Source organism: Heloderma suspectum, chromosome 10 (assembly GCF_057233095.1).
Source record: "Heloderma suspectum isolate Gila_16-S chromosome 10, 16-S_ref, whole genome shotgun sequence".
NCBI classification, from domain to species: domain Eukaryota; kingdom Metazoa; phylum Chordata; class Lepidosauria; order Squamata; family Helodermatidae; genus Heloderma; species Heloderma suspectum.
The window spans coordinates 12,457,762-12,590,000 of record NC_139467.1 but is presented as its reverse complement, the minus strand read 5'-3'; the positions used below and the strand labels follow the sequence as shown (position 1 = coordinate 12,590,000).

The 132,239-nt window shown below is 49.0% G+C and overlaps 3 protein-coding genes across 4 annotated transcripts; 2 read left to right on the top strand and 1 right to left on the bottom strand.

Annotated features, from left to right (window-relative positions):
* Positions 1 to 27,615: 27,615 nt before the first annotated feature.
* On the top strand, positions 27,616 to 41,103 carry LOC146337716 (uncharacterized). 2 transcript variants are annotated; one of them, XR_014785061.1, is made up of 3 exons: positions 27,616 to 27,735; positions 29,754 to 29,879; positions 30,844 to 31,958. XR_014785061.1 is itself a non-coding variant. In XM_084815174.1 (3 exons), the coding sequence occupies exons 1-3, from the start codon at positions 27,687 to 27,689 to the stop codon at positions 40,837 to 40,839; spliced, it is 345 nt and encodes a 114-aa protein (XP_084671300.1). In that variant the 5' UTR covers positions 27,621 to 27,686; the 3' UTR covers positions 40,840 to 41,103. The 2 variants fall into 2 exon arrangements, 1 of the variants encoding a protein (XP_084671300.1); XM_084815174.1 differs by lacking the exon at positions 30,844 to 31,958 and adding an exon at positions 40,670 to 41,103 and having other exon boundaries at positions 27,621 to 27,735.
* A 7,978-nt stretch (positions 41,104 to 49,081) lies between these two features.
* On the bottom strand, positions 49,082 to 80,793 carry LOC146337715 (uncharacterized). The gene is made up of 7 exons (XM_084815171.1): positions 80,640 to 80,793; positions 69,192 to 69,298; positions 65,705 to 65,801; positions 62,853 to 63,240; positions 58,976 to 59,069; positions 50,915 to 51,029; positions 49,082 to 50,679 (listed from the first exon to the last, which is right to left on the bottom strand). Exons 4-7 carry the CDS (start codon positions 62,863 to 62,865, stop codon positions 50,539 to 50,541), a joined length of 363 nt encoding a protein of 120 aa, XP_084671297.1. The 5' UTR covers positions 62,866 to 63,240; positions 65,705 to 65,801; positions 69,192 to 69,298; positions 80,640 to 80,793; the 3' UTR covers positions 49,082 to 50,538.
* Positions 80,794 to 91,542: 10,749 nt separating this feature from the next.
* LOC146337714 (phospholipase A2 inhibitor and Ly6/PLAUR domain-containing protein-like) lies at positions 91,543 to 107,188 on the top strand. Its single transcript, XM_084815170.1, has 5 exons — positions 91,543 to 91,765; positions 94,999 to 95,124; positions 97,395 to 97,547; positions 103,320 to 103,469; positions 106,081 to 107,188. Exons 1-5 carry the CDS (start codon positions 91,717 to 91,719, stop codon positions 106,248 to 106,250), a joined length of 648 nt encoding a protein of 215 aa, XP_084671296.1. The 5' UTR covers positions 91,543 to 91,716; the 3' UTR covers positions 106,251 to 107,188.
* Positions 107,189 to 132,239: the final 25,051 nt, after the last annotated feature.

Below are 132,239 nucleotides of genomic sequence, written 5' to 3'. Positions count from 1 at the left end.
ATTTAATTGCACAGCACCCGATTTTCTCTTCCTGGGACCCTGGTGCCCTGATCTCAGCCGCAGAAGTGCTTGATACTGAAGGAGGGTCAATCTGGAATTATGTGAAGAAAGCTTTTCTACTTTTTAAAAGAAGGCTGCCGAATGTCCCTGCTCTATCCTGCTCTCTCTGTCTTTCCTGTTGAGGTGGTTGCTGTTCCCTTCATCTGTGTCTTCCCAGTGTATGTGCATACACCAGCATGCCTGGTGGCACGCACAGGGTGGGGAAAGAAGCCACGGTTTCCTCTTTTCTGCACTGATCCAACTACCCTGGTCTCTGTGTCCCATTTCTAGGCCTATTCCAAATGTTGTCTTTGTCATGTTTGGACACATTTGTTCCTTTTGCGAAGATTCTCCACCTCTTGACAAAATGCCATCCAGTCTCTTTCATTCCTTTCACATCCTCATTGTCTGCCCACAGAGGAAGATTATTGAAGAATTAGTTCCACTTACAACTTTATCTCCTGGCCACTGATAGCCTTTGGGATTGCCTGAAGGCCGCTGAAAAACATACTCAGCTGGTGACTTTGTTGTTGTTGGTGTTCAGTCGTTCAGTCGTGTCTGACTCTTTGTGACCCCATGGATCATAGCGTGCCAGACCTTCCTGTCCTGCGCTGTCTCCCGGAGTGTGCTCAAGTTAGGGATGTCAGAGAATTTCGCAACGAATCTCAGGGAGGCCGAATGCCAGTGCATTTGGCCCCCCAAAACTGGTGGTGAAAGGGTCTGCCCCCCACCCCCCCCGGGACGGGACTTACCTTGGGCGAATTCTCCTGGCAGCGGCGGCGGCGGTTCGGCAGCTGCGGCGGCCGGTCTTCCGACTGGCTGCCACCACCGCCATTTCCAGTAAAACAAAACAAAACAAAACGTGATAGGCTATGTAAAGATTTATGTAGCCTATCACGGCTAGATTTTTTAAAAATACCATGATAGGCTACGTAAATCTTTACGTAACCTATCACGGATGAGTAAAAAACAAAACAAAACTGCACGTACGCAAATGGCGGCGCCCATGGGCGCCGCCATTTGCGTTCCTTATTTTGGCACGTCTAGTCTACATAAACATTTACGTAGACTACGGCGAAAATAAGGGGAACGTAAATAGCGTAGTGTCACCATTTTGCAGTTGGGTGTTCCGGAGTTCTGAGCTACCTCATGGTGTTTACTTCAACTTGGCCACCCCTAACCTCCTGCAGCCTCTTCAATTGATACTGCCTAAAAGCACAACATGGAAATAGTGAATTTCCTGTGGCATCATGAACCCAAAAGAAGTGGTCCATTTTCACCAACCACAGCCACCTGCGGGCGAGTGGAGTTACTTAGAAGTGGGGTACGGGGTGGGTGGACATAGAGTAAAAAAAAAAGGTGGGGAGACCAATGAATGAGGATCGTTTCCACCCCATTTTCCTGTCCCTGTCATGAGAGGGACAGGGGGAGTGTGACCCTGTTGATTCTCCTGGACCTCTGAGTGGGTTTCAGTGTCACCGACCAGGGCATCCTTCTGGACTGGCTGTCTGGTTGGGAGCTGGAGGCACTGCACTGCAGTGGTTCCGCTCCTACTTGCATGGCCGAGTCCAGAAGGTGGTGCTGGGGGGTGATTGCTCTGTGCCTTGGCAATTGTGCCATGGGGTTCCAGAGGGCTCGATTTTATCCCCTTTGCTGTTCAACATCTACATGAAACTGCTGGGGGAGGGTATGCAGAGGTGTGGGCTGAGGTGCCATCAATATGCAGATGACACCCAGCTCTGCCTCTCTTTCTCATCAAACCCAGGTGAGGCAGTGGCTGTTCTGAATCAGGGCCTGGGAATGCTTATGGACTGGATGAGGGCCAATAAGCTAAAACGCAATCAAGACAGGATGGAGGTGCTGTTAGTGGGTGTTCGCCTGCCTAGCTGGGTGATGTTCACCCTGTTCTGGAGGGGGTTGCACTCCCCCTAAATGATCAGGTTCACAGTTTGCAGGTGCTCTTGGATCCAGAACTGTAAAGTTGAGGTACAGGTGAACTCAGTGGCTTTTATCAGCTTAGGCTGATATATCAACAAGGGATGTACAAATTGTGTACCTTCAGTGTGGCTTGACTTCTGCAGTTTGTGGCCAGTGCTCCGTTCTGCCCTTCATAAACCCCTGGAATTCTCCTCTTTTTTTTCCGCTCTGAAAATTACGAAGATAAATCTGTACTGACAACTGTAATTCCGGTGCCCAGCCATCTCTGAGAGTCTGCAGAAGTTCTGTAAGAATGTCTATTTTTCATAGATATTTACATATTTTTCCCCTGCCCTGAAACGTGCAGTAATTACTTTCAGACAAAACACTTCCTCCTCCTAGGGGCTTCCCAAAACAAGGCTGTCCTTGGTGTGTCTGAGCAATGCACTCTTTGTTTAAAGCAAGGCTGTTTTAAAGAAAGGTTGTTGAGATGAATGGAGAGCAACTACATTTCCCCATGTGTGCAGATTTCCATGAAGAAACGAAAATCCCCAGTCCTCCACTGCAGCATCTGAGCGCCCCACCACAATTTCACTGCATCCCTGAGATCTGCTGTGGAGTTTCTGCTCCCCACCCCATTTTCCCCCATGCGTGCACTTTTGCCTGCTGCTTCCACCCCACCCCTGTTCTTCTTCCCCCTGCTCACAATGAGATGAAAAGATCCTTACTGCGATAAAGCAGAGAAGGGACTTCACTTAAAAAGAAAAAACAGGACATCAAAGAATCACAACCTTGCAATAGCATTTGAAGAGAGCAACGGAGAAGCAAAAGAGTGCTTTAGGATGCGTTATTAACGTTTGTCTTTAACACTTTCACTGCAGGGGAGTGAGGTTTATGAATGGAGGATTACCCGGATTTTTCAAGGAATTGGCTTTGGTGTGCAGCGACACACGAATGAGTGCACCATACCTTTAACATTGGATGGAGAAGAACATCCTTATGAGTGGGGTGGGGACTGGAACAGAACAACATCACACTGGCAGGGGCTGCTCAACCAGTGAAAGAGGTTCACCCCTCCCCCCACATCTAGGTTCTACGCCCTTTTCTCTTTTCCCCTGAAGACCCCTGTTATAATACTGAAGCTGCACGTTAATTACTTTCTAACAGCAATAAAACAAATAGCAAAGATATGCAGCTTCAAGGTAGCGCTTGACAGCCTTTGGGGGGTTACTCCAGTCAGCCTGAAACCCTATCAATGCTTGATTTAGGGAGCTCAGAGAACAAGCCTCATTGACCACAGCTTCTGAATAAACACACATAGGTTTGTGCTTGGAAACACAGGGATGGGAAACACACCTTCACCAGGGTCATGGAGAAAAACACCCCTGGGCAGGGCTAGCATACCCGAAGTAAATACAGGGGTTGGGGCATACAACCTGGCTTCAGGAAAACAATCAGACTTAAAGTAGTCCCAGGGAAAACCTGTTTTTCTGCAGAAAAACCCTCCAGGGTAGCTGTGGCATGGCCCCAGCGTCATGTGACCTGAACGACCGCCGAATGCAGCAACTCGCCCATGGAAACACCCCTGAAAACTCTTGAGCACCAAGTTGTCTCCAAACAACTAAATGGATTCTATATCCAGAATTTTTGTAATTTTGGCAGCTTTGTGTACTTATAGAGATGCAAACGAATTCCCATTTTCCCCAAAGGCCATAATCTGATGCATGCCTGCTTTTGAGGAAGCATGCAGAGAGTTGGGCATTTTGTTAGAGGCCTGAGAAGGCATTTTCCTGCGTCCTGTTTTAGTTCACTGCTAAGGATGGAAAAACAACCTTGTTTATCAGGAGCTGAGGCTGCCTCTGAAAACACCCTTCCATGAGTGCCCATGAAAATGAATGCTGGAAGCCCAAACAAACTCAAGAGAGACGGAAGATGAACTTGCACAAAGACACAATCCCCTTTTCTATTGAGGAAGAGTCAAGAGACTCAAGCACGTTTGGTCAGCGAGCCATTCTTCCTGCACAAAGTCAGACCCAAAGATGGCATCTTCAACAACCAACACCTTCACATCTCAACAAAGATTAAAATATGCAAAACACAGTTTTTATTTGCCATATGAATTTATTTTGAATGTTCTTGATTCAGTGTAAATTAACACATACACCATACCGTTTTTGAGCTTGAGGCCCAAAGACAGCACATCTACCCCCCCATTTATCTGGTCCCCTGGAACCCACCCAGTCTCTTAGGATTAAACCACTGAATCCTGAGTCCCAGACCCTCATTGCCCTCACCTCAAGGGCCCCAGATGTCTCCCCACTTTTGCAAATGGTGGAATATGCAGGAAGGAGGTGATTACTCTCTTCTATCGACACCTCAGCTTCAGGCTCCTTGGATGTTCCCTTGGCAGCTTGGCATCCAGATGGTGGAGATCAAACTTCAACAATCGATTTGCTACTGCTGTGTTTCCAGTGGGGTAGGTACAAGTCTCCACCTTTACACAAGCTTGGAGAGCAATAGTTTAATTGCATAACCCAACTGGGAGAGGGAAAAAGAGAATATGCATATGAGAAGTTTATATTGTAGGTATTATGATACAATGAGTGTATCTTGCCTGAGTGTAGATACAACTGGAGACATTCCTCAGGGCTGGTCAGTGCACTGTTCTCATAGTCCCTCTGGAGGACAGAAGAGCTGCCTGTGGCTGGGTTGTCCTGGCCCTTCAGAGGAGACAGCCATGGAGCCCAACCCGCACAACAGAGCGATCTCCTCTCAGACTTAGAGAAAGAGTGCCTCCAGCCACCTAGCCCGAGGGAGCCCCAGGGGGTGTCTAAAGGCCAAAGCTGAGCCCGCTGCCAGATGCAGGAATGTCTGCCAGAGGAATGTGGACTCCTCATGAGTAAACGTGTACTCATGAGGAAGTCCCTGCCAGTGGATAGATCTTTCCCAAGGTGGCACTAATGGCCTGCAGGTGTGCTCTTCGTGCAGCTCTTCAGGTTCAGGCTGCAGTGAAAAAAAAAGGTGCCACAAACCTTTTTGCGGACACTGGTGCTGGAAAGATGTCAGGTCCCTCACTCCTGCCTGGTATTCCCCTGCTGACCCAGGTCTTCTCTGTTTCTCCCTGTGTTGGACTTCTGACTGCGCTACTGACCTTGCTTGGGAATTGACCCAGACTCTGCCCTGGAGCTCTGTCTGAGCCTCACTGCAAGCAGGGCAGCTGTGGTGAGTGACAGGCCTTTCAGTCATTGCACTGAAGACAAAGTCAGCTTTGAGACATTGAGTCTCAACGCCAAGGCAATGGACGATCTCCCCCAAGGTGTCGCAATGATCTGAACTTTTTGAGAAGCAGCCCAGGCATTGCATCCCATTGGGTTTAAGGCTCTTCTCAGTTGGCACTGCAAAACCCAGACCCCAGAGTCAGCGCAAAGCTCCATGACCGTCCCATTTTCCCATATCTTGTATCTTCTGCCCTAGAATGTCTAGTCCTAAAGACGGTCGCATCTGCTGTGCTGTGAGACGAAATGTTACAAATCTCTGTTTGTATTTGGTAGACTAGCGGAGCGCCCTTTGACTTCCGTCAGCACTAAAGGTTTCAGACTGCGTTTGCTGAAGAGTCTCTTAAAGTCCTTTGGGCAGGGGGAGGCCAAACATAGGGGCCGTTTCCCAGGATGTACAGTGACGTTTTGATACAATACATTCGAATGACAGTTGAGCACTCATGTGCTAGTATCCTGGAAGTCAATATCAGCTAAGCGCTTTGCAACTTCCAGTCCAGCACAATTATAGCCCTTTGCAGCCAAATCACCGACTGAGAATCCCAATTCAGATATAAGGTGACTGACTAGTTTTAGTAGCCCATGATTCTGGGCCCATTTCTTCATATGCCATGAAGACCAGAGGAGGGGCCTGTTGGGAAATTATCTTGAGCCAGGGCTAAATGGCTGCTTCTCAGACCATAGTTCTCACTGAACAGCAGGCAGACTGCAGGCGTAGCACCACTTTAGAAGCTAGGGACCCGCAGGGCTCTTGCTAAGAATTTGTGTTGTTCTGAATCTAGCTCTGCAGTGTGTGAGTAAACCCATACAGCTGCCCCATACAAAAGCTGGGGCAATAGCGTAGATGTACAGAGCTCAAGAAGGGGTGCCACTAGTCTACCGCAAAGTCCTGCCACATAACGAAAAATAGCAGTAACTGTTACATTGGCTGTTGACCACCACAGGTTGTCCAAGAGCCCAGATTCTGTATCGCTCCACCCAGATATTTATTTCTTTCTTTAAAATATTTCTGGGCCGCCTTTCAGAGCAGAAGCCCTCCCAAGGTGGCTTACGACAATAAAATACATAAAAACAATTAAAATATTAAAAGTGATAAAAATGAGGAAACAATAAAAACAATAAAAGCCAGCAGTAGATAACTAAAACTCACAATAAAACCAACAACGATGTTAACATCCACAGCAGTAGCAGTCATATCAGTAGAAGGCCAAGGTCAAATAATACATTTTCCAGGCCTTTTTAAGACTGCAGTGTGGGAGCATGGTGGTCCTCCGATGGCAGCTTATTCCAAAGATGTGGGGCCACTGCAGAGAAGGCCCTTTCTGCCTCTCACATGTGTTCACCCACCTGACTACTCTGACAGGTGGGCAAATGAGAAGGGCCTCTCTTGCTGATCTTAAAGTGTGAGCAGGCTGATACAGGTGTAGACGGTCCTTCAAGTAACTTGGTCCCAAACCGTTCAAGGCTTTAAAGGTCAAAACCAGCACATTGAATTGGGCTTGGAAACACACCGGTAACCAGTGCAGCCAGCGCAGTATAGGTGTTATATATTTTCGAATCAGCTCACCCCCACCAATACTGGGGCGGCCACATTCTGCACAAGCTGGAGTTTCTGAACCCTCTTCAAAGGCAGCCCCACGTATAGCACATTACAGTAGTGCAGCCTGGATGTGACTAGTGTGTGGATAACTGAGGCAAGGTCCGTCCTCTCCAAATAGGTCTGCAATTGGCGTACCAGCTTAAGCTGGTCAAAAGCACTCCTGGTTATTTATTTATACAAGCTGACTTGCTTGTGCTACAGGGAGTCGAGCTGCCAGCAATATTTCTGCCTTCTCTTTCCAAGGAACATTATTTTAGTTTAGAATTGTTGACACAGAACATTTCTTTTTGGCAATATACACCTAGGGCTCTCTAGAGCCTTTGCAGCCCCACCTGTGGTACCATTTCAGAGGAACAAGCCGGCCTGAAAAATTATATGGGAATAAATTATTTCCCTTGGATATTAATCAAGTGATCCTTGCTTGGATTGTCTACCTCTCATCAGTGTAGGGGCTTGCAGTGGGAAGTGAGTTGTTTGTTCCAGCGAGTCCCAATTGGGGCCTATTTGGGCATTAAAGTCAGTCACCCATGAAAATAAAATAGGCCTTGGGGTATTTGGTTTCCAGTGCAAATAGGTATTCTTCCAGGTAAGCCCAAATATTATCAGAATAGTTGTATGAATTCCTAGGTGGAATATAGCCTTTCATTATAATAAAGGACAAGGAGATTGTTTCAAACTTAAGGAGAGAACTGCCATAGCCCAGGGGCCTAGGCTGCCTATTTGATAACTTTCCACTTGCAACAAGTTGGTTACACAGCATGCCAATCCACCCCACGGCGTCCCTTGGTGTTGGACAAATTTGAGGAAACTGCATAAATTCTGTAGTCGTTACTCCAAATATACCCAAGGGACCACATTTTCTGGAAGGAAACTGTCGAACTGTTTTAGATACTTCTGGAATGGGACATCCAGCTTTTTGTTGTTCCAGCCAGAAATATTCCATGATAGACACTTAAAGGATGCTCCATCGTTCACCTTTCATCAATGAAGGTTGTGTGGAAAGATCTAGTCTGTGAAGGGCCTGCGGCGTGTACGCTATCTTTGTCTAAGTCTGTTCTCTGTGGCTGCATATCAGTTAGGTCCAAACTGCTCAGCCAAGAGGTAAGAATGGTGGGGGAGTAACATTCCAGTGCCACCATTTTCTGACCCACAGCACCAGTTCTTGCTCCTTCCTGGGGCTCCCTTCTAGCTGTATCCTTGTGGTGCCTCAGTGGTAAGTCACATTGGCCCAGATTTCTTCCCTGGTTATGTTTCATTTGTGTACGTGGCTTTAGTGCCTCTGTTTCATCTTCTAGGTGATTAAATGCATTGACAGATGGACTCACTCTGCTCACACCTGAGATTACTGGGCACACGATGTTTGCTAAATAATTGGCAGGATCAGCTGTCTTCACCGGGGAGCCCATTTCCTCTTGATCTAAAAACCTTGTATTGAGCAGGCTTCAGGGCCACAGGATTAGCATCAGCATTAGGTGTGATGGTAACTAAGTCCCTCCCAGAGTGACTCTGTCCAATTGTGTTTGTTATAGGATTTATTTCTGCAGTCACCTGGAAGTTTAAGTACATATCTTTATCCCAGGGGAATCCTGGCACGCTCCTTCTGCAAACTTTGAGATTTCTCCTGAGGTGCACGAGGATCAGCCTCTGGTGCCTGAAGTGCCCCCTCTGTGTTGATAAGTCCAGTTTGCCCTACCTGCAGATTTATCAAGGGGGTTTTCAGGGGCTTTATTCTCATCGCTATTTCATTTTGGGATGCTAGTGGAATGGCAAAAAAGGAATCCGCTAACATTTCCTCCTCCTTATAACAGATAAATCCCTTCTCCATGTTGGGAGTTCATTTTTGTTCTTAGTCCCAAACACCTTTGCTCGCCTCTTGCTCTTGTCCCTGGCATCTTAATAGGGGGCAAAAGTTTTTTCAACAGAGCCGAAGTGAATTAGATTTCTTGAACTGTTGGCCGCCTCAGCTAAGCTGCTTATGAAGGGTGAGATGGAAGGATCACCCAAGGACTGAGGGGGTGCCTGATTTTCAAATTATCTCAAAACTACTATATTTCTTTTGGCAAATGCCTCCCTGTAGTCATACACGCGTCTGGCTTTGCCCCGCCTGCTGAAGGTAACCAGTGTGCGGGGAGATATGTGGCTATAATACAAATATTCCAAGTGAACTATATCTGTTATGGCAAACAAGCCCGGGAAAGACGCATCCAGAATTTTCAAAAGGAGCAGTTTGTGTTCATGTTGTATAAGGGTCCCCGTAACTTTGGGGTGATATTACAGGACCAGCTTTTCATGATTTAATACTAAGTTCAAGTTTGTACCATTTACAGTCTTCTTCTGTGATGATCTTATTCGGGATGTACGAAAGCACTTACCTGAACCCGAAAGTTGATTTGCGGTGGGGGGCAGGCACTCCGTCCCTCCCCCTGAAATTCTGGACAGGGGGGAGGCGCCCCGTCCCTCCCTGCCGAAATCCTGTTCTGCCGGGACTGCAAATGGCGGTGGCCGTAGCTGCTGCCGTTTGCGTCCCTGCAGTCAGCGGTGATAGGCTATGTAAATGTTTACGTAGGCTATCACGGCTGAGTGGGGAAAAAAAAAACCCGCACGTACGCAAATGGCGGCGCCCATTTTCATTCCTTATTTTGGCACGTGTAGTCTACGTAAACATTTACGGAGACTATGGCGAAAATAAGGGGAACACTATTTGTGGCCGCCACCATTTGCATTCCTTATTTTTGGCCGTCTTAGTCTACGTAAATATGTACGTAGACTATGACGGTGAAAATAAAGGGGAACGCAAATAGCGTAGCGGGCGCAATTTGCATCCCTTTTTGATTCACCGTTTTAGCCTACGTAAATATTTACGTAGGCTAAAATGGCAAATCAAAAAGGGACGCAAATAGTTTTAAAAAAGGGACCATTTGCCTCCCTGCATTAACCGTGATAGGCTACGGTTATATTTACATAGCCTATCATGAAAAGAGCAGGGATGCAAATGGCGTAGTGGATGCTAATTGCGTCCCTGATCTTTGCTGTGATAGGCTACGTAAATACTTACGTAGCCTATCACTGCTAAAGTAGTGAGGGAAATGGCGGCTGCAGACTGGGGCAGGCATTCGCAGCTGCTGACCATTGCAGTGGACAGACCAGATGGACGAGAAAAGGTAGGTCTGTCCGGGGGAAATATCGTGAGGTGGCAGGGGGGATTGCTCCGTTCTTTGGAGTCCATGGCAGAATTCTCTAACATCCCTATTTGTATTAGATATATTCAGCTCTCCTTTGCATATTTTTTCAAACGAACGCAACTTTTCCTTGCTCGTTGCTGCAATGCTCCCCCTTCCCCACCATTCCTCTGTCTGTTTATGTTGCTTTTAGACTCCGGAACAGGCTGCCTTTGTTGTTTAAGGTCGACCCTCATCTTCTGCTTTCTTCATTCTATTTCCTTGCCATTCTTGTCAGTCAACTCTGTCTCATTTAGGTTTTTCAAAACCCAGTCTTATTTTGATTTTTAAAAGCAAACATTGACTTCTGGGCATGTTGGCCCCCTCTTTTAAAGTCACATTCAAGCATTTTGTTTTTATTTGCTTTCTAAATTCTTAAAGAAAGGCATATTATAGCAGCCTATGTGTGTAGCGTTTGGTTCCCCTCCCCCCCCCGTTCTGAAGTGAACCATCTATGTCTTCTCTCTGTTGACCCTCCCCAAGCACAAATTAAAGAAGGGTTTTTAAAAAATTATTGTCAGCTTGCTCTTGGCTCTTATCACCTCTGTTATCATCTTTTATTTCTCGAAATTAACCTGCCTTGTATAAAAGGACATGAAATATAAAACAATAAATTAAAGACACCCGTTATTTGCTGAGGTAGTTTTGCTTTTCTTTAGCTCTTTTGTGTCTGTGTCCATGTGTGTGCTTGCTAGGTTTGACCAACACTAGGGATGTACGAATCCCTTACCTGGCTCCGTTACGGGGCATCTGCGGTCGGGGGGAGGTGCTCCGTCCCTCCCCCTGGAATTTTCCCCAGCCGGGTCCACTCCACAGCGACTCTGGGGAGCCACCGGCTGGGGCCAGCTGGCCGCTATGCCGGCCGCCATTTGCATCCCTGCCAAGCTGTGATAGGATACTTAAGTATTTATGTAGCCTATCACAGCAAAAGGCAGCTACGCAAATGGTAGCCACTATGACGGCCACCATTTGTGGCCGCAGCAGCCTGGCAGCGGCCGGAATAGGAGCTGGAGCCGCCGCCACAGCCACCGCCGCATCCACTGCCACAGCATCCGCCACCAGGTAGGCTCTGTTCCATGTACATTTGGTGTGGTGGCGGGGGGGGGGGTTGCCCTATTGCGCCACGGACTCCGGGGGCTGGATTCTAAAGAATCCAGCCTCACTGGAGTCCATGGTGGAATTCTCCAACATCCCTAACCAACACTTTTGTTGTTTATTCGGTCAGTCGCTTCTGACTCTTCGTGACTTTATGGACCAGCCCACGCCAGAGCTTCATGTCGGACGTTGCCACCCCAGCTCCCCCAAGGTCGAGTCCGTCACCTCCAGAATATCATCCATCCACCTTCCCTTGGTTGGCCCCTCTTCCTTTTGCCTTCCACTTTCCCTAGCATCAGCATCTTCTCCAGGGTATCCTATCTTCTCATGATGTGGCCAAAGTACTTCAGTTTTGCCCTTAATATCCTTCCCTCAAGTGAGCAGTCTGGCTTGATTTCCTGGAGTATGGACTGGGTTGATCTTCTTGCAGTCCAAGGCCCTCTCAGAATTTTCCTCCAGCACCACAGTTCAAAAGCATCTCTCTTCCTTCTCTCAGCCTTCCTGATGGTCCAGCTCTCACAGCCATAGGTTACTTTGGGGAATACCATTGCTTTACCTATGCGGACCTTTGTTGTCAGTGTGATGTTTCTGCTCTTAACTATTTTATCGAGATTTGTCATTGCTGTCCTCCCAAGAAGTAAACATCTTCTGATTTCCTGGCTGCAGTCAGTGTCTGCAGTAATCTTTGTGCCTTGAAAGACAAAGTCTGTCACTGCATCCACATTTTCTCCCTCTATTTGCCAGTTATCAATCAAGCTGGTTGCCATAATCTTGGGTTTTTTGAGGTTTAACTGCAACCCAGCTTTTGCACTTTCTTCTTTCACCTTTGTCATAAGGTTCCTCAGCTCCTCCTCGCTTTCAGCCATCAAAGTGGTATCATCTGCATATCTGAGATTGTTAATGTTTCTTCCAGTGATTTTAACTCCAGCCTTGGCTTCATCAAGCCCAGCACATTGCATGATGTGTTCTGCATACAGGTTGAATAGGTAGGGTGAGAGTATACAACCCTGCCATACTCCTTTCCCAATCTTAAACCAGTCTGTTGTTAGTAGTAAACGAGGGGGGGGGCGCATCAAACTCTAAACCATGCCCCACTTTCAAAGGTGACAGTTGTGCTGCCCCCCATTGAGACAGGAAGTCCCGCCCTAGCCAGAAGCCCCACGTATGCCATCAGCTGACCCCGGTCATATGACCTTCTGGGTCACCTGATGGGGGTCATGTGACACCTCTATGAACTCGCCATGCCACCATGGACCCATAGGAATTGGTTTTAGAGCCCTAGGGGGCACAGGTGTGGAAATTGCCCATGGTGCCATTTCCAAACCGTGCCCCGGATTGGCCCGGTGGGGTCATGTGACCCCTCTATGAACTCATCACGCTGCTGTGGACCAATAGGAATTGGTTTTAGAGCCCTAGCGGGTACGGGTGCGGAGATGGCTGGTGGGGCCTTTTCCGAGCCATGCCTGGATTGGTCCTGCGGGGTCATGTGACCCCTCTACGAACTCGCCAAGCCACCGCGATCTAATAGGAAGAGGTCTTAGAGCCTAGCCCTGTAAGGTCATGCCCCGCAACCCCACTGATCAATAGGGATAGCCTTGCCCCCAGAAAAACAGCCTTTTATCTTGCCCAGACACGTTTTCTGCACAGAGAACATGGTGCAGCCAAGCACCTCTCCAGGGCCATCTAGTATTCCTCCACTGGCTGCAGAACGTTACCCTCAAAGACGGTATATTAGTACCAGTTCTGATGACTCTGCTTTTCCACCATCTAAATGTCTACGCGAGGAGGAGGCCGAGGTTTCCCAAATGTGGCAGAACATGTTGGAGGCCATTTCACTAGAGAACAGGCCTGGAAGCAGATGAAACAAGCTTCATCTCACCCAGAAAGCACCGCAGAGCAATGCAATGGATTGTCAGAGCCACTGTTTTTGGAATTCTGAAGCACTGCTTAATTGAATATCTACATGATACATGTATTGGATGTATAATCGAAGCACTCCTCACATGAATGCTTATCTTGGTCAAAGAGTATCATCTCTAGAAAGCTGAGAATTGTATGTGGGAAACTATATTTTAAACGTGTACTGTATATTATTACTCTAATCGGATATAGCATAAATTGTCTCGAGCTCACACAAGAGTCTGTTAATGAGATGCTGATATTAGTGACTAAAATTGGTCACCCCCCTCCTTTACAACTGTTGTTCTGTGGTATGTTCTTACCATTGCTACTTGGTCGTTATTAGGGATGTACGAAAGTCATTTACTGTTTCGTGGATTATGTTGATGCTGGGGGAGAGGCGTTCCATCCCTCCCCCCGGAATCCTGGCCAGGGGGGAGGCGCGCCGTTCTTCCCCCCCGAAATCCTGACCGGCCGGCTGTGCTCCGCAGCGTCTATGCTATTTGCGTTCCCCTTATTTTTGCCATCTTAGTCTACGTAAATGTTTACGTAGACTAAGACATGCCAAAATAAGGAACGCAAATGGCGGCGGCCATGGCCGCCGCCATTTGCATACATGTTTTGTTTTTGTTTTTAAGTCAGCCGTGATAGGCTACGTAAACATTTACATAGCCTATCACGGTGTTTTTTTTAAAATCTAGCCGTGATAGGCTATGTAAATCTTTATGTAGCCTATCACTTTTTTTTTTTTAACTGGAAATGGCGGCGGTGGCAGCCAGTCAGAAGACCGTCCGCTGCCGCTGCCGAACCACCGCCGGAGCTGCCACTGGAGCCACCACCGGAGCCACCGCCGCCAGGAAGATCCGCCCAAGGTAAGTCCCGTCCCGGGGGTGGCAGGGTGGTGGTGGGCTGTTCCGCCACCGATTTTGGGGGGCCGAATGCGCTGGCATTCAGCCTCCCTGAGATTCGTGGTGGAACTTTTGTACATCCCTAGTTCCATGAATTGCTGGAGTCTGCCTTGCAAGATCTTGAGCATTACCTTGCTGTCATGTGAAATAAGTGCCACTGTTCAATAGTTTGAACATTCTTTGGTGCTTCCCTTTTTTGGTATGGGGATATAGGTTGATTTTTTCCAATCTGTTGGCCATTCTTGTGTTTTCCAAATTTGCTGGCATATGGCATGCATCACCTTGACAGCATCATCTTGCAAGATTTTAAACAGTTCAGCTAGGATACCGTCATCTCCTGCTGCCTTGTTATTAGCAATGCTTCTTAAGGCCCATTCAACCTCACTTTTCAGGATGTCTGGCTCTAGCTCACTGACCACACCATCAAATCTATCCCCAATATTATTATCCTTCCTATACAGATCTTCCGTATGTTCTTGCCACCTTTTCTTGATTTCTTCTGCTTCTGTTAGGTCCTTGCCATCTTTGTTTTTGATCCTACCCATTTTTGCCTGGAATTTACCTCCGATGTTTCTAATTCTCTGGAAGAGGTTTCATGTCCTTCCTATTCTATTATTGTCTTCCGCTTCCGCGCATTGCTTGTTTAAAAATAATTCCTTCTCTCTTCTGGCTAACCTCTGGAATTTTGCATTTAATTGGGCATATCTCCCCCTATCACTGTTGCCTTTTGCTTTCCTTCTTTCTTGGGCTGCTTCCAGTATCTCAGCAGACAGCCATCTTGCCTTCTTGGTTTTCTTTTTCTTTTGGATGTTTTTTGTTGCCACCTCCTGAACAATGTTGCGAACTTCTGTCCATAGTTCTTCCGGGACCCTATCTACTAAATCTAGTCCCTTAAATCTATTCTTCACCTCCACTGCATATTCATTAGGAATCTTAGTGAGCTCGTATCTAACTGATCTGTGGGTCTTCCCTATTCTCTTTAGTCTGATTCTAACCAACACTATATATCCAAATTTCAAGACAGTGTTGAAAAAGCACAAAGCACACTGTATTTTAGGGATGGACGAAAGTCCCTTACCTGGTCCCGCAGCTTGCTTCGCGGTGGGGGGGAGGCACTCCATTTCTCCCCCCGAAATTCTTGTTGGGGGGGAGGCGCCCCATCCCTCCCCGCCAAAATTCTGGCCGGGGGGAGGCGCCCCATCCCTCCCTGCCAAAATTCTGGCCGGGGGGGAGCGCCCCATCTCCCCGTCCGCGAATCTCATCTCCTGCCGGGACACAAACGGCGGTGGCCGTAGCCACCGCCGTTTGCGTCCCTGCAGTAAGCCATGATAGGCTACGTAAATCCTTACGTAGCCTATCACGGCTGTCTTTGGGGGGAAAAAAGCATGTACGCAAATGGCGGCACCCATGGGCACCACCATTTGCGTTCCTTATTTGGGCATGTGTAGTCTACATAAACATTTACGTAGACTACGGCAAAAATAAGGGCAACACTTATTTTTAATAAAAAATTAAAAAAAATAAAAAAAATTAAAAGTGTATTTTAAGGATTTACGTAGCCTATCACGGTGTTTTTTTAAAAAATCTAGCCGTGATAGGCTACGTAAATCTTTACGTAGCCTATCACATTTTTTTTTTAAATTCACCTTGGAAATGGTGGCGGCGTGGGCCGGTCAAAAGACCGGCCGCTGCCGTCGCCGCCGCCGCCACCGCCCCGCCGCCGAACTGCCGCCGGGAGCCGCCAGCGCCAGGGACATTCGACAAAGGTTAGTCCCATCACTTTCCATTTGCTTACACTGAACTGCATTTGCCATTTGGATGCCCACTCTCCCAGTTTGGAGAGATCCTTTTGGAGCCCCTCACAATCCCTATTTGTTTTAAGCACCCTTGCCCTTATTTTCGCCGTAGTCTACGTAAATCTTTACGTAGATTACCGGGACCAAATAAGGAACACAAATGGCGGCACCCCATGGGGGCTGCCATTTGCGTACACGCTTTTTTTTTTCAAAGTCACCCGTGATAGGCTACGTAACGATTAATGTAGCCTATCACAGCTGACTTTGCAAATCTAGCCGTGATAGGCTGCGTAAATCATTACATAGCCTATCACGGGGGTTTTTGTGTTTTTTTTACTTTCATAGTTCGCGGCCGGGGAGACGGGGCGCTTCTTCCCAGCCTGAATTTCAGCCGGGCGAGGCGGGATGGCTCCCCCCCTCGCCTGAACTTCAAGGGGAGAAGCGAAGCGCCTCCCCCCCACCGTGAAGCAAGCTGCGAGACCTGGTAAGTGACTTTCGTACATCCCTAATCTGTTGCTTCTCAAGGGTCAGGTATAATACTCCAGTGAGTTACATGTCAAAGACTTAGAATTCAGAAGTCCACAGAATTGTAATGCAATCTAGGCATTTCAATCTGCCACCAAATTATTGAGGGTGCTTAAACAAATAGGGATTGTGAGGAGCTCCAAAAGGATCTCTCCAAACTGGGAGAATGGGCAGGCCTGTCCAATACATAATCAGTTGCACTTTGGTCAGTCCTTCTTGTGCCACAGAACGTTCTTTTACAAAGTGAAGCACTGTTAACTTTTTTGATAACACCTGTAAAACACAAGACTGTGAGGCTCCATATTTTGCAAAATAATGTATTTCTTTCCAGTTAGATATCCCAGACTTAACCCTTCCTTCCACAATTCTCCCATCTCTCTCTTTAAAGTTTGAGGAGGATCTTTTGCGCACGGTTTATAGTGATTTCTGTCACTGAGTCACCGGTACCCTTCCTGTTTACAATCCATTCTATCCATCAAAGCAGTAGCCTCACCTTTACCTGCAGGTGTAATCCTTATCCTGTCATCATGGGCCAAATGATCTCCTGCCTGTCTCTCTCTCAGTTTCAAGTTTGCCCACTGATTTTTCTGTGTTCTTAAACACTCTCTTACTATGAAATCATCAAAACCTTGAATGCAAAGTTATACACCACCTGGGGGAATAAATGTGCATTTAGGTTGAAAAGGGGTGTTGAAATATATTTCCTGATTATCGTTAAAATAATGTCTAAGTTTCATCTTCCCTACATGTCTACACAGTTCAATCCTAACAGATAAGGAATCATAGAATGGTGTCAGAATGAAAAAGAAACGCTTGTTCGAAATGCTGTTTCAAGCTGATCAAGTCTTCTTTTCTGATGCTTTTACACAGTGGATGTTCCACTTCTGTTCATTTAGAAGGGATGAATCAACCTGGCTGAATGTCCCCCATGGTGTTATTCTCTGACTTCAGTATCTGGTAAATCCATCAGGGAGAAATGTCGCTGCTGCCAGACTGACGAGTGTCATGCACAAACTCTCCATTAGAAGCATCTATGTCATTTTAGACTCCATCTACATTTCCAAAAAAAAAACCCTGTTGCAATGATTACAGCTTCTACTGGGGTTTGAAAAAGGAATTTTCAATGAGTGTTTTTATTATCTTCACACTACTTCTATCAATTCCTAGCTCTCATGTCAGAGAGACAGTCAGAAATCTAACCAAGTCATCAAGAAAGCAACAGAAAAGACGGAGATATCCTGAAAACAGCCCAAAAAACCCTGAAATCTCTCCAAATGGATGGAAAATCAAACGAAAATTACACCGTTCTTCATGACAAGGCAGTGGGAAGAACAGGAGGGGGTAGCTGAACCATCTGAAACATCTCAACCCCTGAATTCTATATTAGATAGGTCTATGGACTTTAAAGGAAACATGCATGGCTTTAATGAGGAAGCATCCTCAGTACATCTTCCATAAAAGTTGGCACTTGCTGAGGGCACTGTTGCCCAAGGGTTAACGCTGCCGCCTGAAAAACAGCATCAATTGACTAAGATAAATCTCAGAAGTGCCCTGGACTGAAGATCATGCAAACATGAAGGACCTCCCCAGTCAAAATGATACAACAACCGGGGGTAGCCTGCCAATTGAAGGCTGGCTCTTCATGATGACAAAAGATATTGAACATATCAAAACATTCTTATCAGAATGCAACAATCTTCTAACTACACTTTTGGAAATACACAAAAAGGCTGGCCTGGGGTTTCAAGATAAGGAACTGGAGATGAAGCCCAGTAAAGGCAGAGCTCAACCTGATAAACCAGCTGTGCAGAGCACTGAAGGAAGTGAGTGGGTGGCTAAGAGAGGGGTTAGAAGGAGGGCGGCAGCACCATTACAATGACAAAAAAAACCTTAAACATGTAAAGGTTCCAGACTGTAAGAAAATGGAGTTCAAGAGACTTTTTGAACTGCTCAGTCAAAGCCCTGAGCAGAATAGTCCCAATCAGAATAGAACTGAAATTAAGGGAGGAAGCTCTGAGAAATGCAAATAATTGTCACAATCATCAGGCTGGAATTGTCACAATCATCGGGCCTACAAGACCATCTAGTCCAACCCCTTGCTCAATGCAGGAAGACTGATTCCCAGGCGGTCTCCCGTCCAAGTACTAACCACTGCTGCTTAGCTTCCAAGATCAGACCAGATTGGGCACATCCAGCCCTTTGCTCATTCTCCAGCCCTTTGATCAAAGAAGCTTTTCCCCCTATGAAGATGCCGGGGCACAAGAGCAAGGGGCGAACAAAGGTGTTTGGGACCAAGAACAAAAACAAACTCCCAGCATGGAGAAGGAATTTTTCTTTTATAAGGAGGAGGAAATGTTAGCAGATTCCTTTTCTGCCGTGCCCCTAGCAGCCCATAATGAAATAGTGATGAGAATAGAGCTCCCCCCCAAACCCCTTGATAAATCTGCAGGTAGGGCAAACAAGACTTAACAACAAAGAGGGGGCCCTCGGGCAGCAGAGACTGATGCTCGTGCACCTCAGGAAACAAACTCAAAGTGTGCAGAAGGAGTGTGCCAGGATTCCCCGGGGCAAAGATATGTACCTTAAACCACCAGGTGACTGCAGAAAGAAATCCTATAACAAACACAATTGAACAGAGTCACTCTGGGAGGGACTTAGTTACCATCACATCTAATGCTGATGCTAGTCCTGTGGCCCTGAGCCTGCTATTTGGCTTCACTGGAGAACTTCAGATCAAGAGGAAATGGGCTTCCCAGCAAAGACAGCTGATCCTGCCGTTTATTTAGCAGACGTCATACGCCAAGTATTCTCAAAAGTGAGCAGGATGAGTCTGGCTGTCGATGCAATTAATCACCTAGAGGATGACATTGGGGCACTAAGGCCATGTACACAAATGAATCACAACCAAGGGAGAAATCCGGGCCAATATGACCCGCCAGTGAGGCACCACAGGGATGCAGCTAAAAGGGAGCCACAGGAAGGGTCAAGATCTGGTGCCATGGGTCAGAAAACAGTGGCACTTGAATCTCATTCTCTCACCATCCTTACCCCTTGCCTGAGTGGTTTTGACTTAACTGATCTACAGCCACAGAGAACAGACTTAGATAAAGGTGGCATACACTCTGCAGAGCCCTTGATAGACCAGATCCTTCCCCACAACTGTCAGGCCCCTTGGTCTTCTCCCTTCGTAATCACACTCTCCAGGATACCAGGCTTCAGGCTCACTACTTTATTCGTTAATGACCAGGTTCTTTACAAATGCAAATCCTCAGAGATTCTCAGGCTACAAAGGAAAACAGCTACTCAACAATTATGAATATCAATGAAGGAGCCAAGTGGGAATCAGAGATGTTGCCAGCAGTTTGAAACAGTTTGAAGTTGCTGGCCAAAATAACTTAGGGGGCGATGCTCCTCCCTTACAGTTGTGCCCTCCTACGTTGGCTATCCCACGTGGCTAACTGGGGGAACGTCTGAGCTCCCCCTCTAACTTTTCCCACTTCGCTCTACGCCGGACTCTAGCATCCTTCAGGTCATGCCTTGTGTACTCCTGCTCCTCCAAGACCTGAGTTCTCATGGAGAAGGGTGGGGGCTCAGGTTGAGCCATCTGTGTGCCAAGGTCCTGAGAAGAAAGCCTATCCATATCTGAGCTTGCTCGGGAGGAAGCCTCCCCTGGTTCTGGCTGTTCCCATTCTGAGTCTGAGCTGCTAACTATCTCCACGTGCTCAGAATCATTCCTGACACCCGGACTGATGATCAAGCAACCATGAAGGACCTCCCCAACCAAAATGATACAACAACCGGGGATAGCCTGCCAGCTGAAGGATGGCTATTCATGATAACAACAGATATTGAACATATCCAAACGTTCTTATCTGAATGCAATAATCTTCTAACTACACTTGTGGAAATACACAAAAAGGCTGGCCGAGGGCTTCGAGGCAAGGAAGTGGAGATGAAGCCCAGTAAAGGCAGACCTCAGCCTGATAAACCAACTGTGCAAAGCACTGAGGGAAGTAAGCGAGTGGCTAAGAGAGGGGTTAGAAAGAGGGGGGGGGCTGCACCATTACAAAGACAAAAAACATTAAATGTGTAAAACCTCCACAGTGTAAGAAAATGGAGTTCAAGAATCTTTTTGAACTACTCAACGTCCCAAGCAGCACAGTCCCAATCAGAAAATAGAACTGAAATGAAGGAAGGAAGCTAGGAGAAATGCAAGTGATTGTGACAATGCAATACTACTGCACCCTGTCAAGGTAGCTGTCAAACCACACAGCCCCCTTCACCTGTACCAACGTGGACCCAAACACCCGATGTGCAGGAGCCATGCCTCCATGCTTCCTCAGGAGTAAGATCATCCCAGAAGAATACCGTAAATGGTACAAACTTGAACTTAGTATTAAATCGGGAAAAGCTGGTTCTGTCAAATTACCCAAAACTTAAGGCATTCATTACACAAAATGAACGCAAACTGGACCTTTTGAAAATTCTGGATGCATCTTTCCCAGGCTTGTTTGCCACAGCTGACATAGTTCACATGGAATATTTATGTTACAACTACATTTCTGCCCAGACAGTGGTAACCTTCAGCAGGCGAGGCAAAGGCAGACTCATCTATGACTGCAGGGAGGCACTCGCTAGAAGAAATATAGTAGTCTCGAGACTATTTGAAAATCAGGCACCCCCTCAGTCCTTGGGTGATTCTTCTAGGGATGTCAGAGAATTCTGCCATGGATCTCGGTGAGGCCGAATGCCAGTGCATTCGGCCCCCCGAAATCCATGGTGGAACGAAGCCCCCTGCCCCCCCACCCTGCGAAAGGCATGCGAAACGGAGCACTTACCTACTGCCGTTCGCACTGCTTTGCGAATGGTGGCCTTGTCTGCTACAGCGGCCACCATTGGCATCCCTGTGCAGCCCAGCGGCCGGATGTCCAGCTGCGGGTGGCCAGCCGGCAGCTCCGCTCTGCAGTGACTCTGGAGAGAGTTCAGCAAACATCATACTCAGCAAACATCGTATGCCCAGAGTGCTCCTTCCCCAAGGCGGTCATTCTCCATGACAGCCGAGGAGCCGTCACTCTGGGAGTTGGACTCAGCTAAAAGGTCTCTGAAGGTCTCATCCACCAACCTCTCTGCCTCTCTTAGCTTCTCCAGGTCTGTACCCTCTGCCCCAAGAGAACAAACTTGTTCATGGAGAGCCAGGAGCTCATTGCACCGAGCACACACCCACAACTTCCGTCCAGCAGGTACATGGTCGGGCATGTGGCACTCAGTGCGATACGCAGGATAGTGCCCAACCCCCTGCTGGCTTTCTACTAGGGCAGTGCCTGGACACACACACCCCCGATCTGGTTCGTACGTCGCTTCAGATTCTCAGAAGTGACCCCCATCTGCATTGGATGGATTCAGACCCCCTCTGCTCTGACTCAGATCCAAATCCGAAGTGAGAGTCAGATATCCAGATTACCCATTTCTGGCGTTTTCCCCTTGACTTGCATGGGAAAATGCAAACGGTCATAATTTCTTTAGTTTTTATGATAGAGGCATGAAATATGGGACCTCTCCACCCCCTTGGTGAGGAGGCCACCTGCTAAAGTTCTGACAGTTTGGCACTGAGTGGTTTTTGGTAGGCAGAGTTAAAATCCAATGTTTTGCACACAAACTCTCAAAGCAAGGAGCTGCAATTTCTCCCTGTTTGTGTGCTAGGCGCAGGTGAAATTCGGGTTTTCCAGGAAAACTCCTAAAGCAGGCTGTAACTTCTCCCCACCTCTGCCCCTGCTAAGACCCCATAGATGCCTCATATTGTGCTGGATTGCTTTGCCGCACCATGGAGTGTTATTGGAATAAGAAGGTAATTAATAGAAATACAACGTGTCTTGTGCTTTTTCAACACTATCTTGAATTTGGAGGTATAGTGTTGGTGGAACAACAACCTAGCATGCACACACATGGACACAGACACAAAAGTGCTAAAGAAAAGCAGAACTACCTCAGCAAATAAGGGTGTCTTTAATTTGTTGTTTTATAGTTCGTGTCCTTTTAGAAAAGGCAGGTTAACTTCTAGAAATACAGGACGACAGCACAGTTGATGAGAGCCAAGAGCAAGTGAGCAATAATTTTTTAAAAACCCTTCTTTAATTTCTGTTTGGGGAGGGTCAACAGAGAGAAGACACAGATGGTTACCCACTGTAAAGGCTTTCTGCCTTCCTAACTGGGCTTTTCTGTGTGTGTTTTCCCTGGAAAGTTTAGTTGTTTACTATGAGAAACGCCGGGTTGGATGAATCACAGGTCGGAATTAAGATTGCCGGGAGAATTATCAACAACCTCCGATATGCAGATGATACCACCCTAATGGCAGAAAGCGAAGAGGACCTGAAGAGCCTCTTGTTGAGGGTGAAAGAGGAGAGTGCAAAAGCTGGTTTGAAACTCAACATTAAAAAAATGAAGATCATGGCATCTGGCCCCATCACTTCCTGGCATATAGAAGGGGAAGAAATGGAAGCGGTGACAGATTTTACTTTCTTGGGCTCCAAGATCACCACAGACGGTGACTGTAGCCATGAAATTTAAAGATGCTTGCTCCTTGGGAGGAAAGCTATGGCAAACCTAGACAGCATAGTAAGAAGCAGAGACATCACCTTGCCGACAAAGGTCCGTCTAATCAAAGCTATGGTTTTCCCATTAGTAATGTATGGCTGTGAGAGCTGGACTATAAGGAAGGCTGAGCGCTGAAGAATCAATGCTTTCGAACTGTGGTGCTGGAGAAGACTCTTACGAGTCCCCTGGACTGCAAGGAGGTCAAATCAGTCCATCCTAAAGGAAATCAACCCTGAGTGCTCATTGGAAGGACAGATACTGAAGCTGAAGCTCAAATATTTTGGCCACCTAATGCGAAGAGAAAACTCTCTGGAAAGGACCCTGATGCTGGGAAAGATTGAAGGCAAAAGGAGAAGGGGACGGCAGAGGATGAGAAGGCTAGATAGCATCACCGATGCAATGAATATGAACTTGAGCACACTCTGGGACAGAGCGCAAGACAGGAAGGTCTGGCGTGCTATGGTCCATGGGGTCACGAAGAGTCGGACACGACTGAACGACTGAACAACAACAACATAAGAAGGTGGAGAAATTATAGTCATTTATTTACAGTTACTTGCTGTGAGTATGGAATAGGGAGGAAAGGGTCGGCTGCCCCGGCTTCCTTGTGCTGTGGCTAAACTCACACAGTTGCTTAACTTACTTGTTTGCTGATGCTTCGACACTGGGGCTCCTCGCACTCACAGAGCTGGCTCCTTTGCACGCATGTCTCCTTATATAGATCGGCCCAGCTGTTGCCACAGTGAATCTGACTGGAAGGCCTTGTTGGAAAATCACAGGAGGCTGTGTGTGAACTCCTGATCAGCACTGGCTTTCAGTGGCTGGGAATGTAGGTCAGTTGCCCCCCCAGGCAATGGTGATTCCTATTTAGGAAGGAGGACTATCAACAATAGGGAATAGGAGACCTCTTGGGGAGAGATCATCTATTGGGGAGAGATCGTCTATCACGGGTCATTGGAGGGAGCAGCAGACAAAGGGTAGGTAAATTGGGAAGGCTGTAGCTTGCAAGGCCTGGATCCTTTTTCTGGATGTTTTTTAAAATTTAAATGATATGTTGAACCTTGCACTTGCTTTATTTAGTGAACTGCTCTTTAAGGCCTCAAGCCTGAGCCTAAATTGATCCCGATTTGAACCTACCCTGCACATTTTCCTGCTTTAAGCAGACTCTGATTCCCCCTTTCTAAGCTTGGGGTTAGTTTGAAATATGCAGCTGAGGTTCTTTTCCACCACTCTGTGGTCTTTGTTAATGAACGGCTGAAAGGCCAGTAAGCTCCTGCTGGATTCCCCCCGATAATTAGTACTCTCTTGTAGGATTGTAAGGGGTTAACCCTCTGGGACTTAGCTGTGCCCTCGATTTGGCTTCAGCTGCCACTTATCCATTTTAAATGGTTCCTGGAGGTACTTTAATAGATAATTAAGTAATTTCCCTTACTTTCCCTCACAGGGTTGCTTAACTCCCTTGTTTGCTGATGCTTTGTCACTGGGGCTGACAGGCTTTGTCACTGGGGCTCCTGGAGCTCTGAGAGTAGAAAGCCCTTCCTTGACTCCAGATGGTGGGTCCTGCAAAGCTTTGAGCCCCAGCAGCTATTTCATTACAGCATATTTCTTGACATCCAGCACCTCACCCAGAAAAGAAAGGAAGAAAAGTGCATTCCCGTTTGAAAAGGGGATCCCCCACCTCTCATTGCAGAGAGGACGTATCCCCTGCTCCCACTGTGAACACAGCCCCCTTCTCCCTCTGGGGCCCAGACTGGTTTATATAGTGGGAGGATGAGAGATCTGTCTGTCCTGGAGGGGAGAGGAGATGACTTCCAGTCCACCCCTGTAGGAAGGAAAGAATAAACTTGGTGTCCCAAGGTACCTTTCAGGGAACATGATGTGAAGCAATGTGAAAGAGGAAAGGCTGCCTTTGAGCATGTGCAAAGAGCCTTTGGCCCCATCACCGCAGAGACACTTAAATAGGGATGTATGAAAATCACTTACCTTTTCGAAGGGTGACATTCGCACTGGGGGGGAGGTGCTCCGTCCCTCGCCCCGAAATTCTCTCCTGCCAGCTCCGCTCTGTGGAGATTCCACAGAGCCACTGGCTGGGGCCACATGCAGCCAGACATCCAGCCACTGGGCAGCCTGCAAGGCCGTAGCTGCCGCCATTTGCGTCCCTGTATTTTGCCATCATAGGCTACGTCAATATTTACATATCCTATCACGGCAAAAAAAGAGAAAAAAACAGCGGACGCAAATGGCAGCAGCTACGGCGGCCACCATTTGCATTCCCTGTTTATTTTGCCATTTTAGCCTACGTAAATATTTTTTACATAGGGAACGCAAATGGCGGCCACTACGCTATTTGCGTTCCTTTTTTTTTTTTTTTGCCTTAATAGCCTACGGAAATATTTATGTAGGCTATAATGGCAAAAAACAGGGAACGCAAACGGCGGCCGCCATAGCCACCGCCATTTGTGTCAGCTGTTTTTTTTTGGGGGGGGGGTTGCCATGATAAGCTACGTAAATACTTACGTAGCCTATCACGGCCTCCACAGGGAGGCAAATGGTATCCCTGTGTTAGCCATGATAGGCTAGACAGATAATTATTTACGTAGCCTATCACGGGTATAATGAGGAAGCGAATGGCGGCCGCAGACGTGGCTGCCATTCCCAAAGCAGCGCAAACGGCAGCAGGTAAGTGCTCCGTTTCGCGCGCCTTATGTGGGGTGGGGGGGCGAGGGGCTTCATCTCGCCATGGATTTCAGGGGGTCGAATGCACTGGCATTCGGCCTCACCGAGATCCATGGCAGAATTCTCTGACATCCCTACACTCAAACCTTCTCTACCACTGAGTCATTCAAACAAACACAGGCCCTCCACGTGCCTCCCCGCCCCCAAATCGCCTTTGGGATGAATAGGATCAATCTTCCTGATCAGGAATTAATTCTAGACAGGTTTCAGCCCCAGAGCTTTCATGCGGGAATTGAGCTCCCTGTCGCTTTAGCAGCTCCAGCACAAATGCAGCACGTACAGCCTGTCACCGATATGAAGGCAGGGTGACAGAGGAAGCCCCGCCTCTTGAATATCGGCCCCTCATTCAGTCACAAAGGCCCCTTAAGGGAGCGGGAGGGAATGTGGGACTCCGCTTGGCATGGATCAGGAGGGTGATCTGTGCGGGGTTCTGTGGGTAGGAGGCAGACCATCGCATGCAGCATCTCACTTCCTCTTCATTTATTAATCTATGTATGACGTTTATATCCTGCCTTTTTTCCACCTTGAGGAACCCAAGGAGGCATGCATAGTCATCCTCCTCCTCCTCCTCCTCCAGTTTATCCTCACCACAACAACCCTGTGAGGTGGGTTGGGCTGAGAGTCTGTGACTGGCCCGAAGTCCCCCAGTGAGCTTCCATGGCTGAGTGGGGACTAGAACCTGGATCTCCTGACTCCCAGTCCAACACTCTCGCAACGACTCCATGCTGGTTCTCATCAAACGTCTCCAGGAAACATAGGCCCTGAGATATGCTGTCGCAAAAAATAGTGGTAATAGTAGAAGCGATGGTGGTGGTGGTGGTGATGATGATGATGCTTTAGTCTTACCCTACCACAGCCAAAATGTGAGTGAGCCTGTGATCTACACAATGCTGAGTAGGTCACAGGCGGAGTACGTTTTTCGGTGGCCTTCAGGCAATCCCAAAGGCTGCCAATGGCCAGGGGTAAAGTTGTGAGGGGCACGAATGCTTCACTTAGGTTCCTCTGGGGGCAGACAATGGGGATATCAAAGGAATGGAAGAGACCGGATGGCATTTTGTCAAGAGGGTGAGAATCTTCACCAAGGAAATAATGTGTCAAAAAACGACAAAGACACATTTGGATCAGCCTGGGTCACAGAGACAAGGTGCGGCTGATCAGAGGGGAAGAGACGCCACCGGGGCTGCTTCTCCCCACCCTGTGCTTGCCACTTGCATGTCTGCCCTGTCCCAAATTACCCGCACCGTGGCTCAGGTGGTCTTGTCTCCTGACCCCGGGAAGGTGCCTGGCTGGGGTGGGTTCTAAACCACCCCACAAGTCAGGGCATCCTGTAGGGGCTATGGGGTGGTTTAGTAGGCACTCTGCTGTGCACCCCACCAGGTTCAGAGGAGACAGCAATTAGGGAAATCAGGGCTACAAGGAAATGGCGGCTGCAGAAGCGGCATGGGGAAAAGAAGCCAGGGTGGCTTCATTTCCCCCACTTGTCATCCAAACTTGGCCATTGGGAAGACACAGGCAAAGGGAAGAGCAACCAGCTCAGCAGGAAAGACAGAGAGAGCAGTGACATTCGGCAGGCTTCTTTTGAAGGGCAGCAGAGGTTTCTTGACTTAATTCCAGACTGACCCCACTCAGTAGCAAGCACTTCCGAAACAAGTATCAGGGTGCCAGACTGCCAGGAAGAAGAAATCATGTGCCATGCCATTGAAGCCCTCTGGAGATGATTTCCCACATCCAGAGTGGTGAAACAGGTTCTGTGCTCAGATGGAGGCACGATCTGTCAACATCTGTCAACATTACATCAAAACCAAGTGAAAAACAACCTTCACTTCTAAGACTGAGGTGTGAATTCTTATATAAGATGATGGCAGTTCAACTTCTGGCAAAAGGCACATTTAGAGTTCTGTCATGCATTCCACAAAACCGGTTGTTCCCAGCTTTTGATCCTAGGCTGCTCTCCTGGGCATATATATATATATATATATATATATATATATATATATATATACCCCCAATGACCCCCTTCTTACATCAGTTGTCTTCACTGCTCCAGCTCCACTCCATGGCCGCCTGTGTATCAATCTTCTATCAGGATGAAGGCACTCCTGAGCACCAGCCTCCTCCTGGTCTTGCTTTCTCCAGGTGACTGTGAACCAGAACTCCTGGATTCTTTTGTTTGTTTCTGGGAATGGAAAGATGCAGATGGCTACTACTGCTAATGCTAATACTAGAACTTCTGGTGTTCTTGAAGCCAGCAGTGGGGGAACTGGGAAAGTAAGCTCTTCTTCCCAGTGGAAACTGGAAGAGGAGTAGGCAGCAGTTTGAAGGCAGGGAGCCAAGAATAGTGGGTTGGATATGGAGCTGGGAAAAGGACTCAGGAGGAGGACTTTGGAAGGGAGAACAGAGTGGAGAGCTCTCTAGAGCAGGAGAGGGAGATGCACACAATCCATGAGTTACTTGCAAAAGTAAGGTAAAGAATTGCATTTTCAAGCCAGCATCAGCACTAGACGACTGGGGGCTCAGTATCATAGATGGCATTAAACTGCACCATCCCTCTGATGAAGTCATCTGTTGCTTCTCAAGGGTCAGGTATAATACTCCAGTGACTTACGAGCAAAAGAATTAGAACACAGAACTCCACAGAATCTTAATGCAGTCTAGGCATTTTGAGTAGGGAAGATGTACTTAAGACCAAGAGAGTAGAGCCTCTCCAAATTACAGAATTCAACTGGCTTTACATTCTTCCCAGGAAAACCTGAGTATGGAAAAGCTGGAGGAGTCGATGACCGCTAACACAGAATGCTCAGACTTTGCACCAGACTGCAATTCCCAGGATGCTTTAGAGGGAGCCTTGATCAGTAAACTGCCATGAAGCCAATGCAATTTATGGTATAAATACTCCTTGAGAGATGATGAATTTCAACATTCCTCTTCAGGCACAGACCTGCCACTTATCTGTGTCCACTCTTCTGAAATCTGTTGATCAATTCCCCATCAAGAGGAATATCGAGTATGAATGGTGGTAGATATAAATGTCCTAAATGTCCCCTTATACAAATCTATGTGTGACCACACTTAGAGTATTGTGTACAATTCTGGTCACCGCACCTAAAAAAGGACATTATACAGGTGGAGAAAGTGCAGAAAAGGGCAATGAAAATTACCAAGGGGCTGGAGCAACTCCCCTATGAGGAAAGGTTGCAACAGCAGGGATTGTTTTGCTTGGGAAAAGAAGGGGCAAAAGGAGAGACATGAGAGAGGTGTACACAATTATGCATGGTGTGGCCAATGTGGATATGGAGACATTTTTCTCCCTCTCTCTCAAAATACTAGATCCCAGAATGATCCCAGGAAGCTGATTGTTGGGAGATTCAGGACAGATAAAAGGAAGTTCTTCTTCACACAGCGTATTATTAAACTATGGAATTCACCTCTACAAGATGCAGGGATGGCCACTGCTTTGGATGGCGTTCAAAGGGGATTGGGAGGACAAACCTACCAACGGCTACTGGTGCTTCTGGCTAAATGCGACCTCCATTATCTGAGGCAGTATGTCTATGTGCACCAGCTGCTGGGGAACGTGGGCAGGAGGGTACTGTTGTATTCATGTCCTGCTTGTGGGTCTCTGTGGGAAGCTGGTTTCACAGTGTGAACAGATGCTGGATGAGATGGACCCTTGGTCTGATCCAGCATGGCTAATTTGGTATGAAATTGCACTTTTCTTACCATGAACAATTTTAGGTCACAGTCACCGAGTCATTTGAAGAACTCTTCTTCTTAAGGTGACCTGGCTGCAAGCAATGCCACTTTCCATCTGTATTGTAATGGGATATGTTATTGCTAAAGATCTGTTAAATAACCTTGCTTTGGTATTTGCAAAAAGATGAAAACAGAACTTATGGGATATGGATTTAACTGTATGAAAAGTAGAAAACAGGGTTTTGTATCACACTGAAAAACAAAAACATTCATAACCCTTCCAAAGGACGTTAGCCTACATTCCAAAACACACTTCATAGGGAGTAATCAGTGGAATAACTATGGGTATATTTGCTGAGAAAAGGAAAGAAAGAAGAGGAAAGAAATGCTGGTTTATTTGTGAAGATTTGTGAAGTGTATAAGTAGCACTGAGGTTTTACAATCCTTTTTCCTCTCTGCAGTGGTACCTTTGAGATGCCTAACATGTTTAGAGGATGGAGGAAAATGTACAGATGAAGGTGTGAAGACGGAGGTGTGCAAAGAGGGTAAAGATGCCTGCCTTGCCATGGTTGCTAATTACACAATAAGTGAGTGAGAATTACGTTGTCCATTTGATTTGCACATTTGGTCTCTGGAACATACAGGAATGACTGACATATGTCAGTGGGGAATCCCTATGAAAACCAGAGCTCTCCGAAAGACCTATCAGTAAAGTTGAAAGAAAGAAAGAAAGAAAGAAAGAAAGAAAGAAAGTTCTAGGTGGACGCTCTTCACTCATCCACTAGGTGAGGGCGCAGTACTATCAGGACAGTCGACAGTCTCCCAAGTCGTAGGCTGGCGACTATCCAGTGCAGGTTGGGCAGAACTCGGACGGGATTCTCTCCTCTGCAATCCACCCACCCTGCATTCTTGTCAGTAGTACATGCAATTTTGGAAGTCCACCCGGGGCTTCAGAGAGGGGGTGGGAAGGGGCCTGGAGACCCCATAGGAAGCCGCCTAAAGGGGCTTCCACTGTCTCCTCTGCTCACCTCTCCGGACCCAGGAATGCCCATTTTTTGCCCACTCCATGCTCCGTTTCACGAGCACAGGGAGGTAGCCATGACAGTTCTCTCTGCATGGGCTATGAAGGGGAGGGGAGGGAACATGGTTCCCTGGCTCCGAGCTCAGAGTTCTGTCCAATGCTCAGAACCAGGAAACAGGAAAATCGGTATTATCTATAATAGAGAAACATCTAATACAATCATAGATAAACATCTACTGTAATCACTGACTAGGAACTGATGCAGATGTACTAACATTAAGTTCTTTACATTAAGAACATTAATGTTCCTGTTAATTTCTCTTCCTTGTTTCAAGTTTCTGGGGATCACTCTTTAGCCCTGTTCAAACGCACATTGGGGAAGGGCGGTTAGCCCAACCATGGTGTATGGTTAGCCTAACCACTTCTAACCAGTGCAAATGCTACCATGAGTCCTACTGCTACATGTGCGGGTAACCACGTTCCGAAACATGCTTAGACTAACCATTCTCTAACCACCCTCCTTCCCAAAGGAACCTGCAGTCCTCCAGATGGGGAGCCATGCATCCCAGCAACCTTCACGCTGTCAGCCATTTTGGTGCTTGATGCTGTGGTCCATTTTGGTGCTTATGTATAATAGATAAACATCTAATATAATCACAGAAGAACATCTACTCTAATCATTGACTAGAAACTGATGCAAATGTACTAACATTAAGTTCTTTACATTAAGAACATTAACGTTCCTGTTAATTTCTCTTCCTTGTTTCAAGTTTCTGAGGATCACTCTTTAGCCCTGTTCAGACGCATGTTGGGGAAGGGCGGTTAGCCTAACCATGGTGTATGGTTAGCCTAACCACTTCTAACCAGTGCAGATGCTACCATGAGTCCTACTGCTACATGTGCGGGTAACCATGTTCCGCAACATGCTTAGACCAACCGTTCTCTAACCACCCTCCCTCCCAAAGGACCCTGCAGTCCTCTGGATGGGCGGCCATGCATCCCAGCAGCCTTTGCGCTGTCGGCCATTTTGGTGCTTGACGCTGTGGTCCATTTTGGTGCTTAGCAGGTACAACATGGCCCTTCCCTTGCTGGGAATAGATGTACTGATTGAAGTCGGCTGGATTTGGCCAGTGTAGATGGGCGACAATTTTGTTTTGGTTCATTTTATATAGGAATTCACCAAAACTTCACAAATTTCTTCACGTTCAGAATGTACAGAACATGATACTTTAAAGCATTCAAATGCATGAAGCAACAGAACTGGTGCATTTGGCCATTTGCAGAGACTGCAGTCACCCAGTGTTGCTCCGCTAGGTCTGTTCAACACAGCACCAGCTGCTCTTTGGTCAGTCCGTCTTGCGCCAAAGAACGTTCTTTTACAAAGCGAAGCCCTGTTAATTTTTTTGATAACACCTGTAAAACGCAAGACTGTGAGGATCCATATTTTGCAAAATAATGTATTTCTTTCCAGTTAGATATCCCAGACATAACCCTCCCTTCCACAAATCTCCAATCTCTCTCTTTAACGTTTAATCTCTCTCAATTTCAAGTTCACCCCTGTCACATTCTCTCTTAGTATGAAATCATCAAAAGCTTGAATACAAGGTTTGACACCACCTGGGGGAATAAATGTGCATTTAGGTTGAAAAGCAGTGTTGGAATTGTATTTCCTGATCATCTTTAAAACAATCTCTAAGATTCACGTTCCCTTAGGGATGTATGAAAGGCACTTAGCTTTCGCGGATTATGTTGATGGTGGCGGGGGAGGCGCTCCATTCCTCTCCTGCCAGAATCCTGGCCGGCCGGCTGTGCTCCGCAGGGATTCTGCAGAGACGCCGGCCGGCTCTGCCAGCAGCCGGACATCTGGCCACTGGCTAGCAGGGACGTAAATGGCGGTGGCCGTAGCCGCTGCCATTTGCGTCCCTGCAGTCAGCCGTGATAGGCTACGTAAATGTTTATGTAGCCTATCACGGCTGACTTAAAAGAAAAACAACAACAATACACGTACGCAAATGGCGGCGGCCACGGCCGCTGCCATTTGCATTCCTTATTTTGACACTTAATTGCATTCCTTATTTTGACACAGTCTACGTCAAGATTTACGTAGTTCTTAGTCTACGTCAAGATTTACCTCCGAGACTATCTCCCCAAATGGATGGAAAAATCAAACAAAAATCACACTGTTCTTCACGCCAAGGGAGGGGGAAGAAAAGGAGGGAGTAGTTGAACCATCTGAACCATCTCAACCCCTGAATTCTAAATTAGATTGGTCTATGGACTTTAAAGGAAACATGCATGGATTTAATGAGGAAGCATCCTCAGTACATCTTGCATAAGAGTTGGCACTTGCTTCCCAACGGTTAACGCTGCCGCCTGAAAAAGACCATCAATAGACTAGGGATGTTGGAGAAGTCTTCCACGGACTCCAGTGAGGCCGGATCTGGCCCCCCAGAATCTGTGGCGGAACAGCCTCGCCCCCCCGCCACCCCCTGCAATCCCCCCCGGAACGGACCTACCTGGTGGTGGTAGTGGCAGCAGCGGCGGCAGCAGCTCCGGGTTGTCTTCCAGGCTGCTGCAGCCGCAAATGGTGCCCCTCGTGGTGGCCGCCATTTGCGTCCCTGTCTTTTGCCATGATAGGCTACGTAAATAGATACATAGCCTATCACAACCTAGCGTAGGGACACAAATGGCGTCCCCTACGCAGGATGCCATTTGCGTCCACAGCAGCCCGGCAGCGGATGGGGCCCCCACTGCAGATCGACCCAGCCGGCGACTCCAGAGCGGAGCCAGCCAGGCAGGAGTCTGGGGGGGAGGAACGGATCACCTCCCCCCCCCCGTTGGGGATTCTGGGGGGAGGACCAGATCGCCTCCCCGCCCCCCCCCCGTGGAACCCAGCAGAGCCAGGTAAGTGGGGTTTCGTACACCCCTACAATTAACAAAGACAAATCTCAGAAGTGGCCTGCACTGAGGATCAAGCAAACATGAAGGACCTCCTCAGCCAAAATGATACAACAACTGGGGCTAGCCTGCCAAGTGAAGGATGGCTCTAAATGAACAAAAGTTATGGAACATATCCAAATGTTCCTATATGAATGCAACAATCTTCTAACTACACTTCTGGAAATACACAAAAGGCTGGGCTAGGGTTGCGAGGCAAGGAACTGGAGACGAAGCCCAGTAAAGGCAGAGCTCAGCTTGATAAACCAGCCGTGCAGAGCACTGAGGGAAGTGAGTGGGTGGCTAAGAGAGGGGTTAAAAAGGAGGTGGGGCAGCACCATTGCAATGACAAAACACATTCAACATTTAAGGGCTCCACAGTGTAAGAAAATGGAGTCCAACCATCTTTTTGTACTGCTCAATCAAAGCCCCGAGCAGAATAGTCCCAATCAGAAAGTAGAACTGAAATTAAAGAAGGAAGCTATAAAAAATGCAAATAATTGTCACAATGCAATACTAGACCCTGTCAAGGTAGCTGTCAAACCACTACAGCCCCCTTCATCTATACGAACAAGGACCCAAGGACCCGATACTCAGCAGCCATGCCTCCATGCTTCTCTTGGAGTAAGATCATCCCAGAAGAAGAAGACCATAAATGGTACAAACTTGAACTTCGTATTAAATCATGAAAAGCTGGTCCTGTCAAATTACCCCAAAGTTAAGGGGACCCTTACACAACATGAATGCAAACTGGACCTTTTGAAAATTCTGGATGCGACTTTCCCGGGCTTCTTTGCCACAGCAAACATAGTTCACTTGGAATATTTGTTTTATAACCACGTATCTCCCTGCACACTGGTTACCTTCTGCAGGTGGGGCAAAGCCAGACTCATCTATGACTACAGGGTGGCACTCACCAAAAGAAATATAGTAGTTTCGAGATCATTTGAAAATCAGGCACCCCCTCAGTCCTTGGGTGATTCTTCCATCTCACCCTTCATAAGCAGCTTAGCTGAGGCGGCCAACAGTTCAAAACATCTAATTGACTTCAGCTCTGTTGAAAAACTTTTGCCCCCTATTAAGATGCCAGGGACAAGAGCAAGAGGCGAACAAAGGTGTTTGGGACCAAGAACAAAAACGAAGTCCCAACACGGAGAAGGAATTTATCTGTTATAAGGAGGAGGAAATGTTAGCGGATTCCTTTTTTGCGATTCCACTAGCATCCCAAAATGAAATAGTGATGGGAATAGAGCCCCTGAAGACCCCCTTGATAAACCTGCAGGTAGAGCAAACTGGACTTATCAACACAGAGGGGGCCCTTGGGCAGCAGAGGCTGATGCTCGTGCACCTCAGGAAAAAAACTCAAAGTTTGCAGAAGGAGTGTGCCAGGATTCCCCTGGGACAAAGATATGTGCCTTAAACTGCCAGGTGACTGCAGAAATAAATCCTATAACAAACACAATTGAACAGAGTCACTCTGGGAGGGACTTAGTTACCACAACATCGAATGCTGATGCTAATCCTGTGGCCCTGAAGCCTCCTTCTTCGCTCAATACAAGGTTTTTAGATCAAGAGGAAATGGGCTCCCCGGTGAAGACAGCTGATGCTTGCCGATTATTCAGCAAACATCGTACGCCCAGTAATCTCAGGTGTGAGCAGAGTGAGTCCATCTGTCGATGCATTTAATCACCTAGAAGATGAAATAGGGGCACTAAAGCCATGTACACAAGTGAATCATAACCAGGGGAGAAATCTGGGCCAATGTGACTCACCACTGAGGCACCACAAGGATACAGCTAAAAGGGAGCCCCAGGAAGGAGCAAGATCTGGTGCTGTGGGTCAGAAAACGGTGGCACTGGAATGTTACTCCCTCACCATTCTTACCTCTTGGCTGAGTGGCTTGGGCCTAACTGATAAGCAGCCACAGAGAACAGACTTAGACAAAGATGGCATACACGCTGCAGGCCCTTGACAGACCAGATCTTTCCACACAACCCTCATTGATGAAAGGTGAATGATGGAGCATCCTTTAAGTGTCTATCATGGAATATTTCTGGCTGGAACAACAAAAAGCTGGATGTCCCATTCCAGAAGTATCTAAAACAGTTGGACAGTTTCCTTCCAGAAAATGTGGTCCCTTGGGTATATTGGAGTAACGGCTACAGAATTTATGCAGTTCCCGCAAATTTGTCCAACACCAAGGGCATTGGGGTGGATTGGCATGCTGTGTAACCAACCTGTTGCAAGTGGAAAGCTATCAAATAGGCAGCCCATGCCCCTATTCAGCTTCTGCTCTGAAAGGCGGCCAAGAAATACTTTGAAGAAAGAAATGAATGAATATCTGGGTGCAGTCATGCAGAATCTGGGCTCTAGGACCACTTGTGGTGGTCAGCTTTCAATGTAACAGCTACTGCTATTTTTTGTGGTAGGCTAGTGGCGCCCCTTCTTGAGCTCTGTACCTCTAAGCTATTGCCCCAGCTTTTGTATGGGGCAGCTGTATGGGTTTACTCACATACTGCAGAGCTGGATTCAGAACAACACAAATTCTTAACAAGAGCCCTGCGGGTCCCTAGCTTCTAAAGTGGTGGTACGCCTGAGGGTGCCTGCTGTTCAGTGAGGACTTGGGACCGAAAAGCAGCCATTTAGTCCTGGCTCAAGATAATTTCCCAACAGACCCCTCCTCTTGTCTTCATGGCGTATGAGGAAATGGGCCCAGAATCATGGGCTACTAAAACTAGTCAGTCACCTTATATCTGAATTGGGATTCTCAGTCGGTGATTTGGCTACAAAGGGCTATAATCGTGCTGGACTGGAAGTTGCAAGGCATTTAGCTGATATTGACTTCCAGGATGAGTGCTCAACTGTCATTCTAATGTATTGTATCAAAACGTCACTGTACATCCTGGGAAATGGCCCCTATGTTTGGCCTCCCCCTGCCCAAAGGACTTCAAGAGACTCTTCATCAAACGCAGTCTGAAACCTTTAGTGCTGTTGGAAGTCAAAGGGCACTGCGCTAGTCTACCAAATACAAATAGAGATTTGTAACATTTGGTCTCACAGCACAGTAGATGCGACTGTCTTTAGGACTAGACATTCTAGGGCAGAAGATACAAGAGATGGAAAAATGTGATTGTCATGGAGCTTTGCGCTGACTCTGGGGTCTGGTTTTTGCAGTGCCAACTGAGAAGAGCCTTCAACCCAATGGGATGCAATGCCCGGGCTGCTTCTCAAAAAGTTCAGATCATTGCGACACCTTGGGGGAAACCATCCAGTGCCTCGGCGTTGAGAATCAATGTGCCAAAGCTGACTTTGTCCTCACTGCATTTGAGTAGAGTTATCAATCCACTCCAGGGCATGGGGAAACCTGCACTCTTTCTCCCATTCTTCCTTTTATTTTAACTGAATCAAAGTAACACAGTAACTTTGCTTGGAATGCATGCTTATATTGCTGCTGTTATGCTCTGCACCTGATGGCAGGAAGATGATATCTCTTAGTTCTTTGGCTCTGATTGAGGTGCTGCTAGGTTGACCTCTCCCTGCTTGCCCACATTCTCAGGTTATGAGGCCCTTTGTTAAGCATTTGGCAGGAGAGTAACTGAGCTGTCAGGCATCGAGCAGCACTCTCAGAGCTCTCCCAGTGCTTTTCTTAATATTTCCAAGATTGCTCTTGGTGTGGGCTGACAGTCTGGCTGCATGAAGACCTGGGGGTAGAGTGGGGAAGCAGCTTCATGAATGACTGAAAGGCCTGTCACTCACCACAGCTGCCCTGCTTGCAGTGGGGCTCAGACAGAGCTCCAAGGCAGAGTCTGGGTCAATTCCCAAGCAAGGTCAGTAGGCAGTCAGAAGTCCAACACAGGGAGAAACAGAGAAGACCTGGGTCAGCAGGGGAATACCAGGCAGGAGTGAGGGACCTGACATCTTTCCAGCGCCTAGTGTCTGCAGAGGAAGGCACTACAGCCTGAACCTGAAAAGCTGCACAAAGAGCACACCTGCAGGCCATTAGTGCCACCTTGGAAGAGGTCTATCCACTGGCAGGGACTTTGTCTTGAGTACATCTGGACGCATGAGGAGTCCTTATTCCTCAGATGGCAGCGAATCTTTCATGTTTGCACCACCTTACCCCCACTGTCCAGGTAGGAAATTCAATACTTCAATGCCTTGCTCATGAGTACACCTTTACTTATGAGGAGTCCGCATTCTTCTGGCAGACATTCCTGCATCTGGCAGCTGGCTCAGCTTTGGCCTTTAGACACCCCCTGTCTAAAGGGGGCTAGGTGGCTGGAGGCACTCTTTCTCTAAGTCTGAGAGGAGATCACTCTGTTGTGAGGGTTGGGCTCCATGGCTGTCTCCTCTGAAGGGCCAGGACAACCCAGTCACAGGCAGCTCTTCTGTCCTCTAGAGGGACTATGAGAACAGTGCACTGACCAGCCCTGAGGAATGTCTCCAGTTGTATCTACACCCTCAGGCAAGACACACTCATTGTTTTATAATTGTGGTTGTTCAGTCGTTCAGTCATGTCCAACTCTTCGTGACCCCATGGACCAGAGCACGCCAGGCCTTCCTGTCCTCCGCTCTCTCCCGCAGTGTGCTCAAGTTTATATTCATTGCATCAGTGATGCTATCTAGCCATCTCATCCTTTGCTGTCCCCTTCTCCTTTTGCCTTCAATCTTTCCTAGCATCAGGGTCTTTTCCAATGACTTCTCTCCTCGCATTAGGTGGCCAAAATATTTGAGCTTCAGCTTCAGTATCTGTCCTTCCAATGAGCTGTCAGGGTTGATTTCCTTTAGGATGGACTGATTGGACGTCCTTGCAGTCCAGGGGACACATAAGAGTCTTCTCCAGCACCACAGTTCAAAAGCATCAATTCTTCAGCGCTCAGCCTTCCTTATAGTCCAGCTCTCACAGCCATATGTTGCTACTGGGAAAACCATAGCTTTGATTATACGAATCTTTGTCGGCAAGGTGATGTCTCTGCTTCTTATTATGCTGTCTCGGTTTGCCATAGCTTTCCTCCCAAGGAGCAAGCGTCTTTTAATTTCATGGCTACTGTCACCGTCTGCCGTGATCTTGGAGCCCAAGAAAATAAAATTTGTCACTGCTTCCACTTCTTCCCCTTCTATATGCCAGGAAGTGATAGGGCCAGATGCCATGATCTTCGTTTTTTTAATGTTGAGTTTCAAACCAGCTTTTGCACTCTCCACTTTCACCCTCCACAAGAGGCTCTTTAGATCCTCTTCGCTTTCTGCCATTAGAGTGGTATCATCTGCGTATCTGAGGTTGTTGATAATTCTCCCGTCAATCTTAATTCCGACCTGTGTGATTCATCCAACCCCGCATTTCTCATGATGTACTCTGCATATAAATTAAATAAGCAGGGTGACAATATGCAGCCTTGTCATTCTCCTTTCGCAATTTTGAACCAATCGGTTGTTCCATGTCCGGTTCTTACTGTTGCTTCTTGACCCTCGTACAGGTTTCTCAGGAGACAGGTAAGGTGGTGTGGTACTCCCATCTCTTTCAGAATTTGCCACAGTTTGTTGTGATCCACACAATCAAAGGCTTTAGCGTAGTCAATGAAGCAGAAATAGACACTTTTCTGGAATTCTCTTGCTTTCTCCATGATCCAGCGAAAGCTGGTGATTTGATCTCTAGTTCTTATGCCTCTTCGAAACCCAGCTTGTACTTCCGGTAGTTCTCGGTTCACATGCTGCTGAAGCCTAGCTTGTAGGATTTTGAGCATCACCTTGCTGGCATGTGAAATGAGCACAACTGTACGGTAGTTTGAACATTCTTTGGCATTGCCCTTCTTTGGACTTGGAATGTAAACTGACCTTTTCCAGTCTTGTGGGCACTGTTGAATGTTCCAAATTTGTTGGCATATTGAGTGCAGCACATCAACAGCATCATCTTTTAGGATCTTAAATAGCTCAGCTGGAATACTGTCATCTCCACTAGCTTTGTTGTTAGTAATGCTTCCTAAGGCCCACTTGACTTCACTCTCTAGGATGTCCAGCTCAAGTTCAGTGAGCGCACTATCATGGCTATCATTGACATTCAGATCTTTCCTGTATAGTTCTTCTATATATTCTTTCCACCTCTTCTTAATCTCATCTGCTTCTGTTAGGTCCCTGCCTTCTTTGTCCTTTATCATGCTCATCTTTGCACAAAACGTTCCCTTGAGATCTCCGATTTTCTTGAAGAGATCTCTAGTCTTTCCCATTCAGTTGTTTTCCTCGATTTCTTTGCATTGTTCACTTAAGAAGGCCTTCTTGTCTCTCCTTGCTATTCTCTGGAACTCTGCATTCAGTTGGGGATATCTTCCCCTTTCTCCCTTGCTTTTTGCTTCCCTTCTTTCCTCAGCTACTTGTAAAGCCTCATCAGACAGCCAATTTGCTTTCTTGCATTTCTTTTTCTTTGGGATGGATTTCGTTGCTGCCTCCTGAACAATGTGACGGACCTCCGTCCATAGTTCCTCAGGCACTCTGTCTATCAGGTCTAATCCCTGAAATCTATTCCTCACCTCCACTGTATATTCATAAGGGATATGATTGAGGTCATACCTGAATAGTTTAGTGGTTTTCCCTACGTTCTTCAATTTAAGCCAAAATTTTGCAAGAAGCAGCTCATGATCTGAGCCACAGTCAGCTCCAGGTCTTATTTTTACTGACTGTATAGAGCTTCTCCATCTTTGGCTGCAAAGGACATAATCAATCTGATTTCGATATTGACCATCTGGTGATGTCCATGTGTAGAGTCGTCTCTTGTGCTGTTGGAAAAGAGTGTTTGCTATGATCAGCGTGTTCTCTTGGCAAAACTCTATTAGCTTTTGTCCTGTTTCATTTTGTACACCAAGGCCATGCCTGCCTGTTATCCCAGTGATTTCTTGACTTCCTACTTTAGCATTCCAATCCCCTATGATGAAGAGGACATCTTTTTTTGGTGGTAGTTCTAGAAGGTGTTGTAGGTCTTCATAGAACCGATCAACCTCAGCTTCTTCGGCATCAGTGGTTGGGGCATAGACTTGAATTACTGTGATGTTGAATGGTTTGCCTTGGATTCGTACTGAGATCATTCTATCGTTTTTAAGATTGTACCCCAGTACTGCTTTTCCCACCCTTTTGTTGACTATGAGTGCTACTCCATTTCTTCTAAGGGATTCTTGCCCACAGTAGTAGATATGATGGTCACCTGAATTAAATTCACCCATGCCTGTCCATTTTAGTTGGCTGATTCCCAAGATGTTGATGTTCAATCTTGCCATCTCATGTTTGACCACCTCCAGCTTACCTTGATTCATTGATCTGACATTCCAGGTTCCTAAACAATATTGTTCTTTACAGCATTGGACTTCCTATCCTTTTTTCTATAATACCTACAATATAAACTTCTCATATGCTTATTCTTTTTCCCTCTCCCAGTTGGATTACCCAGTGAAACTTTTGCTGTCCAAGCTTGTGTAAACGAGGAGGCCTGTACCTACCCCACTGGAAACACGGCAGTAGCAAACGGATTGTTGAAGTTTGATCTCCACAATATGGAATGCCAAGCTGCCAAGGGATCATCCAAGCAGCCTGAAGCTGAGGTGTAGATGGAAGAGAGCAATCACCTCCTCCCTGCATATTCCACCATTTGCAAAAGTGGGGAGACATCTGGGGCCCTAGAGGTGAGGGCAATGAGAGTCTGGGACTCAGGATTTGGTGGTTTAATCCTAAGAGACTGGGTGGGTTCCAGGAGACCAGATAAAGGGAGGGGGGTGTTAGATGTGTTTCCTTTGGCCTCAAGCTGAAGCACGGTATCATGTATGTGTTAATTTACACCGAGTCAAGAACATTCAAAATAAATTCATATGGCAAATAAAAACTGTGTCTTGCATATTTTCCCATGAATCTTTGTTGAGGTGTGAAGGTGTTGGGCTTTCAAGATGCCATCTTTGGGTCTGACTTTGTGCAGGAAGAAAGTCTCACTGACCAAACATGCTTGAGTCTCTTGACTCTTCCTCCATAGAAAATGGGATTGTGTCTTTGCACAAGTTCACCTTCCCCCTCTCTTGAGCTCGGGTTTCCAGCATTCATTTTCATGGGCACTCATGGAAGGTTGTTTTTCCATCCATAGTAGTGAACTAAAACAGGACACCGGAAAATGCCTGCTCAGACCCCTAACAAAATGCCCAACTCTCTGCATGATTACTCAAAAGCAAACATGCAGCAGATGGTTGCTTTGGGAAAAATGGGAGTTCTCTTGCATCTCTATAGTCCAAATGTAAGTACACAAAGCTGCCAAAATTACAAGAATTCTGGATATAGAATCCATTTAGTTGCTTTGAGATGACGTGGTGCTCAAGAGTGTTCAGGGGTATTTCATTGGGCGATGTGCTGCGGGTTGCTGCTGCGTTCGGAGGTCGTTCAGGTCACTTGATGCCCTAAAGTGCTCTTTTGCTTCTCCATTGCTCTCTTAGGACGCTACTGTGTTGTTGTGCTTCTTTGATGTTCTGTAGTTTCTCTGTTACGTAAAATAACTTCTCCATCTTATCACTTGATCGCAGTAACTTCTCATTGTGAGGAGGGGGAAGGAGAAAGGGGGTTAAGCAATATTGTATGTATGTATGTATGTATGTATGTATTTCTATACTGCCCAATAGCCGAAGCTCTCTGGACAGTTCACAAATATTAAAACCACAAATGCAGCATAAAACAATATAAATATAAGAAATTAAAACCACAATACAACCAGAATAAAACCTAGCAGCAATGCAAAGATTTACAATACAGATTTAAAACACAGGGCAACAAGATTAAGAAGCTAAAATGATAAAATACTGGCAGAATAAAAAGGTCTGCACTTGGCACCAGAAGGAGAACAATGTAGGTGCTAGGTGAACCTTTCTAGGGAGCTCATTCCACAGCTGGGGGGCCACAGCAGAAAAGGTCCTCCTCCTGGTAGCCACCCGCCCCACTTCCTTTGGTGGGGGCCCCAGAGAAGAACCCCTGAGGATGATCTTAGGCTCAGGGCAGGCACATATGGGAGAAGGCGATCCTTCAGATAACCCGGCCCCAAGCCGTTTCGGGCTTTGAATGTGAATACCAGCACTTTGAATTGGGCCTGGAAATGGACTGGCAGTCAGTGCAGCCAGAAAAGTACTGTCATAATGTGATTTTGTTGGCCACTCCCAGTTAACAAACTTGCTGTCTATTTTGGACTAGCTGAAGATTCTGGACTGCTTTCAAGGGCAGCCCCATGTATAACGCATTGCAGTGATCCAGGCGAGAGGTTAACAGAGCAGGGATAACTGTAGCTAGGCTATCTCTGTCCAGATAAGGGCGCAGTTGATAGATCAGCCTAAGCTGATGAAAGGCGCTCCCTGCCACTGAGTTCACCTGTGCCTCAAGTGACAGTGCTGGGGCCAAGAGCACCTGCAAACTGTGAACCTGATCCTTTAGGGGGAGTGCAACCCCCTCCAGAACAGGTTGAACATCGCCTAGCTGGGCAGACGAACCACCCACTAGCAGCACCTCTGTCTTGTCTAGATTGCATTTCAGCTTATTGGCCTCATCCAGTCCATAAGCATTCCCAGGCCCTGATTCAGAACAGCCACTGCCTCACCTGGGTTTGATGACAAAGAGAGGCAGAGCTGGGTGTCATCCGCATATTGATGGCACCTCAGCCCACACCTCTGCATAACCTCCCCCAGCAGTTTCATGTAGATGTTGAAGAGCAAAGGGGATAAAACAGCCCTGTGGAACCCCATGGCATAGTTGCCAAGGCACAGAGCAATCACCCCCCAGCACCACCTTCTGGACTCGGCCATGCAAGTAGGAACGGAACCACTGCAGTGCAGTGCCTCCAACTCCCAACCCAGACAGCCAGTCCAGAAGGATGCCTTGGTCGGTGGCACTGAAACCCACTCAGAGGTCCAGGAGAATCAGCACGGTCGCACTCACCCTAGAAATGGGACACAGAGAACAGGGAAGGTGGATCAGTGCAGAAAAGAGGAAACTGTGGCTTCTTCTCGCCACCCTGTGCATGCCACCAGGCATGCCTGTGTATGCACAGACGCCAATTCCCAAATTCCCCACACTGCAGCGCAGGGTGTCTTGTTACCCACACCCCGCAAGATGCATGGCAGGGGTGGGTTCGAGCACACCCCACAGGTCAGGGCTTGTTGCAGGGGCTACAGGGGTGGTTTAGAAGGCAGCCCCGCTGTGCACTCCACCAGGTTCAGAGGAGACAGCAACTCGCGCTCCCGCAATTGGACCAATGGGGAAATGAGGGGTGCACAAGCAGCTTATGGAGAAGGAGCCATAGTGGCTCCTTTTCCCGCTTTGATCTTCTGGACCTCTGGACCCTGGGAAGACAAAGATGAAGGGAACAGCAACCAGCTCAACAGGAAAGACAGAGAGATCAGGAGACAGCAGGGACATTCGGCAGCCTTCTTTCAAAAAGTAGAAATGCTTTCTTCACGTAATTCCAGAGTGACCCTCTCTCAGTAGCAAGCACTTCTGCAGCAGAGATCAGGGGCCAGGGGGCCAGGAAGAGAAAATCACTTGCTATACAATTAAATCACCACCTCCAGAATTATGAAACAAGTTCTATGATCAACTCGCTGCACAATCAGGCAACATCTCTCAACATTACATCAAAAACAAGTAAAAAAAAGCACCCTTCAAAGTCTGAGGTGAATTCCTACATAAGATGGCGGCACTTCTGGGAAAATGCACATTTAGTGTCCCGTCATTCATCCCACAAAACCGGTTGTTCCCGGGTGTTGCCCCTAGGCTGCTCTCCTGGGCATACATAAATACCCCCACATGACCCCCTTCTTACATCAGTTGTCTTCACTGCTCCAGCTCCGCTCCACAGCCGCCTGAGTCTCGATCTTCCCATCATGTTGAAGGCACTCCTGAGCACCGGCCTCCTCCTGGTCTTTCTTTCTCCAGGTGAGGGTGAACTGGATTCCTTTACTTGTTCCTGGGAAAGGATGCAGATGGCTGCTGCTGCTGCTGATGATGATGATAATGATAATAATAATATAACTTCTAGGGCCAGCAGTGGGGGAACTGGGAAGATAAGCTCTTATTCACAGTGGAAACTGGAAGAGGAGTAGGCAGCAGTTTGAAGGCAGGGAGCCAAGAATAGTAGGTTGGATATGGAGCTGGGAAAAGGACTCAGGAGGAGTGCTTTGGAAGGGAGTAGGGATGTACGAACCCCACTTCCCAGTCTGCTGCCGGGGTCCGCTGGGGGGGAGGTGATCCGTCCCTCCCCCCCGGAATCCTCCCCAGCCAGCTCTGCTCTGCAGCAAGGCTGCGTAGCCACCGGCTGGGGCCAGCGGTAGCCAGACTTCCAGCCGGTGCCGGGCCACTGCGGCCACAAATGGCGGCCGTCATAGTGGCCGCCATTTGCGTGCCTGCATTAGGCCATGATAGGCTACGTAAGTATTTACGTAAGTATTTACGTAGCCTATCACTCAAAAGGCAGGGATGCAAAATGTAGACTGGAGTCCATGGCGGATTTCTCCAACATCCCTAGAAGGGAGCACAGAGAGGAGGGGGGTCTAGTGCAGGAGAGAGAGATGCACTCAATCCATGAGTTACTTGCAAAAATAAGGTAAACGTTTGCATTTTCAAGCCAGCTTCAGCACTAGGCTATTAGAGGCACAATATACTAGATGGTATTAACCTGCACCATCCATCTGATGACAGCATCTGTTGCTTATCAAGGGTCAGGTATAATGCTCCAGTGAGTTACGAGTCAAGGAATTAGAATTCAGAACTCCACAGAATCGTAATGCAGTCCAGGCATTTTGAGTAGGGAAGATGCACTTAAGACCAAGAGAGTAGAGCCTCTCCAAATTACAGAATTCAACTGGCTTTACTTTCTTCCCAGGAAAACCTGGGAATGGTAGTTCTGCTGGAGGAGTTGCGAGTGCAGACGGTGTAATGAAGAGACTGACAACAAAATCTTGGATCCAAATTGGGCCACATTTATTGAAATAACTGCAAATGGGAGACATAGGATGGGCCCTGCCTGTGCCAGCAGCTAGCTTGCACCATTGGGGCGACAACATTCCCAGCCTGAGGGGTGGCGTGCCTGCATCGCCGCCCCTCTGGTCTGCCCCTCTTGAGGGAGGTAGACCTTCCCATGTCACCCCCTCCCGGAGCCGCACAGCTCCTGGGTGAGTGAGGTGAGTCGGTCTCCCAGGCAACCCTTATCCCCCTGCCAAGCCACAAAACCCGTGCAGGAGGCCTTGGCCATCGCCTGTCACCGTAAGGTGCCTCTGAATGCTCACCATCCCTAAGCTCGTTCTCCTTGGCCCGTCCTAACTGCCACAGGGAGTGACAAGCCTACTGGTTGCCAGACTCCCCCCCACCTGCGCAGAAGAACTGCCCACAGGCCCCTTTGCAGATCTGACAGAAAGATGTCATTTCCTGCGTCAGGCAGATGCACCCCCTCCTGTCTGTAGAGCTCCCTCCGAGTCCATTGAATTTCCCAATGAGTGATGACTCCATCACCGTGTCCGTGTAACCCCAAGGCAGCCTCTCTGTTGACCTTCCGCTGAGCCTTCTCTTTTCTCTTTTTTTTGAAAATACTTTTTATTTTATGTTTTGTCTTTATAAATCAAATAAATGAAATAAGCAATACCAACAATCTAATCGATAGCTACAGTTTCCCAACAATACAATATTCTTAAGAGGACACAACAATAATAGAAAGGAACAAAAGAGGGAGAGAGAGAGAAAGAAAAGAAATTATTTAAAAGAATTAATTTTAAGCTCCAGTACACACGAGCTTCAAATTCCATTCACTTAAAAATTATAACTATAACATTGGTAAAATTGCGATTCAATACAGCATGATTAATCTTCTCATGTCATCAGTCTTATAACAAGGAAGCAGGCCTACAATTCATTTCCAGTGACCATATATCCAGTCTAATAATAATAATTTTCATATGCACAGCATGTATGCACAGTATGCACAGTATGCCGGATTTTCGTATGCACAGCAGCCGAGGGCTGGGGATCGGGGAGGGGGAGTGGCTGTTATCTACCGAGAGTCCTTGGTCTTCACCAGACCCCCTCTCCGGGAGACCAAGGTTGCTGAGTGCATGTACTGGAGGTTGGGCCCGAAGGGCAGTCTGGGGATTCTGCTCGTGTACCGTCCACCCCGCTGCACGACTGACCCCCTGGCCGAAGTGCTTGAGGTGGTCTCTGATGTGCATGTACAGTCCCCTAACTTACTGGTGTTGGGGGACTTCAACATACATTCGGAGGCCATCCTCACAGGAGCACCTCGGGACTTCATGGAGACCATGGCCTCCTGGGAGCTGCACCATATTCTAACTGGGCCCACCCATGTAGCCGGTCATGCACTAGACCTTGTGTTTGTTTCTGGAGAAGCGGGGAGTGATCTGGAAGTCGGGGGTATATCCACCACCCCCTTGTCATGGTCAGATCACTATCTGGTGACGTTGGACTTCTTGGTTCCACAACCCCTCCGCAGGGGTGGAGGACCCATTAAAATGGTCCGCCCCAGGCGTCTTATGGATCCGAATGGATTCCTGAACACGCCTGGGGATTCTCTGGGGCATGCCAACAGCCACTCGGTCGAGACCCTGGTGGGTGGCTGGAATGCCGCAATCACTGGGGCATTAGATCGGGTGGCTCCGAAATGCCCTCTCCCCCTGAACAGGGCTTGGACTGCACCATGGTTCAATCCGCGGTTACGAGCTCTGAAACAGGAGGTGAGACAGCTAGATCGCCGGTGGCAGAAGTCTCGCTCCAAAGACGATCAGACACGGGCTAGAGCTGTATCTTCAGCCTATCACGTGGCGGTGAAGGCAGCAAAAAAGGAATATTATGCTGCCTCCATCGCGTCTGCAGAGTGCTGTCCCAGGAGGCTGTTCCAAGTGGTCCGGAACCTGGTCGGTCCTGTGGCTCCAGAACCACTGGAGCATTCTAAGGCCTCCTGTGAGGCTTTGGCAAGGCACTTTGCAGATAAAATTGATCAGATTAGGTGTGTTACTCTGCACACTGTGGATACAGTTAGTGAGCAAGAGGCGGCCTGTGGCAAACCGGTTTTGTGGGATCAGTTCCAGCTTCTTCCTCCTGATGAAGTGGACAAGGTGCTTTCATCTGTAAGGCCGACCACCTGCTTACTTGATCCTTGCCCATCTTGGCTCATTATGAGCTGCAGAGAGAGACTGGGTGAGGGGATCAAGGCGGTGGTGAACGCCTCCCTTGAGGAGGGAGTGATGCCATCAGCCCTCAAGGAGGCAGTGATAAGACCACTCTTAAAGAAGCCCTCCTTGGATCCTCAAGTTCTGAACAACTTTTGCCCAGTCTCAAATCTGCCATTTTGGGGCAAGGTGATTGAGCGGGTGGTGGCGGTGCAGTTGAAGGCACACTTGGAAGAAACTGATTATCTAGACCCATTTCAGTCGGGCTTCAGGCCTGGGAATGGGACAGAAATGGCCTTGGTCGCCTTGGTGGATGATATGAGGAGGGATCTGGATAGGGGTGAATGCTCCTTCCTTGTTCTCCTCGACCTCTCAGCGGCTTTTGATACCGTTGACCACGGTATCCTCCTGGACCGCCTGGAGGGGTTGGGCATTGGAGACACTGTATTGCGGTGGTTCCGGTCCTTCCTCTCCGGCAGGTACCAGAGGGTAGCACTGGGAGAGGAGGTTTCGGACCCATGGCCACTTACTTGTGGGGTGCCACAGGGTTCCACCCTCTCCCCGATGCTATTTAACATCTATGTGAAGCCGCTGGGGGCTATCATCAGGAGGTTTGGGGTGCAGTGTCATCAATATGCGGATGACATGCAACTCTACCTCTCATTCAAATCTTCACCAAGGTTGGCTGTAGAATCCCTGTCCAAATGTCTGGAGACGGTGAGTGGCTGGATGGGGAGGAATAAGCTGAAGCTGAACCCTGACAAGACCGAGGTACTTTTGGTGGGAGACAAGAGGAGGCTGGGGGATATTGACCTGGTGTTGAATGGGGTACGGCTACCCTTGAAAGACCAGGTCCGCAGCCTGGGTGTCATTTTGGACTCCCAGCTGTCCATGGAGGCTCAGGTGTCAGCTGTGAGCCGGACAGCGCTGTATCAACTCCATCTGATACGGCGGCTGCGCCCCTTCCTTCCCGACCATCTGCTCCCATCGGTAGTACATGCCCTGGTCTCCTCTCATTTAGACTACTGTAATGCGCTCTATGTGGGGTTACCCTTGAAGACGGTTCGGAAGCTGCAGCTGGTACAGAACGCGGCGGCTCGCCTGATTAAAGGCAGCCTCCGGCGAGATCACATCACTCCAGTGCTGAAGGAGTTGCACTGGTTACCAGTTGTTTTCCGGGCCAAATTCAAGGTGTTGGTTTTGACCTTTAAAGCCCTATATGGTTCCGGCCCAGCCTATCTTAAGGAGCGCCTCCAGCAACACCAGACAGGCCGCTTAACAAGATCAGCCTCGGATGGCCTTCTCTCTGTCCCATCAGCCAGGACAGCTAGACTGGTGGGGACGAGGGAGAGGGCCTTTTCTGTGGTGGCCCCCACTCTGTGGAACTCCCTCCCTAGGGAACTCCATCATGCCCCCTCTTTAATGAGCTTCCATCGTGCATTAAAAATGTGGTTGTTCAGGCAGGCATTTGGGGTGGCTTAGGGTATTTAAAAAAAAAATTATGGTAGAATTTTATTGTTTTAAATTGTTTTATGGTGTGTTGTACATTGCCCAGAGTGGCTGGGTGACCAGCCAGATGGGCGATTAATAAATTTAATAAATAAATAAATAATAGAGAAAAATTAAAAAGAATAAATAATGATAACAAATCACTAATAAGTTTTATAATGTTTTATGATAATAAAGGTTAAAAACAACCTTACAACAATCAGTAATATATTTTATACTAAATATATCAATGAGTGTGCACTATGCACCCTCAAACCATATATTTAGGTACAGTATGTCATATCCATTTTAAGGAAGAAGGATCTTAAAGAAAAAGGAGAAAGAAAAATAAGAGAAAGCAGACAGATAGATATAGATATAGATATAGATATAGATATAGATATAGATATAGATATAGATATAGATATAGATATGCAATTACCTCTGGCCTAATCTGAGTCACTCAGACTAGACATAACCAGTTAACAAAAACTGTTTATGGATTCCAGTTCATGGGGCTGTAACAGATATATCACTCATTTTTGTGTTTAGCCACGCCTCCGCCATTTCATGATTTGGGAACTTCTGCATCTGACCTTCAGAAACAATGCACAATATAGCAGGTTATTTTAAGTAATAATGTAAATTCATTTGTTTTGCCAGATTTTTCGCCTTGATAAATTGTCTTCTTTTCTCAGCAAATTCTTTAATATAATCCTGAAAGAACATAACTTTATCTTGTTTCCAAAAACGATTTCCACCCCCTCTTGCCAAAAACAGAAACAGGATATAATTTTTTTGGAGATTCTTGCAAATTGGACTATAATCGTATAGGCAGTCCCTTTGGCATTTGGCACATGGAATGCCTGCTCAATATCAAGTAAATAATCAGATGGCACAGGGAGTATCTCATGCAAAAGCTTATCTACGAAAGTAGACAGATTTACATCACTAGGCACATCCTTAATGCCGATTATACGTACATTGGCTCTGCGAGTAAGAGCCTCCAGTTGAGAAATTCTGACGAGCGGGTGTTTTAAATCTTGTGATGCAGTTTCATTGGCTGCCACCCTATCCTCCAACTTGCTAACCTTCACCTCCATTTTTTGCCAAGAAGCGTTAATTAAATCCACAGCCCCTCGCAGGGTGGTGATGGAATTTTGAATTACATCCAACCTTTTAGCCTGTTTGGTTAATTGCGAAGACAAAGTTTTTATCAGAGTAAATAACCCCTATATTTTCGGTTTTCGGTGCCTTTGCCAAAGGAGGTACAGGGGGAGTGGGCGGAGATGCGTTTCCTTTTTTTCTCCTTGCTGTAGTCATGTTTCTCTTCAAACAGATCTTGCAGGTCCTCAAATATCCTCAAATATTATTAATATTTCTTAAACCATTCCTCAGATGTTGTTGGTATTTCTTAATCCATCAATCAAATGGAGCACGTCAGTCCTAGTTTCTCCTATTTAAATAGGAGTTTCAAAGCAACTTTTGGCGATGATTGAGCTCTGGGAGGGTAGTCTTGGAATCCAGCCACCCTCCCTCTTCGCCGAGGTGACTAATTTACCAAGACTTAATCCAGACGCTGCCTTGACTCCCCTTTTCATTCCAGGGGAGAGAGAAAAAGGGTTTTCAACCTTTTAAAAAGCTGTTTGAATTAGCCTCCCGTGGAGACTCTGCGGGGTGCTGCAAGGGTGACATTGGCTCTGACCGGAAGTGACCTTCCGCTGAGCCTTCTCGATGGCACCCATATTGACCGCCTTCCACATGACCCTTGGAAGCAAACAAGACCATAGAATGATTACCCCGGGCCATCTTAGGCGTATCTCCTGGAAATCGACCAAGGCCTTCACAGTCAGGTCGTTGCCTTTAACACATCCCAAATCATTCCCCCCCAAATGCAGCACCAAGACGTGCAGGGGCAGCTCAACCCGACCTTGATGGAATAGCGTGGGCAGGAGACTCCCACCGCATGCCACGTCTGGCAAGCCATTGCGCAGTGACACACCTGGACAATCCGAGCTGTGATCCGCAGCTCGATGCAGAAGCCCTCCGGGCAGCCGAAAACACCATGCTGTGCCCACATATGAGCACCCGCACTGGCACTCCTCCACTCCGACAATCTGAGGAAAACAATAACAATAAGCACAAGAAAACCAAGCTTCCAATCAGACAGCCAATCCACGCACATATGACCAGAAGGCCCGAGAGCGCCATCTACCTTCCGCCTTCACCTGATCCTGCGAGAAACCCAATGAGGCGGCTATGGAAGCCGCCCCGATCCAGAAAGAATGTGTTCCGAATCAGAAATCACCCAGGCCAAGGGTCCCAGTGCCGATTTGGTGACAGTCCAAAATTGGAATTTGGTCAGCGGGGAACCATTGACGTGACAGAATAATGGGCCATCCGCTGACCCCCACAGGCCCAGAAAGTTTCTTAAGGCACTGACCATGCATAATTCCTCAACTTGGGCTGCATGGAGGGATACCAACATGCCCTTTCCCTGCTGGTCAGTCTTGGATCTCCGAATCCGAAGATGAACATCTTCTGGACATCTGAATATCTCAAGGCCCTTCCTGACCTGTCACTTTTGGACGCCCAAACTAATTCGGAAATCCGAAGGGCCCCGAAGAAGGCCATTAAGGCCGCAGCATGGAACAATGTAATCTCATAGTATGAAGCGCAAATGGATGGCCAAAGTCCGCAAAGACCCAACAGGGTATCCAGAGAAGGGGATGCCTGGGGTCCACCGGTGCGGGTGACGATCTAGCCCAGCCCTGTATGGTGCGTTGCACCCTGAAATCAGCCATGGAGTTGCTTACACCCCTGACTTTAGACCAGAAAGACAACGTGGCCAGCTTTCCGCTCATGGTCCTGGCCGCGAGCCCTCGGTTCCTGGAATACACACAAAATTGCAGAAGGTGATCCACTGGGATGGGCCACATGTGATGCAACTGAAAGTCGCTCTGGAAGGCCTGGAACTCCCTACCTGCTTGGCGTGGGCAGCCCTAGTGCTGGGAGCTATGGAGTTCATCATGGCGTGCTCAACTTCAGTCTGCCAATCTCCCATAGAGCAGTGGGCATGGGGTCTAGGAGTGGACGAGCCCCTGGTGCTAACTCTTGAAACCATCGGCTATGGGATTGTCCAAGCCAGGCATATGGTGGGCACGGAACAGGATAGTCACACCAGAATAGAACCATGGAGTTGGCTAACTGGTCAGCCCAGAGGTGGACCGCCACGTAAATGGGAAAAAACTCCAGGAATGTAAGATCCCTGCAAATTCCGGCTGCTATCCAGCTCTCAGGCCACTGCCCAAAGCACCACCGGTCTAGCCATATGACGCCAAAGCCCAGTGCCCTGGCAGCATCGGAATGAATCTGAAGGTCGGCTTTGAGGAGCAACTCACACCCCCAAAATGAGATACCATTAAATTCCTTCAGAAACTGAAGCCAGACCCCCATATCCAAGTGCATAGCGGCTGTGACCCTTGTTCGGTGATGAGGCTCCCGTAGACCCTGCATTGTCCAGCATAGCCTTCGCTAGGGATGGCGGAGAATTTCTCCACGAATCTCTGGGAGGTTCCCCCGAAATTGGTGGTGAAATTCTCCGCTGGCCCCCTCGCCCCCCCCCCCAGGATGGGACTTACCTCGTGCGAATGCCCCTGTTGGCAGCGAGTCCCGGCGGCGGGTCCCGGTGGCGGTTCGGCAGGGGCGGCGGCAGCGGCCGGTCTTCTGACCGGCTGCCGCCACCGCCATTGCAAAATAAAAAAGGAAAGTAAAAAAACACACACACACACCCGTGATAGGCTACGTAACAATTTACGTAGCCTATCACGGCTAGATTTCCAAAATCAGCCGTGATAGGCTACATAAATCGTCACGTAGCCTATCATGGGTGACTTTGAAAAAAAAAAAAGCACGTACGCAAATGGCGGCGCCCATGGGGTGCTGCCATTTGCGTTCCTTAGTTTGGCATGTCTAGTCTACATTCCCTATTTAGCCTGACCTGACCTGTGCTGAACCTCTCAAACATGGCACGGGATATAGTGCACCCCATTGGAAAGGCCGGTCCACGTAGAACCTTTCTTGGAAACAGAACCCTAAAAGGTCCAAGTCCAAAGGGTTGATGGGTAAAATGCAAAAGGTGGACTTTATATCGCATTTTCCCATCAGAGCCCCGTAACCGAAAGCCCAGACCACAGAAATAGCAGCGTTGAAGGAAGCATAGCGAACTGAGCATAGATGGTCAGGAATTTCATCATTAACTGACCCACCTTTGGGGAAGAAGAGGTCATGAATTAACCTGAACTCCCCAGAGGATTTTTTCGGTAGTATACCCAGGGGTGACACGTGTAGATTAGGAATCGGGGGCGAAGCAAACGGGCCAAAACCCCGGGCCGAGAGCACTTCCTTGTCAATCTTGTACTGTACCAACAGCTGCAAAGCCATGACAGATTTCCGATTTCTAGCGGATTGCACCCTTCATGGTCCCTGAAAAGGAATCCTGAAATCATGCCTAAAGCCCTGCTCGAGATAGACAGCATCTGCCTGGCACGAATAGCACCCTAATAGTCACAGGAAAGGCCCAATCTTAACTGGACTGGGACCCTTTTGTTGCCCGCCTCCGGCTTTTCTGCCTCCCTGTACGTCCCGTACTGGTCCCCACCAGCCCCTGGCTCGATGGCAAGAAGTGCAAGAGTGCTGTCCGCCACAAATGGAACATTCATGGCGAAACCTACATGGGTTCCGAGAGCAAGTGCCCTTGGAACTTTATTCCCAGCACAGCCCCTGCTGTTGAACCCCCTGCCCTGCAAGTGGCCTCAAAGCCAATGTGGGCGCATGCTTGGCCAAGATCTGACCGCTGCCAGTTCTATCGCCAAAACCTGGTTGGGATGGGGTCATGTACTGCAGCCAGACGTCCTGATCCTTAAGGTCCCATTGCATGGTTGGGTCAACTGTGGCCCTCTGGCGAAAGGCCTCATCGTATGCCAGCCAGGCCCTGCCCTCGCACTCTGTGTACGCCCTGTAAATAATGTCCATATATTTTGTGAGAACCCATCCACGGTCCAGGAATCTTAGCTGTACGATTCCCGCGCAAATCAGAAAACCTGGTAGCCAATTTGACCAGGTGTGGGCCACCTTTTTCTCCTTCTACCTTTGGAGCTCTCTTTCCTTAGATTTGTCATTCTCGACACATTCCGGTTTTCAGAATAGCAAGGAAAAAATTAGGGATGTCAGAGAATTTCGCCATGAATCTCAGGGAGGCCGAATGCCAGCGCATTCGGCCCCCCGAAATTGGTGGCGAAATGGTCTGCCCCCACCACCACCCCCCCCCGGGACGGGACTTACCTTGGGCGAATCCTCCTGGCAGCAGCGGCTTCGGCGGCAGTTCGGGGGCGGCGGCTGCAGCGGCCGGTCTACCGACCAGCTGCCACCGCCACCATTTCTAGTAAAAAAATAATACAAACAAACCAAAAAAAGTGATAGTCTATGTAAAGATTTACGTAGCCTATCACAGCTAGATTTTAAAAAAATACCATCATAGGCTACATAAATGTTTACGTAGCCTATCACGGCTGAGTAAAAAAACAAACAAACCGCGCGTATGCAAATGGCGGCGTCCATGGGTGCCGCCATTTGCATTCCTTATTTTGGCACGTCTGGTCTACGTAAACATTTACATAGACTACGGCGAAAATAAGGGGAACACAAATAGCGTAGTGTCTACAAATAGCGTAGCGTCTTCGCTCAATACAAGGTTTTTAGATCAAGAGGAAATGGGCTCCCCGGTGAAGACAGCTGATCCTGCCAATTATTCAGCAAACATCGTACGCCCAGTAATCTCAGGTGTGAGCAGAGTGAGTCCATCTGTCGATGCATTTAATCACCTAGAGGATGACATTGGGGCACTAAGCCAATGTATACAAAATGAATCGCAACCAAGGGAGAAATCTGGGCCAATGTGACTCGCCACTGAGGCACCACAGGGATACAGCTAAAAGGGAGCCCCAGGAAGGATCAAGATCTGGTGCCATGGGTCAGAAAACAGTGGCGCTTGAATCTCATTCTCTCACCATTCTTACCTCTTGCCTGAGCAGTTTGGACTTAACTGATATACAGCCACAGAGAACAGACTTAGACAAAGGTGACATATGCTCCGCAGAGCCCTTGTTAGACCAGATCTTTCCCCACAAGTGTCAGGCCCCTTGGCCTTCTCCCTTCGTAATCACACACTCCAGGATACCAGGCTTCAGGCTCACTACTTTATTAGTTAACGACCGGGTTCTTCACAGATGCAAGTCCTCAGAGACTCTCAGGCTACAAAGGAAAACAGCTACTCCACACAATTATGAATATCAATGGAGGATCCAAGTGGGAATCAGAGATGTTGCGGGCAGTTTGAAACAAGAACTTGCTGGCCAGAATAACTTAGGGGGCGATGCCCCTCCCTTACAGTTGTGCCTTCCTAGGAGGAGGGGAGGTCTTGGGATGGTACCCCAACCTGGCAAAAATGGGGGTTTGGTGAGTGAAGGCATGACATGCATCGTTGTCAGCAAATTCAGCCAGAGGGAACAGGGACACCCAATTATCCTGCTGGTGATTTACATAGCAGCTTAAGTACTGCTCCCGTGTGGCATTAGTACATTCGGTCTGCCCATCCATCTGGGGGTGGTGAGCAGAGGAAAGTCTGATTTCTACATTGAGCAGCGTAAGTGACTCCTGCCAGAATCGGGCCATGCATTGGGCCTCCGATCTGAAAGTACCCCCTCCAGCCAGCCATGCAACCAGAAAACTCGGTCAAAAAGATCTCTGCTGTTTCATTGGCTATGGGTAGGGATGACGGAGAAAGTGGGGTTTTGTACACCCCTAGCTATGGGCAGTCCAGAGCACAGTATAAAATGGGCCATTTTAGGAAATAAGTCCACCACCACCAAAAATGGTGGTCTTACCTTGCGAACATGGCAAGTCGGTGATAAAGATGAGGGAGAACAGTTTCCAGGGCCCTGTGGGTGTAGGCAGCGGATGGAGCAATCCAGTGGGCTTGCCCATGGGGTCCTTCACCTGTTGACAGGTGTCACAGGAGACCACCAAAGTCCCAAGTGACCTGATATAACATCTCAGAAAAGACAAAATGCCTAGCAATGGATGAGTCGTCGCACTGACGGAGGACTTTCTCCCGGAGGGTTTGGGAAGGCACAGAGACTCTGCATGGGTGGTAAAGCAGCCCACCTTGCAAAGAAAAGGGGGTTGACTTGGTAGCGTCAACTGTCCACACCAGCTCTGCCACTTTCTCATGCACAAAGGGATCTAGCGCTTGTTCCATGGAGAGGACCTCTACCCAGAAATGGGAGCCAACTGCAGCTGCCAGACGCTCAGGCTACAAAGGAAGAGAGCTACTCCACACACTTAGGAATATCAATGGAGGAGCCAAGTGGGAATCAGAGACAATGCCGGCAGTTTGAAACAAGAACTTGCTGGCCAGAATAACTTAAGGGGGATGACCCTCCCTTACAGTTGTGCCCTCCTACATGGGCTATCACGCATAGCCAACCAGGGGAACATCTGAGCTCGGCCTCTAACTTTTCCCGCTTTGCTCTGCGCCAGACTCTAGCATCCTTCAGGTCACAGCCCGCACTCTCCTCCGAGACCTGAGTACTCATGGAGGAGGAAAGGGGGGTGGGGCTTCTGGTTGAGCCATCTGTGAGACAAGGTCCTGAGAAGAAATCCTATTCATATTTGAACATGCTAGGGGGGACGTCTCCCCCGGCTCTGGCTGTGCCCATGCTGAGACTAAGCTGCTAACTATCTGCACATCCTCAGAATCATTCCTGACACCCAGACTGATGACCAAGCAACCATGAAGGACCTCCCCAGCTAAAATGATACAAGAACCGGGGATAGACTACCAATTGAAAGATGGCTCTTCATGATAACAAAAGATATTGAACATATCCAAACGTTCTTATGTGAATGCAACAATCTTCTCACTACACTTGTGGAAATACACAAGAAGGCTGGCCTAGGGTTGCGAGGCAAGGAACTGGAGACGAAACCCAGTAAAGGAAGACCTCAATCTGATAAACCAGCTGTGCAGAGCACTGAGGGAAGTGAGTGGGTGGCTAAGAGAGGGGTTAAAATGGGGGGGGGCAGCACCATTACAAAGACAAAAAACATTAAATATGTAAAGGCTCCACAGTGTAAAAAAATGTTCCTAATCCAAAAATTAAGGATGGACGAAAGTCACTTACCTGGTCCCGCAGCTGTTTTCGGTGGGGGGGGAGGCGCTCCGTTTCTCCCCCCAAAATTCTTGGCGAGGGGAGGTGCCCCATCCCTCCCTGCCAAAATTCTGGCCGGGGGGGAGGGACGCTATTTGCGTTGCCCTTATTTTCACCGTAGTCTACGTAAATCTACCCGTGCCCAAATAAGGAACGCAAATGGCAGCGCCCATGGATGCCGCAATTTGCGTACGCGCTTTTTTTTTTTTTTTCAAATCAGCCGTAATAGGCTACATAAGATTTACATAGCCTATCAAGGCTGACTTTGAAAATCTAGCCGTGATAGGCTACGTAAATCTTTACATAGCCTAACATTTTCTTTTTTTTTTACTTTACTGGGAAATGGCAGCGCCCCCCGCCCCCACCGAAACGCCGCCGAAATGCTGCCAGGACCTGCCGCCAAGAGGGACATTCGCATGACGTATGTCCCATCCCGGGGGGGGGCGGGGGGGCGGAGAATTTCACCACCAATTTTGGGGGGGCGAATGCGTTGGCATTCGGCCTCCAGGAGATTCGTGGAGAAGTTCTCCGCCATCCCGAGAGAAAATAGAACTCAAATTAAGGAAGGAAGCTATGAGAAACGCAAATGATTGCGACAATGCAATACTACACCCTGCCAAGGTAGCTGTCAAACCACTACAGCCCCCTTCACCTGTACGAACGCAGACCCAAAAACCTGAGACGCAGGAGCCATGCCTCCATGCTTCTCTGGAAGTAAAATCATCCCAGAAGAAGACAGCAACTGGTATAAACTTGAACTTAGTATTAAATCGTGAAAAGCTGGTCCTGTCAAATTACCCCAAACTTAAGGGGTCCCTTACACAAAATGAACGCAAACTGCACCTTTTGAAAATTCTGGATGCAGCTTTCCCAGGCTTGTTTGCCACCGCAGACATAGTTCACATGGAATATTTGTGTTACAACCACATATCTGCCCGGACAGTGGTAACCTTCAGCAGGCGAGGCAAAGCCAGACTCGTGTATGACTACAGGGAGTCACTCGTCAGAGGAAATATATTAATTTCGAGACTATTTGAAAATCAGGCACCCCCTCAGTTCTTGGGTGGTTCTTCCATCTCACCCACAATAAGCCACTTAGCAGAGACGGCCGACAGTTCAAAAAATCTAATTCACTTTGGCTCTATCATAGAATCATCAGGCTGGAAGGGGCCTACAAGACCATCTAGGCCAACCCCCTGTTCAATGCAGGAAGACTGATTCCCATCGAAGTACTAACCACAGCTGACCCTGCTTAGCTTCCAAGATCAGACCAGACTGGGCGCATCCAGCCCTTTGCCCATTCTCCAGCCCTTTGCTCAAAGAAGCTTTTCCCCCTGTGAAGATGCCGGGGCACAAGAGCAAGGGGCGAGCAAAGGTGTTTGGGACCAAGAACAAAAACAAACTCCCAGCATGGAGAAGGAATTTGTCCTTTATAAGGAGGAGGAAATGTTAGTGGATTGGTTTTCTGCCGTGCCCCTAGCAGCCCAAAATGAAACAGTGATGAGAATAGACCTCCCCAAAAACCCCTTGATAAATCTGCAGGTAGGGCAAACAGGACTTATTAACACAGAGGGGACCCTTCAGGCAGCAAAGGCTGATGCTCGTGCATCTCAGGAAAAAAACTCAAAGTGTGTGGAAGAAGTGTGCCAGGATTCCCCTGGGCAAAGATATGTACCTTAAACTACCAGGTGACTGCAGAAATAAATCCTATAGTGTTCGGCCCCCCGAACTCCGTGGCGGAACGGCCTGCCACCCCCCGCCCCTGTGCAGATCCCCCCCGGAATGAGACTTACCTGGGGCGGATCTTGCAGGCGGCGGCGACTCCGGCGGTGGCTGTGGTGACAGCGGCTGGTCTTCTTACCGGCTGCCACCGCCGCCATTTGCAGTCTTGAAAAAAAAAAAAAACACACATGATAGGCTACATAAAGATTTACATAGCCTATGATGGCTGGGTTTAAAATGGGGATGTCAGAGAATTTCACCACGAATCTCGGGGAGGCCGAATGCCACCGCATTCAGCCCCCCGAAATTCGTGGAGAAACGGTCTGCCCCCCAACCCCCCCGGGATGGGACTTACCTTTTGCGAATGTCCCTGGCGGTGGTGGTTCTGGCGGTGGTTTGGCGGAGGTGCGGCCACGGCGGCCGCGACAGCCAGTCTTCTGACTGGCTGCTGCCGCCGCCATTTCCAAGTTAAAAAAATAAAAAAGTGATAGGCTACGTAAAGATTTACGTAGCCTATCACGGCTAGATTTTTAAAAAACACCATGATATGCTATGTAAATCTTTACATAGCCTAACATGGCTGAGTGGGGGGGGGGAAGCCACACGTACGCAAACGGCAGCGCCCATGGGCGCCGCCATTTGCATTCCTTATTTTGGCACGTGTAGTCTACATAAACATTTACGTAAACTATGGCGAAAATAAGGGGAACACAAATAGCATCCCCCTTATTTTTGCCGTAGTCTATGTAAATGTTTATGTAGACTACATGTGCCAAAATAAGGAACGCAAATGCCAGCGCCCATGGGTGCCGCCATTTGCGTACACGCGGTTTAGTTGTTCTTCTTTCACTCAGCCGTGATAGGCTACGTAAACATTTATGTAGCCTATCGCGGCTGACTGCAGGGACGCAAACGGCGGCGGCTACGGTCGCTGCCATTTGCGTCCCAGCAGGACAGGATTCGCAGCCGGAGGGACGGGGCGCCTCCCCCCTGGCCAAAATGTGGGGGGGAGAGAAGGGGCACCTCCCCCCCGGACAGAATTTCGGGCACAGGGACGGAGCGCCTCCCCCCCTCCGCGAATCAACTTTCAGGTTCAGGTAAGTGACTTTCGTACATCCCTAGTTTAAAACAACAACAACAACAACAATGTGATAGGCTACATAAAGATTTACTTAGCCTATCATGGCTGGGTTTAAAAAATAACAACAACCACGTATGCAAATGGCGGCAGCTATGGCTGCCGCCATTTGCGTTCCTTCTTTTTGGCCGTCTTAGTCTACGTAAATATTTACGTAGACTATGACAGCAAAAATAAAGGGGAACGCAAATAGCGTAGCGGGCGCTATTCGTGTCCCTTTTTGATTCGCCGTTTTAGCCTACGTAAATATTTATGTAGGCTAAAACGGTGAATCAAAAACGGTCACAAATATCGCCTGCTACGCTATTTGCATTCCCCTTTATTTTTGCCATCATAGTCTACGTAAATATTTACGTAGACTAAGAAGGCCAAAAAGAAGGAACACAAATGGCGGCGGCCGTAGCAGCCGCCATTTGCGTACACGGTTTTTTGTGTGTTTTTTCCCCAGAGCCCTCCGCGGCCAGAAATCTGGCTGTGGACGGCTCTGGCCTGGCTTTTTGCGACCATTTGCGACCCGGCAGGAGAAGAGGATTCACAGCTGGAGGGACGGGGTGCCTCCCCCCCAGCCAGAATTTTGGCTGGAGGGACGGGGCGCCTCCCCCCCGGCCAGAATTTCGGAGGGGAGGGATGGGGCGCCCCCCTCGCCTAGAATTTCGGGGGGAGGAACAGAGCGCCTCCACCCTACTGTGAAGCAAGCTGCGGGACCAGGTAAGGGACTTTCGTCCATCCCTATTACGTTTGTAATATTCCTGTCTACATTTTATATTTTATATTTCATATTTATTATGCTCTATGTTTTTATTGTAATGTGATGTAAATGTGCCATACGATAGATAGATAGATAGATAGATAGATAGATAGATAGATAGATAGAGACTGACGAAGAAAGAGATATTGGGGTTGTGGTGGACAGCTTAATGAAAATGTTGAACCAATATGTGTCTATGGTGAAAAAGGCAAATTCCATGTTAGGCCTAATTATAAAAGCAAATGAGAATAAAACTCCCAAGAACGTACTCCCCATATGCAAATCTATGTGCAAACACACGTAGAATATTGTGGACAATTCTGGCTACCATACCTAAAAAAGGACATTTTAGAGATGGAAGAAGTGCAGAAAAGGGCAACGGAAATGGTCAAGGGGCTGGAGCAACTAGGGTTGTCAGAGAATTCCACCATGGATCTCGGTGAGGCCGAATGCCAGTGCATTCGGCCCCCCAAACTCCGTGGCGGAACGGCCTACCACCACCCCACCCCCTGCGGATCCCCCCCAGGATGAGACTTACCTGGGGCGGATCTTCCAGGTGGCGGCGGCTCCAGCGGCGGCTCCGGTGGCGGCTTCGGCCGTGGCGGCCGGTCCTCCGACTGCCTGCCGCCGCCACCTTTTCCAGACTTGTGAAAAGAAAAAAAAAAGACGTGATAGGCTACGTAAAGATTTACATAGCCTATCATGGCTAGGTTTAAAAAAAAAGAAAAAAAAGACGTGATAGACTTGTAAATCTTTACGTAGATGTGTAAATCTTTACGTAGCCTATCATTGCTGGGGGTGGGTTTAAAAAAAACAATGCGTACGCAAATGGAGGCAGCTACGGCCACTGCCATTTGCATTCCTTCTTTTTACCATCTTAATCTACGTAAATATTTACATAGACTATGATGGCAAAAATAAAGGGGAACACAAATAGCGTAGATTAAATCTTTAATCTACGTAAAGATTTACTTAGGCTAAAACGGTGAATGAAAAAGGGACGCAAATAGCACCCACTATGCTATTTGCGTTCCCCTTTATTTTCGCCGTCATAGTCTACGTAAATATTTACGTAGATTAAGATGGCCGAAAAGAAGGAACGCAAATGGCGGCGGCATAGCCGCCGCCATTTGCGTACGCAGTTGGTTTTTGGTTTTTGTTCTTTGTTTTTTGCTTTTTTACCCAGGGCCCTCCGCGGCCGGAAATCCGGCTGCAGATGGCTCTGGCCTGGCCAGGCCGGGCCGGGCCTGGCCAGCTGCTTCGCGGAGCTGCTGCGGAGCACAGCTGGCCATTCGAGGATTCCGGGGGGAGGAACAGAGCGCCTCCCCCCCCAGTCAGGATTCCGGTGGGAGGGACGGAATGCCTCCCCCCCCACCATCAATATAATCTGCGAAAGGTAAGTCACTTTCGTACATCCCTAGGAGCAACTCCCCTATGAAGAAAGGTTACAACAGCTGGGATTGTTTAGCTTGGGAAAAAGGGAAGATACAGGGAGACATAATAGAGGTGTACGAAATTATGCATGGTGCGGCCAATGTGGATACGGAGACATTTTTCTCCCTCTCTCAAAATACTAGAACCCGGAACGATCCCATGAAGCTGAGTGGTGAGAGATTCAGGAGAGGTGAAAGGAAGTTCTTCACACAGCATATCTGTAACCTATGGAATTCATCTCTACAAGATGCAGTGATGGCCACTACTTTGGATGGCATTCAAAGGGGATTGGGAGGATTGGTGGAGGACCAACCTATGATTTGTCCTCCATGTGCTTCTGGTGCTTCTGGCAAAATGCTACCTCCAGTATCAGAGGCAGTATGTGACCGGTTTCTGGGGAACAGGGGCAGGAGGGTCCTGTTGCATTCCTGTCCTGCTTGTGTGTTTACTGTGGGCAGCAGGGTTGGCAGGGTGAATAGAATGCTGGGCGAGATGGACCCTTGGTCTGATCTAGCCTGGCTTGCAGCTATTATGCAATTTTACCTTTCTTGCTGAATTTTAGGCCAGCGTGACTAAGACCTTTCGATAACTCTACTTCTTAAGGTGACTTGGCTGGAAACAATGGCACTTTCCTTTGGCATTACGGTGGCTTAGTGGTTAAGACGCTGAACTGCAGACTGGAAGGTCGGCACGTCAGCAGTTCGAGACCCGAGTGCTGCGTGACGGAGTGAGCTCCCGTCTTCAGTCCCAGCTCCTGCCAACCTAGCAGTTCGAAAGCAAGAAATTGCAAGTAGATAAATAGGTACCGCCTCGGCGGGAAAGGTAACAGCGTTCCGTGCACCTCGGTGTTCAGTCATGCCGGCCACATGATCACGGAAGCGTCTTTGGACAGTGCTGGCTCTTCAGCTTAGAAACGGGGATGAGCACCGCACCCTAGAGTCGGATGAGCACCGCACCCTAGAGTTGGACACGACTGGTTGGGGACACCTTTACCTTTACCTTTTATTGTTATAGATCTGTCAAATAAGTTATAAATAAGTTAGGAAAAATACTTTTGTATCACAGTGAGGGAGCAATGCTCCAAACTCTTCCAAATGACTTTAGGCTGCATTCTGAAACACACTGCCTGGGGACTTATCAATAGGGATGTATGAATCCCTTACCTGGCTCCACGCAGGGGCATCCGCGGTGGGGGGGAGGCGCTCCGTCCCTCCTCGTCCCTCCCCCCAGAATCCTCGATTGGGGGGAGGCGCTCCGTCCCTCTCCCCGGAATCCTGCCCGGCCAGCTCCGCTCTGCGGCCAAGCCGCAGAGCCGCCAGCCAGCTCTGGCCGCCCACAGCCGGACATCCGGCCGCTGGGCAGCCCTGCAGGGGTGCAAATGGTGGCTGTTGTAGCCACCGCCATTTGTGTCCCTGTATTGAGCCATGATAGGCACGTAAAAATTTATGTAGCCTATGACAGCAGGGGGAAAAACCCCAGCATAAGCAAATGGTGGTAGCCACCGCCATTTGCGTATGCTGGGGTTCCCCCCCCCCCGCCGTGATAGGCTACATAAATACTTACATAGTCTATCACGGCCTCCGCAGGGATGCAAATGGCATCCCTGCATTAGCTGTGATGGGCTACATAAATATTTACATAGCCTATCATGGCTATGAAGAGGAGGAAGCGAATGGCAGCCACAGGCGGCAAAGCAGTGCGGATGGGAGCAGGTAAGTGTTCCATTTCGCGTGACTTTCGTGGGGTGGGGGTGGGGGGGGCTTCATTCTGTGATGGATTTTGGGGGGCCAAATGCACTGGCATTCAGCCTCACTGAGATCCATCACGGAATTCTCTGACATCCCTACTTATCAATGGAATAATCATGGGTGTATCTGTGGAGAAAAGGAAAGAAATGCTGGTTTCAGTTGTGAAGTGTTGTGTGACTTATGTAGGTGGCACTGAGGTTTCACAATCCTTTTTCCACTCTGCAGTGACACCTTTGAGATGCAAAACATGTTTGGGCTGTGGAGAAAAATGTAGAGATGTGAGGATGGAGGTGTGCAAAGAGGGTCAAGATGCTTGCCCTGCCATGGTTGCTAATTACACAATATGTGAGTGAGAATTATGTTGTCCATTTGCTTTCCACATTTGGTTTCTGGAACATGCAGGAATGACTGACATGTGTCAGTGGGGAATCACTACGAAAACCTGAGCTCTCCGAAAGACCTATCGGTAAAGTTCCAGCTGGGCACTCTTCGCTCAGCCACTAAGTGAGGGCGCAGTACTATGAGGACAGTCGGCAGTCTCCCAAGTTGTAGGCTGGCGATTATCCAGTGCAGGTCGGGCAGAGCACGGAGGGGACCCTCTCCTCTGCAGTCTGCCCACCCTGCAGTCTTGGCTAGACAAGCCATTTGGCACATCCAGCCGGGGCTTCGGAGAGGGGATGGGAAGGGGCCTGGAGACCCCATGGGAAGCTCTCTAAAGGGGCTTCCGCTGTCTCCTCTGCTCAGCTCCCCAGCCCCAGGAACACCCACTTTTCACCCTCTCCACAATCCATTTCATGAGCATGGAGAGGGGGGGCAACACAGTTCTCTCTGCATGGGCTACGGAGGGGAGGGGAGGGAATGTGGTTCCCTGGCTCCGAGCTCCGAGTGCTGTCTAATGCTCAGAACCAATAAACCCAAAAATCCTATGCCCCTCTTGACTGTGTCTAGTAGCCATAGGATTGCTCTCTAGTGCAATGATACTGACTAGTTTAACTTAGGGATGTTGGAGAAATCCTCCACGGACCCCAATGAGGCCAGATTTTATTGAATCTGGCCCCCTGAAGTCTGTTGAGGATTGGATCTCCTACCTTGACTTCCAGCACGAAGTTCTTGCTGGCAGATCCTGCCTGCCACTGGCTCTGAAGACCCAGCGATACGGCCGCCATGGCCAAATTGCCAGACTGCGGACACAAATGGCGTAGAGGATGCCATTTGCGTCCCTGTTCTTTAACATGGTAGGCTACATAAATCTTTACGTACCTATCATGGTAATGAGCAGGGACGCAAATGGCATCCACTACACCATTTGCATCCCTGCACTTTACCGTGATAGGCTACGTAAAGATTTACGTAGCCTATCACAGTAAAGTGCAGGACGCAAATGGCGTTCACAATGCTGGATGCCATATGCAGAAAAAGACTAGCTGAGGCCGGAGGTCCGGCAGCGGCCAGCCTCAGCCAGCATCTCCGCAGACTCGGCACGGAGCACAGCCAGCCAGGGAGGATTCTGGAGGGAGGACCGGATTGCCTCCCCCTCCCCCACGGACCCCCCAGAGGACCCAGGTAAGTGGGATTCATACACCGGTAGTTTAACTCAGATACATTACAATCTCTAACACTTAGGCATTACATTTACATTTTTAAACCCCAACTGCAGGTTGTTCCTTCATCATATTATAGGCAGTGCAGCCTCCTGGACTCCAGCCAGAACCTCCTCCATTTCTTTACTTACTTTTCTGAGTGGTAATTTGGTTCCTTTTTGTTTCAGAACTGAGAATATGTGGGTCCAAAACAACCTGGTGGATAACCATACCAGAGACTGATATTATCTATAATAGAGAATAATCTAATATCATCATAGATGAACATCTACTCTAATCAGTGATTAGAAATCGATCCAAATGTACTAACATTAAGTACTTTATATTAAGAACATTGAGATTCCTGTTAATGTTCTTAATTAACAGGCAGTGGCTGGTCCAGGTCATCGTCTTTGTTCCGCAGCCATACACTGCCGGGCTGCGGAACAAAATGGTGTCCAGCGTAGGGGACGCCATTTGCATCCCTGCCATTTGCCGTGATTGGCTACGTAAATATTTACATAGTCAATCACGGCAAAGATATTGAACATATCCAAAATGATACAACAACCGGGGATAGCCTACCAAGTGAAAGATGGCTCTTCATAATGACAAAAGATATTGAACATATCCAAATGTCAGGGTGGAAACTGAGCCCAGAGAGCCCCATAGCAGTTCTGATTCTGAGGAGGAACAGGAATCCATGGGAGTGGCGCCAGCTCATCCCTCACAGGCTCAGCACAGGCATTCCAGAGATAGTTAGTGACCTGGGTACTGAGGGAGTGCAGGAGGGGGGCTTCTTAGATGCTCGACGCAGATGCAAAGAGTGACGAGCGATGGAGGGCGCAAAAAGGAGGCGTAGCACTAGGGGTGGACAAAAGTCACTTACCTGTCCTCGAAGGACGTTCGCGGTGGGGGGGAGGCGCTTCGCTGGTCCCCCCGCAAAGGTCAGGCCGGGGGGGGAGGCTTCCCGCCTCGCCCCGGCCGAAATTCAGGCTGGGGAGGAGGCTTCCCGCCTCGCCCGGCCACGAATGTGAAAGTTTTTTAAAAAAAAAAAAAAAACACCCCCTGATAGGCTACGTGACGATTCACGTAGACTATCATGGCTAGATCTGCAAAGTCAGCCGTGATAGGCTACGTAAATCGTCACGTAGCCTATCACGGGTGACTTAAAAAAAAAAAAAGTGTGTACGGATAATGGCGGCCCCCATAGGGAGCCGCCATTCCCCTTCCTTATTTGGTCGCTGTAGTCTACGTAAAGATTTACGTAGACTACGGCGAAAATAAGGGCAACGCTATTTGCGTTGCCCTTATTTTCGCCGTAGTCTACGTAAACATTTACGTAGACTACAGCAACTAAATAAGGAACGCGAATGGCGGCTCCCTATGGGGGCCGCCATTAGCGTACGCGCTTTTTTTTTTTAAGTGTTTACATAGTAAACACTTAAAAAAAAGTGTTTTTTTAAGTGTTTTAAGTGTTTTTTTAAGTGTTTTACGTAGACTACGGCGAAAATAAGGGCAACGGAAATAGCGTTGCCCTTATTTTCGCCGTAGTCTACGTAAATCTTTACGTAGACTACAGCGACCAAATAAGGAAGGGGAATGGCGGCTCCCTATGGGGGCCGCCATTATCCGTACACACTTTTTTTTTTTTTTTAAGTCACCCGTGATAGGCTACGTGACGATTTACGTAGCCTATCATGGCTGACTTTGCAAATCTAGCCGTGATAGGCTATGTGAATCATCACGTAGCCTATCAGGGGGTGTTGTTCTTTTTTCTTTCATTGCAATGGCGGCGGCGGCGGCAGCCAGTCGAAAGACCGGCTGCCGCTCCCGCCCCGCTCGAACACCCGCCGAACCGTCGGCCGGACCCGCCTCCGGGAGGGACATTCGGCGAAGGTAAGTCCCGTCCCGGGGGGGGTGTGGGGGCGGGGGGGTGCGGAGGATTTCTCCTCGAAACTTGTTCGGGGGGCCGAACACGTTGGCGCTCGGCCCCCCGAAGTTTCGGGGAGAAATTCTCTGCCAACCCTACGTAGCACCCATTTGGCGTGCAAGCAACGGCCACCTCCCATAAACCCAAGGGAAAGAGGGAAGATCTCTCCCTAGCCCATAAGTTCTAAGTCTTCAAGTGATTCTCTTTCAAACAGGGATCAACTGCCTGCCTGAAGCTTAGGCCACGCTGCTGTTCCTTGCTTTAGCCGCTGGTAATTAGCATCTAAAAGAGTCATTAAGTTGTAATAAGATTAAAGCTTAAAAAAAAATTCCCTTTCATCTGTGTCTTGATTTGGCTATTGGAATCTACTAAGACAGGCCACCAAGGTGTTCCTGACACGAAACATTCTTATCTGAATGCAGCAATCTTCTAACTACGCTTCTGGAAATACACAAGAAGGCTGGCCCAGGGTTTCAAGGCAAGGAAATGGAGACGAAGCTAGGGATGGCGGAGAATTCTGCCACGGATTTCAGTGAGGCCGAATGCACTGGCATTCGGCCCCCCAAAATCCATGGTGGAATGGCCTGCCCCCCCCCCGTGGATTCCCCCCAGGATGAGGCTTACCTGGGGCAGATGTTCTGGACGGTGGCGGCTCCAGCGGCGGTGGCGGCAGTGGCTGGTCTTTCAACCAGCTGCTGCAGCCACCATTTGCATCCTGGTCTTTGCAGTGATAGGCTATGTAAGTATTTACGTAGCCTCTCACGGCAAGCCAAACAAACAAACAAACAAAAAATGGCATATGCAAATGGCGGTGGCTACAGCGGCCGCCATTTGTGTTCCCTATTTTCGCCGTTTTAGTCTACGTAAATATTTACATAAGCTATTACGGCGGGGGGGAGGAACGCAAATAGTGCCCACTACGCTATTTGCGTTCCCCTTTTTTTCGCCGTAATAGCCTACGTAAATATTTATGCAAGCTAAAACAGCGAAAATTAGGGAACGCAAATGGTAGACACCATAGCCACCGCCATTTGCGTGAGCCTTTTTTTTTGGGCCCAGGCGTGATAGGCTATGTAAATACTTAGGTAGACTATCACGGTAGCCTGGCTGGATGCAAATGTCGGCCGCTATGGCGGCCGCCATTTGCGTCTGCAGCAGCCCGTCTGCAGCCGGAACTCCGGCTGCGGACGGGCCTGGCTGGCTGCTCCGCAGAGCCACCACGGAGCGGAGCTGGCCAAACAGGATTCTGGGAGGGAGGACCGGATCACCTTCCCCCCCGTTGAGGATTCCAGGGGGAGGGACGGAGTACCTCCCCCCCCACCGTGAATCAATTCCGCGAAAAGGTAAGTGACTTTTGTACATCCCTAGACGAAGCCCAGTAAAGGCAGAGCTCAACCTGATAAACCAGCTGTGCAGAGCACTGAACGAAGTGAGCGGGTGGCTAAGAGGGGTTAAAAAGGCGGGGCAGCACCATTACAAAGACAAAAAACATTAAACATGTAAACACTCCACAGTGTAAGAAAATGGAGTTCAAGAGACTTTTTGAACTGCTCTATCAAAGCCCTGAGCAGTATAGTCCCAATCAGAAAATAGAACTGAACTTAAGGAAGGAAGCAATGAGAAATGCAAATGACTGTGACAAGCTGGTCCTGCCAAATTACCCCAAACTTAAGGGGTTCCTTATACAAAAGGAATGCAAACTGTACCTTTTTAAAATTCTGGATGTGTCTTTCCCAGGCTTGTTTGCCACAGCAGACATAGTTCACATGGAATATTTGTGTTTCAACCACATATCTGCCCGAACAGTGGTAACCTTCAGCAGGCGAGAAAAAGCCAGATTCGTGTATGACTACAGGGTGGCACTCGCCAAAAGAAATATAGTAGTTTTGAGACGATTTGCAAGTCAGGCATCCCCTCAGTCCTTGGGTGGTTCTTCCGTCACACCCATAAAAAGCACCTTAGCTGAGGTGGCCAAGAGTTCAAAAACTCTAATTGACTTTGGCTCTGTCATAGAATCATAGACTCATCAGGCTGGAAGGGGCCTACAAGACCATCTAGCCCAACCCCCTGCTCTATGCAGGAAGACTGATTCCCAGGCAGTCACCCATCCAAGTGCTAACCACGGCTGACCCTGCTTAGCTTCCGAGATCAGATGAGACTGGGAGCATCCAGCCCTTTGCTCATTCTCCAGCCCTCTGCTCAAAGAAGCTTTTTCCCCCTATAAAGATTCCGGGGCACAAGAGCAAGGGGTGAGCAAAGGTGTTTGGGACCAAGAACAGAAACAAACTCCCAGCTTGGAGAAAGAATTCATCTTTTATAAGGAGGAGGAAATGTTAGTGGATTCCTTTTCTGCCGTGCCCCTAGCAGCCCAAAATGAAACAGTGATGAGAATAGAGCTTCCCAAAACTCCCTGGATAAATCTGCAGGTAGGGCAAACAGGACTTATCAACTAAGAGGGGGCATTTCGGGCAGCAGAGGCTGATGCCCGTGCACCTCAGGAAAAAAAACTCAAAGTGTGCAGAAGGAGTGTGCCAGGATTCCCCGTGGAAAAGATATGTACTTTAAACCACTAGATGACTGCAGAAATAAATCCTATAACAAACACAATTGAGCAGAGTCACTCTGAGAGGGACTTAGTTACCATAACATCTAATGCTGATGCTAATCCTGTGGCCCTGAAGCCTGGCATTTGGCTTCATAGGAGAACTTCAGATCAAGAGGAAATGAGCTCCCCAGCAAAGACAGCTGATCCTGCCGTTTATTTAGCAAATGTCGTCCGCCAAGTAATCTCAGAGGTAAGCATGGTGAGTCCATCTATCGATGCAATTAATCACCTAGAGGATGAAATTGGGGCACTAAGGCCATGTACACAAATGAATCATAAGCAAGGGAGAAATCCGGGCCAATGTGACTCGCCACTGAGGCACCACTGGGATATATCTAAAAGGGAGCCCCAGGAAGAATCATGATCTGGTGCCATGGGTGAGAACAGAGTGGCACTTGAATCTCATTCTCTCACCAGTCTTACCTCTTGCCTGAGTGGTTTGGACCTAACTGATATGCAGCCACAGAACAGACTTAGACAAAGATGGCACACACCCCACAGAGCCCTTGACAGACCAGATCTTTCCCCACAAGTGTCAGGCCCCTTGGCCTTCTGCCTTCGTAATCACACACTCCAGGATACCAGGCTTCAGGCTCACTACTTTATTAGTTAACAACCAGGTTCTTTACAGATGCAAATCCTCAGAGACTCTCAGGCTACAAAGGAAAACAGCTACTCCACACAATTACGAATATCAGTGGAGGAGCCTAGTGGGAATCAGAGATGTTGCCAGCAGCTTGAAACAAGAACTTGCTGGTCAGAATAACTTAGGGGGAGATGCTCCTCCCTTACAGTTGTGTCCTCCTACGTTGGCTATCCCGTGTAGCCAAACTTCTGAGCTCCACATCTAACTTTTCCCGCTTCGCTCTGCGCCGGACTCTAGCATCCTTCAGGTCATGCCTCACACTCTCCTCCTTCTCCTCTGAGACCTGAGTTCTCATGGAGGAGGAAGGGGGGCCTCCAGGTCGAGCCATCTGTGTGCCAATATCCTGAGAAGAAAGCCTATCCATATCTGGGCTCACTGGGGAGGAAGCCTCCCTCCGGTTCTGGCTGTTCCCATCCTGAGTCTGGCATGCTAATTATCTCCACACACTCAGAATTATTCCTGTGACCATCCCGGGTCCCACAATAACTCCCCCCACTTTTCCCGTGACGGCCCGAGCTTGTGGGGTCTCGTTGGTGCAAACCGCAAACCAGCAAGGGGGCATGCAAATGTTCTGCCAGTGCCCAGGAGCAATCTTCAAGGCCATAACCCCCCCAGTCAACCAAATATTGCAGCTGGCCCCAGAAAAGACACAAGTCCAGGAAGTCAGCAACTTCAAACTCCTCCTGTCCCCTGACCAAAATGGGATTGGGGGCATGCAGTCAGAGTGATGGCAGGGATGTCAGAGAATTTCTCCACAAATCTCGGGGAGGCCAAATGCCAGCGCATTCGGCCCCCCAAAATTGCCCCCCCCCCGGGACAGGACATACCTTGCTCGAATGTCCCTGGTGGCAGTGGCTCCAGCGGTGGTTGGGCCGAAAAGGATTCGGTGGGGGAGGACCGGATCGCCTCCCTCCCATCGAGGATTCTGGGGGGAGGGACGGAATGCCTCCCCCCCCAGCAGAAACAGAACGGAACGGAAGGCAAGAGTTCCGTCCATCCCTAAAGGAACTTGAGATGAAGCCCAGTAAAGGCAGAGCTCAGCCTGATCAACCAGCTGTGAAGAGCACTGAAGGAAGTGAGTGGGTGGCTAAGAGAGGGGTTAAAAAGAGGGGGGGCAGCACCATTACAAATATGAAAAACACTGAACATGTAAAGGCTCCACAGTGTAAGAAAATGGAGTTCAAGAGTCTTTTTGAACTGACTTCCGGTAGGAGCCATGTCACCCTGGCAAGCGTCCTGCGGAGGTTCCGCAGGTCGCCTCCTCAAAACAGCTTTTAAAAGGTAGAAAAACCTTTTACATCTTTGGAAGTAAAAGGGGAAGCTAGAGGATCATCTTGATAAGATCTTGGAAGAACAACTACTTTTGCAGAGCAGCAGAAGAGATGGACTCTAAGGTCAGTTTTCCGGAGCGTCACCTACTCAAAGCTGTTTTGAAACTCCTATGTAATTAGGAGACTACAGGGCTGATAAGTTCCAAAAGTATTTATGAATTAAAAATACCATCCATATCTGAGGACCTGCAAAATCTGTTGAAGTGCCTGTTTGTTTGTAATTATACTTACTTGCTTTCTTTACAGAAGAGGAGGATGGCAGCATCAAGGGGGAAGCAAAAAACCGTGGGACCACCGCCAACTCCCCCATCCCCTCCCTTGGCAAAGGTTTCTAGAGATGCCGGAGATGGAGAGGAGTTGCTGGCTCTGATAAAAGCTTTGTCTTCTCAAGTAGCAGAACAGGCTAAGAGGCTGGATACAATCCAAGATTCTATTACTAACCTTCAAGGGGCTGTGGATTTAATTCATAGTTCTTTGCAAAAGATGGCATTGAAGGTTAATGCCCTTCAAGACCAGGTGTCTGTGCAAGAGACAGCTATGCATGCCTCCCATAATAGCCTGTCTGCGAGAATTTCCCAACTGGAGGCATCTACTCGTGGAGTGAATCTGCGTATCCTTGGAATCAAAGATCTGCCTGCTGATATAAGTCTCTTTCAGTTCTTGGATAAATTTCTGCATGAGCTGCTAGCTCTGCCGTCTGATTATTTACTTGATATTTAGCATGCATACCGTGTTCCAGGTGCAGTTTGTGGCACCAAAGGGACTGCCTATACTGTTATAGTTCAATTTGCAAGAGTTTCCATAAAAAGTCATATTTTGCACTTGGCAAGGGAACTGGGAGAACATTTTGGGGGGCCAACATGAGACAAAGTTATGTTATTTCTGGATTACACTGAATAAATGGCTGACAAAAGAATTTACCAAGGCGAGAAATCAGGCAAGACAAAAGAATCTGTAATATCATATCAAATATCTTGCTATATTTTGCATTCCTTTTGAAGGCCAGATGAAAAAGTTTTTAAATCATGAAATGGTGGAGGCTTGGCTAGCTGGCATTCAAAGTGAGGCACGGGAGACATCTTCCCCAGCCTCATGAGCTGGGAATTTTTCAATTCTTCTTCTTCGTATTTATTTGGGTTATAAGGTCCGGGCAGTATGCCAGTCCAAAGGACTGTTTACATATATTCCCCCTTTTTTTCTCTCTTTTTCTTACTTCCTCTTTTTTTACATTAGACATGATAATAAAATTCCTGTTTGTGTGTGTATAGATATGTATACATTCATGTATAAATTTAGAAATGACACTATCTAAACTATAGATAGCATAAACTTATTATTATTACTTGTCCTTTTTAATTTCCCTTTTTATTATTATTATTAATATCAGTATTATGAAACTTTGATTAGTAATATTTTTGACTGGTTAAATTGTTAAGCTTTACTATTATGTTAACTGACATATTGAAAATGAATTCTAGGCTTGCTCCCCTGCTGTAAGACTGAAGATAGGATATTGAAATGTAAGGTTGATTATCTATGCTGCACTGAATTGTAATATTGGGAATGTTATAGGTATAACTTTTAAGTAGAATGATACTTGAAATTTGTGCATAATGCAGTTTGAATTAAATCCTTTTAAGCAACTTTTTTATATTTTGTCTTTTTCTTTCTTCCTTTCTTCTTCTTCCTTTCCGTCTTCTGTTTTTTTCTTTTTCGTTATTGCTGTGTCCTCCTAAGAATACTGTATTGTTGGAAACTGTAGATATTGACTAGGTTGTTGGTACTATTTATTTCATTTATAGAGATAAAAAATAGAATAAAAAGTATTTAAAAAAAATGAGTCTTTTTGAACTGCTCAATCAAAGCCCCGAGCAGGACAGTCCCAATCAGAAAATAGAACTGAGATTAAGGAAGGAAGCTATGAGAAATGTAGAGATGTACGAAACCCTGCTTACCTGGCTCCTCCAGGTTCCGCTGGGGGGCGGAGGTGCTCCGTGGCTCCCACCAGAATCCTGGCCAGCCAGCTCCGCTCCGCGGGGATTCCACAGAGCCACCAGCCAGCTCCGCCAGCAGCCGGACATCCAGCCACTGGCTAGCAGGGATGCAAATGTAGGGATGGACTAAAGTCCCTTACCTGATCCCGAAGCTTGCTTCGCGGTGGGGGGGGAGGCGCTCCGTCCCTCCCCCCGAAATTCTGGCTGGGGGGGAGGCACCCCATCCCTCCCCCCTGGTAATTCTGGCCGGGGGGAGGCGCCCCGTCCCTCTTGCCGCGAAACCTCCTCTCCTGCCGGGACGCAAATGGCAGCGGCCGTAGCCGCCGCTGTTTGCGTCCCTGCAGTCAGCCGTGATAGGCCATGTAAATGTTTACGTAGCCTATCATGGGTGACTTTAAAAAAAAAAGAAAAGTGCGTACGCAAATGGCGGCGCCCATGGCCACCACCATTTGCGTTCCTTATTTTGGCATGTGTAGTCTATGTAAACATTCCGCCGTCCAGAACATCCGCCCCAGGTAAGTCTCGTCCTGGGGGGGATCTGTGGGGGGCCAAGGGGGGCAGGCCGTTCTGCCACAGAGTTCAGGGGGCTGAATGCACTGGCATTCGGCCTCACCGAGATCCATGGCGGAATTCTCTGACATCCCTAGAGAAATGCAAATGATTGTGACAATGCAATACTACATCCTGTCGAGGTTAGGGGTGTATAAAACATACTCACCAGTCTCCTGGGGGAGCCCACAGGCAGGAGGTGATCTGTCCCTCCCTCAGGAATCCTCCCCAGCCAGCTCTGTTCCGTGGCGAGTCCACGGAGCTGCCGGCCAGGGCTGCCACTGCCGGGCTGCGGGCATAAATCGTGTCCAGCATAGGGGATGCCATTTGCTTCCCTGCCCTTTGCCGTGATTGGCTACGTGAATATTTATGTAGCCAATCACAGCAAAGGGGGCGTAGGGGACGACATTTGCGTCCCTGCTCTTGGCCGTGATTGTCTATGTGGATATTTACGTAGCCAATCACAGCAAAGGGCAGGGACACAAATGACATCCACTATGCCAGACACCATTTGCGGCTGCAGCCCGGTAGCAGATGGCTGCAGAACAAAGACAACGACCCAGACCAGCCACCGCCAGGAAGGGTCCGTCGTGGGGGGATTTCGGGGGTGGCGGTGGGGGTAGTCTGTTCCTCCATGGACTCTGGGGGACTCATTGGAGTCCGTGGCAGATTTCTCCACCATCCCTAGTCAAGGAGGCTATCCCCCTACCACAGCCCCCTTTACCTATACGAACGCGGACCCAAGCACCCGATATGCTGGAGCCATGCCTCCATGCTTCTCCAGGAATAAAATCATCCCAGAAGAAGAAGGTAACTGGTATAAACTTGAACTTAATATTAAATCGTGAAAAGCTGGTCCTGTCAAATTGTTGTTGTTGTTCAGTCGTTCAGTCGTGTCCGACTCTTCGTGACCCCATGGACCATAGCACGCCAGGCCTTCCTGTCCTGCGCTCTCTCCCGGAGCGTGCTCAAGTTCATATTCATTGCATCCGTGATGCCATCTAGCCATCTCATCCTCTGCTGTCCCCTTCTCCTTTTGCCTTCAGTCTTTCCCAGCATCAGGGTCTTTTCCAGGGAGTTTTCTCTTTGCATTAGGTGGCCAAAATATTGGAGCTTCAGCTTCATTATCTGTCCTTCCAATGAGCACTCAGGGTTGATTTCCTTTAGGATGGACTGATTTGACCTCCTTGCAGTCCAGGGCACTCGTAAGAGTCTTCTCCAGCACCACAGTTCGAAAGCATCAATTCTTCGGCGCTCAGCCTTCCTTATAGTCCAGCTCTCACAGCCATACATTACTACTGGGAAAACCATAGCTTTGATTAGACGGACCTTTGTCGGCAAGGTGATGTCTCTGCTTCTTACTATGCTGTCTAGGTTGGCCATAGCTTTCCTCCCAAGGAGCAAGCGTCTTTTAATTTCATGGCTACAGTCACCGTCTGCGGTGATCTTGGAACCCAAGAAAGTAAAATCTGTCACTGCTTCCATTTCTTCCCCTTCCATATGCCAGGAAGTGATGGGGCCAGATGCCATGATCTTCGTTTTTTTAATGTTGAGTTTCAAACCAGCTTTTGCACTCTCTTCTTTCACCCTCAACAAGAGGCTCTTTAGATCCTCTTCGCTTTCTGCCATTAGGGTGGTATCGTCTGCATATCGGAGGTTGTTGATAATTCTCCCAGCAATCTTAATTCCAACCTCTGATTCATCCAACCCGGCATTTCTCATGATGTACTCTGCATATAAGTTAAATAAGCAGGGTGACAATATGCAGCCTTGTCGTACTCCTTTCCCAATTTTGAACCAATCGGTTGTTCCATGTCTGGTTCTTACTGTTGCTTCTTGACCCTCGTACAGGTTTCTCAGCAGACAGGTAAGGTGGTCTGGTACTCCCATCACTTTAAGAATTTGCCACAGTTTGTTGTGATCCACACAATCAAAGGCTTTAGCGTAGTCAATGAAGCAGAAAGAGACGTTTTTCTGGAATTCTCTTGCTTTCTCCATGATGCAGCGAATGTTGGCGATTTGATCTCTAGTTCCTCTGCCTCTTCTAAACCCAGCTTGTACTTCCGGTAATTCTCGGTTCGCATACTGCTGAAGCCTAGCTTGTAGGATTTTGAGCATCACCTTGCTGGCATGTGAAATGAGCGCAATTGTGCGGTAGTTTGAACACTCTTTGGCGTTGCCCTTCTTTGGAATTGGAATGTAAACTGACCTTTTCCAGTCTTGTGGCCACTGTTGAGTGTTCCAGATTTGTTGGCATATTGAATGCAGCACTTTAACAGCATCATCTTTTAGGATTTTAAATAGCTCGGCTGGAATACTGTCATCTCCGCTAGCTTTGTTGTTACTAATGCTTCCTAAGGCCCACTTGACTTCACTCTCTAGGATGTCTGGCTCAAGTTCAGTGACCGCACTATCATGGCTATCAGGGACATTCAGATCTTTCCTGTATAGTTCTTCTGTGTATTCTTGCCACCTCTTCTTAATCTCATCTGCTTCTGTTAGGTCCCTGCCTTCTTTGTCCTTTTTCATGCCCGTCTTTGCACAAAACGTTCCCTTGAGATCTCCGATTTTCTTGAAGAGATCTCTAGTCTTTCCCATTCTGTTGTTTTCCTCGATTTCTTTGCATTGTTCATTTAAGAAGGCCTTCTTGTCTCTCCTTGCTATTCTCTGGAACTCTGCATTCAGTTGGGTATATCTTCCCCTTTCTCCCTTGCTTTTCGCTTCCCTTCTTTCGTGAGCTACTTGTAAAGCCTCATCAGACAGCCACTTTGCTTTCTTGCATTTCTTTTTCTTTGGGATGGATTTCGTTGCTGCCTCCTGAACAATGTTACGGACCTCCGTCCATAGTTCCTCAGGCACTCTGTCTATCAGGTCTAATCCCTGAAATCTATTCCTCACCTCCACTGTATATTCATCAGGGATATGATTTAGGTCATACCTGAACGGTTTAGTGGTTTTCCCAACGTTCTTCAATTTAAGCCGAAATTTTGCAAGAAGCAGCTCATGATCTGAGCCACAGTCAGCTCCAGGTCTTGTTTTTACTGACTGTATGGAGCTTCTCCATCTTTGGCTGCAAAGGACATAATCAATTACCCCAAACTTAAGGGGACCCTTAGACAAAATGAATGCAAACTGCCCCTTTTGAAAATTCTGGATGCGGCTTTCCCAGGCTTGTTTGCCACCGCAGACATAGTTCACATGGAATATTTGTGTTTCAACCACATATCTGCCCGGACAGTGGTAACCTTCAGCAGGTGAGGCAAAGCCAGCCTCGTGTATGACTACAGGAGGCACTCACCAGAAGAAATATAGTTGTTTCGAGACTATTTGAAAATCAGGCACCCCCACAGTGCTTGGGGGATTCTTCCATCTCACTCATAATAAGCAGCTTAGCTGAGGCGGCCAACAGTTCAAAAACTCTAATTGACTTCGGCCCTGTCATAGAATCATAGAATCATCAGGCTGGAAGGGGCCTACAAGACCATCTAGTCCAACCCCCTGCTCTATGCAGGGAGACTGATTCCCAGGCGGTCTCCCATCCATGTACTAACCACAGCTTACCCTGCTTAGCTTCTGAGATCAGATGAGATTGGACGCATCCAGCCCTTTGCTCATTCTCCAGCCCGTTGCTTGAAGAAGCATTTCCCCCTATAAAGATGCTGGGCACAAGAGCAAGGGTGTTTGGGCCGAAGAACAAAAGCAAACTCTCAGCATGGAGAAGGAATTTATCTTTTATAAGGAGGAGGAAACGTTAGCGGATTCCGTTTCTGCCGTACCCCTAGCAGCCCAAAATGAAACAGTAATGAGAATAGAGCTCCCCAAAACCCCCTGGATAAATGTGCAGGTAGGGCAAACAGGACTTATCAACAAAGAGGTGGCCCTTTGGGCAGCAGAGACTGTTGCTCGTGCACCTCAGGAAACAAACTCAAAGTGTGCAGAAGGAGCGTGCCAGGATTCCCCAGGGCAAAGATATGTACCTTAAACCACCAGGTGACTGCAGAAAGAAATCCTATAACAAACACAATTGAACAGAGTCACTCTGAGAGGGACTTAGCTACTGTAACATCTAATGCTGATGCTAGTCCTGTGGCCCTGAAGCCTGCTACTTGGCTTCAGAGGAGAACTTCAGATCAAGAGGAAATGGGCTCCCCAGCAAAGACAGCTGATCCTGCCGTTTACTCAGCAGACATCGTATGCCAAGGAATCTCAAATGTGAGCAGGGTGAGTCCATCCATCGATGCAATTAATCATCTAGAGGATGATATTGGGGCACTAAGGCCATGTACACAAATGAATCATAAGCAAGGGAGGCATCCGGGCCAATATGACCCGCCAGTGAGGCACCACAGGGATGCAGCTAAAAGGGAGCCCCAGGAAGGATCAAGATCTGGTGCCGTGGGTCAGAAAACAGTGGCACTTGAATCTCATTCTCTCACCATTCTTACCTCTTGCCTGAGCGGTTTGGACCTAACTGATCAACAGCCACAGAGAACAGACTTATACAAAGGTGGCATATGCTCCGCAGAGCCCTTGACAGACCAGATATTTCCCCACATCTGTCAGGCCCCTTGGTCTTCTCCCTTCATAATCACACTCTCCAGGATACCTCACTGCTTTATTAGATAACGACCGGGTGCTTGATAAATGCAAATCCTCAGAGACTCTCACGCTACAAAGGAAAACAGCTACTCCACACAATTACGAATATCAGTGGAGGAGCCAAGTGGGAATCAGAGATGATGCAGGCAGTTTGAAACAAGAACTTGCTGGCCAGAATAACATAGGGGGGGATGCCCCTCCCTTACAGTTGTGCCCTCCTACGTTGGCTATCACACGTAGCCAACCGGGGGAATGTCTGAGTGCTGCCTCTAATTTTTCCCACTTGGCTCCGCACCAGACTCTAGCATCCTTCAGGCCACACCTCGCACTCTCCTCCTCCTCTGAGACCTGCAGTCTCATGGAGGAGGAAAGGGGGTGGGGCTTCAGCTCAAGCCATCTGTGAGACAAGGTCCTGTGAAGAAAGCCTATCCATATCTGACCTTGCTAGGGGGGATGTCTCCCCCAGTTCTGGCTGCTCCCATGCTGAGTCTGAGCTGCTAACTATCTCCACATGCTCAGAATCCTTCCTGACACCCAGACTGATGATCAAGCAAACATGAAGGACTTTCCCAGACAAAATGATACAAAAACCGGGGATAGCCTACCAAGTGAAGGATGGCTCTTCATAATGACAAAAGGTATTGAACATATCCAAACGTTCTTATCTGAATGCAGCAATCTTCTAACTACACTTCTGGAAATAGTACACAAATGCTGGCCCAGGGTTTCTAGACAAGGAACTGGAGACGAAGCCTAGTAAAGGCAGAGATGAACCTGATCAACCAGCTGTGCAGAGCACTGAGGGAAGGAAGTGGGTGGCTTCACCTGTACGAACGCGGACCCAAGAACCCAATACGCAGGAGCCATGCCTCCATGCTTCTCCTGGAGTAAAATCATCCCAGAAGAATACTGTAAATGGTACAAACTTGAACTTAGTATTAAATCGTGAAAAGCTGGTCCTGCCAAATTACCCCAAACTTAAGGGGTCCCTTACACAAAATGAACGCAAACTGCCCCTTTTGAAAATTCTGGATGCAGCTTTCCCGGGCATGTTTGCCACCGCAAACATAGTTCAAATGGAATATTTGTGTTATAGCCACATATCTGCCCAGACAGTGGTAACCTTCAGCAGGCGAGGCAAAGCCAGACTCGTGTATGACTACAGGGAGTCACTCGTCAGAGGAAATATATTAATTTCGAGACTATTTGAAAATCAGGCACCCCCTCAGTTCTTGGGTGGTTCTTCCATCTCACCCACAATAAGCCACTTAGCTGAGGCAGCCAACAGTTCAAAAACTCTAATTGACTTTGGCTCTGTCATAGAATCATAGAATCATTGAGCTGGAAGTGGCCTACAAGACCATCTAGTCCAACCCCCTGCTCAATGCACGAATGCTGATTCCCAGACTGTCTCCCATCCACGTACTAACCACAGCTGACCCTGCTTAGCTTCCGAGATCAGACAACATCGGGCGCATTCAGCTCTTTGCTCATTCTCCAGACCTTCGCTTCCTTTTCTGCTGTCCCCCTAGCAGCCCAAAATGAAACAGTAATGAGAATAGAGCTCCCCAAAACCACCTGGATAAATGTGCAGGTAGGGCAAACAGGACTTATCAACACAGAGGGGGCCCTTCGGGCAGCAGAGGCTGATGCTCGTGCACCTCAGGAAAAAAACTCAAAGTGTGCAGAAGGAGTGTGCCAGGATTCCCCAGGGCAAAGATATGTGCCTTAAACTGCCAGGTGACTGCAGAAATAAATCCTATAACAAACACAATTGAAGAGAGTCACTCTGGGAGGGACTTAGTTACCACAACATCTAATGAGGGTGCTAATCCTGTGGCCCTGAAGCCTGCTTTTTGTCTTCATAGGAGAACTTCAGATCAAGAGGAAATAACCACATATCTGTTATAACCACGTATCTTCCCAGACAGTGGTAACCTTCAGCAGGTGAGGCAAAGCCAGACTCATGTATGACTACAGGGAGGCATTCGCCAGAAGAAATATAGTAGTTTCGAGACTATTTGTAAACCAGGCACCCCCTCAGTCCTTGGGTGATTCTTCCATCTCACCCATCATAAGCAGCTTAGCTGAGGCGGCCAACAGTTCAAAAAGTCTAATTGACTTCCTCTCTGTCGAAGAAACTTTTGCCCCCTATTAAGATGCCAGGGACAAGAGCAAGAGGCGAGCAAAGGTGTTTGGGACCAAGAACAAAAACAAACTCCAAGCACAGAGAAGGAATCTATCTTTTATAAGGAAGAGGAAATGTTAGCAGATTCCTTTTCTGCCGTGCCCTAGCAGCCCAAAATGAAACAGTGATGAGAACAGAGCTCCCCAATCCCCCCTTGATAAATCTGCAGGTAGGGCAAACAGGACTTATCAACAAAGAGGGGGCCCTCATGCACCTCAGGACAAAAACTCAAAGTGTGCAGAAGGGGTGTGCCAAGATTCCCCTGGGACAAGATATGTACCTTAAACCGCCAGGTAACTGCAGCAAGAAATCCTATAACGAACACAATTGAACAGAGTCACTCTGGGAGGGACTTAGTTACCATAACATCGAATGCTGGTGCTAATCCTGTGGCCCTGAAGCCTGGCATTTGGCTTGGTGGAGAACTTCAGATCAAGAGGAAATGGGCTCCGCAGCCAAGACAGCTGATCCTGCCAATTATTCAGCAAACATCGTACACCTAGTATGCTCCTTCCCCAAGGCGGTCATTCTCCATGACAGCAGAGGAGCTGTCACTCTGGGAGTGGGACACAGCTAAAAGGTCTCTGAGGGTCTCATCCACCAACCTTTCTGCCTCTCTTAGCTTCTGCAGGTCTGCAACCTTGGCCTCAAGGGAACGAAATTGTTCACGGAGAGCCAGGAGCTCATTGCACTGAGCACACACCCATGACTTCCATCCAGCGGGTAGATCGTCGGACATGTGGCACTCAGTGCGATACGCTGGATAGTGCCCAACCCCTGCTGGCTTTCTACTAGGGCAGTGCCTGGACCAAATCCGAAGCGAGAGTCCGATGTCAGGATTACCCGTTTTTGACATTTTCCCCTTGACTTGCATGGGAAAATACAAACGGTCATTTTACTTTTTATGAAAGAGGCATGAAATACGGGGACCTCTCCACCCCCTTGGTGAGAAGGCCACCTGCAAAAGTTCAGACAGTTTGGCACTGAGGTTTTTTTGGCAGGCGGAGTTAAAATCTGATGTTTTGCACATAAACTCTCAAAGCAAAGAGCCTGTAATTTCTAGGGATGTACGAAAGTCACTTACCTGGTCTCGCAGCTTGCTTCGCGGTGGGGGGGAGGCGCTTCGCTTCTCCCCCCGAAGGTCAGGCCGGGGGGAGAGGCTTCCTGCCTCGCCCAGCCGAAATTCAGGCCGGGGCGGAGGCTTCCTGCCTTGCCCGGCCGAAATTCAGGCCGGGGAGAAGTGCCCCGTCTCCCCGGCCGCGAACTTCAAAAGAAAAAAAAAAAGCCCCGTGATAGGCTACGTAACGATTTACGTAGCCTATCACGGCTAGATCTGCAAAGTCAGCCATGATAGGCTACGTTAATCGTCACGTAGCCTATCACGGGTGACTTTGAAAAAAAAAAAAAAAAGCACGTACGCAAATGGCGGCGCCCATATTGGCGCTATTTGCGTTGCCCTTATTTTCGCCGTAGTCTACATAAATCTTTACGTAGACTACAGGGACCAAATAAGGAATGCGAATGGCGGCTCCCTATGGGGGCCGCCATTAGCGTATGCGCTTTTTTTTTTTCCCAAAGTCACCCGTGATAGGCTACGTGACGATTAACGTAGCCTATCACGGCTGACTTTGCAAATCTAGCCGTGATAGGCTACGTTAATCGTCACGTAGCCTATCACAGGGGCGTTTTTGTTTTTGTTTTACTTTTCTTGTAATGGTGGCGGCGGCAGCCGGTCGAAAGACCGGCTGCCACCCCTGCCCCTGACGAAGACCTTCCAAACCGCCACCGGGACCCGCTGCCGGGAGCGACATTCGTGAAAGGTAAGTCCCATCCCGGGGGGGCGGGGGGCAGAGAATTTCTCCCCAAACCTTCGGAGGACCGAATGCATTGGCACTTGGCCCCCTGAAGTTTCGGGGAGAAATTCTCCCCCATCCCTAGTAATTTCTCCCTGTTTCCACACACGCGCATGACACCTTGGGCCCTCCCAGCCCCCCTCAAGGGCGTTGCATGCCCCAAGGCCCAGGCAGTTTGGCCCACAAGTCTGTGTGCTAGGCGTAGGTGGAATTCGAGCTTTTCCAGGAAAACTCCGAAAGCAAGGAGCTGTAAGTTCTCCCCAACTCTGCCCCTGCTAACACCCCAAAGATGCCTCATATTGTGCTGGATTGCTTTGCCACACCATGGAGTGTTATTGGAATAAGAAGGTAACTAATATAAATACAGTGCACCTTGTGCTTTTTCAACACTATCTTGGAATTTGGATGTATAGTGTTGGTTAGAGATGTTGGAGAATTCCACCACAGATGCCAGTGAGGCCAGATTCTTTAGAATCCATACACACACCCCGGAGTCTGTAGCAGAACGGGGAATCCCCCCCCCTGCCACCCCACAAAATGTGCATGGAACAGAGCCTACCTGGCGGCGGATGCTGTGGCGGTGGTGGCAGATGCTGTGGCGGTGGCTCCAGCTCCTCTTCCAGCCGCTGCCAGGCTGCTGCAGCCACAAATGGCAGCCGTCATAGTGGCTGCCATGTGTGTAGTTGCCTTTTGCCATGATAGGCTACATAAATACTTAAGTAGCCTATCACAGCTTGGCAGGGACGCAAATGGCGGCCGGCATAGTGGCCACCATTTGCAGCCACAGCAGCCCGGCGGTGGCCTGAATCCAGTTGTGGCCGGCCCCAGCCGGTGGCTCTGTGGAGTCGCCGTGGAGTGGACCCGGCTGGGGAGGATTCCAGGGGGAGGGACGGAGCACTTCCCCCCAACCGCGGATGCCCCATAAAAGAGCCAGGTAAGGGATTCGTACATCCCTAGTGTTGGTCGAAGAACAACCTAGCATGCACACACATGGACACAGACACAAAAGTGCTAAAGAAAAGCAGAACTGCCTCAGCAAATAATGGGTGTGTTTAATTTATTGTTTTATATTTCATGTCCTTTTATAGAAGGCAGGTTAACTTCTAGAAATACAGGACGACAGCAGAGGTGATAAGAGCCAAGAGCAAGCAGACAATAATTTTTTTAAAACCCTTCTTTAATTTCTGTTTGGGGAGAGTCAACAGAGAGAAGACACAGATGGTTCACTTCAGCATGGGGGGTGGGAGGGACCAAACGCTACACACATAGGCTGCTATAATATGCCTTTCTTTAAGAATTTAGAAAGCAAATAAAAACAAAATGCTTGAATGTGACTTTAAAAGAGGGGGCCAACATGCCCAGAAGTCAATGTTTGCTTTTAAAAATCAAAATAAGACTGGGTTTTGAAAAACCTAAATGAGACAGAGTTGACTGACAAGAATGACAAGGAAATAGAATGAAGAAAGCAGAAGATGAGGGTCGACCTTAAACAACAAGCGCAGCCTGTTCCAGAGTCGAAAAGCAACATAAACAGACAGAGGAATGGTGGGGAAGGGGGAGCATTGCAGCAACGAGCAAGGAAAAGTTGCATTAGTTTGAAAAAATATGCAAAGGAGAGATGAATATATCTAATACAAATAGGGATGTTAGAGAATTCCGCCATGGACTCCAATGAGGCCGGATTTTTTCAAATGGAGCAATCCCCCCACCACCGCGCGATATTTCCACGGGAGGGACCCTACCTTTTGTCATCCATCTGGTCCGTCCGCTGCACTGGTCAGCAGCCGCGAATGCCTGCCCCAGTCTGCAGCCACCATTTCCCTCACTACTTTAGCCGTGATAGGCTACGTAAGTATTTGCACATCCTATCACAGCAAAGATCAGGGACGCAATTAGCATCCGCTACGCCATTTGCGGTCTCTGCTTTTTTTGTGATAGGCTACATAAATATATCCATAGCCTATCACAGCTAATGCAAGGAGGCAAATGGTGGCCAATACCATGGGGGAGGATTCTGCAGGGAGGGATGGATCGACTCCACCCTACCGCAGACGCCCTGGATCAGAAAGGTAAGTTGATTTCGTACACCCCTAAATACAAATAACAAATGAGTTGGAGGTAGAAAGAGATTTATTTATTTATTTATCGCCCATCTGGTCGGTCACCCAGCCACTCTGGGTGATGTACAACAATAAAAACAGTTTACAAAATAAAATTCAACATTAAAAACATCACATTTCCAAAATTACCCTAGCCCACCCCAAATGACTGCCTGAACAACCATGTTTTTAATGCATAGCGGAAGCTCATTAAAGAGGGAGCATGGCGGACTTCTCTAGGGAGGGGGTTCCACAGAGTGGAGGCCACCACAGACAAGGCCCTCTACTCATCCTCACCAGCCTAGCTGTCCTGGCTGATGGGACAGAGAGAAGGCCATCCAAGGCTGATCTTGTTGAGCAGCCTATCTGGTGTTGCTGGAGGCGCTCCTTGAGATAGGCTGGGCCAGAGCCTTATAGGGCTTTAAAGGTCAAAACCAACACCTTGAATTTGGCCCGGAAAACAATATAGGAGAAGGCGGCTGGTAGGGGTGCTGCAAAGACCCCGTCCCAAAGGGGACGGTTGAGCAAGGAGCGAGGGAAGGATCCCAACACAACCAAGAGGTTTCCTTTTAATTTAAATTTTGAGGTAAGCCTAATGGCGAACAAAATCAAATAAACTGAAGGAACAAGGAATGCACGCACACACACACACAATCATCTACTCATACACCAGCCCCCTCTCAAAGACACAGCTAGCATAATAACCAAACACAGCCTTTCGCCGAAGTATATATACCCCCTCCCTCCGCCACTCTCTCTGATTGGAGACTGCTGGCGTCGGTTCTGGCCAAGAGTTCCCATTCGCCAAAGCACACTCCCTCCTCCTCCTGCGCATGCCTTTCCACATCCCCCCACCTTCCCACGTCCTCTTGCCTTTCCCCTCCCACCTCCTGCTCCTGCCCGTCCACATGAGCATTCAGAAGTTGATAACATTTTGGAGACAGCCTGTCTTTACTGCTCAGGTATTAAGTAGAGCTCCGAATAGACGAGGCAGAGGAGGTGCTTCATGGGGGAGGCGCTTCGCCTTGGGGAGCCTCGGTACTGCTCTGACCCGCTTTGTATCACGAGGATTTTTCTCCAAGGAAGCAAGCTTCGCCTCGTTATTCAGGCTCCGTGACGAGGCAGTGCACAGCCTTGCTTTCTACCTTCAGAACTGGGTTTTTGTGGGTGTGTTTTCCCTGGAAAACTGAGTTGTTTACTAGAGAAGGTGCAGAAATTATGTATAGTTATTTGTTCACAGTTACCCACTGTAAAGGCTTTCTAACTTCATAAATGGGGTTTTCTGGGTGTATTTTCCCTGGAAAGTATAGTTATTTACTACGAGAAGGTAGACAAATTATAGCCATTTATTTACAGTTACTTGCTGTGAGTTCGGAATAGGGAGGAAAGAGTTGGCTGCCCCGGCTTCCATGCGCTGTGGCTAAACTCACACAGTTGCTTAACTTGCTTGTTTGCTGACGCTTCGTCACTGGGGCTCCTCGCACTCGCAGAGCTGGCACCTTCGCACGCCTGCCTCCTTATATAGATCAGCCCAGCTGTTGCTGCAGTGAATCTTACTAGAAGGCCTTGTTGGAAAATCACGGGAGGCTGTGTGTGAACTCCTGATCAGCACTGGCTTTCAGTGGCTGGGAATGTAGGTCAGTTGCCCCCCCACCAGGAATGGTGATTCCTATTTAGGAAGGAGGCCTATTAACAATAGGGAATGGGAGACCTCTTGGGGAGAGGTCATCTATTCCACAGGTCATTGGAGCGGACAGCAGACAAAGGGTAGGTGAAGTGGGAACGCTGTGGCTTGCAAGGCCTGGATCCTTTTTCTGCATGTGTTTTTTTTTTAATTTAAATGATATGTTGAACCTTACACTTGCTTTATTTAGTGAACTGCTCTTTAAGGCCTCAATCCTGAGCCTAAATTGATCCCAACCTGAACCTATCCTGCACTTTTTCCTGTTTTAAGCAGACTCTGATTCCCCCTTTCTAAGCTTGGGGTTAGTTTGAAAAATGCAGCTGAGGTTCTTTTCCACCACTCTGTGGAATGAACAGCTAAAAGGCCAGTAAGCTCTCGCTGGATTCCCCCCGATAATTAGTACTCTCTTGTAGGATTGTAAGGGGTTAACCCTCTGGGACTTAGCTGTGCCCTTATTTTGGCTTCAGCTGCCATTTATCCATTTTGAATGGTTCCCGGAGGCACTTTAATAGATAATTAAGTAATTTCCCTTACTTTCCCTCACATAGTTGCTTAACTCCCTTGTTTGCTGATGCTTTGTCACTGGGGCTGACAGGCTTTGTCACTGGGGCTCCTGGAGCTCTGAGAGTAGAATGCCCTTCCTTGACTCCAGACGGTGGGTCCTGCAAAGCTTTGAGCCCCAGCAGCTATTTCATTACAGGATATTTCTTGACATCCAGCACCTCACCCAGAAAAGAAAGGAAGAAAAGTGCATTCCCGATTGAAAAGGGGATCCCCCGCCCCTCACTGCAGAGAGGATGTATCCCCTGCTCCCACTGTGAACACAGCCCCCTTCTCCCTCTGGGGCCCAGACTGGTTTATATAGTGGGAGGATGAGAGATCTGTCTGTCCTGGAGGGGAGAGGAGATGACTTCCAGTCAACCCCCATTAAAGGAAGGAAAGAATAAACTTGGTGTCCCAAGGTACTTTTCAGGGAACATAATGTGAAGCAATGTGAAAGAGGAAAGGCTGCCTTTGATAATGTGCAAAGAGCCTTTGGCCCCATCACCGCAGAGGCACTCAAACCTTCTCTACCACTGAGTCATTCAAACAAACACAGGCCCTCCATGTCCCTCCCCGCCCCCAAATCGCCTTTGGGATGAATAGGATCAATCTTCCTGATCAGGAATGAATTCTAGACAGGTTTTGGCCCCAGAGCTTTCATGCGGGAATTGAGCTCCCTGTCGCTTTAGCAGCTCCTGCACAAATGCAGCACGTACAGCCTGTCACCGATATGAAGGCAGGGTGACAGGGGAAGCCCCGCCTCTTGAATATCAGCCCCTCATTCAGTCACAAAGGCCCTTTAAGGGAGGGGGAGGGAATGTGGGACTCCGCTTGGCATGGATCAGGAGGGTGATCTGTGCGGGGTTCTGTGGGTAGGAGGCAGACCATCTCATGCAGCATCTCACTTCCTCTTCATTTATTAATCTATGTATGATGTTTATATCCTGCCTTTTTTCCACCTTGAGGAACCCAAGGAGGCATGCATAGTCTTCCTCCTATGAGGAAGTGAGCTTCCATGGCTGAGTGGGGACTAGAACCTGGATCTCCCGACTCCCAGTCCAACACTCCCGCCACTACACCATGCTGGCTCTTGTCAAAAGTCTCCAGGAAACATAGGCCCTGAGATGTGCTGTCGCAAAAAATAGTGGTAGTAGTAGAAGCAATGGTGGTGATGCTGCTGCTGCTTTAGTCTTACCCTACCACAGCCAAAATGTACCAACGCTGAGTAGGTCACAGGCGGAGTATGTTTTTTGGTGGCCTTCAGGCAATCCCAAAGGCTGCCAATGGCCAGGGGATAACGTTGTGAGGGGCACGAATGCTTCACTTCGGTTCCTCTGGGGGCAGACAATGAGGATATCAAAGGAATGGAAGAGACCGGATGGCATTTTGTCAAGGGGGTGAGAATCTTCGCCAAGGAAATAATGTGTCAAAAAACGACAAAGACATGTTTGGATCATCCCTAGAAATGGGACACAGAGACACGGTGCGGCTGATCAGAGGGGAAGAGACACCAGCGGGGCTGCTTCTCCCCACCCTGTGCTTGCCACTTGCATGTCTGCCCTGTCCTGAATTACCCACACCGTGTGGCTCAGGTGGTCTTGTCTCCCGACCCGGGAAGGTGCCTGGCTGGGGTGGGTTCTGAACCACCCCACAACTCAGGGCGACCTGCAGGGGCCACGGGGTGGTGTAGTAGGCACCCCGCTGTGCGCCCCACCAAGTTCAGCTGAGACGACACCCCGCGCTCTGGCAATTAGGACGATCGGGGCTACAGGGAAACGGCGGCTGCAGAAGCGGCATGGGGAAAAAGCGCCAGAGTGGCTTCATTTCCCCCAATTGTCATCCAAACTTGGCCATTGGGAAGACACAGGCAAAGGGCAGAGCAACCAGCTCAGCAGGAAAGACAGAGAGAGCAGGGACATTCAGCAGGCTTCTTTTGAAGGGCTATTTGCGTTGCCCTTATTTTCGCCATAGTCTACGTAAATCTTTACGTAGACTACAGGGACCAAATAAGGAACGCGAATGGCGGCTCCCTATGGGGGCCGCCATTTGCGTACGCGCTTTTTTTTTTTTTTTTTTAAGTCACCCGTGATAGGCTACGTGACGATTTACGTAGCCTATCATGGCTGACTTTGCAGATCTAGCCGTGACAGGCTACGTTAATCGTCACGTAGCCTATCACGGGGGCGTTTTTTTTTTTTTTACTTTTAATTTCGCAGCCGGGCGAGGCGAGGCGCCTCCTCCCCAGCCTGAATTTCGGCCGGGCGAGGCGGGAAGCCTCCCCCCACGGCCTGAACTTCAGGGGGAGAGCAGTGAAGCGCCTTCCCCCCACCGCAAAAAGCTGCGAGACCAGGTAAGTGGGTTTCGTGCAGCCCTAATTCCAGGCTGACCCCACTCAGTAGCAAGCTGGACTGGAGCGCTGGGCAGAAAACAACAGAATGACATTTAATTGGGATCAATGCCAAGTTTGGCACCTAGGAAAAAGAAACCAAATGTACGGTTACAAGATGGGGGATACGTGGCTCAACAACATGACAAGCGAGAAGGATCTTGGAATTGTTGTCGATCACAAGCTGAATATGAGCCAACAATGTGATGTGGCTGCAAAAAAGGCAAATGCTCTTTTGGGCTGCATTAATAAAAACATCGCTTCCGAATCCCGGGAATTACTGGTTCCCCTCTAGTCAGCACTTGCTAGGCCTCCTCTGGAGTACTGTGTCCAGCTCTGGGCACCAAGAAGGATGCAAACAAGCTGGAGAGGGCTCAGAGGAGGGTAACAAAGATGATCAGGGGACTGGAAACAAAGCCCTATGAAGAGAGATGGAAAGAACTGGGCATGTTTAGCCTTGAGAAGAGAAGACTGAGGGGATATGATAGCTCTCTCTTCAAGGACTTGAAAGGTTGTCACAGAGAGGAAGGCCAGGATCCTTCTCGATCATCCCAGAGTGCAGGACATGGAACAATGGACTCAAGTGACAGGAAGCCAGATTCCGGCTGAACATCAGGAGAAACTTCCTGACTGTTAGAGCAATATGACAATGGAACCAATGACCTAGGGAGGCGGTGGGCTCTCCCACACTGCAGGCATTCAAGACGAGGCTGGACAGCCCCCTGTCAGGGATGCGCCGACTTGGATTTCTGCATTGAGCAGGGGAGTGGACTCGATGGTCTTATAGGCCCCGTCCAACTCTACTATTCTGTGATTCTATAAACATTCTTTTCCTCTTTGTAAGGATGTATTCCTTTTGGGGGCCATGCAGAAACCATTGGAGTCCATGATGCAAGCATCATTTTTTAATGGCCCAAAGAGTCTTCAGTGGGTACTGATGAAACTATAAAACTAAGATGTGTACATCCAGTACTAATGAGTATAGTTTGTTAAAAATAAAGACAAAGACAAAGAAAAGTTCTGTTCCATAATGGGGAACAGAAGCTGATTAGTTAGGGAGCAATCGAGGGGCAATTCCTTGCTAATCCCACAGTAGTGCTGAAAAGAGAGCAATTAAACAGACTGAACCTGGATTCTCCATAAAATTTGTGTGAATAAATGATGACAATTACAGAGAATTGTAATGTAACACAGAGGGAAGACAAAGACTGAGGGAACAGGAACCAGCACTACGGCAAAGAGGGGGCAAGAGAGACAAGGGAAATTCAGCAGGCTTCTCTTAACAAGTCCAAGGTTTTGTTCATATCATGCCAGACTGACCCTCACTCAGTAGCAAGCACTTCTGTGGCAGATATCAGGGTGCCAGCCTGCCAGGAAGAGAAAATCATGTGCCATGCCATTGAAGCCCTCTGGAGATGATTTCCCACATCCAGAGTGGTGAAACAGGTTCTGTGCTCAGATGGAGGCACAATCTGTCAACATCTGTCAACATTACATCAAAACCAAGTGAAAAACAACCTTCACTTCTAAGACGGAGGTGTGAATTCTTATATAAGATGATGGCAGTTCTGGCAAAAGGCACATTTAGAGTTCCGTCATGCATTCCACAAAACCGGTTGTTCCCAGCTTTTGCTCCTAGGCTGCTCTCCTGGGCATGCATATATACCCCCACATGAACCCCTTCTTACATCAGTTGTCTTCATTGCTCCAGCTCTGCTCTCTACAGCCACCTGAGTCTCCATCTTCCCATCAGGATGAAGGCACTCCTGAGCACCGGCCTCCTCCTGGTCTTGCTTTCTCCAGGTGACTGTGAACCAGAACTCCCGGATTCTTTTCTTTGTTTCTGGGAAAGGAAATATGTAGATGACTACTACTACTCATACTAATACTAGAACTTCTAGTGTTCTTGAAGCCAGCAGTGGGGGAACTGGGAAAGTAAGCTCTTCTTCCCAGTGGAAACTGGAAGAGGAGTAGGCAGCAGTTTGAAGGCAGGGAGCCAAGAATAGTGGGTTGGGTATGGAGCTGGGAAAAGGACTCAGGAGGAGGACTTTGGAAGGGAGAACAGAGTGGAGGGGGCGCTAGAGCAGGAGAGGGAGATGCACACAATCCATGAGTTACTTGCAAAAGTAAGGTAAAGAATTGTGTTTTCAAGCCAGCATCAGCACTAGACGACTGGGGGCTCAGTATCATAGATGGCATTAAACTGCACCATCCCTCTGATGAAGTCATCTGTTGCTTCTCAAGGGTCAGGTATAATACTCCAGTGACTTACGAGCAAAAGAATTAGAACACAGAACTCCACAGAATCGTAATGCAGTCCAGGCATGTTGAGTAGGGAAGATGCACTTAAGGCCAAGAGAGTAGAGCCTCTCCAAATTACAGAATTCAACTGGCTTTACATTCTTCCCAGGAAAACCTGGGTATAGTTGTTCTGCTGGAGCCTGGAGGACTAGATGACCACTAACACAGAATGCTCAGACTTTGCACCAGGCTACAATGCCCAGGATGCTTTGGAGGGAGCCTTGATCAGTAAACTGCCATGAAGCCAGTGCAAATTTATGGTGTAAATAATACCCCTTGAGAGATGATGAATTTCAACATTCCTCTTCAGGCACAGGCATGCCACTTCTCTGTGTCCACTCTTCTGAAATCTGTTGATCAATTCCCCATCAAGAGGAATATCGAGTATGAATGGTGGTGTATATATAAATGTCCCAAAGAAACAAGGAATCTGCCACCAAATGATTGAGGGTGCTTAAAACAAATAGGGATTGTGAGGGGCTCCAAAAGGATCTCTCCAAACTGGGAGAATGGGCTTCCAAATGGCAAATGCAGTTCAGCGTAAGCAAATGTAAAGTGATGCATGTTGGGTGGGTGGGGAATCAGAACTTCAAGTATAAGCTAATGGGACCTGAGCTTAGGGATGGACAAAAGTCACTTACCTGATCCCGAAGGTTGCTTCGTGATGGGGGGGAGGTGCTCTGTCCCTCCCCCCAAAATTCTGGGTGGGGGGGAGGCGCCTCGTCCCTCCCCGCCAAAATTCTGGCCAGGGGGAGGCGCCCCATCCCTCCCCGCCGAAATTCTGGCCAGGGGGGAGAGCCCCGCCTCTCCGGCCGCAAAAGTCTCCTGCCGGGACGCAAATGACGGCAGCCATAGCTGCCGCCATTTGCGTCCCTGGCCTGCAGTCAGCCATGATAGGCTACGTAAATGTTTACGTAGGTTTACAGACCTATCACGGCTGACTTTGAAAAAAAAAAAAAAGCGCGTACGCAAATGCGTTGCCCTTATTTGCTATTTGCGTTGCCCTTATTTTCGCCGTAGTCTGCATATATATTTACGTAGACTACCCGTGCCAAAATAAGGAACACAAATGGTGGCGCCCATGGGCGCCACCATTTGCGTACGCGCCATTTTTCCCCCAAGGTCAGCTGTGATAGGCTACGTAAACGTTTACATAGCCTATCACGGCTGACTTTTAAAATCTTGCCGTGATAGGCTACATAAATCTTTACGTAGCCTATCACGTTTGTTGTTGTTCGTTTGTTTTTTTACTTGGAAATGGCGGTGGCGGCAGCAGGTCAGAAGACAGGCCACCGCCACCGCCACCGAACCACCACCAAACTGCCGCCGGTAGCCGCCGCCACGAGGGACATTGGCACAAGGTAAGTCCCATCCCGGAGGGGGCGGGGGGCAGACCGTTTCTCCATCAATTTTGCGGGGCCGAATGCGTTGGCATTCGGCCTCCCAGAGATTCATGGAGAAATTCTCTGACATCCCTACCTGAGCTAGCAGTGACTGACCAAGAAAGGGATCTTGGGGTTGTGGTGGACAGCTTAATGAAAATGTCGAACCAATGTGTGTCTACGGTGAAAAAGGCAAATTCCATGTTAGGCATAATTATTAAAGCCAATGAGAATAAAACTCCCAAGATCATACTCCTCTGATACAAATCTATGTGTGACCACACTTAGAATACCATATGCAATGCTCGTCACCGCACCTAAAAAAGGACATTATACAGGTGGAAAAAGTGCAGAAAAGGGCAACGAAAATGATCAAGGGGCTAGAGCAACTCCCCTCTGAGGAAAGGTTACAACAGTGGGGATTGTTTTGCTTGGGAAAAGCAGGGGGGAAAGGAGAGACATGAGAGAGGTGTACACAATTATGCATGGTGTGGCCAATGTGGATACGGAGACATTTTTCTCCCTCTCTCAAAATACTAGATCCCAGAATGATCCCAGGAAGCTGATTGTTGGGAGATTCAGGACAGATAAAAGGAAGTTCTTCTTCACGCACTGACAGCAGATATTTAAACTATGGAATTCACCTGTACTAGATGCAGTGATGGCCACGACTTTGGATGGCATTCAAAGGGGACTGGGAGAATTCATGGAGGACAAGCCTACCAACGGCTACTGGTGCTTCTGGCTAAATGCGACCTCCATTATCTGAGGCAGTATGCCTATGTGCACCAGCTGCTGGGGAACATGAGCAGGAGGGTACTGTTGCATTCATATCCCGCTTGTGGGTTTACAGAGGGCAGCTGGTTTCACAGTGTGAACAGAATGCTGGACGAGATGGACCCTCGGTCTGATCCCACATGGCTCTTCAGTATTATGAAATTTCACTTTTCTTACCAATCTGAATTTTAGGTCAGAGTGACTGAGTCCTTTCAAGAGCTCTTCTTCTTAAGGTGACCTGGCTGGAAACATTGTAATGGGATATATTATTGTTATAGATCTGTTAAATAACCTTGCTTTGATATTTGCAAAATGATGAAACAGAACTTATTGGACATGGATTCAACTGTATGAAAAGTAGGAAACAGAGTTTTGTATCACACTGAAAAACAAAAACATTCATAACCTTTCAAAGGACTTTGCCTGCATTCCAAAACACACTTCATAGGGAGTAATCAGTGGAATAATTATGGGTACATTTGTGGAGAAAAGGAAAGAAATGCTGGTTTTATTTGTGAAGTACTGTGAACTGTATAAGTAGCACTGAGGTTTTACAATCCTTTTTCCTCTCTGCAGTGGTACCTTTGAGATGCCAAACGTGTTTTGGGGATCTAGAAAAATGTGGAGATGAAGGTGTGAAGACGGAGGTGTGCAAAGAGGGTGAAGATGCTTGCCTTACCATGGCTGTTAATTACACAATGTGTGAGTGTGAATTTTGTTGTCCAATTGCTTTGCACATTTGGTCTCTGGAACATCCAGGAATGACTGACATGTGTCAGTGGGGAATCACTATGAAAACCTGAGCTCTCCGAAAGACCTCTCAGTAAAGTTAAAGAAAGTTCTAGGTGGATGCTCTTCACTCAGCCACTAAGTGAGGGCACAGTACTATGAGGACAGTCGATGGTCTCCCAAGTTGTAGGGTGGCAACTATCCAGTGCAGGTTGGGCAGAACACAGAGGGCAGAACACAGTGCAGGTTGGGCAGAACACAATCTGCCCACCCTGCATTCTTGTCAATACATGCAATTTTGCAAGTCCACGCGGGGCTTCAGAGAGGGGGCGGGAAGGAGCCTGGAGACCCCATAGGAAGCCACCTAAAGGGGCTTCCACTGTCTCCTCCACTTACCTCTCCAGCCCCAGGAACACCCATTTTTTGCCAACATGATGCTCTGTTTCACGAGCACAGGGAGAAAGCCATCACAGTTCTCTACGCACGGGCTACGAAGGGGAGGGGAGGGAACGTGGTTCCCTGGCTCCGAGCTCAGAGTGCTGTCTAATGCTCGGAACCAGGAAACCAAAAAATCCTATGGTCCTCTGGACTGTGTCCAGTGGCCATAGGATTGCTCTCTTATGAAATAATACTGACTAGTTTAACTCAGATACATTACAGTCTCTAACACTTAGGAATTACAGTTATGATTTTAAACCCCCAAATTGTAGGTTGTTCCTTTATCATATTATAGGCAGTGTAGCCTCCTGGACCCAAGCCAGAACCTCCTCCATTTCTTTACTTACTTTTCTGAGTGGTAATTTGGTTCCTTTTAGTTTCAGAACTGAGAATATCTGGGTCCAAAAAACCCTGGTGGATAACCATACCAGAGATTGATGTTATGTATAATAGATAAACATCTAATAGAAGAACATCTGTTCTAATCATTGACTAGAAACTGATGCAAATGTACTAACATTAAGTTCTTTACATTAAGAACATTAACGTTCCTGTTAATTTCTCTTCCTTGTTTCACGTTTCTGAGGATCACTATTTAGCCCTGTTCAGACGCACGTTGGGGAAGGGCGGTTAGCCTAACCATGGTGTATGGTTAGCCTAACCACTTCTAACCAGTGCAAATGCTACCATGAGTTCTACTGCTACATGTGTGGGTAACCATGTTCCGCAACATGCTTAGACCAACCGTTCTCTAACCACCCTCCCTTCCAAAGGAACCTGCAGTCCTCTGGATGGGCGGCCATGCATCCCAGCAGCCTTTGCGCTGTCGGCCATTTTGGTGCTTGACGCTGTGGTCCATTTTGGTGCTTAGCAGGTATGACATGGCCCTTCCCTTGCTGGGAATAGATGTACTGATTGAAGTCGGCTGGATTTGGCCAGTGTAGATGGGCGACAATTTTTTTTTGGTTCATTTTATATAGGAATTTACCAAAACTTCACAAATTTCTTCATGTTCAGAATGTACAGAACATGATACTTTAAAGCATTCGAATGCATGAAGCAACAGAACTGGTGCATTTGGCCATCCTTGCGGAGACTGCAGTTGCCCAGTGTTGCTCTGCTAGGTCTGTCCAACACAGCACCAGCTGCTCTTTGGTCAGTCCGTCTTGCGCCAAAGAACATTCTTGTACAAAGTGAAGCCCTGTTAATTTTTTGATAACACCTGTAAAACGCAAGACTGTGAGGATCCATATTTTGCAAAATAATGTATTTCTTTCCAGTTAGATATCCCAGACATAACCCTCCCTTCCACAAATCTCCAATCTCTCTCTTTAACGTTTGAGAGGGATTCTTTGCACATGGTTTATAGCGATTTCTATCACTGAGTCTCCGGTACGCTTCCTTTTCACAATCCACTCTATCCAGGAAAGCAATAGCCTCACCATTACCTGCAGGTTTAATCCTGATCCTGTCATCATGGGCCAAATGACCTCCTGCCTGTCTCTCTCTCAGATTCAAGTTCACCCCTGTCACAGTCTCTCTTAGTATGACATCACCAAAAGCTTGAATACAAGGTTTGACACCACCTGGGGGAATAAATGTGCATTTAGGTTGAAAAACAGTGTTGGAATTATATTTCCTGATCATCTTTAAAACAATGTCTAAGATTCACGTTCCCTACATGTCTACACAGTTCAGTCCTAACAGATAAGGAATCATACAGTGGTGTCGGAATGAAAGAGAAACCCTTGCTCAAAATGCTGTGTCAAGCTGATCAAGTCTCCTTTTCTGATTCTTTTTCACAGTGGATGTTCCAGTTTTGTTCACTTACAAGGGATGCATCAAACTTGCTGAATGTCCCACATGGTATTATTCTCTGACTTCAGTATCTGGTAAATCCATCCGGGGCAAAATTCACTGCTGCCAGTCTGACGAGTGTAATGCAGAAACTCTCCATTGTAAGTGTCTATGTTATTTTAGACGCCATCTACATTTCTAAAAAAAAACTAGTTGCAATGATTCCAGCTTCTACTGGGCTTTGAAAAAGGAATTTTCATGGGGTGTTTTTATTACCTTCACACTACTTCTTATCAATACCTTGCTCTCATCTGTGGGTAACAGTCAGAACTCTAACAGAGTCATTAAGAAAGCAACAGAAAAGACTGAGAAATCCTGAAAACAGCCTTGATGAAGCAAAGGAAGTTAAAGTCAAACCTGAAGCTTTGGGGGTAGGAATTTGGTTGCTCTTTGTCTTGAGTCCCGTCATCACAAGCCAGAGCATTCAACCCAAATGTATCTCCTGGGTTTGGAAATAAGTATAAACAGGGGTGAGAACTGAATAAAAGAGTGTCCTGCCTAGGGATGTCAGAGAATTCTGCCACGGATTCCGGTAAGGCCGGATTCTTTAGAATCTGGCCCCTGGAGTCCATGGCGGAATGGCCTCCCCCACCCCACCCCACGGAATCCCCCCGGGACGGAGTGTACCTGGCGGCAGATGATGCTCCAGTGGCAGCTCTGGTGGTGGCGGCAGCAGATGCGGTGGCGGATGCGGCAGTGGCTCTGGCTAGTCTCCCGGCCACTGCCAGGATGCTGTGGCTGCAAATGGCGGCCATAGTAGCAGCCACCATTTGCGTGGCTGCCTTTCTTCATGATAGGCTATGTAAATATTTACATAGGCTATTATGGCAAAGAGCAGGGGTGCAAATGGCAGCTGCTATGCCATTTGCGGCCCTGCTCTTTGCTGTGCTAAGCTACGTAAGTATTTATGTAGCCTATCATGAAGAAAGGCAGCCACGCAAATGGCGTAGCGGCCGCCACGGCTTAATGCAAGGACGCAAATGGCAGCCGCTACGATGGCCGCCATTTGCAGCTGCAGCAGCCTGGCAGCAGCCAGAACACCAGCTGCAGATGGCCCTAGGCAGTGGCTCTGCGGAGCCGCCACAGAGCAGAGCCAGCCAGGGAGGATTCCAGGGGGAGGAACGGAGCGCCCCCCACCATGGATGGCCCAGAATGGAGCAAGGTAGGTGTTTCGTACGTCCCTAGTGCTGCCTAAAAGTTCAGCTAGGGATCCAATAATTCATATTTGTAGCTCCTAGCACTGGAAGAAAACTTCATAAAATTGTGCTTACCAGAAAGGGATGTAGAACTCTGGGAATCTTACCTTCCTCCGAGATAATCTCCCCAAATGGATGGAAAAATCAAACAAAAATCACACCGTTCTTCACGCCAAGGGAGGGGGGGAAATGGAGAGGGTAGTTGTACCATCTGAACCATCTGAACCCCTGAATTCTATATCAGATAGGTCTATGGACTTTAAAGGAAATATGCATGTTGGGATGTTGGAGAATTCCGCCACGGACTCCAGTGAGGCCAGATTCTTTATAATCTGGCCCCCTGGTGTCAGTGGTGAAACAGAGCACACACAGACACCCCACCACCCCTCGAAATTGTCCCGGGTCGGACCCTACCTGGTGTCGGCCGTCCGGTCCGTCCGCTGCCCCTGGTCTGCAGCTGCTAATGGATGCCCTGGTCTGCGGCCACCATTTTCATCCCTGCATTAGCCGTGATAGGCCATGCATATATTTACGTAGCCTATCACGAAAAGAGCAGGGACACAAACGATGTAACGGCCGCCATTTGTGTCCCTGCTCTTTGCCGTGATAGGCTACATAAATATATACATAGCCTATCATGGCTAATGCAGGGACATAAATGGTGGCTGCTATGGCGGCCGCCATTTGCGGCAGCAGCCTGGCAGCGGACTGAAGTCCAGATGCGGGCGGGCCTGGCCGGCAGCTCCACGGACTCGCCACAGAGCGGAGCCGGCCAGAGAGGATTCCAGGGGGAGGGATGGATCACCTCCCCCACCCCTGCGGATGCCCCGGACGGAATGGGGAAAGTAATTCGTACCCCCCTACATGCATGAAACATGCCTCCATGCTTCTCCGGGAGTAAAATCATCCCAGAAGAAGACTGTAAATGCTACAAACTTGAACTTAGTATTAAATCATGAAAAGCTGATCCTGTCAAATTACCCCAAAATTAAGGGGACCCTTACACAAAATGAATGCAAACTGCGCCTTTTGAAAATTCTGGATGCGGCTTTCCAGGGCTTGTTTGCCACAGCAGAAATAGTTCACTTGGAATATTTGTATTATAGCCACATATCTCCCTGCACAGTGGTAACCTTCAGCAGGTGGGGCAAAGCCAGACTCGTGTATGACTACAGGGAGGCACTCGCCAGAAGAAATATAGTAGTTTCGAGACTATTTGTAAACCAGGCACCCCCTCAGTCCTTGGGTGGTTCTTCCATCTCACCCATCATAAGCAGCTTAGCTGAGGCGGCCAACAGTTCAAAACATCTAATTGACTTCAGCTCAGTCGAAAAAACTTTTGCCCCCTATTAAGATGCCTATTAAGGCGAGCAAAGCCGTTTGGGATGAAAAACAACAACAAACTCCCAACATGGAGAAGGAATTTATCTTTTATAAGGAGGAGGACATCTTAGCGGATTCCTTTTCTGCCGTACCACTAGCAGCCCAAAATGATATAGTCATGAAAATAGAGCTCCTGAAAATTTCCTTGATAAATCTGCAGGTAGGGCAAACTGGACTTATCAACAAAGAGGGGGCCCTTCGGGCACCAGAGGCTGATGCTCATGCACCTTGGGATAAAAACTTAGACAAAGATGGCATACACTCCGCAGAGCCCTTGACAGACCAGATCTTTCCACACAACCGTCATTGTTGGAAGGTGAATGATGGAGCATCCTTTAAGTGTCTATCATGGAATATTTCTGGCTGGAACAACAAAAAGCTGGATGTCCCGTTCCAGAAGTATCTAAAACAGTTCGACAGTTTCCTTCCAGAAAATGTGGTCCCTTGGGTATATTTGGAGTAACGACTACAGAATTTATGCAGTTCCCGCAAATTTGTCCAACACCAAGGGACGCCGTGGGGTGGATTGGCATGCTGTGTAACCAACTGGTTGCGATTGGAAAGCTATCAAATAGGCAGCCCAGGCCCCTGGGCTATGGCAGTTCTCTCCTTAAGTTTCAAACAATGTCCTTTATTATAATAACTGTCTATATTCCACCTAGGAATTCATACAACTACTCTGAAAATATTTGGGCTTACCTGGAAGAATACCTATTTGCACTGGACACCAAATACCCCGAAGCTCATTTTATTTTCATGGGTGACTTTAATGCCCGAATAGGCCCCAACTGGGACTCACTGGAACAAACAACTAGGGGTGGACAAAAGTCCCTTACCTGTTCTCGAAGGACGTTCGCGGTGGGGGGGAGGCGCTTCGCTGCTCCCCCCGTGAAGTTCCAGCCGGGGGGGGAGGCTTCCCGCCTCGCCCAGGCCGAAATTCAGGCCGGGAGGGAGGCTTCCCGCCTCACCCTGGCCGAAATTCAGGCCGGGGAGGAGGCTTCCCGCCTCGCCTGGCCACGAACGCGAAAGTTTTTTTAAAAAAAAGAAAACGCCCCCTGATAGGCTACGTGACGATTCACGTAGCCTATCAGGGGGCGTTGTTTTTTTTTTTTTTTCTTTTATTGCAATGGCGGCAGCGACAGCCGGTCGAAAGACCGGCTGCCGCTCCCGCCCCGCTCGAACACCCGCCGAACCGCCGGCCGGACCCACCACCGGGAGGGACATTCGGCGAAGGTAAGTCCCGTCCCGGGGGGGGCGGGGGGCGGGGGGGTTCGGAGGATTTCTCCCCGAAACTTGTTCGGGGGGCCGAACACGTTGGCGCTCGGCCCCCCGAAGTTTCGGGGAGAAATTCTCCGCCAACCCTACAAACAACTCCCTTCCCACTGCAAGCCCCTACACTGATGAGAGATAGACAGTCCAAGGATCACTCGATTAATATCCAAGGGAAATAATTCATTCCCATATAATTTTTTCAGGCTGGCTTGCTCCACCAAAATGGCACCACAGGTGGGACTGCAAAGGCTTTTGAGACCCCTAGGTGTATATTGCGAAAAATAAATTTTCGATGTCAACAATTCTAAACTAAAATAATGTTCCTTGGAAAGAGAAGGCAGAAATATTGCTGGCAGCTCAACTCCCTGCAGCACAAGAAAGTCAGCTCGTATACAGAAATAACTGGAAGTGCTTTTTACCAGCTTAGGCTGGTATGCCAATTGTGGCCCTATTTGGAGAGGACGGACCTTGCCTCAGTTATCCACACACAAGTCACGTCCAGGCTGGACTACTGTAATGCGCTATACATGGGGCTGCCTTTGAAGACGGTTCAGAAACTCCAGTTTGTGCAGAATGCGGCCGCTCCAGTATTAGTGGGGGTGAACTGATTCGATAATATAATGCCTAGACTGCGCCAGCTGCACTGGTTACCGGTGTGTTTCCGAGCCGAATTCAAAGTGCTGGTTTTGATCTTTAAAGCCATAAATGGTTTGGGACCAAGTTACAACACCTATGTCAGCCTGCCTGCACTTTAAGATCAGAAAGAGAGGCCCTTCTCATTTGCCCACCTGTCAAAACAGTCAGGTGGGTGAACACGCATGAGAGGGCCTTCTCTGCAGTGGCCCCACATCTTTGGAACCAGCTGCCATCGGAGGTCCACCATGCTCCCTCCTCACAGTCTTTTAAGAAGGCCTTGAAAACGTATTAGTTGACCTTGGCCTTCTACTGATATGACTGCTACTGTTGCGGCTGGTAACATCGTTGTTGGTTTTATTGTTAGTTTTAGTTGTTTATTGTTGCTTTTTCTTGTTTTTCTTGGTTTTACATTTTTATCACTTCTAATATTTTAATCGTTTTTATGTATTTTATTGTCATAAGCCGCCTTGGGAGGGCTTCTGCTCTGAAAAGCGGCCAAGACATATTTTAAAGAAAGAAAGAAATATCTTGGTGCAGCGATACAGAATCTGGGCTCTTGGACCACCTGCAGTGGTCAACAGCCAATGAAGCAGCTACTGCTACTTTTCATTATGCGGCAGGACTTGGTGGTAGGCTAGTGGCACCCCTTGTTGACCTCTGTACAGCTACGCTATGGCCCCAGCTTTCTTATGGGGCAGCTGTATGGGTTTACTCACATACTGCAGCGCTGGATTCAGAACAACACAAATTCTTAACAAGAGCCCTGCGGGTCCCTAGCTTCTAAAGTGATGGTACGCCTGGAGGCTGCCTGCTGTTCAGTGAGAACTGTGGTCCGAAAAGCAGCCATTTAGTCCTGGCTCAAGATAATTTCCCAACAGGCCCCTCCTCTTGTCTTCATGGCATATGAGGAAATGGGCCCAGAATCTTGGGCTACTAAAAATAGTCAGTCACCTTATATCTGAATTGGGATTCTCAGTCAGTGATTTGGCTGCAAAGGGCTATAATCGTGCTGGACTGGAAGTTGCAAGGCGCTTAGCTGATATTGACTTCCAGGATACTAGCACATGAGTTCTCAACTGTCATTCGAATGTATTGTATCAAAACGTCACTGTACATCCTGGGAAACGGCCCCTATGTTTGGCCTCCCCCCGCCCAAAGGACTTTAAGAGACTGTTCATCAAACGCAGTCTGAAAACCTTAGCGCTGTTGGAAGTCAAAGGGCGCTGCGCTAGTCTACCAAATACAAATAGAAATTTGTAACATTTGGTCTCACAGCACAGTAGATGCGACCGTCTTTAGGACTAGACATTCTAGGGCAGAAGACGCAAGAGATGGGAAAATGTGGTCATGGAGCTTTGCGCTGACTCTGGGGTCTGGTTTTTGCAGTGCCAAGTGAGAAGAGCCTTAAACCCAATGGGATGCAATGCCCGGGCTGCTTCTCAAAAAGTTCAGATCATTGCGACACCTTGGGGGAAACCGTCCAGTGCCTCGGCGATGAGAATCAATGTGTCAAAGCTGACTTTGACGTCAGTGCACGTGAGTAGAGTTACCAATCCACTCCAGGACATGGGGAAACATGCACAATTTTCTCGTGTGCTATTTTATTTTAACTGAGTCACACAGTAACTTTGCTTGGAACGCATGCTTATATTGCTGCTCTTATGCACTGCACCTGATGGCAGGAAGATGATATCTCTTAGTTTTTTGGCTGCAATAGAGGTGCTGTTAGGTTGCCCTCTCCCTGCTTGTCCACATTCGTATGTCAACTGCTTGTTTCGCAGGTCATGAGGCCCTTTGTTAAGCATTTGGCATAGGGATGTCAGAGAATTCTGCCACGGATCTCGGTGTTGCTGAATGCCAGTGCATTTGGCCCCCCAAAATCCATGGCAGAACGAAGCCCCCCGCCCCGCGAAAGGCGTATGAACCGGGACACTTACCCGGTGCCGTTCGCACTGCTTTGTGAATGGCGGCCGCGGCCACCATTCACTTCATCACTGTAGCCGTGATGAAGTGGCCGCCATTTGCATTCCCTTTTTTTTTTCCCCCATAATTGGCTATGTAAATATTTACATAACCTATCATGGCAAAAAAAAGGGAACGCAACTGGCTGCTGCCGTAGCCGCTACCATTTGCGTTCGCTGTTGTTGTTGTTTTGCCTTGATTAGGGGTGGATGAAAGTCACTTACCTGTCCTCGAAGATTTCCCGCGGTGGGGGGGAGGCGCTTCGTTGCTCCCCCCGCGAAGTTCAGGCCGGGGGGGGAGGCTTCCCGCCTCGCCTGGCCGAAATTCAGGCCGGGGAGGAGGCGCCTCGCCTCGCCCGGCCGCGAACTAAACAGTTAAAAAAAAAAAAAACGCCCCCGTGATAGGCTACGTGACGATTAACATATCCTATCATGGCTAGATCTGCAAAGTCAGCCATGATAGGCTACGTAAATCGCCACATAGCCTATCACGGGTGACTTAAAAAAAAAAAAAATAAGCGCGTACGCAAATGGCGGCCCCCATAGGGAGCCGCCATTCGCGTTCCTTATTTGGTCGCTGTAGTCTACGTAAATGTTTACGTAGACTACGGCGAAAATAAGGGCAACACAAATAGCTGACTTTGCAAATCTAGCCGTGATAGGCTACGTTAATCGTCACGTAGCCTATCATGGGGGCGTTGTTTTTTTTTTCTTTTATTGAAATGGCGACGGCGGCAGCCGGTCGAAAGATCGGCTGCCGCCCCCGCCCCTGACGAAGACCCGACGAACCGCAGGCCGGACCCGCCGCCGGGAGGGACATTCGGCAAAGGTAAGTCCCATCCCAGGGGGGGGTGCAGGGGGCGGGGGGGTGCGGAGAATTTCTCCCCGAAACTTGTTTGGGGGGCCAAACACGTTGGCGGTCAGCCCCCCGAAGTTTCGGGGAGAAATTCTCCGCCAACCCTAGCCGTGATAGGCTACATAAATATTTACATAGCCTATCACGGCAAAATACAGGGACGCAAATGGCGGCGGCTATGGCAGCTGCCATTTGCGTCTGTGCAGGCTGCCCAGGAGCTGGATGTCCAGCTGCGGGCAGCCCCAGCCAGCAGCTCTGCGGAATCTCTGCGGAGCCAGCTGGAGAGAATTTTGGGGGGAGGCATGGAGTGCCTCCCCCCCACCACAAATGTCACCCTTTGAAAAGGCAAGTGACTTTCGTAAATCCCTAATTTGGCAGGAGACTACCTGAAGTGTCAGGCATCAAGCAGCACTCTCAGAGCTCTCGCTGTGCTTTTCTTAATATTTCCAAGATTGCTCTTGGTGTGTGCTGACAGTCTGGCTGCATGAAGACCTGGGGGCAGGGTGGGGAAGCAGCTTCATGGATGACTGAAAGGCCTGTCACTCACCACAGTTGCCCTGCTTGCAGTGGGGCTCAGACAGAGCTCCAGGGCAGAGTCAGGGTCAAGCCCCAAAGCAAGGTCAGTAGCGCAGTCAGAAGTCCAACACAGGGAGAAATAGAGAAGACCTCGGTCAGCAGGGGAATACCAGGCAGGAGTCAGGGACCTGACATCTTTCCAGCGCCAGTGTCCGCGAAAGGAAGGCACTGCAGCCTGAGCCTGAAGAGCTGCACGAAGAGCACACCTGCAGGCCATTAGTGCCACCTTGGGAAAGTTCTATCCACTGGCAGGGTCTTCCTCTTGAGTATACCTGTACTCACGAGGAGTCCTTATTCCTCAGATGGCAGCAAATCTTTCATGTTTGCACCACCTTACCCCCGCTGTCCAGGTAGGAAATTCAATACTTCAATGCCTTGCTCATGAGTACACGTTTACTCATGAGGAGTCCACATTCCTCTGGCAGACATTCCTGCATCTGGCAGCGGGCTCAGCTTTGGCCTTTAGACACCCCCTGTGTCTCCCTAGGGCTAGGTGGCTGGAGGCACTCTTTCTCTAAGTCTGAGAGGAGATCACTCTGTTGTGAGGGTTGGGCTCCATGGCTGTCTCCTCTGAAGGGCCAGGACAACCCAGCCACAGGCAGCTCTTCTGTCCTCCAGAGGGACTATGAGAACAGTGCACTGACCAGCCCTGAGGAATGTCTCCAGTTGTATCTACACCCTCAGGCAAGACATTGTATCATAATACCTACAATATAATCTTCCCATATGCATATTCTCTTTTTCCCTCTCGCAGTTGGATTACCCAATGAAACTTTTGCTCTCCAAGCTTGTGTAAACGTGGAGACCTGTATCTACCCCACTGGACACACAGCAATAGCAAACGGATTGATGAAGGTTGATCTCCACAATCTGGAATGCCAAAGTGCCAAGGGATCATCCAAGCAGCCTGAAGCTGAGGTGTAGATAGAAGAGAGCAATCACCTCCTCCCTGCATATTCCACCATTTGCAAAAGTGGGGAGACATCTGGGGCCCTAGAGGTGAAGGCAAAGAGAGTCTGGGACTCAGGATTCGGTGGTTTAATCCTACGAGACTGGGTGGGTTCCAGGAGACCAGATAAAGGGAGGGGGGTGTTAGATGTGCTGTCTTTGGCCTCAAGCTGAAGCACGGTATCATGTATGTGTTAATTTACACCGAGTCAAGAACATTCAAAATAAATTCATATGGCAAATAAAAACTGTGTCTTGCATATTTTCCCATGAATCTTTGTTGAGGTGTGATGATGTTAGGTTTTCAAGATGCCATCTTTGGGCTTGACTTTGTGCAGGAAGACTCACTGACCAAAGCAGTTTCAATCTTTTGACTCTTCCTCCATAGAAAAGTAGGGATGTACAAAACACTTACCTGGTTTCATCCAGGGACATCCTTGGTGGGGGGGCGGTGCGCTGTCCCTCCCCCCGAAATCCTTGACGGGGGGGAGGTGATCCATTCCTCCCCCCCAGAATCCTGCCCTGGCAGCTCCGCTCCGCAGCCAGGCTGCGGAGCCACTGGCCAGGCCAACCCGCAGCGGGGCCTCCAGCCACTGCCAGACTGCTGCAGATGCAAATGGAGTCCTAAGTAGGGGACGCCATTTGCATCCCTATGGTAGCCCGTAATAGGCTACGTAAATCTTTACATAGCCTATCAGGGCTAAAGCGGGGATGCAAATGGCCTCCCCTACGCCATTTGCGTTCCCGCTAGGGATGTACGAAAGCCACTTACCTGGTCTCGCAGCTTGCTTCGCGGTGGGGGGAGGCGCTTCGCTTCTCCCCCCGAAGTTCAGGCGAGGGGGGGAGCCGTCCCGCCTCGCCCGGCCGAAATTCAGGCCGGGGAGAAACGCCCCATCTCCCCAGCCGCGAACTACGAAAGTAAAAAAAAAAAAAAAGACCCCGTGATAGGCTACGTAACGATTTACACAGCCTATCACGGCTAGATTTGCAAAGTCAGCCATGATAGGCTACGTTAATCATTACGTAGCCTATCACGGGTGACTTTGGAAAAAAAAAGCGCGTACGCAAATGGCGGCCCCCATGGGGCGCCGCCATTTGCGTTCCTTATTTGGTCCCGGTAGTTTACGTAAAGATCCAAATAAGGAACGCAAATGGCGGTGGCCCATGGGGGCCGCCATTTGCGTACGTGCTTTTTTTTTTTTTCAAAGTCACCTGTGATAGGCTATGTAACGATTAACGTAGCCTATCATGGTTGACTTTGGAGATCTAGCCGTGATAGGCTACATTAATTGTTACGTAGCCTATCACGGGGTTGTTGGTTTTTTTTACTTCAGCTGTAATGGCGGTGGCGGCAGCTGGTCAAAAGACCGGCTGCCGCCCCCGCCCCCGCCGAAAGACTGCTGAACCGCCGCCGGGACCCGCCGCCAGGAGGGACATTCGGGTACGGTAAGTCCCATCCCGGGGGGGTGGCGGGGGGGTGGCGGAGAATTTCACCGCCAATTTCGGGGGGCCGAATGCATTGGCGCTCGGCCCCCCGAAGATTCGGGGAGAAATTCTCCGCCATCCCTAGTTCCCGCTTTAGCTGTCATGCCCTTATTTTCGCTGTAGTCTACGTAAAGACTACCCGGGCCCAAATAAGGAATGCAAATGGCGGCGCCCTTGGGCGCCGCCATTTGCGTACATGCTTTGTTTTTGTTTTTTCAAAGTCACCCGTGATAGGCTACATAATGATTTCACGGCTACGTAATGATTTCACAGTCTGTCACGGCTGACTTTGGAAATCTAGCCATGATAGGCTACATTAATCGTTACGTAGCCTATCACAGGTTTGGTTTTGTTTGTTTTTTACATTCACTTTGTAATGGCGGCGGTGGCAGCCGGTCGGAATACCAGCCGCCGCCCCTGCCCCCGCTGAAACACCGCCGGGACCCGCCGCCGAGAGGGACATTCGAGGGAGGTATGTTCCATCGGGGGGGGGCGGAGAATTTCACCAACAATTTCGGGGGGCCGAATGCATTGGCATTCGGCCTCCCTGAGATTAGTGGAGAAATTCACCGCCATCCCTAGTCATAAACTGCAGCCAGAGATCCTGATCTTTTGCGTCCCAGCGCAACGTGGGGTCAAATGCCGCCCGCATACGAAAGGATTCATCATAGGCCAGCCAGGCTCCACCCTCGTATTTGGTGTAGGCCCTATAAATAATATCCAAATACTTAGTGAGGACCCAACCACGCTCTGGGTGCTTTTGCTGAATGACACCCGTAGATATTAAAAAGCTGGGCAGCCAATTTGCCCAAGTGCGTGACACCTTCTTACGCCTGACCCTCTCCTGATCCCTATCGCCAGATTTCTCCCCTTCCTTTGTTTCAGACTCACGGAATAACAGGGAGAAGATGTCAACAAATTCTCCCCGGAGTATTTTCTCTTTTGTTGCTGGCAATAGGTGATATCCCAGGGGAGTGGATGTACCCCCGGTCAGGATAGCCCTATTCTCTACCCAGGCATAAGGGTCATTGCTGCCCGCCCCAAGCTCGTCGGAGCTCTCGTCTACGGGGCCTTGCCACACAGCTGCGCAGGCAGCCATGGCGGATGGGGCATGCTGAGGAGCCACTCTGTCACCGGCCGAAGGAGGCTCAGCAGCCGGAGGAGCTGTGGGTGCTCCCCCCCATAAACCCCCTGAGAGGTTTGGAGCAGGGACAGGGGCCCCCTGGGGTTGGGCAGATGCAGGGATGCCCATCATAATGGCGACCCCACCTGGTGTGGCATGGCTTAGTCCCGGAGTGTGTAGCCCGAGCTGAAGCAGTGGGGCGGTACACCTGGATGAGGGAACCCTGGGATGCCCCCTACTGGGGTGTGAAAAGGCCAACTCATCCCCCCTGAAAAGGGGAACCACCCGTATGGCGGGAACTGGTTATGGCCAGTCGTTGGCACGGACCCCCCAGGGACCGAAACCTCACCTGAACCATGGTTGTTTGCCATGTCAGGGATCTGGCTGTGGTCCAAAACTGCAGGAGCCAGAGAGACGGGTGCCGGCGACCCTTGCACCGGAGGGGGCTGCTCCGAAGATGAGCATGCGAGTGCTGGGGCTGGTGCAGATGCTGTTTGCCCAGTGACGGTGACGATCTCCTTGGAAGCCTCAGTTGCTGCCAGCCTCTCTGAAATAGATATTAATAGATCCTTGCGAGCTTGCCCTCTAGTGACCCTTGAAGTCCGGGGAGCCCGCCTGGCAGGGGTGATTAATGCAGGGATCCCTAAGTCCCGCTCAGCAGCCTCCAGTCTGGCCAGAATGAGGGCAATGTCTTGATCCTCATCGTCGGATGAGGAAGAGTTGGCCCTACGGAAGTGGCGCTTAGCTGGGGGGCAGGGGGCTTTAGCTGGGGAGCAAGCAGCTTTGCCCTTGCCTTTCCCCCCCCCCAAACCCTTCTTGGGTGGTGTCACTGTGTGTTGGGAGATCTGCCAACTGGCTTTAAATGGAACCCTGAATGAAATGCGTTTACCTATGGATATATTTGGTATGTTTCCAATTTCTCTTTCTATAATTCTTATTTATTTATTGGTAATAATATTATACTGCGAAGAGAAAACTCTCTGGAAAAGACCCTGATGCTGGGAAAGACTGAAGGCAAAAGGAGAAGGGGACGGCAGAGGATGAGATGGCTAGATAGCATCACCGACGCAATGAATATGAACTTGAGCACGCTCCGGGAGAGAGCGCAGGACAGGAAGGCCTGGCGTGCTATGGTCCATGGGGTCACGAAGAGTCGGACACGACTTAACCACTGAACAACAACAACAACAACAAAAATATTATACTATTAATTGTGTGTAAATTAATTTGTTTATTTGTTTGCTTTGTCTTTAATTACTGTTATTATTCTTTATATTAAATCGCATCCTATACTTTCCAGGCAAAGCCTTGAGCCTTACTTGTGCTCCCCTTAAAAACTGCTCCCCCCTTTAAAAAAAAAAAATATTTATTTATTTATTTATACTTTATTTTCTCCTCCCTCCCCCTTTCTACCTTTATGAAGCAAAAGGGGGGGTTGAAGGCACAACAGGCCACTAGGGGGCAGCGGAGTGCTAAAGAAAGCTGGGGAAAATCTCAGTACACAAGGAAAGAAGCTGCCAATAGCGCGCTGAAGGCAGCCGCCAATAAACGGCCTACGGAGGTGAAAAGGAGGAGGTAAGCCCAGGCACCAGAACCCTTTCCCTTCCCTCACCTTAATAACAGCTTCCCGAAAGCGCCGGGAAGCCAAACGGAGACCCCCCCCAAGCCCACACAAACAAGGAGTTATGGAACGCGAAAGGGGCGAAAACAGGAGACTTTCCCCTCCTGAAATCAGCTGGGGGGGGGCAGAAACGCCGCGGAAACCCGAGCGGGGACAACCAAAGAAAGGGGGAGGGAAGGGTGAAAAGCCTCTCGCTTGTGCCGGGGAAGGGCTGTAAACCACACAGCTCAATAGCTGCCTTGTCCCGGGAATGCCGCCGCTGCCGAGCCACCACCCCGCCGCCACGCCACCGCCTCGTCCCCGGGGTTGCCGCCGCCGCGCCGCCGCCTTGTCCCTGGGGTTGCCGCCGCTGCCGCACTGCTGCTGCTGCCGCCGAGATCGAGGATGGGGGAGGATTCTGCTGATGTGCTGCCGCTTGAAAAGGGCGTGAAAATTCCAGCTGGAATAGCTGGAATGAGGAGGCTGTGGGGCAGCGCGGCCTAAATAGTGGCCGGCTAGACCCGCCCCTTGGAGACCCCAGGGGCGAAGGCCAATGGCCTTCGCCCTTGTCCCATCCTCCCCCCGCCACCTGCAACAGCCCCCCCCTGCGGCTAGGCAAGCCGGGCGCGGGGTGAGGGCACATGTGGTCAATGAGGCTTGTTCTCTGAGTGCACACTCCCTAAATCAAGCATTGCTAGGGTTACAGGCTGACTGGAGTAACCCCCCAAAGGCTGTGGAGCGCTATCTCAAAGCTGCATATCTTTGCTATTTGGTTTATTGCTGTTAGGGAGTAATTAACATGCAGCTTCGATAGTATAACGGGGTCATCAGGGGAAAAGAGAAAGGGGCGTAGAGCCTAGACGTGGGTGGAGGGGTGAATCCTCTGTCATTGGTTGAGCAGCCCCTGCCAGTGTGATGATGTTCTGTTCCAGTCCCCCACCCCACTCGTAAGGATGTTCTTCTCCATCCAATGTTAAAGGTATGGTGCATTCATTCATGTGTCGCTGCGCGGACCAAAGCCAATTCCTTGAAAAATCCGGGTAATCCTCCATTCATAAATCTCACTCCCCTGCAGTGAAATTGTTAAAGACGAACGTTCATAACGCATCCTAAAGCACTCTTTTGCTTCTCCGTTGCTCTCTTCAAATGCTATTGCAAGGATGTGATTCTTTGATGTCCTGTTTTTTCTTTTTAAGTGAAGTCCCTTCTCTGCTTTATCGCAGTAAGGATCTTTTCATCTCATTGTGAGCAGGGGGAAGAAGAACCGGGGTGGGGTGGAAGCAGCAGGCAAAAGTGCACACATGGGGGAAAATGGGGTGGGGAGCAGAAACTTCGCAGCAGATCTCAGGGATGCAGTGAAATTTTGGTGGGGCTCTCAGATGCTGCAGTGGAGGACTGGGGATTTTCGTTTCTTCATGGAAATCTGCACACATGGGGAAACGTAGTTGCTCTCCGTTCATCTCACCAACCTGCAGCAGAAGGGTTAAAGGCTAACTTTAGTAACTCGCCCTAAAGTGCTTTTTGGCTTCTCCATTGCTCTCTTAGGTTGCTACTGTGTTGTGCTTCTTTGATGTTCTGTAGTTTCTCTGTTGTATAAAATAACTTCTCCATTTTATCACTTGGTCTCAGTAACTTCTCATTGCGAGGAGGGGGAAGGAGAAAGGGGGGTTAAGCAATATTGTATTTAATTATTGATTTCTATTCTGCCCAATAACCGACACTCTCTGTGAGGTTCACAAATATTAAAACCACAAAGTGCAGCATAAAACAATATAAAATATAAGAACTTAAAACCACAGTATAACTGTACAACCAGAATAAAACCTTGCAGCAATGCAGAGATTTAAAATACAGATTTAAAACACCAGGGCAAAAAGATTAAGAGGCTTAAATGCTAAAGTACTGGCATAATGAAAAGGTCTGCACCTGGCACAAGGAGGAGAACAATGTAGGTGCTAGGTGAACCTTTCTAGGGAACTCATTCCACAGCTGGGGGGCCACAGCAGAAAAGGCCCTGCTCCTGGTAGCCACCTGCCTCACATCCTTTGGTGGGGGCTCCCAGAGAAGAACCCCTGAGGATGATCTTAGGGTCTGGGCAGGCACATATGGGAGAAGGCAATCCTTCAGATAACCTGGCCCCAAGCCATTTCAGGCTTTGAATGTGGATACCAGCACTTTGAATTGGGCCTGGAAACAGACTGGCAGTCAGCGCAGCTGGAAAAGTACTGGCATAATGTGATTTTGTTGGCCACTCCCAGTTAACAAATTTGCTGTCCTGTTTTGGACTAGCTGAAGTTTCCCAACTGTGTTCAAAGGCAGCCCCATGTATAACGCATTGCAGTGATCCAGGCGAGAGGTTATCAGAGCAGGGATAACTGTAGCTAGGCTATCTCTGTCCAGATAAGGGCGCAGTTGACAGATCAGCCTAAGCTGATGAAAGGCGCTCCCTGCCACTCAGTTCACCTGTGCCTCAAGTGACAGTGCTGGGGCCAAGAGCACCTGCAAACTGTGAACCTGATCCTTTAGGGGGAGTGCAACCCCCTCCAGAACAGGTTGAACATTGCCTAGCTGGGCAGAGGAGCCACCACTAGCAGCACCTCCGTCTTGTCTAGATTGCATTTCAGCTTACTGGCCCTCATCCAGTCCATTACTGTGCCCAGGCACTGATTCAGAACAGCCACTGCCTTGCCTAGGTTTTATGACAAAGAGAGGCAGAGCTGGGTGTCATCCGCATATTGATGGCATCTCAGCCCACACCTCTGCATAACCTCCCCCAGCAGTTTCATGTAGATGTTGAACAGCATAAGGGATAAAATAGAGCCCTCTGGAACCCCATGGCATAATTGCCAAGGCACAGAACAATCACCCCCCAGCACCACCTTCTGGACTCGGCCATGCAAGTAGGGGTGGAACCACTGCAGTGCAGTGCCTCCAACTCCCAACCCAGACAGCCAGTCCAGAAGGATGCCCTGGGCGGTGGCACTGAAACCCACTCAGAGGTCCAGGAGAATCAACAGGGTCACACTCCCCCTGTCCCTCTCATGACAGAGGTCATCCCACAGAAGGCAAAAGTGCCCACATGGGAAAAATGGTGTGGGAAACGACCCTCATTCATTGGTCTCCCCACCTTTTTTTTTACTCTATCTCCACCCACCCCATACCCCACTTCTAAGTAACTCCACTCGCCCCCAGGTGGCTGTGTTTGGTGAAAATGGACCACTTCTTTCGGGTTCACGATGCCGCAGGAAATGCACTATTTCCATGTTGTCCTTGTTGATCAGGAATGAATTCTAGACAAGTTTGAGCCACAGAGCTTTCATGCTGGAATTGAGCTCCCGGACCCTCTATCAGCTACAGCATAAAGTCAGCAAGCACAGCCTGTCACCAATATGAAGGTGCAGAGATGGGGGAAGCTCTGCCTCTTGAATTTCTTCTGCCCCTCATTCAGTCACAAAGGCCCTTTAAGGGAGGGGAGGAAATGTGGGACTCCACTTAGCATGGATCAGGAGGGTGAACTGTGGGGGGTTCTATGGGTGGGGGCAGACCATCTTATGTCAGATCTCACTTCCTTGTTAAAAGTCTCCAGGAAATCCAGGTCCTTGAGATTAGGGATGGCGGAGAATTTCTCCCCGAAACTTCGGGGGGATGAGCGCCAATGTTTTCAGCCCCCCGAACAAGTTTCGGGGAGAAATCTTCTGCACCCCCCCACACCCCGCACCCCCCCGGGACGGGAGTTACCTTCGCCGAATGTCCCTCCCGGCGGCGGGTCCGGCCGGCGGTTCGTCAGTTGTTCGAGCCGCCGCCGCCATTGCAATCAAAGAAAAAAAAAAAAACCCCTGATAGGCTACGTGATGATTAACATAGCCTATCACGGCTAGATTTGCAAAGTCAGCCGTGATAGGCTACGTCAATCGTCACGTAGCCTATCACGGGTGACTTTAAAAAAAAAAAAAGCGCGTACGGATAATGGCGGCCCCCATAGGGAGCCGCCATTCCCGTTCCTTATTTGGTCGCTGTAGTCTACGTAAAGATTTACGTAGACTACGGAGAAAATAAGGGCAACGCTATTTGCATTGCGTTACGGGCTTTTTTTTTTTAAGTCACCCATGATAGGCTACGTGACGATTGACGTAGCCTATCACGGCTGACTTTGCAGATCTAGCCGTGATAGGCTACGTGAATCGTCACGTAGCATATCAGGGGGCGTTTTTTTTAAAAAAAAAAAAACTTTCGCGTTCGCGGCCGGGCGAGGCAGGAAGCCTTCTCCCCGGCCTGAATTTCGGCCGGGCCGAGGCGGGAAGCCTCCCCCCCGGCCTGAACTTCACGGGGGGAGCAGCGAAGGGCCTCCCCCCACCGCGAACGTCCTTCGAGGACAGGTAAGGGACTTTCATCCACCCCTACTTGAGATATGCTGTTGTTAATAATAGTAATGGTAATAATTAATAATAAGAAGAATATGAATGCTTTAGTTTTACCCTACCACAACCAAAATGTATGGTTGCTGAGTAAGTCACCAGCTGAGTAAGGTTTTCAGCAGCCTTCAGGCAATCCCAAAGGCTGTCAGTGGCCAGGGGATAAAGCTGTAAATAGTAGGGATGGCAGAGAATTCCACCGCGGATTCCACTGAGGCCGGATTCTTTAGAATCCGGCCCCCCGGAATCCGTGGCGGAATGGCCTACTGCCCCCCCGCCCGCCCCACGGAATCCCCCGGGACGGAACTTACCTGGGGCGGAGCGGCGGATGCGGCGGATGCAGTGGCGGCGGCGGCAGTTCCAGTGGCAGAGGCTCCGGTGGCAGCGGCGGCAGCTCCGGCAGCTTGTCTCCTGGCCGGCCACGGCTGGGCTGCTGCGGCCGCCATTGGCGTCCTTGCAGCTGTGATAGGCTACGTAAGTATTTACGTAGCCTATCACAGCTAACCCTCCCCCCCAAAAAACCAGCGTATGCAAATGGGGGCGGCTACAGCCGCCGCCATTTGCATTCGCTTTTTTTCACCATTCTAGCTTACGAAAATATATACATAGGCTATTACAGTGAAAAAAGGGAAAAAAATATTTACGTTGTAAATGTAAATATATTTACATTTGCTGGATGCAAATGGCGGCCGCTGTAGCGGCCTCCATTTGCGCCCACAGCAGCCCGTCCGCAGCCAGAAGTCCGGCCAGCATCCCTTTCCAACTTCTTTCCTGTGTTCAGCCAACACAAAAACCTGACAGGCTTTATAGACAACCCCATGGTTGTGAAATAGTAGGGGAAATTTTTTAGTCTACCTCCTGTGGGATGCTGTACAAGAAGAGCAAATTCACTGGAGAGCATCAAATATTATCAGGGACTGGGACAAAGATATGTGTGAGAATAGGATGAAGAAGTTGTTAATGTTTAGCTTGTAGTGGAAAAAACTCATGCAGATGGCTTGATAACCATCTTCAGATACATGAAAGGCTGATTGTTGTTGTTCAGTCATTCAGTCGTGTCTGACTCTTCGTGACCCCATGGACCAGAGCACGCCAGGCCTTCCTGTCCTGCGCTCTCTCCCGGAGCGTGCTCAAGTCCATATTCATTGCATCAGTGATGCTATCTAGCCATCTCATCCTCTGCCGTCCCTTTCTCCTTTTGCCTTCAGTCTTTCCCAGCATCAGGGTCTTTTCCAGAGAGTTTTCTCTTCGCATTAGGTGGCCAAAATATTTCAGCTTCAGCTTCAGTATCTGTCCTTCCCATGAGCACTCAGGGTTGATTTCCCTCAGGATTGACTGATTTGACCTCCTCGCAGTCCAGGGGACTCGTAAGAGTCTTCTCCAGCACCACAGTTGGAAAGCATCGATTCTTCAGCACTCAGCCTTCCTTATAGTCCAGCTCTCACAGCCATACATTACTACTGGGAAAACCATAGCTTTGATTATATGGACCTTTGTCGGCAAGGTGATGTCTCTGCTTCTTACTATGCTGTCTCGGTTTGCCATAGCTTTCCTCCCAAGGAGCAAGCGTCTTTTAATTTCATGGCTACAGTTACCGTCTGTGGTGATCTTGGAGCCCAAGAAAGTAAAATCTGTCACTGCTTCCATTTCTTCCCCTTCCATATGCCAGGAAGTGATGGGGCCAGATGCCACGATCTTCGTTTTTTTAATGTTGAGTTTCAAACCAGCTTTTGCACTCTCCTCTTTCACCCTCAACAAGAGGCTCTTGAGATCCGGTTTGCTTTCTGCCATTAGGGTGGTATTGTCTGCATATCGGAGGTCGTTGATAATTCTCCCGGCAATCTTAATTCCGACCTGTGATTCATCCAACCCAGCATTTCTCATGATGTACTCTGCATATAAGTTAAATAAGCAGGGTGACAATATGCAGCCTTGTCGTACTCCTTTCCCAATTTTGAACCACTCGGTTGTTCCATGTCTGGTTCTTATTCTTGCTTCTTGACCCTCGTACAGGTTTCTCAGGAGACAGGTAAAGTGGTCTGGTACTCCCATCACTTTCAGAATTTGCCACAGTTTGTTGTGATCCACACAATCAAAGGCTTTAGCGTAGTCAATGAAGCAGAAAGAGACGTTTTTCTGGAATTCTCTTGCTTTCTCCATGATCCAGCGAATGTTGACGATTTGATCTCTAGTTCCTCTGCCTCTTCGAAACCCAGCTTGTACTTCCAGTAGTTCTCAGTTCGCATACTACTGAAGCCTAGCTTGTAGGATTTTGAGCATCACCTTGCTGGCATGTGAAATGAGCGCAACTGTGCGGTAATTTGAACACTCTTTGGCGTTGCCCTTCTTTGGAATTGGAATGTGAACTGACCTTTTCCAGTCTTGCGGCCACTGTTGAGTGTTCCAACTTTGTTGGCATATTGAGTGCAGCACTTTAACAGCATCATCTTTTAGGATTTGAAATAGCTCAGCTGGAAGACTGTCATCTCCGCTAGCTTTGTTGTTACTACTGCTTCCTAAGGCCCACTTGACTTCAGGCTCTAGGATGTCCGGCTCAAGTTCAGTGACCGCACTATCATGGCTATCAGGGACATTAAGATCTTTCCTGTAGAGTTCTTCTGTGTATTCTTTCCACCTCTTCTTAATCTCATCTGCTTCTGTTAGGTCCCTGCCTTCTTTGTCCTTTATCATGCCTGTCTTGGCACAAAACGTTCCCTTGAGATCTCCGATTTTCTTGAAGAGTTCTCTAGTCTTTCCCATTCTGTTGTTTTCCTCGATTTCTTTGCATTGTTCATTTAAGAAGGCCTTCTTGTCTCTCCTTGCTATTCTCTGGAACTCTGCATTCAGTTGGATATATCTTCCCCTTTCTCCCTTGCTTTTCACTTCCCTTCTTTCCTCAGCTACTTGTAAAGCCTCATCAGACAGCCACTTGGCTTTCTTGCATTTCTTTTTCTTTGGCATGGATTGAGTTGCTGCCTCCTGAACAATGTTACGGACCTCCGTCCATAGTTCCTCAGGCACTGTGTCTATCAGGTCTAATCCCTGAGATCTATTCCTCACCTCCACTGTATATTCATAAGGGATATGATTTAGGTCATACCTGAATGGTTTAGTGGTTTTCTTTACGTTCTTCAATTTAAGCCGAAATTTTACAAGAAGCAGCTCATGATCTGAGCCACAGTCAGCTCCAGGTCTTGTTTTTACTGACTGTATAGAGCTTCTCAATCTTTGGCTGCAAAGGACATAATCAATCTGATTTCGATATTGACCATCTGGTGATGTCCATGTGTAGAGTCGTCTCTTGTGCTGTTGGAAAAGAGTGTTTGCTATGATCAGCGTGTTCTCTTGGCAAAACTCTATTAGCTTTTGTCCTGCTTCATTTTGTACACCAAGGCCATGCCTGCCTGTTATCCCGGTGATTTCTTGACTTCCTACTTTAGCATTCCAATCCCCTATGATGAAGAGGACATCTTTTTTTGGTGTCAGTTTTAGAAGGTGTTGTAGGTCTTCATAGAACCGATCAACCTCAGCTTCTTCGGCATCAGTGGTTGGGGCATAGACTTGAATTACTGTGACGTTGAATGGTTTACCTTGGATTCGTACTGAGATCATTCTATCATTTTTAAGATTGTACCCCAGTACTGCTTTTCCCACCCTTTTGTTGACTTTGAGTGCTACTCCATTTCTTCTAAGGGATTCTTGCCCACAATAGTAGATATGATGGTCACCTGAATTAAATTCGCCCATGCCTGTCCATTTTAGTTGGTTGATTCCCAAGATGTCGATGTTCAATCTTGCCATCTCATGTTTGACCACCTCCAGCTTACCTTGATTCATTGATCTGACATTCCAGGTTCCTAAACAATATTGTTCTTTACAGCATCGGATTTTCTTTTCACCACTAGACACATCCGCAGCTGAGTGTCCTTTCGGCTTTGGCCCAGCCACTTCACTCTTTCTGGCGCTACTTGGAAATACCCTCTGCTCTTACCCAGTAGTATATTGGACACCTTCCGACCTGAGGGGCTTATCTTCCGGCGTCATCTCTTTTAGCCTTGTGATACGTTCCATGGGGTTTTCTTGGCAAGAATACTGGAGTGGGTTGCCATTTCCTTCTCCAGTGGACCACATTTTGTCAGAACTCTCCGCCATGACCTGTCCGTCTTGGGTGGCCCTGCACGACATAGCTTATGGCTTCCCTGAGTTACGCAAGCCCCTTCGCCACAACAAGGCAGTGATCCATGAAGGGGTGAAGGGCTGATAACCATCTTCAAATATATGAAAGCTTGATGTGAACACAGGTGTAACCAGGGCTTAGAGGAGAAAAGATAATGGGCTTTCACTAAGGTAGGAAAGATTTTAGATCTTAATACAGCAGGAATATTTCTAGCCCTTAAATTAGTCAAGATTAGTCAAGCAAGTGAACAATTAAGCCATAGAGCCTTGCGGGGAGCCAACCAGCTTGTAATTTCCCAGATCCAGCTGTTGCAGGTGGCCCTGCCAGAACCGGGGCAGTGAACTGGGGGCCCTGATCTGACATCATCCCCTCTGGGAGCCTGTGGAGACAGAAGACATGCTTGACAAACAGCCAGGCCGTGTCTTTTGCCATGGGAATCGCCGGACAAGGAATAAAGTGTGCCATTTTCGTGAGGAGATCTATGATGACCAGGATGGCAGTCTGCCCCATGTCAGAGGTAGTTCAGTGATAAAGACCAGAGAGACCATCTTCTATGGCCCAGAGGGGGCCAGTAAGGGCTGGAGTAAGCCCACTGGCTTGCCAGGCTGGACCTTGGTGCAGCGACATGGGGGACAGGTTTTTACATAGTGCTCCACCACTGTCTGGATCCAGGGCCACCAAAATGCCCAGGTGAGCAGATAGAGCATCTTATACAAGCCAAAGTGCCCCACCACCAGGCACCTATTGTGACACAGCCATAGTACCTCCAGTCGGCAGGCCCCAGGAAGAATGTAGATATGGTCCCAGTGATGCAGGAGCCCATCCCACAGAGTATAGGGGGAGTGTCCATTTTCCTCCTGTGCACTGAGCTCCTGGAAGTGGGCTTGTGCAAAGGCATCTTGGCCTTGGTGCTCTTGAATTTGGTCAAAAGAGAGTCTGAGGGGCTTGGGTAGCAGCAAAATGTTCAGGGAGGAGGATGGTGGTACAAGGCTCTTCACCTATGGATGTGGCATACTTGGGTTTCCTGGACAAGGTTTCCTGCCGATTCTGGGAGTGCGGAATGTATGTCACCTTGAAATTGATCTGGGCAAAGAACAGGGACCACCACATCTGTCTCTGAGTTAACTTCCAGGCTGTCTGAAGATTTTCCAGGTTACAGTGATGTGTGCGGACCTCAACAGGGTGTGAGTAGGGGTGGACGAAAGTCACTTACCTGTCCTCGAAGCTTGTTCGCGGTGGGGGGGAGGCGCTTCGCTGCTCTCCCCGCGAAGTTCAGGCCGGGGGGGGAGGCTTCCCGCCTCGCCCGGCCGAAATTCAGGCCGGGGGGGAGGCTTCCCACCTCGCCCGGATGAAATTCAGGCCGGGGAGGAGGCACCTCGCCTCGCCCGGCTGCGAACTCCAAAGTTTAAAAAAAAAAACACCCCCGTGATAGGCTACGTGACGATTCACGTAGCCTATCACGGCTGACTTTGCAGATCTAGCCGTGATAGGCTACGTTAATCGTCACATAGCCTATCACGGGGGTGTTTTTGTTTTTTTTCTTTTATTGGAATGGCGGGGGCGGCAGCCGGTCGAAAGAACGGCTGCCGCTCCCGCCCCGGACGAACACCCGCCGAACCGCCGGCCGGACCCACCGCCGGGAGGGACATTCGGCAAAGGTAAGTCCCGTTCCAGGGGGGGTGCGGGGTGCGGGGGGGTGCGGAGAATTTCTCCCTGAAACTTGTTCGGGGGGCCGAACACGTTGGCGCTCGGCCCCCCAAAGTTTCGGGGAGAGATTCTCCGCCATCCCTAGGTGTGAGGCACCGTCCAAGAGGTGCCACCAGGTCTCAAAAACGACCTTAATCTCCAGGAGCTCCTTATCCCAAATTGTATAGTTCTGTTCAGCCAGTGTCAGTTTCTGGGAGAGGTAGGCACATGGCAGAAGATGGCCGTCACTCCAGGAGGGCTGGAGTAGCACTGCCCCAATCTCCACATTGGAGGCGTATGTTTCCACCACAAATGGAGTGTGGAGATTGGGGTGATGGAAGATGGGTTTGGATGCAAAGACTCATTCAGCCGCTGGAAGGCCAGTTGGGCATTTGGGCCCCAAGGGAATGGGGTCCTGCCCCAGAGCAGGTCAGTAATTGGGGTGGCAATCTTGGCAAAGTCTGGGATGAACTGGCGGTAGTAATTTGCAAACCCCAGGAATCGCTGGACATACATAGGCCCCCCTATGGGGGCTGCCATTTGCGTACGCACTTTTTTTTTTTTCAAAGTCACCCGTGATACGCTACATGACGATTAACGTAGCCTATCACGGCTGACTTTGCAAATCTAGCCGTGATAGGCTACGTTAATCGTTACGTAGCCTACCACGGGTGTGTGTGTGTGTGTGTGTGTGTGTGTGTGTGTGTGTGTGTGTGTGTTTCAGGCCGGGTAGACGGGGCGCTTCTACCCGGCCTGACTTTCGCCGGTGAGGGATGGGGCGCCTCCCACCCGGCCTGAATTTCGGCCGGGCGAGGCGGAAAGCCTCCCCCCCCTCGCATGAACTTCGGGGGGAGAAGCGAAGCGCCTCCCCCCCACCGCAAAAAAAGCTGCGGGACAAGGTAAGTCCCTTTCGTACATCCCAGCAGGACTTCCTGGAAAAAAATATTTGCTGGGGCTTCATACATCTGTTGACCTCCCCAGCAGGTGCTCCCATCCTGTTTGTTAAAAAGAAATGTGGTGAACTCCGCCTCTGTAATGACTAGCAGGCCCTGAACCAGATCACCATTCGCAACTGGTACCCAACGCAAATAGCGTTGCCCTTATTTTCGCCGTAGTCTACATAAATCTTTACGTAGACTACAGGGACCAAATAAGGAACGCAAATGGCGGCTCCCTATGGGGGCCGCCATTTGCGTACACACTTTTTTTTTTCAAAGTCACCCGTGATAGGCTACGTGACGATTAACGTAGCCTATCACAGCTGACTTTGCAAATCTAGCCGTGATAGGCCATGTTAATCGTTACGTAGCCTATCACGGGGGTGGTGTTTTGTTTTTTTTTACTTTGCTTTTAATGGCGGCGGCGGCAGCCGGTCAAAAGACCGGCTGCCGCCCCCACCCCTGACGAAGACCCGACGAACCGCCGCCGGGACCCGCCACCGGGAGGGACATTCGTGAAAGGTAAGTCCCATCCCGGGGGGGGCGGGGGCAGGGGGGTGGAGAATTTCACCGCCGATTTCGGGGGGCTGAATGCGTTGGCACTCGGCCCCCCGAAGTTTCGGGGAGAAATTCTCCCCCATCCCTAGTCCTGTAAGGCTGCAAGTTCTGGCTCTGAGAGCGAGTATATCTGGCCAGCAGTGATTGGTGCTCCAGGAAACAAGTCAATAGTGCAGTCATAGGGCCGATGGGAGGCAGGTGATCTGCTTCTTTCTTCTCAAAGACATCATGGAACTCCCGGTACTTAGCCGGGAGGGAGCATGAGGGTGCCGGGAGTTCTGGGTTCACCGCCACCAATGCCTGCTCAGGCCAGCAATGTTCTTGGCAGTAGTCCAAAATGACGAGTAGTTCCCTCCAGGACCAGGAGAGCTTGGGATAATGAAGCATGAGCCAGGGCATGCCCAGGACTAACGGGAAGTTGGGTACCGTGGCCAGGTAGAATTGAGTTGCTCTGTATGACCCTGAATTTCCAGGGTCAAAGGGGCTGTCTCATGTGTGACAGGGCCTGACCGGAGCAATTGTTCATCCATGTTTTCCACCGGGCGTGGCACATGCAGCCGGCATGTGGGGATGTGATGGTGATGGATGAATTCAATATCCATAAAGTTTATTGCCTCATAAGGAGCTTGCCACAAGCAAGGGCTGCCGGGAGGTCTCATGGGGCTTATGGGAATGGATCAGGCTTCCCACTCCAGACCAAGGAGTGCTTCTAGGCCTGGCGTTGGTTGTTTTCCTGTGATGTGGGTCTCACTGTCTTGGCAGGGCAGTTCTGGTGAAGTGCCCTGTGATGCCACGGTATAGAGTCCCTGTTGTCTGCATCACTCTTTTTCCTCAGGAATCAGTCAGGGTCAAGTGTCCCCCAACTGCATGGGTTCCTCACCCATGTTGGGTGGCAGGGAGCCAAGTCCCATGGTCCTGGGCGGGTCAGCAGGCAGTTCTTCTGCTTTTAAGGCTGATGACCGGCGGGCTTGGCGATGGGTTTCCAATCACCCATCGATCCACATGCAGCATTGCATCAGGGCTGTCGAGGTCTCAGGGGGGACAATACGGGCCAACTCATCTAAGATGTCATCTGCCAGGACCTCCTGGAACTGGTCCAGGAAGGCGGACTCATTCCAGGTCAATTCCTGGGCCAGCAAGCAGAAAGCACCGGCATACTCAGGGACAAATCCCTTACCCTGGAGGAGGCACCGGATACATTGGTTGGCAGTTTCTGCTTTTGGAGGGTCCTGACAAACAGCCTACATTGCATCCAGAAAACCGGGGAGATTGGTCAGAAAAGAGCTATTCTGGATAGGGGTGGACGAAAGTCCCTTACCTGTCATCGAAGGACGTTCGCGGTGGGGGGGAGGCACTTCGCTGCTCCCCCCGCGAAATTCAGGCCGGGGGGGAGGCTTCCCACCTTGCCCCGGCCGAAATTCAGGCCGGGGAGGAGGCTTCCCGCCTCGCCCGGCCGCGAACGCGAAAGTTTAAAAAAAAAAAAAACTCCCCCTGATAGGCTACGTGACGATTCACGTCGCCTATCACGGCTAGATCTGCAAAGTCAGCCATGATAGGCTACGTCAATCGTCACGTAGTCTATCACGGGTGACTTTAAAAAAAAAAGCGCGTACGCTAATGGCGGCCCCCATAGGGAGCTGCCATTCGCGTTCCTTATTTAGTCGCTGTAGTCTACGTAAATGTTTACGTAGACTACGGCGAAAATAAGGGCAACGCTATTTGCGTTGCCCTTATTTTTGCCGTAGTCTACGTAAACATTTACGTAGACTACAGCGACCAAATAAGGAACGGGAATGGCGGCTCCCTATGGGGGCCGCCATTATCCGTACGCGCTTTTTCTTTTTTTTTTTAAAGTCACCCGTGATAGGCTACGTGACGATTGACGTAGCCTATCACGGCTGACTTTGCAAATCTAGCCGTGATAGGCGACGTGAATCGTGACGTAGCCTATCAGGGGGCGTGTTTTTTTTTTTCTTTGATTGCAATGGCGGCGGCGGCAGCCGGTCAAAAGACCGGCTGCCGCTCCCGCCCCGTTCGAACACCCGCCGAACCGCCGGCCGGACCTGCCACCGGGAGGGACGTTCGGTGAAGGTAAGTCCCATCCCGGGGGGGGTGTGGGGGGCGGGGGGGGTTCGGAGGATTTCTCCCCGAAACTTGTTCGGGGGGCCGAACACGTTGGCGCTTGGCCCCCCGAAGTTTCAGGGAGAAATTCTCCGCCATGCCTAATTCTGGAAGAGATAGCGCGTGGCCGATTTGGCAGCTGGGCTGGTGAGCAGGCTGATCAGAAAGGCTACTTTTACTTGGTCCGTTGGGAAGTCTTCTTGATGGAGCTGTATATACATCTGGCTGCGTGCCAAGAAGGCCGGGAACTGGTCAGGGCTCCCATCAAATTTTTCCAGGGCTGCTACTGGGCACTTACATCTCACGGTAGGAGGCGGTGTAGCCTTCAGTCAGGCTAACTGAGTCTGCAGGTTGTTTATTGCAGCAGCAAGCTGGGCTACTTGGTCCCTGACAACCTGTTTCTCCTGTAGCACAGCCTCCATTTGGCCAATTGGCAAAGGTGCCAAACAAACTGTCCTATGTCTATACAGGCAAGGCCCTTGGGCAAGGCATCCTGGGTGCAGAGGCAAGAGAGCAACCAGTTCAGTCCAAAGTCATACACAGATGTTCCTAGGAGGGTTTGCAGGCACAGGCAGAGGCGAGGTCAAGGCAGTCCAGAGGTCAGTTCACCAGTGTCTGTTTTAGCAAGCATCAAGGCCAGTCAGGGCAGTGTCCAAGAGCGTTGTCCAGACGGGTAGCTGAAAGTCTAGAGCCTATCGGATTGTGTATCTTGAAAGCAAAGCCAAGGTTAAGGCGCTGTTGTTTACCGCAGAAAGCTGGTGTCAGCGAGGCTAAATTTATAGCTAGTTATTAATCAGCAGACCTGACTAATTAGGTCAGTGTGTTGCTTTTAAGGGAGGCCCCACACTGTGACATCCTTTTGTGCTTTTGCTGCTAGTATCTGATTCTATGCCGTTCAGAGGGATGGATCCGTTCAGGGCCTGCTTCCAGCATTTGCTGCTCTAGATGGGCTGGGTTGCTCCTGTAATGTTTCCACAGGAGGACTGTCAGCCAAGGCCTCCTGTTCTTTGCTGAGCTCTGGCTGGGGCCCATTGTGCTGGCTCTCCCCCTCCCATTCTTCCTCAGATGACCGCTTCTCCAGGTAGGGCATGACAACGTGCAAGTCATGGACCAGTCCCACCCGGCAGCAGAGATTATAGAGGCCATGATCCACATGGTGAAGGGGTGGCTGGCTGGGCACCAGCTCACCTGTGGTTACATGGTCATGGACGGGGGAGCCAACATGGTGAAGACTAGGGATGTTGCAGGTGCCAACTGGGTCCGGGAGTCTGTCGCCCCCCTGCAACCCCCAGACTGCACCCGCTGAGCCACTGTCCTTGCTTACCCCCCCATTTGCCCCCACTCACGCCCTCCCGGACTCACCACAATCCCGTCCAGTGAGTGCCCGCCATTTTCCCACCTTTGTTTTCTGCTCAAAAAAGGGAGTTCTGAAAATGAGCATATTTAAATATGCACAGTTTGGGGGCTGGGAAAGCTTAGTAGGCGTACTACTGGAGAGCTCCCCAAATGTCGTGAAAACTGAAGAAGTTACGGCCATTTGTGTTTTCCCATGCAAGTCAATGGGAAAACACCCGAAACGATCCGAGTCGGATGTCCGAATCTTCCATCGAATTCGGATCTGAGTCAAAGTGGATGGGGTCCAAATCATTCCTAAGTGAAGCGGAGCTGCTTTGGGAGGTCTGAAGCAGCATCCAAAGTGAAGCTGGGGGCCAGTTTACAGCCCTACTTCCAACACCTCTGCTCTGCAGGGCTCGGTGCCCACTCGGTATCTGCCTCCAAGTCCGAGAGGGGGCTCACTCTGGTGTCAGGGGCTGCATCTACATGCTGCCGCCTTCGTTGTTTGTTCAGTTGGAGCTGCGCAGTATTAGCGATGTGAATTAACAACTGGGGCAGTAGATGGGAGGGTTACAGTGGGCTTCCCAAGCTGGGAAGAGCAGGGAGAGCAGAGCTGGGGAGGAGGGTGCGCGACTAGCATGTAGGACTTGCTTGTGAGTAACAAACCCCACATACACGTTTCCGAGGCGGGCAGACAAGAAGGCAGCCACTGCCTGGGGAGACTGAGCAGAGAGCAGAGAGCGTGGAGCTGGGGAGAAGGACAGCATGAGTAGCACGTAATCTCTTAACTGCCCAATCAACAGGCTCCCCCCACCCCCGCACAAACTAGGGGTGTATGAAACCCCACTTACCTGGCTCCGCTGGGGTCCGTGGGGGGGGGAGGCGATCCGGTCCTCCCCCCCAGAACCCTGCCTGGCCGGCTGCGCTCCACAGCCAGTCCGCGGAGCCACCAGCTGGGCCGGTCCGCAGCAGGGCCTCCATCCACTGCCGGGCTGCTGCAGACGCAAATGGCGTCCTGCGTAAGGGACGCCATTTGTGTCCCTACGCTAGGCCGTGATAGTCCCCTACACCATTTGCGTCCCTGCTTTAGCCATGATAGGCTACGTAAATATATATGTAGCCTATCACTGCCTAGTGTAGGGACGCAAATGGTGTCCCCTATGCAGGATGCCATTTGCGTCTGCAGCAGCCCGGCAGCGGATGGAGGCCCCGCTATGGATCACAGCAGCACAGCAGCAGATGCACCGGATGGCCGACACGAGGTAGGTCCGTTCCTGAGGGTTTTGGGGGGTGGGGGGATAGTCCGTTCTGCCACAGACTCTGGGGGGTCGGATTCTTTAGAATCCGGCCTCACTGGAGTCCGTGGCGGATTTCTCCACCATCCCTAGCACAAACACAGGCTCAACGAAGTGCTTCTGAGTACGTGTTTATGAAAATCATCTGCCCTGGCACCCACCCTTGCTCAACTCCGCAGCTGCAAATCCACAGGCATCCGGCGTTTCTCAGCTGTCTTCCTTTGTGGCTGCACGTCTCCACTCTCAAGTTCGACTGCTTAAAGTGAGAGGCAGTGGCGTGGAATTGAAGGCAAGGAGTTACTTTCGGGTAGACATGATGTTCGCCCCTCTGCTCTCCCCCTGCCCCGCCCCTGGCCCAGGCTCTGTTCCCTTCCACCAATCAGCGCAGCTTCCACCAGCCCACTTCTTCATGCCTCGGTGACTGCGGCGCTGCGCAGGAGGAAGGGCATCACTAGCGATGCTGTGATTTCACTCCGAGGAAGGGACAGACAGCTCAGCCCCCCACAGCGAACCCGAAGCTAGTGAAGCTTCGCATCAAAAGAACCCTGAGAAAACCCGGATTTCTCCCTGAAAGCTACGACTGGGCTGCAAAGCGGGGACTGCGTCATCTGTCCCAAAGACCTTCCCTTCGAAGTGGCGCCGGGGCTAATGGCTCGTGTGAACCGCCCAGAGAGCGTCGGCTATTGGGCGGTATAGAAATGAAATGAATGAATGAATGAATGAATGAATGAATGAATGAAGTAGATGGGGCCAGGGTCAGGGTCAGGCTCAATGGCTATGTAGAGGAAAACCACTGGAAGACTATTGTATATTGAGGAAATAATGATGGTGTGCCACTAGGATGTACGAAATAATGTGTGTGCCACTAGGATGTACGAAATAATGATGGTGTGCCACTAGGGATGTACGAAATAATGATGGTGTGCCACTAGGGATGTACGAAACCCCGCTTACCTGGCTCCGCCGGGTTCTGCTGGGGGGGGGGGAAGGCACTCCGTCCCTCCCCCCAGAATCCTGGCCGGCTGGCTCTGCTCCGCGGGGATTCCATGGAGCTGCCAGCCGGCTCTGCCAGCAGCCAGACATCTGGCCGCTGGCTAGCAGGAACGCAAATGGCGGCGGCCGTAGCCACCGCCGTTTGCGTCCCTGAATTCAGCCGTGATAGGCTATGTAAAGACTTACGTAGCCTATCACGTCTGGGTTAAAAAAAAAACGCGTATGCAAATGGCGGCAGCTACCGCCACCATTTGCATTCCTTATTTTTGGCCATCTTAGTCTACGTAAATATTTACATAGACTAAGACGGCCAAAAATAAGGAACGCAAACCGTTTGCGTATGTGTTGTTTTTTTTTTTTAACCCAGACGTGATAGGCTACATAAGTCTTTACATAGCCTATCACGAACGGGGGGGGGGGGGTAAAAGTGACTGCAAATGGTGGCAGCGGCAGCAGCCAGTCGGAAGACTAGCCGTCACCGCTGCCACAGCTACCGCTGGAGCTGCTGCCGCCTGGAACATCCGCCCCAGGTAAGTCTCATCCCGGGGGGGATCCACAGGGGGGGGTGGGGGGTGGCAGGTCATTCTGCCACAGAGTTCGGGGGGGCGAATGCACTGACATTCGGCCTCACCGAGATCTGTGGCAGAATTCTCTTGACATCCCTATGTGCCACAGTTGTTCCTTCTATTCCCATGTCTCCTGGAAGACCTAAAAACCTAGGCCTCCTTAAGGCCTTTAGTGTGAAATTCAGTTTTCAGAGTTGGTTGCAGGTGGGGATGGCACGAATGCGGGAGGATGACATGAACGATGGTACAGCCTTGGAATGCGGGAGGGTACCATCTGGCTACTGTCCACTCACTTCGCCTGATCTTTTGAGTGGTGCAGATATGACATACATCATCAGGTGCCTTAAGCGCAACAGGTATGATTCAATAAGGTGCTGTCCTGAGCAGCACGTAACACTCAAGAGATTAAGGTATAAAAAAGCCCCGCAGTTTTGCCCAAGATGAGCTTTGATGCAGACCTGACCGGGAAGATGCTGCGCCTGCATGCCAGCCGTATACTGGGGTCTCCTCGTTGTCATTCCGCTGGGGCTCCCCACAACTGATTGAGGACAGCTTGCTTGGAATTGTATATTTATTATTTATTTATTTATTTATTTATTTATTTCTATACCGCCCAATAGCCGAAGCTCTCTGGGCAGTTCACAAAAATTAAATCCAAACAACACACAATAAAACAATTTAAAATATACACATTAAAATATACACATTAAAACCACAATATAACAATACAACCACAATAAAACCTTCTGGATATCCTTTTGCCTGCTTTAAATAAAATCCTTGGACTTCAATTCACTTGTGTGCTTATGGCTCCTGAATCCAAAAAGAACCCTTGCCTCTGGCAAGACAGGCTGTCTTCCCCGAGGAATGGAAAGCAACCAGAGAATGAGTTCTCAGAGGAGCCAAAGCTGGAACTTGTTCATCAGAGTCTGGGGCTGCTTCATCAGGGGCAAGCTGGAGACGAGAGCAGTTACACAAGGTAAATAACGTCACACCTAAATGTCAAGGAATAAAACAATGAACATGCCAGAGGAGAATAAAAGTGTCAATTCTTTTTAAAGCAGTATTTTGTAAAAGAAACGAAAGTACAAACATTAGGACAAGAGGCAAGAACAACATAGACCACCGAAACTTTCACTGTAGCTATCACTGTAAGAGTGTAGTCAACATCTAAAGACTTAAAATGAATACCGTATAAAATGCAAACGCTGCATCCCAACTGGGCCAGCTTACTGGGGCAGCGGCTCTCTTTCAGATACCATCAGGTCAGCTGCATGAGAGACTGCTCCTTCCATGGCTGCCAACGAGCTTCAGGTGCCACTTTGACAGGGCATGCCAACTAAAGAGGCAGGGCTGCATATGGTTAGGGGGTGAATGCACAAGTGATGCTCTGCTTACAAGTAGAGGATGAGGTGTTTTCTCACGCACAACAGCTTGCTCGTACATGTAACAGAAAACAGATTGCATACATTTGAATTATTATTATGACTATTATTATATAAAATGAAGGAAGTAGGGATGTACGAAAGTCACTTACCTTTTTGCGGATTGTGTTCACTGGGGGGGGAGGCACTCCGTGTCCCCCCCCAGAATCCTCGACATGGGGGGAGGCAATTTGGTCCTCCCCCACGGAATCCTGCCCGGCCGGCTCCGCTCCGCAGCTGGCCAGGCCCGTCTGCAGCCAGAGTTCCGGCCATGGACGGGCTGCTGCAGACGCATTTGCGTCCAGCCAGGCAGCCGTGATAGGCTACATAAGTATTTACGTAGCCTATCACGGCTGGACAAAAAAAAAAAAAAACAGTGTACGCAAATAGCTGCAGCTACGGCAGCCACCATTTGCGTTCCCTATTTTTCACCGTTTTAGCCTACGTAAATATTTACGTAGGCTATTACGGTGAAAAAAAAAGGTGAATGCAAATAGCGTAGTGGGCGCTATTTGCGTTCCTTTTTTTTTCTCCGTAATAGCTTACGTAAATATTTACATAGGCTAAAACGGTGGGGAAAAAAGGAATGCAAATAGCGCCCACTACGCTATTTGTGTTCCCCTTTTTTTGCCGTAATAGCCTATGTAAATATTTACGTAGACTAAAATGGCGAAAAATAGGGAACTCTAATGGCGGCCGCCATAGCCGCCGCCATTTGCGTAGGCCTTTTTTTTTTTGCTTGGCTTGCCGTGATAGGCTACGTAAGTATTTACGTAGACCCGGATGCAAATGGCGGCCGCGGCAGCCGGTCGAAAGACCAGCCGCTGCCACCGGACCCACCGCTGCAGCCGCCGCCGTGCAGAACATCCGCTCCAGGTAAGCCTCGTCCCAGGGGGAATCCACGGGGGGGCGGGGAGGCAGGACATTGCGCCACAAATTTCAGGGGGCTGAATGCCAGTGCATTAGGCCTCACTGAAATCCGTGGCGGAATTCTCCGCCATCCCTAGAAGGAAGCTGCGGAGGCTACAGACGGCCAGAGAGATGATTGTACCATGGAAGCAGGACATCTGCACTGACTCCTCAGCCACCTCCTACGTAAGTAAGCCCAGAAACCCAAACCCAACCCATGAGAATTTCGCTGAATTGTCTTTACCACTGAATTTCTTTTCAAAAGCAATTCCTTTTCTATCAATGTAAATGTGAATGGTAAAAAAAATGTGGGAGAAATTTTTGGCACAGCACTAGGTTGAAGTCTCTTCCCTCTCCCAGTGATCATGATCCAAATCACTAGGTTGGGGGGGGAGGTGAGTTAAAGCTTCCCAGCAAATTTGGGCATGATTGAGGAAAATGCTTTAGTCTCACTCTCCTCCCATTTATATATATGTATGAAAGGCAAACTCCATGTTCTGCATAATTAGGAAGGGGACTGAGAAGAAAACTGCCAATATCAGTTTTAGGAGGGTAACTGGAGACATGACAGCAATGTACAAAATTATTCATGGCGTGGAGAATGTGCATAGGGAGACATTTTTCTCCTTCTCTCATCACACTAGAACCCAGGGACATTCTATGAAGCTGATTGGTGGGAGATTCGGGACAGATAAAAGGATGGACTTCTTCACACAGCCCAGAATTAAACTATGGAATTTGCTACTTCAAGACGTAGTGATGGCCACCAATTTGGACGGTTTGAAAAGTAGGGATGTACGAAAGTCACTTAGCTGAACCGAAATTTGATTCACGGTGGGGGGGAGGCGCTCCGTCCCTCCCCCCGAAATTCTGGCCGGGGGGAGGCGCCCCGTCCTTCCCCCCTGAAATTCTGGCCAGGGGGGAGGCGCCCTGTCCTTCCCCCCTGAAATTCTGGCCGGGGGGAGGCGCCCCATCCCTCCCGACGCAAATCCTGGCTGGCCAGGAACACAAATGGCGGCGGCCATAGCCGCCGCCGTTTGCGTCCCTGCAGTCAGCCTTGATAGGCTACGTAAATGTTTACGTAGCCTATCACGGCTGAGTAAAAAACAAAAAAAGAAAAACTGCGCGTACGCAAATGGCGGAGCCCATGGGCGCCGCCATTTGCGTACACGCGTTTTTCTTTTTTTGTTTTTTACTCAGCCGTGATAGGCTACGTAAACATTTACGTAGCCAATCACGGTATTTTTTAAAAATCTAGCCGTGATAGGCTATGTAAATCTTTACGTAGCCTATCACGTTTTTGGGGGTTGTTGTTTTTTTTTGCTGGAAATGGCGGCGCCACA

What these genes read in the sequence shown, in the direction of transcription:
- LOC146337716 (XM_084815174.1), top strand. Translation starts at nt 27,687, where the DNA reads ATGAAGGCACTCCTGAGCACCAGCCTCCTCCTGGTCTTGCTTTCTCCA. An exon ending in CCTGGTCTTGCTTTCTCCAG is followed by an intron (nt 27,736 to 29,753) that starts GTGACTGTGAAC and finishes TCCTCTCTGCAG; the next exon opens with TGGTACCTTTGAGATGCCTA. An exon ending in GGTTGCTAATTACACAATAA is followed by an intron (nt 29,880 to 40,669) that starts GTGAGTGAGAAT and finishes TCCCTCTCCCAG; the next exon opens with TTGGATTACCCAGTGAAACT.
- LOC146337715 (XM_084815171.1), bottom strand. An exon ending in GCCTGCAAGATCCGCCCCAG is followed by an intron (nt 51,030 to 58,975) that starts GTAAGTCTCATT and finishes TGTTTTCCTCAG; the next exon opens with ATTGTCGGAGTGGAGGAGTG. An exon ending in TCACAGCTCGGATTGTCCAG is followed by an intron (nt 50,680 to 50,914) that starts GTGTGTCACTGC and finishes TTTGCTTCCAAG; the next exon opens with GGTCATGTGGAAGGCGGTCA.
- LOC146337714 (XM_084815170.1), top strand. Translation starts at nt 91,717, where the DNA reads ATGAAGGCACTCCTGAGCACCGGCCTCCTCCTGGTCTTGCTTTCTCCA. An exon ending in GGCTGTTAATTACACAATGT is followed by an intron (nt 95,125 to 97,394) that starts GTGAGTGTGAAT and finishes TCTTTTTCACAG; the next exon opens with TGGATGTTCCAGTTTTGTTC. An exon ending in TAATGCAGAAACTCTCCATT is followed by an intron (nt 97,548 to 103,319) that starts GTAAGTGTCTAT and finishes TGGTTTTTGCAG; the next exon opens with TGCCAAGTGAGAAGAGCCTT.